Raw genomic sequence first — 131805 nt, 5'->3', positions numbered from 1 at the left:
CAGGAACTGTAGTGGGCTGGACACGATCCATGCAAAAGTCCACTGACCTCGGGGCGAATGTGGCCGGAAAATCCCACCCTAAATATTTCATGGCCCCCAAAAACGGAGGGGTTGGAAAATGCGGGCGAGCCAATCAGAAGACCCCGGCGGGAGTGGAAAGTCTTGCTGGTAAATTCCACTCTCTGGCCAACATCTTCCACCCTTGTCTGCTGTTGGGATTTGCCAGTGACGGTTTAGGCTGAATAGAATGGAACATCAAATTTTCCATTCTCGCACACAATGGCTCCCACCATGGACGAGCCTGGAGAATCCTCTGGGTGTAAAATTTTGCATGAAATCCCCTCCACTTGCTAATGAAATCTCCAGTCTCATCCACCTCACTGCTGCTGCAGGCGAGAATGGAGAATTTGGCACTCAGCAATATCTCCACTTGCAGCAGCGGGACTGGAGAATCCTAGCTGCACCTGAGGTCGGAGGATCCAGCCCAAGATCTTACTACACTCTCGCTATGGCCAGGATTTTCCAGCCCCAGTCCCTGCAGTGGGTTTTCCAGTGACAGAGGCAGCTTGCCATTGGCGGGATCTTCCAGTCCCACCGAAGTTAGTGGCCACTTGTGTTGCTCGCTGTCACTGGGGAACCCACCACCATTCGGAAAGACACCTTCGATGGGACTGGAAAATCCCACCAGCCGGAAGGGCTGGAAAATCCCAGCTCGATTCAACATCTTCTCAACCACTTTGTTTCAAATAACCCGACCCAATCCGATCGCTCCTCACAGCTACAAGTCCTGCAACATCCTCGTAAATCACCCTCGCTGTGTGACCACATCGCCATTACAAGAAGAAAAACTTTGGTATTTCATTCTCCTCCTGCCATCTTTGATGTGTCCCTGGGAACTGCCTATACAGCACAAGGCACTGTGTTGCGGAACTGCTCAGGATAAACCTCGATCTTAAAAGAGCCACATCTATTTGCAAAGACTCATTCCAGAAGGAGATGGGGCAACAGTCTCTAACCCCAACTGCAGAGGGGGTAAGACTCCAAACACGCAGGGAGGAGCTGATGGGCCTTTCTCACCACTAACCAAGCTCTGTCTTTGTGCTTGTTCGAAAGTTACGCCTTCATCACCAGTTTATCGACCTGTCAGCTACCTTCAGAGATCCATGAGCACGAAAATTGTGTTCCTATCCGCCAGTGATCACCAACCTGGGCCACAGGAGTGGCCCTCTGTTGTCTCAGGGGGTTACAAGATTGAAATGGGGCTTGCTCACTGAACATGACCCCATTAAATACATTTACTACACGCTGAATGTTTCATAACGAGTTATAGAAAATGTTTAATCATTTATGTATTAATAGAACTATCAGCAACTACAACATAGAACAGTACAGCACAGTACAGGCCCTTCAGCCCTCAATGTTGTGCCGAGCTTTGTCCGAAACCAAGATCAAGCTATCCCACTCCCTATCATTCTGGAGTGCTCCATGTGCCTATCCAATAACCGCTTGAAAGTTCCTAAAGTGTCCGACTCCACTATCACAGCAGGCAGTGTATTCCACACCTTGGACATCCCTCCTATATCTCCCACCATGAAGCTTATAGTTATGCCCCCAGTAACAGCTACATCCACCCGAGGAAATAGTCTCTTCACATCCACTCTATCTATCCCCCTCATCGTCTTATAAACCTCTATTAAGTCGCCTCTCATTCTCCTCTGCTCTAAAGAGAAAAGCCTGAGCTCCCTCAACCTTTCCTCATAAGACCTACCCTCCAAACCAGGCGGTATCCTGGTAAATGTCCTCTGCACTCTCTCCAATACTTCCACATCCTTCTCATAGTGAGGTGACCAGAACTGAACACAATATTCCAAATGTGGTCTCATGGAGATCTCACAAAATAGTAAAAAGAAAATTTGATACTTTGAACACAGGGAATGGATCTCACAGTCAATGTGTACAAACAGCACGCACCTCACTTCCCTTAACCTTTATCAATGTATCACTTCAGTAATTCTCTTTGGAAAAACACCACAGACAGCAACCAGTGGAATATAACAACCCTGCACTTGGGTAACCGTCAACAGATTGTCTTGTGAACCCCACTTGAAACCCAAATGTGCCCCCCCCCCAGGCCACCAGTTCACCACTGCTTATTAATATTGGATCAGCTGCTGAGGATTCCCTGCTTTATTCAGCCTTCCTGAATGCTGTACCTCACAATTTTCCAAATCGAACCCCATTGGCCACCTTCCTGTCCTCTCCTCCCTCGCAGAGGCACCTTTCAGTATGTTGATGGGACCAGATACAAAGCCAATTGTACCAAACCATCCGATTTCACTCCAGGCTGCGCAGAGCCAGGAATTCCGTCGAGCATTGTAAATTCAGATATGATTCATAGCTTCCCTTTCAGTCGATTATAGGCCTGTTTCAAGGTCACAAAATATCTGGATCATTAAAACATACCATCATCTTCCTTCACCCAGTTCCTTCACATTTGCTCAAAACTCACTTGCAAGTTCAGATTTCTTGTTAACAAATACACATCAGTTCCTTGATAACAAAGATTGATTTTTTTTCCCTTTAAGATCAGTCACGGTAAATTTAGAGGAAGAATATCGCACCTTACTCTTTGTGGCCTTTCATATCCTCAGGATATTCCAGAGTGCCTCAGAGACAATCAGGTTCTTCCTCCGATATCAGGCGAGTCCTTTAGCCCTGGCTCAATGGTTAGCTAATATTGTATAATTTCATAAAGAGATTCTGAAGCTTGTATGTCTGAACATTAAGTGTTCATTGATAACTGGGTGTTGGTTTAGCTTGGATGGCTGCTTTGTGATGCAGAGTGAAACCAACAGTCTGGGTTCAATTCTTGTATTGGTTATTAATAAAGGGTTGCCTCCTTGCCTGAGATGTGGTGACCCTCGGGTTAAATCACCTGTGGTCATCTGGGACAATAGCAACTTTACATCAAAAACACAAAACTTCCTGCATAAATATAGTGATGAGCTAACTCCACGCTGGCCTCAACGCAGGTCCCCGTCCAGTTCATAACTCTCCCTCATCTCAGTTCCTGTATTGTTTTATATTGCGCTGTGGGCAGTACTTTTTTTATAAAAAATCCCACATTTTTTAAAAAAATCATTCATGAGACATGGGTTTCGCTGACTGAACGTAAGAACATAAGAAATAGGAGCAGGAGTAGGCCATCTGGCCCTTCGAGCCTGCCCCGCCATTCAATAAGATCATGGCTGATCTGTCGTGTCTCAGTTCCACATTCCCGCCCTCTCCCCATAACCCTTAATCCCCTCTCTTATCAAGAACCCATCAACCCGCGTCTTAAAAATATTTAGCGAGGTAGCCTCCACCACTTCAACGGGCAGAGAATTCCAGAGATTCACCACCCTTTGAGTGAAGAAGTTCCTCCTCAACTCCGTTCTAAACCGCCCCCCCTTTATCTTGAGGCTGTGCCCCCTAGTCCTACTGTCCTTTCTGAGCGGGAAGAGTCTCTCCACCTCTATCCTATCCATCCCATTCATCATCTTATACGTCTCAATGAGATCTCCCCTCATTCTTCTAAACTCTAACGAGTACAAGCCTAATTTATTGAGCCTCTCCTCATAGCTCAACCCCCTCAACTCCGGTATCAGCCTAGTAAACCTCCTCTGCACTCCCTCCAAGGCCAAAACATCCTTGCGTAAGTGCGGCGACCAAAACTGCACACAGTACTCCAGCTGCGGCCTCACCAATGCCCTATACAGCCGCAGCAAGACCTCTCTACTTTTATATTCAATCCCCCTCGCTACTGGCCGATGTTTATTCCCCACCCTTAACTGCCCTTGAATGGAGTAACTCACTTGGTTATTTCACAGGGTATTTCAGAGTCAACCACTTTGCTGTGTATCTGGGTTCACACGTAGATCAGAGCAGGTAAGAACAGTGGATTTCCTTCCCTAAAGGACGTTTGTGAGCTGGATGGATTTTTCTGACAATCGACAATGGTTTCGTGGTCACCAAATTCCAGATTTTTATTGAAATAAAATTGGGGGGAATTTGAACTGTGGATCCCTGGAGTACTAGCCCAGTAACAATACCATTACTCCCTCAGAGTGAACCCTGGCCATTCTGGAGAGCCCTTACCCTTCAATCTCCAGGTCAGATCATGGGTTAGAGCTCCGCTCCGATTAATTGTACTCACAGGTCCAAGCTGAGACACCAGTGCAGTACTGACAGAGTGCAGCACTGCCAGAATGGCTGTATTTTCACTGAGACATTGAAGCCAGAACCCCCTCTGCCCTCCTGGGATTAGGTGAAAGGTTTATACGTTCACTATTGGATTGAGAGAAGGGGAGTGAGTTATCCTGGTCAATATTTATCTATCTTTCAGCTTCACGATGGTCTGATCACCCTAGAAAACCCTACAGCGCAGAAGGAGGCTATTTGGCCCATCGAGACTGCACAGACCACAATCCTACCCACACCCTACTCCCATATCCCTACATATTTTCCCCACTAATCCTTCTAACTTACACATCTCAGGACACTAAGGGGCAATTTTAGCACGGCCAATCAGCCTAACCTGCACGTCTTTGGACTGTGGGAGGAAACCGGAACACCCGGAGGAAACCCACGCAGACACGAGGAGAATGTGCAAACTCCACACAGACAGTGACCCGAGCCGGGAATCGAACCCAGATCCCTGGAGCTGTGAAGCAGCAGTGCTACCGTGCCGCCCGGATCACAATCACATCATGTTTTGTGGGATCTTGCTGTGTGCAACTAGGCCTCTGTATTTTCCACATTATGACAATTCAACACTTAGTCCCAGGCTAAGTGTGAAGGGGGAGATGCTGAGATAGTGAAAGGTGCTAGAGAAATGCGAGCTCTCTCTCTTGCTTGTGGAGGGAGTGAAGGAGCAAACACAGCTAGCCCCTGCTGTCGGTGGTTGAGGGGGATGGGGAATGTGGGCTGGAGGAGGACAAGGGCACAGAATGATCCCACACAGAGGCTACTCGACAACGTGGGTAGGGCGACGTCAGACAATAGCGATGGCGCAGGTACTCCCCGAAGGCTTTTCATCACATAACCTCTCATAAAAACATAAGAATGAGGAGCAGGAGTAGGCCGTCTGGCCCCTCGAGCCTGCTCCGCCATTCAATAAGATCATGGCTGATCTTTCCGTGGCCTCAGTTCCAGTCTCGTCTCCAACTGCTCCCCTCCCCCCACCAGCAAATCTCTCCCACCATTGGCCACTCAAAACATGTGTTGTCATGTCAACCTACCTGCTCATGGCCAATTGGAAAGCAAACTGAGTCTTCGCCCGAATGTCAAGCTTCTCTTTATAATGAGCGGACAGACCGAGAGATTCTTCAAATGATGCAGAGTGATGCCAACAACGCGGGTTCAATTCCCGTACCAGCTGCCACGATCCATGAAACGCTGCCTTCTCGCCTGAGTTGACCCCAATGTTACATGGAGATCAGCCTGTGGACTCTGGTGTTACATTGGTGACACAATGTAATGAGTTGAGGGGGTTGAGCTATGAGGAGAGGCTGAATAAACTAGGCTTGTACTCGTTAGAGTTTAGAAGAATGAGGGGAGATCTCATTGAGACGTATAAGATGATGAATGGGATGGATAGGATAGAGGTGGAGAGACTCTTCCCGCTCAGAAAGGACAGTAGGACTAGGGGGCACAGCCTCAAGATAAAGGGGGGGTGGTTTAGAACGGAGTTGAGGAGGAACTTCTTCACTCAAAGGGTGGTGAATCTCTGGAATTCTCTGCCCGTTGAAGTGGTGGAGGCTGCCTCGCTAAATATTTTTAAGACGCGGGTTGATGGGTTTTTGATAAGAGAGGGGATTAAGGGTTATGGGGAGAGGGCGGAAATGTGGAACTGAGCCACGTCAGATCAGCCATGATCTTATTGAATGGCAGGGCAGGCTCGAAGGGCTAGATGGCCTACTCCTGCTCCTATTTCTTATGTTCTTGTTATGTTCTTATGACGGCACAGTGGTTAGCACTGCTACCTCACAGCGCCAGGGACCTGGGTTCAATTCCTGGCTTGGGTCATTGTCTCCCTCTCCCCTTTCTGACCTTCCCCGAAATTCAAATTTCCATTGCTGCAACGTTAATCTCTTCACCGCTACCCTCTCCATATCATTTCCCTCAACTTTCACCCCTAGACCAACCCTTTGATGGATGTTCTGGTGAAATTCGAGTGCCTCGCTCAGTCTTAATGGTTTGTGGGACAGAACTTTCTAATCCTCAAAAGCAACTTTCTCCGAAGCTGCTTGTAAAGTGCATCAAAAGTGAACATTTTTACACTTCCGCAGGACAGACCCAAGAAAGTCTATTCGCAATTTCTTAACATTGATCTCTAAAGATTTATTTTCCCCCTTGATTTTGGGTGAGGACTCACTCCAAATTTGATATTGTGATCCCTCAGTTTGTTACAACTGGTCCCCATGTCTGTGTGAGTTTCCTCCTGGTGCTCGGGTTTCCTCCCACAGTCCAAAGATGAGCAGGTTAGGTTCATTGGCCGTGCTAAATTGACCCCAGTGTCAGGGGGATTAGCAGGGTAAATATATGGGGTATCAGGGATAGGGCCTGGATGGGATTGTTGTTGGTGTGAATTTGATGGGCTGAATGGCCTCCTTCTGCCCTGTTGGGTTTCTAATACTGAGCTACGTACATATATACAAGCCATAGGCCATCTGAGCTAACCCCCATGCTGGTCTCAACACAGGTTTCTGTCCCGGAAATTCATCTTCAATTCTGGGAGCCTCTGGAGTAATCCTGGAGGATAAGCGACCCGACTTCACCAGGGAACTGGACTAAATGTCGCAACACAATAACTGCACAACCAAACACAAGACTCTTTCATAATTAATTTCAGTTTTATTAGAAATACGCGTGCAATCTCCCCAAGACCACAGGAATAACAAAACGCTTAATCCAACAGGAAGCACTGTGTGGTCCCTTTAAAAGTGGGTGCTTTTTCCATGCTTTGAGATTTAAAAAAATAGAAGCACACAGAGAATTCAAACCGAAACATTTAATATCAAAAGGCCAAGCAGCAATGTTACCGAGACATTTTGAATCAATTTGAATCAGGCACTTAGATACCAAAAACCTATTAAATTTAAATCTGACGGTTTTGACAACCGAGGGCCAATCCCATTGTGGGAAATATTGATATGTCATCAGGGGTATAAAAGAAGGGGACACTGGGAAAAAGAAAAGAGAGCAACTGCCCCCTGTCCAAGTTAACAGCTCCAGAGAGAGAGAATTGCTGACTCTCATAGCTTCATCTATGTGTTAGAGAAAGCAGCACCTGGATATCAAAGGTACCAAAGAAGAAAAAAGTTCCAGACAGAGCAGAGAAGGCCCAGAATATTCCAGAAGACACAAACCCTGAGAGTGGCGAAATTCTATATTTGTTAATAAGTGGGAGTTGTATTTATTTGAACAGCAGAATCTTGTTTATTTGGGAATAGCTAATAGTTAGAACTTGCTTTGTTTATAGTTTAATTAATGTGTTTGCTGTTAGATAAATAAATTGTTATGCATTGATTTTAGAGTCAGGGATTTATTTGGTATTTTACAGAGGTTACTGAAGAGCAAACCACACCACCTCACACACACCTTTTACAGGGTGAGCTACTTCTCCCTGGGTATTTCGGTGTCAGTCCCCCTCTGCTTTATAACACAATGTAGATGTGAAAATCAAAGCTGTGTTTTTAGAAGAATGTCATTACAACTCAGCCTGCAGATGAGAAATAGGAGTGGGGTAAGGACAGATTCTTATGGGACACCAGGTGTAACGGTGCGAGAGCAAGAAGTAGAGACACTGCAAGGATTCTCGGGATATAATTCAATAGATAAGAATAGGGAACAGTTCCCATCCAGTTGGATATTAGTTGTTCCAACCACAGCAGATGTTATTGCGGAGCAAGATCTCATCCATCAGGAAACTTTTTACTGTTGTGAAAATGAGAGCTACTGACCCCAAAAGCATAGAACTCCAGTAACATCATTAGAATGAAAATGAAGACTCTTCCAGCTGAACACTGGACATCAGCCTCCAATGTCAAATTTTCATAACAGCTCTCACAAAAAAAGGAACTTTGGTCTTCACGATTTTCCTCCATAGTGACCCAACTCAGTTAAACATCCCTCATTCAATCATTTTCCTCCCTCCTCAGATTCCATCGACTTCAAGCATCCCTTTGCAATCAACTTCTACTTTCAGATCAATAAAATTTAATGTACCCTCCCATATTTACTCATGCAATCTCTAAGAGATGTAAATGTTGCCTCGGAATTTCCCTTTGAAAGCTGAAACACTCATTTCCCTACTTATCTCATAATGCAAATGTATCTCAAACTCACCATAACCTTTTATTACGAATGCATCAACCAACAACCCTTAATTTTTCACCTCTTAGACCTCACAGAGGACCTGTCTCTAGTATCCTTCCCCTTGTTTAATTCATGCTGAGAGAAAGGGGAGAGGCAGGAGAGCAGCAGGAAGAATGCCTCGCTCAATATTTTTGAGACGCGGGTTGATGGGTTTTTGATAAGAGAGGGGATTAAGGGTTATGGGGAGAGGGCGGGAATGTGGAACTGAGCCACGACAGATCAGCCATGATCTTATTGAATGGTGGGGCAGGCTCGAGGGGCTAGATGGCCTACTCCTGCTCCTATTTCTTATGTTCTTAAGAGGTAAGAGGAGAGATGGGAGGGGAGAAACGGGAGGGGAGAAACGGGAGGGGAGAAACGGGAGGGGAGATGTGGGAGGTGGAGGGACAGTAGGGAAGGGGAGAGGCAAGAGGGAAGGGGAGAGGCAAGAAGGAAGGGGAGAGGCAAGAGGGAAGGGGAGGAGGGAAGAGGGAAGGGGAGGAGGGAAGAGGGAAGGGGAGGGGATGGGAGAGGCGGGAGACGAGAGGTGGGAGGAGACGCAGGAGGGGAGAGGCGGGGGGAGGAGAGGGGATGGAAGAAGCAGGAGGAGAGGTGGGGGGGGGGGAGGCTGGGGGAGAGGCTGGGGACTGGGGTATCGAAGGTACAGAAAACCCAGGGCCTGAACCCCACGGCCAGCAACATCTGGGTTCACCCACAGTGCCGTTAGGGAGGAAATTCCAGGATTTTGACCCAGCGACTGCGAAGGAACAGCCGATATATTTCCAAGTCAGGATGGTGAGTAGCTTGGAGGGGAACTTGCAGGTGGCGTTCCCCTGTATCTGCTACCCTTGTCCTTCTGGATGGAAGTAGCCGTGTGTTTGGGAGGTGCTGTCTAAGGATTGTTGGTGAATTGCTGCAGTGTAGATGGGACACACTGCTGCTACTTCTCCGTCCCTAGCTCTCCTCTATCCAGTCCTCCACTTCATTCTTTCCCCGCCTCTGCACTTGCTGAAAATCTGATGCCTCTCTAACATGTTCCACCCTCTCCTTTCCTTCTCCCCTCTGTACTCTATGAACATTATGGTGGTTTTTGAGCAGTGTGCAGGAAACAACAGTCATCCATGTCAGAATGATAAATCACATTAAATCCCATGATGGAAAGAGCAAAATACTGCGGACGCTGATCTCAGATAATCCAGACTGGAAACGTTAGCTCTATTCTCTCCCCACAGATGCTGTCAGACCTGCTGAGTTTTTCCAGCATTTTCTGTTTTTGCCCTGACGAAGGGTTGCTGATCTGAAACATTATTCTCCAACCATCATAAAAGGATCTGAATGATCCAGCGGATAAACAATGAGAGGGGATTTATTAAGAAGCTGCTTACATTTATGAATTCTTGTTTTTGTTCTTCATTCTCGCCCCACTCCCCCTCACTCCCCAAAATACCTTCCAGAGGGACTAGGCAAATGAAAAGTGAGGAGCCCACTCCCTGAGGTGGGCATTAGCTGGACAACAGAAACAAGGCAGTAAATTTGTTTCACCGTCAGAAAATGCTGGGAAAATCTCAGCAGGTCTGAGTTATAAGGAGACACTGGATAGACTGGGACTTTTTCTCTGGAATTCTCTGCCCGTTGAAGTGGTGGAGGCTACCTCGCTAAATATATTTAAGTCACGGGTAGATAGATTTTTAATAGACAAGGGAATTAAGGGTTATGGGGAGAGGGCGGGAAAGTGGAACTGATCCACTTCAGATCAGCCATGATCTTATTGAATGGTGGGGCAGGCTCAAAGGGCTAGATGGCCTACTCCTGCTCCTATTTCTGATGTTCTTATGTTTTCCCTCGAGCGTAGGAGACTTAGGGGTGATCTTATAGAGATCCATAAAATAATAAGGGGCATAGGTTAGCTAGATAGTCTGCACAGGGGTATAGATAGTCTGAGTGAGTGAGCAAGGGTCCGGCAGATGGAGTACAATGTTGGTAAATGTGAGGTCAACCATTTTGTTAGGAATAACAACAAAATGGACTATTATTTAAATGCTGTGTAGAGGGACCTGGGTGTCCTTGTGCAGGAATCTCAAGGAGTTGGTTTGTGGACACAGCAGGTAATTAAGAAGGCAAATGGAATTTTGTCCTTCATTGCTAGAAGAATGGAGTTTAAAAACAGCGAGGTTATGTTGCAGTTTATAAGGTGCTGGTGAGGCCACACCTGGAATATAGTGTACAGTTTTGGTCTCCGTACTTGAGAAAGGATATACTGGCACAGAACGGGGTGCAGAGGAGATTCACTAGGTTGATTCCAGAGTTGAGAGGGTTGGCTTATGAAGAGAGACTGAGTAGATTGGGGTTATAATCATTGGAATTCAGAAGAATGAGGGGAGATCTTATAAAAACATATAAGATTATGAAGGGGGTAAGATAGAAGCAGGAAGGTCGTTTCCACTGGCGGGTAAAACTAGAACTAGGGGGCATGATCTCAAAAGAAGGGGGAGCAGATTTAGGACTGAGTTGAGGGGGAACTTCTTCACACAAAGGGTTGTGAATCTGGGGAATCCCCTGCCCAGTGAAGCACCTCATTGAATGTTTTTAAGGCAAGGATAGATAAATATTTGAACAATGAAGGAATTAAGGGAGGGTAAGTGGAGCTGAGTCCACAAAAAGATCAGCCATGATCTTACTGAATGGCAGAGCAGGCTCGAGGGGCCCGCTCCTAGTTCTTTTAGTCAATATCTTTTCCCAAAGATGGGGGAGTGTAAATCTAGAGGGTTTAAGGTGAGAAGGGAGAGATAGAAAAAGGGTCCAGAGGGGCAACCTTTTCACTCAGAGAGTATCTGAAATGAGCCGCCAATTTTGTCCTTTAAAAAGCGTTTAGACAGTTACATGGGTAAGATGGCTACAGGGATATGGGCCAAACGTGGGCAATTGGGACTAGCTTAATAGTTAAACAAAAAGGGGGTAAGATAGAAGCAGGAAGGTTGTTTCCACTGGTGGGTAAAACTAGAACTAGGGGGCATGACCTCAACATAAGGGGGATCATGGACAAGTTGGGTGAAGAGCCTGTTTCTGTGCTGTAAACTTCTATGACGAAGATGTTTATTTTAAAGTTAAAGTTTTTAAAATGTATTTATTAGTCACAGGTAAGGCTTACATTAACACTGCAATGAAGCTACTGGGAAATTTCCCTAGTCGCCGCACTTTGGCACCTGTTTGGGTTAATGCAGCTAACTAGCACATCCTTCAGGATGTGGGAGGAAATGAGGAAAATATCTGCGGATGATCCAGACTCCAAATGTTGGCTCTATTCTCTCCCCGCAGATGCTGCCAGACCTGCTGAGATTTTCCAGCATTTTCTGTTTCAGATTCCAGCATCCGCAGTAAATTGCCTTTTAATACATTAGTTTCTCTTTGCGCAGGCACCCAGTGTTTTATAAAGCCTTCATCATCGATACACATTGGTATCGAAATTGGCAAATATTGGACCATCTTTTTCTCTTTGCAAAAGAATTGGTTTCGATCCTTTTTGTGTGTTCCATCTTTACTGTCCCAAGCTGCCCTGGGGTTTCTGTTTGTCTTCACCGATTGGGGAGTTAGAGGGGGGAGATTTTCATTTCCTCTTTCGATCCCCAGGGGCTGAAGAATGGGTAGATTTTCTCGGTGAATATGGCGGTGAAGCTATAGATTAGCATCATGTCATCGACATTGTAGAAGTGAACCAGGCCCGCGTCATAGTTCAGGTAGATGCCGATTTTCTGGGCGGTCGCCGGGCACGAGATGTGGTCAGGGGAGTTGGAGTTCGCCTCGTAGGAGTTGCCCCGCTTCCCGATGGTCCAGAAGCCGTTCTCCGGGCTCAGTGTGATCCAGTCGTCCCTGGAGATGGTCCCTTTAACCACTCCCAGGTCCCAATCCGGCTTGCTGCCGACCAGCACCTCCCAGTACTGGCTACCCGCCTCGCAACCCTCGCTGGCCATCAGGAAGAGGCGGGAGTTGAACCGCTTGGGGTTGGCCGGCAGCTCCTGCCAGTCGTCGTTGAACGTCACGGTCAGCCGGTCCTTCGAGACCGCCAGGTAGGGGTTGGCGCTCTCGGGGTCAAAGGTCACCGAAACTGGCAACACAAAAGGAGGTCGGAGGTCAGGCCCAAGAATCACCGGGAATGAGAAGGCAAAAACAGGACGGGGTGCGGGGAGGGGGGGATCAGGGCACAGTACAGCACAAGAGGAGGCCATTTGGCCCATCCAATCCATGTGTGTCGCCTTCCTGGCAGAGTTATCCAATTAGCCCCAGATATCTCAAGGGGGTTGGCATTTGGAGGGGTGGAATTTTGCAGCAGTTCCATAGCGGGCAGAGAAAGGCTACATTTGCCTTGGCATGGATGCCACCCAATGTAACCAAGACTAACAGGGGTCAATCCTGTCTGCTTTGGAGTTGACTGAATCGTTCCTTAATCTTCAAAAGACAATTAATGAGTGCAATATAACTGAAGGAAAATATTCCCCCCCCGGGGCTGAAAAATGGGTAGACCTTCTCAGTGAGGGTGGCGGTGAGTGTGTAGATAGAGTGTGGGCATCGCTAGCAAGGCCATCATTCCTTGCCCATCCCTACCTGCCCTCGAGCTGACCTGAAATGGCCATTTCAGAGGGTGTTTAAGAGTCAACCACGTTGCGGTGGTTCTGGAGTTGCGAGTAGGCCAGACCGGGTAAGGACAGCAGATTTCCTTCCCCAGTGACCCAGATGGGTTTTACAACAATCGGCACTGGTTTCATGATCAGCAAATTTCAGATATTCACTGAATTCAAAACTGTGGGACTCGAGCCCTGGATTATAATACCCCCACACCACTGTAACCCCAGCTAAATCCCCTCTGATGACGGTTTCATGGTTACGCCTCTGATTATTCTATCTAATCCCACTGCCCTGCCTTATCCCGGTCACCGCGCATGGATGGTCCTCCCAGTCTCATATCCCACCCACTGGATGGTCCTCCCAGTCTCATATCCCACCCCCTGGATGGTCCTCCCAGTCTCATATCCCACCCCCTGGATGGTCCTCCCAGTCTCATATCCCACCCCCTGGATGGTCCTCCCAGTCTCATATCCCACCCCCTGGATGGTCCTCCCAGTCTCATATCCCACCCCCTGGATGGTCCTCCCAGTTCCATATCCCACCCACTGGATGGTCCTCCCAGTCTCATATCCCACCCACTGGGTGGTCCTCCCAGTTCCATATCCCACCCACTGGATGGTCCTCCCAGTCTCATATCCCACCCACTGGATGGTCCTCCCAGTCTCATATCCCACCCCCTGGATGGTCCTCCCAGTCTCATATCCCACCCACTGGATGGTCCTCCCAGTCTCATATCCCACTCCCTGGATGGTCCTCCCAGTCTCATATCCCACCCCCTGGATGGTCCTCCCAGTCTCATATCCCACCCCCTGGATGGTCCTCCTAGTCTCATATCCCACCCCCTGGATGGTCCTCCCAGTCTCATATCCCACCCCCTGGATGGTCCTCCCAGTCTCATATCCCACCCACTGGATGGTCCTCCCAGTTCCATATCCCACCCACTGGATGGTCCTCCCAGTCTCATATCCCACCCACTGGATGGTCCTCCCAGTTCGATATCCCATTTGGGTTAAGCTTAGCCTGTGAAGGAAGTGGCAGGGGAGAGGATTCCCTCAGGATTTCCCTGGGAAACATGGCAAAGCGACTGGAAAAAGTGTTTCTCTCACCTGCGGCAGTGAAGACTCGCTCAGCAGCTGAAACACAAGACACAACGATGAGTAACCCTCGGAGCATTTCACAGAACGTTACAGTCCCGAGCGAGAGGCCGTTCAGCCCATCACTCCTCAATCCACCACAACCCTGCTCCATAAATATCCGGACGCGCGGCCTTTTACTGTGTTCAACCTCAGTGTCACACAGGGCAGAATATTCCGGAATACGGCAACGGCCATTTTCCTTCCACACACATTGAGGGGGGATTTTTGATTTCCAAGAGTGAGAATGTGACCGAAGGGAAGAGTTGAACCTTGTTGGGGGGGGGGAAATAGGCTTGTTGGGTCAATGACATTTTCCTATTGATAATTTCTGACTTTATAAGTGTGACGGTTGAGGATTCTCTCTCCAGGTACATTCAGGACATCGTGCAACACTCCAGTGGAAGCTAGCGTGCAAACCCAGAGAATCATAGTATCCCTACACTGAAGAAAGAGGCCATTTGGCCCATTGAGCCTGCACTGGCCACAACCCCGCCCACAGCCCGTCCCCACGGCCCCGCCCACAGCCCGTCCCCACGGCCCCGCCCACAGCCCGTCCCCACCGCCCCGCCCACAGCCCGTCCCCACCGCCCCGCCCACGGCCCCGCCCACGGCCCGTCCCCACGGCCCCGCCCACGGCCCGTCCCCACGGCCCCGCCCACGGCCCGTCCCCACGGCCCGTCCCCACGGCCCCGCCCACGGCCCGTCCCCACGGCCCCGCCCACGGCCCGTCCCCACGGCCCCGCCCACGGCCCGTCCCCACCGCCCCGCCCACGGCCCGTCCCCACGGCCCCGCCCACAGCCCGTCCCCACCGCCCCGCCCACAGCCCGTCCCCACGGCCCCGCCCACAGCCCGTCCCCACGGCCCCGCCCACAGCCCGTCCCCACGGCCCCGCCCACAGCCCGTCCCCACGGCCCCGCCCACAGCCCGTCCCCACAACCCCCCCCACAGCCCATCCCCACAGCCCCGCCCACAGCCCGTCCCTGCGGCCCCGCCCACAGCCCATCCCCCAGTCCTCCAACACTAAGGGCCAATTTACCACAGTCAATCCCCCTAACCGGCACGTCTTTTGGAGGAAACCGGAGCACCCGGAGGAAGCCCACGCAGACATGGGGAGAACATACAGACTCCGCACGGACAGTGACCCGAGGTCGGGATTGGACCCTGACGAACTCAACCACGTCTCCAGTGAGTGGGAGGGCAGTGTGATCACCCACTGGTGTGTCCACCCTCACTCTGACGGTAGTGGGAGACTGTCTCTGAGGGAGACAGAGGCCGGGAAAGTGAGATACTCAGACCAGCACTGCAGCAACACAGTGAGGATTAGGACCTTACCTCTCTTACACAGATCCTTTTCCAGAGCTGGAACAAAAACAAGGCACCGTTATTCATGAAAGTCACCGTGACATAAACAATGTTCCATTTGACCAGAACAAGCCCAATATCCCCCCTGTCAAAGGTCAGGAAGAGCCTGGCTTCCTCCTTCCACTTTCCCCGTGGGATCAACGCAGCTCCTCGTGATCCCCTCATCCTCACCGTGAGGCTCCAATCAGCTCCTTCCCTACTCTCCAAATGGGGGGGGGGGGGGAGAACGAGAGGGAGAGAGAGAACGAGAGAGAGAACGAGAGAGAGGGAGAGAGGGAATGAGAGAGAGAAAGAGAGAGGGAATGAGAGAGAGAAAGAGAGAGGGAATACAAGAGAGAGGGAGAGAGGGAACGAGAGAGAGAACGAGAGAGGGATTGAGAGAGAGGGAGAGAGGGAACGAGAGAGAGAGGGAGAGAGGGGGAGAGGGAACGAGAGAGAGAGAAGGGGAGAGGGAACGAGAGAGAGAGAGAGAGAGGGAGGGGGAACGAGAGAGAGAGAGAGAGAGGGAGGGGGAACGAGAGAGAGAGAGAGGGAGTGGGAACGAGAGAGAGAGAGGGAGGGGGAACGAGAGAGAGAGAGAGGGAGGGGGAACGAGAGAGAGAGAGAGGGAGGGGAACGAGAGAGAGAGAGAGGGAGGGGGAACGAGAGAGAGAGAGAGGGAGGGGGAACGAGAGAGAGAGAGAGGGAGGGGGAACGAGAGAGAGAGAGAGGGAGGGGAACGAGAGAGAGAGAGAGGGAGGGGGAACGAGAGAGAGAGAGAGGGAGGGGGAACGAGAGAGAGAGAGAGGGAGGGGGAACGAGAGAGAGAGAGAGGGAGGGGGAACGAGAGAGAGAGAGAGGGAGGGGGAACGAGAGAGAGAGAGAGAGGGAGGGGGAACGAGAGAGAGAGAGAGGGAGGGGGAACGAGAGAGAGAGAGAGGGAGGGAGGGGGAACGAGAGAGAGAGAGAGGGAGGGAGGGGGAACGAGAGAGAGAGAGAGGGAGGGAGGGGGAACGAGAGAGAGAGAGAGAGAGAGAGGGAGGGGGAACGAGAGAGAGAGAGAGAGGGAGGGGGAACGAGAGAGAGAGAGAGAGAGGGAGGGGGAACGAGAGAGAGAGAGAGAGAGAGGGGGGAACGAGAGAGAGAGAGAGGGAGGGGGAACGAGAGAGAGAGAGAGAGGGGGGGAACGAGAGAGAGAGAGAGGGAGGGGGAACGAGAGAGAGAAAGAGAGAGGAAATGAGAGAGAGAGAGAGAAAGGGAGGGGGAACGAGAGAGAGAGAGAGAGAGGGGAACGAGGGAGAGAGAGAGAGAGAGGGAACGAGAGAGAGAAAGAGAGAGAGAGAGGGAGGGAACGAGGAGAAAGAGAGAGAGAGAGGGAACGAGAGAGAGAGAGGGAGGGGGAACGAGAGAGAGAGAGAGAGGGGGAGGGGGAACGAGAGAGAGAGGGAGAGAGGGGGAACGAGAGAGAGAGAGAGGGAGGGGGAACGAGAGAGAGAGAGAGGGAGGGGGAACGAGAGAGAGAGAGAGAGGGAGGGGGAACGAGAGAGAGAGGGAGAGAGGGAATGAAAGAGAGAGCCAGAGGGAGAGGGAATGAAGGGGAGAGGGGCTGAGAGGGAGGGAAGAGAGGCATACGGAGAGTGAGTGAGAGAGAGAGATAAAATGAGAGTCACCACACGGACATTCAGCCCGACAGGTCTATCTCTGCTTTCCTCAAAAAAAAATCATCTCTTCCACCTCCATCATACTAAATCTTTCAGTCATTTGGAAAATGGCTATCAGGTCACTCCTCAGTCTCCCTGTTCAGGATTTGCTGATAGACAAATCCTCTCAGCTCTCTATTTTTAATTCCCAAGTCTAAACCGAGACACAGAAATAACAAAACATCAATCCTTATTCATATAAACCCTTTAATTTGCTAAAATATCCCTGGGGTAGAAACCGAGAGAGAGGAAACTTCCTTCTCACGTTAGACTGAGAGTAACTTACCTAAATTAGCCTGGACGATAGCTGAGGAAAAACAAAATTAAAAAGGTAAATTCGTTTGTGCTGGGGGAGAAATAACGTTCATGTTTGTTTGTACAAATGTGCAGAAACCGGATCAAGTGGAGTTTTCACTCTACAGAGAGGGAAAGAAAGATCTTTTACAAAGGCCCACCTCGAGGCCTGGGGCTGACCTTGGGGCCTGGATCTGACCTCGGGGCCTGGATCTGACCTCGGGGCCTGGATCAGAGCTCAGCCTTGGATCAGGCCTCAGGCCTGGATCTGACCTCAGGGCCTGGATCAGAGCTCAGCCTTGGATCAGGCCTCAGGCCTGGGGCAGACCTTGGGGCCTGGATCAGGCCTCGGGCCTGGGGCTGACCTCGGGGCCTGGATCAGGCCTCGGGGTCTGGATCTGACCTCGGGCCCTGGATCAGCCTCGGGCCTGGGGCTGACCTCGGGGTCTGGATGTGACCTCGGGCCCTGGATCGGAGCTCAGCCTTGGATCAGGCCTCGGGCCTGGATCGGACCTTGGGCCCTGGATCGGACCTTGGGCCCTGGATCGGAGCCCAGACTTGGATCAGACCTTGGGCCTGGGGCTGACCTTGGGGTCTGGATCGGAGCTCAGCCTTGGACCAGGCCTCGGGCCTGGAGCTGACCTCAGGGCCTGGGGCCAACCTCGGGGCCTGGATCGGAGCTCAGCCTTGGACCAGGCCTTGGGCCTAGAGCTGACCTCAGGGCCTGGGGCCGACCTCGGGGCCTGGATCAGAGCTCAGCCTTGGATCAGGCCCCGGAGCGGACCTCGAGGGCTGGATCTGAATTCAGCCTTGGACCAGGCCTCGGGCCTGGAGCTAATTTCGGGGCCTGGATTTGAGTTTAGCCTTGGACCTGCCTTTCGGCCTGGAGCTGAGTTCTGCCCTGGACCTAGAGCTGACCTCGGGCCTGGAGCTGAATTTAGGCTTTAGCCTGGGCTTGGTTCCCTAAGCTTAGGCCTGAACTGGAATCAAGCCTGGACCTGAGCTAATAGAGAGTAACAGGGAAGCCTCATAACTGTCCTCGATTCTCTGTGGCTGTGGCCTTTACAAAGTCACGTCCTGGGAGGTGAGTGTATTAGGAGCCGGGGAATCTGTTCAGCAACAGTGACCCTCGCACTCACTGTCAGATGGCCTCGGATTATTCCGGGATTTGGGATTAGGAATCAGGATGCAGGATTTGTCTGCCTGCTGATGCTGATACAAATTTACGCAGATATCCAGGTATGTTCAAATTGGAAAACTCACCAACACTATCTTGGAGCTTGTCTGTAAGAGAAACAGAAAAGAAATGTCAGCCGAGAGCAGAGTAACAGGCCGGGAATCTCGGCCTAGCAGCTCTTAGTTAGCGCCAAGCCTGATGGTCAATTAAATCAGTACTGACACCTCGAACCCCCCACCAATCCCTACACGGCAAGCCGGTTCCTCGTTTGTCATCTACAAGTACTAATTTCGGTCAGTATTTGTTGCCCGTCCCCAGTTGCCCTTGTTCAGGGGGCAGGTGAGGGTCAACCGCGTTGCCGTGGCTCCAGAGTCACGTGTAGGCCAGACCGGATAAGGAAGGCAGATTTCCGTCCCTAAAGGGCATCAGATGGGATTCGAACCCGGGTCCCCAGAGCATTATCCTGGGATTCTGATTACCGTCCCAATAACACTAGGCCCGCGCCTCCCCAACACGGAATACTCTGGAACGTATCTTACATGGCCTTGCCAGGTGTGTTTCCTCCCAGGGGGAGGTTGGCATGTGAAACAGAGTGTGTGCCCACTCTACCACCACCGCCCCCCAAGCCCCAAGCTCACCCCCAAATCCAGCAGCCCACCCACCAGTGAAATTGGTAACCAAGTGTCAACTAGGCCAAGTCAAATGTACACAGAGGAGGTGGTACTGGGGTTCTTGAGAAACGTTAAGGTAGACAAGTCCCCAGGGCCTGATGGGATATAGAACACAGAACAAACAGGGCCTTCGGCCTATAAGTTGCGCCAATCGGATCCATGCCTACCAGCATGGGTCAGTGTAGGCTTGGGGGGGCTGTAATTTTCTTTGTAAACCAGGAATGGGGAATGGGGGGCAAACGGGGAGAGAGCTGGTGGGATGTTGGTTACGTTTTATTGGTGGGTTTTATTGATTTGAATGCAATGCTGGATTAGAGAGGCAAGACCCGCGCCCAGACCAGGGGGTGGGGTCACCCGTACCAGCAATCGGAGTCCCTCCCTCATCCCTCCACCACTCATTCCGGCTCCCCTAACCCTCCCCCTTCCTCCCCCACCCCCACCTCACCCATTCCCCCCCAGTCCCCGCTCCGGCCTCCCCCAGCCCTCTCCCCTCCCCGGCTCCAGCCCCCCCCAACTCCCGAAAGGAGGACCTGAAATTCCCAGCTGCCAGGGGCCGTTTTGAAAAGCGGGATTTGCCGATCCGGGAAAGCTCCCGACTCTGCAGCCAGCGCAGGGAACTGGGCCCGGATCCCAGTCACCCTGGATCACAGGGAATGTCGCAGCAACACTGCCCCGGATAACTTATGGCATTCCAGTTGTTTTCTAAACGGGATACTTTGGACAATAAGAGATAGCCCCGCAAGCCTGCTCCACCATTCAGGGGGACCATGGCTGATCCGTCTTTCCTCACATCCTTTTCCTTACTCTTTCTTCATAATACTTGTTCCCCTAATGATCAGGAATCGATCTCAGCCTTGCTTACGCACTAAGACTCTGTCCCTGAGGCACGGACTTACAAAGACTCACAACCCCTGAGAGGGGAAATTCTCTGTATCTCAGTCTTAAATTGGTGCCCCCAACCCCCCCGCTTTATTCTGAGACTAAACCCTCTGGTCCTAGACTCTCCAATGAGGGGGGACATCCCCTGAGTATTTACCCTGTCAAACCCCTTCAGAATCTGTTACATTTCACTGAGATTATATCTCATTCTTCTCAATTCCAATGAGTCCCAACCTGTCCAACCTTTCCTCATCGGACTATCCCTGCAGTGTTGGGTGTAAAAGTTTCTCTGAACTGCCTCCAATGAAATAAATCCCGCAAACAAGGGGGAAACTCAACACAGTGCCCCAGATGTGGTCTCACCAGTACCTTACACAACTGCAGCAAGATTTCCCTCCTCTTATACACCAACTCTCTTGAAATAAGGGCCAATGTTCCTTATCCTTCCCTGATTACCTGTGGCCGTGTGCTAGCTTCCTGTGTATAAGTATCCCCAAGTCCCTTTTCTCTTGCAGCTTTCTGTAGTTCTTCTCCAAGTGAATGATACTCTGCTCTCTTTTTCTCCCTTCCAACATGAACAGCTTCAATCATTTGCCAACTCACTTAACCTATCGACATCTCTCGTCCGACGTCCGACACTGAATGTTGTGGATCATTCCACGCTCACAGATCGTGAAGCTTTCAGTCAACAGAGGACAAAGTAGAAAAGGCTCGAGAGCTTTACGTTTTTAGGTGTCCAGATCACTAACAACCTGTCCTGGTTCCCCCGCCGTGCTGACACTATAATTAAGAAAACCCACCAACGCCTCTACTTTCTCAGAAGACGAAGGAAATTCTCCAGGTCCGCTCCAACTCTCCCCAACTTTGCACCATAGAAAGCATTCTTTCTGGTTGTATCACAGCTTGGTATGGCCTCCTGCTCTGCCCAAGACCGCAAGGAACTACAAAATGTAACCCAATCCATCACACAAACCAGCCTCCCATCCACTGACTCTGTCTACACTTCCCATTACCTCGGGAAAAGCAGCCAGCGTAATTAAGGACCCCCCACACCCCGGACATTCTCTCCTCCACCTTCTTCCATCAGGAAAAGGATACAAAAGCCTGAGGTCATGGACCAACCGACTCAAGAACAGCTTCTTCCCTGCTGCTGTCAGGCTTTTGAATGGACCTACCGTGCATTAAGTTGATCTTTTGCTACACCCGAGGTCTAACTGTAACACCAAATGCTGCACGCTCTCCTTTCCTTCTCTATGAACGGTATGTTTTGTCCGTATAGCGCGCAAGAAATAATATTTTTCACTGAATGCTAATACACGCGACAATAATAAATCAAATCAAATCAAAGACTCTTACTTTGTTTCTCCATTACAGCCTGGAATTCTAAAATAAAAAGAACAAGGGTCAATGGACGGCCATTCTCAACAATCACTTGCATTTACATAGCGCCTGTAACGACATTCAACATCCCCAGGCATTTCGCCAGAGTGTTATGTGGCAGGGGCACTGGGGCGGTGAAGGCGGTGGAGCAGAGGGCAGGTAAAGGCGGCAGGGGGTAAAGGGGGCAGGGGGTAAAGGGGGCAGGGGGTAAAGGGGGCAGGGGGTAAAGGGGGCAGGGGCAATGTATAATACTTACCTTCCAATGATGGCCGTTTGCGAAGCTCTGAAAGAGAACAGAGAGGTTTACACATACATTGCACTGTTTGATCACTCAGACACACACACACACATGTACAATGCACACATTTAACAGGACATGGGCATCTCTGATTGGGGTAACATTCATTGCCAATCCCTAACTGCCCTCAGGGACTGCAGAGGGTCAAGGCAGCTCACCACCACCTTCAGAGGGCAATGAGGGATGGGCAGTAATGGAAGGTGGACATGATGTGGAGACGCCGGTGTTGGACTGGGGTAAACACAGTGAGAAGTCTCACAACATCAGGTTAAAGTCCAACTGGTTTATTTGACAGCAAAAGCCACTCGCTTTCGGAGCGCTGTCCCTTCGTCAGGTAAGTGGGAGTTCTGTTCACAAACAGGGCATATATCGATACAAACTCAATTCACAAAATAATGGTGATTACAGGTCATCAAGTCTTAAAGTGCAGACAATATCGGTCCCTATAACACAAAGCACAAACATCCCATCTCTCAATACCTCCCCCCGAATTCCAACACACCCCTGTCTCCAAATACCCCCCGATTCCAAATACCCCATCTCCAAGTTAACCCCCCCCCCCCTCCGTCTGCTAATATCCCCCTCCCGGTCTCCCAATAACACTGTCTCTCAATAACCCCATCTCCCAATAACCCCCCCCCATCTCCCAATAACCCCACCCATCCTCCAATACCACCTTGCCTCACGATAATGTCCCGCCTTACAATGATATCCCCCCTCAGAATGGGGCCCTCTCAGGGGCCAGTCCGCCTTACCTTCCATATTGGTCCACTCTCTGTACTGATAGATTCCCGCTGCGATCAATATTCCGAAGAATATGAAGAGAAAAAACATGAACGCGGTGAAGAATTTCGACATCCGGGGGAAGAACTCATCTGGGAAGAGAAGGAAGGTTTCCGTTTGTTGAGTTACCCTCAGTTCACTCCCTGTGCCGTCAACAAAACCTTCCCCACCACCAGGTTGACCATTAGGAAGTGGGGAAGGGATTATTGAAGCACAGAGCGGCGGCCATCTTGCTTTCCATCCACTTACAAGTCTGGATAATGATCGGTCAGGAAACAACTTGTCTGCCTCCCATCCCCATTCAATGAGTCCTTCCTCGCCTGGAGCGAGTTGATGGGAGGGTGGGGGGAGGGGGAAGGGTTTGAACTCCCAGCTGATGTAAGGTTCCCTCACTCCCAGGCCCTGTCAAGGCCCAGGGCAAGCAGGGCCTGGTCCTTGGAGATCAAAGCACCAAAATCCCTTTATTTCGAAACTGGGAGTAGCCAGCCTACCCAGGGGGGTGTCAGAGGAACTGACACTCCCAGTTAAGCACAAGGCAAAGGCTCCCTGACTGACCCCACAATTGGACCCCATCTTTTTGGCCGCTCGAATAAACTAACTCAAATTAGCTCAGGGGCAAACTAAAAAAGGGACAGCTCCCAAAAGGAGGGGAACCTCCCTGGCTGTGAATATAGCCGCGGGGAAGATGACCCCCCTCGGTTCCTGCTCCCTGGACCTGCAGAGTTTTGCCAGGACCATCAACTGGATATTTAATCAGGGAGCTCATACTCCAATCGGCCAACCCCAATGGCCCGATTGACGCCATTACACAGTCTCTCCCCAGACTGAGCCCTGCTCGTGGGCAGGATTACATCTGCGTCAGGGGGTGTGGGGAGGGAGACCCTCGGCCTACGTCGCGGGTGCTGACCCTCGGCCTACGTCGCGGGTGCCAGCCCTCTCGAGGAGCTCTCCGCTTCACCTCTTGCTCCTGCTCAGACTCTTTGTTAAAAAGGTCTGATGTTTCCTCTCTCTATTTACCAGCATGGCTGCCCGGTAGAAAGGATTTAATTTTCGCTGCTTTGCTTCCAAGGATCGAATCCTGGCAGGGCTGTCGTACGAGCAGAGATTGAATCGACTAGTCGCGAATTGACAGGAGGTAAGAAGGTGGAGAGGGGAACAGAATTCTAACGGAGCTGGACAGACCGGGTACAGGGTTCTTCTCTCCTCTGGCTGGGGGTGGATCACAGGCGCTCACAGTCTCGGGATAAGGGGTTGGCCATTTAGGACTGAGATCTTCCCTGTGGAATTCTCCGCCACAGAAGCTCGGAGGTCAAATCACTGAATATATTTAAGAAGGAAATAGATTTTCTAATTCTAAAAAGTGTCAGAGGCTCGAAGGAGATGGTGGGGAGATGGAGGATTGTCCATGATTATGTTGGATGGGGGAACAGGCTCAAAAGGCCAAATGACCTCATCCTGCTCCTAATTTTCTGAGTTTCTAACACAGACCGGGTCAAATCTCCTCTTAACCATCTCTCTTTTGACACGTCAGTGGATTATTCACCTTCACAAAGGGCTAGAATATAAACTGGAGGGGTTTTTTTTCTATTTTCGCAACACCCAAAACAACAGGCGTTAGCTTAATCCATCATTCTAAATTTTGTTTACCGCTTAAACCAAAAGAGACAGGCTGTCGAAGTTTTTCATCTTGGACTCATCAGGGCAGATGCCAAATTTCAAAGGGAGCAACAAGCTATGCTGTATGAGAAAAGGGTGATGATTGGTCGAATCTGAAGAATTCACCAAGGAACTGCTGCTCCCCCCATGCCTTTGTTAAATTCAAAAAATGGTGGAATGCCTGGCCATGTTCCTTTTGCCTGCAGAGGAGAGGTCTCTGCGTACAACTATATGTAGTTTGAATATAAGGGGGGGGGGGGGTAACTGTATGGTCACATTTGAAATTTGAGGTGTAGGAACAAGCGGAGGCCATTCAGTCCCTCAAGCCTGTTCAGTGGCCTAACATATTTTTGCCCCCTTTTGCTGAAGAAAATATCTGTCAGCCTCAGGTTGAAAGTTAGCAACCAAGCTGGCATCAATTCTGCAGAATGAAATTCCAAAGTTGCGCAAGTGTTTCCTCAGTTTAATGTGGCTCAAATTCTTTGCTGTGTGCCCACACTCCGGATTCTCACAATCCACTCCCTTCAATATCTTAAAAAAGATTCAATCCAGTTACCCCTCAACCTTCCAAACTGCAGAGTGCAGCTCCCTGCTCTGTGTCAACGCTCCTGGGGAGGTGGGGGGAAGAGGCCAGTTGATTGTGTTGGATCACTGGGACAGACTGGAGTGGGCTGAATGGCCTCCCGTTGCCCCCAGCATTCTCCCCCCCACGCGGTCAAAGAATTCCTGCAGCAACTCTCGTGACCTCAGCGCTCCCCACAGTGCTGTGCGGCCGATCAGGTGTGGTCAGCGTCGGGAGGTAGCCAACGTGTACACAGCAAGATCCCACCAATGGCATTAAGGTCAAGACCGAGTCTTGTGTTTAAATGTTGAATTTGGTCAGGAGCGCAGAGATAATGTCTCCGCCCCTCTTCAAAACAGTGGCCTCAGAGAGCTGAGTTTAAACGCACCGCTGGCAGTGCGGCACTCCCTCAGTAAGGCGTCTCAGGGTCAGTCCACAAACCACAGCAAAGTATTTCTGTGGCCGTGAGACACTTTGGGACGTTCCTTGGCTGCTCTGGATAATATCCCTGTCCGCAGTTCCGCGCGCGCTCCGTCATACTGACCGGGAATGTTCAGGGTGCTGTCCTGGGAACGCTGCAGGATGGCGCTGTTGACCAGGCAGGTGAAGGTGTTGGTGGAGTCACTGGACACCTCGATGGTGCTGGAAACACTGAACAGGCCGTCGGCGCCCTCTTCCAGCTTGGTCTTGGCTTTCTCCATCATGCCAGCCTGGCCTAACCACTGCAGCTTGGGACGCGGGTACCAGCGAGAGGAGTTACACTGGAGGCCGATCCCCTCCCCGCGGTAACCGTCCAACTGTAACGCAGGACGCTGGCCAAAACCTACAGGAGAGTTATCAGTCAGTCAGGAGGAGTGACTCCCTACCCCCCCTCATTGTATCCTCAATCCGTGTCCCCAGTACCTCAACCCCATCCTCATCGTATCCTCAATCCGCCATCCCCAGTACCTCAACCCCACCCTCATCGTATCCTCAATCCGCCCTCCCCAGTACCTCAACCCCACCCTCATCTCATCCTCAATCCGCCATCCCCAGTACCTCAACCCCACCCTCATCTCATCCTCAATCCGCCATCCCCAGTACCTCAACCCCACCCTCATCTCATCCTCAATCCGCCATCCCCAGTACCTCAACCCCACCCTCATCGTATCCTCAATCCGCCATCCCCAGTACCTCAACCCCACCCTCATCGTATCCTCAATCCGCCCTCCCCAGTACCTCAACCTCACCTTCATCTCATCCTCAATCCGCCATCCCCAGTACCTCAACCTCACTCTCATCGTATCCTCAATCCGCCCTCCCCAGTACCTCAACCCCACCCTCATCGTATCCTCAATCCGCCATCCGTGTCCCCAGTACCTCAACCCCACTCATCCCTACCGGCTCTCCAAAATACACCGGAAACTCCTTCATCTCCGTAACCCCCCTCCCCACAACCTCCTCCATCTCACCCCCCTCCCCATAACCTCCTCCATCTCACCCCCCTCCCCCTCCCCACAACCTCCTCCATCTCACCCCCCTCCCCATAACCTCCTCCATCTCACCCCCCTCCCCCTCCCCACAACCTCCTCCATCTCACCCCCCTCCCCATAACCTCCTCCATCTCACCCCCCTCCCCACAACCTCCTCCATCTCACCCCCCTCCCCATAACCTCCTCCATCTCACCCCCTCCCCATAACCTCCTCCATCTCACCCCCCTCCCCATAACCTCCTCCTTCTCACCCCCCTCCCCCTCCCCACAACCTCCTCCATCTCACCCCCCTCCCCACAACCTCCTCCATCTCACCCCCCTCCCCTCCCCACAACCTCCTCCTTCTCACCCCCCTCCCTCCTTCCCCATAACCTCCTCCATCTCACCCCCCTCCCCTCCCCACAACCTCCTCCTTCTCACCCCGCTCCCTCCTTCCCCATAACCTCCTCCATCTCACCCCCCTCCCCTCCCCACAACCTCCTCCTTCTCACCCCGCTCCCTCCTTCCCCATAACCTCCTCCATCTCACCCCCCTCCCCTCCCCACAACCTCCTCCTTCTCACCTCCCTCCCTCCTTCCCCATAACCTCCTCCATCTCACCCCCCTCCCCACAACCTCCTCCTTCTCACCCCCTGGAGAGGGGGCGGAGGGGGAGTAGGGGGAGTGAATGGTGAGGTGTGGGCTGAGTGATAAATAGCGAGGGGAACTGAGGGGAGAGGATGGTGAGTTGAGGGAAGGGCGAGGGTAGTGAGGGGAGCGGATGGGGAGTTGAGGGAAGGGAGAGGGTAGTGAGGGGAGCGGATGGGGAGTTGAGGGAAGGGCGAGGGTAGTTGAGGGGAGCGGATGGGGAGTTGAGGGAAGGGCGAGGGTAGAGAGGGGGAGGACGGGGAGTGCGAGGGTAGAGCGAGGGGGAGGACGGGGAGTGTGAGGGGGAGGACGGGGAGTGTGAGGGGGAGGACGGGGAGTGTGAGGGGGAGGACGGGGAGTGTGAGGGGGAGGACGGGGAGCGTGAGGGGGGAGGACGGGGAGCGTGGGGGGGAGGACGGGGAGCGTGAGGGGGGAGGACGGGGAGCGCGAGGGGGGAGGACGGGGAGCGCGAGGGGGGAGGACGGGGAGTGCGAGGGGGGAGGACGGGGAGCGCGAGGGGGAGGACGGGGGGTGTGAGGGGGAGGACGGGGAGTGTGAGGGGAGAGGACGGGGAGTGTGAGGGGAGAGGACGGGGAGTGTGAGGGGAGAGGACGGGGAGTGCGAGGGGGGAGGACGGGGAGTGCGAGGGAGAGGACGGGGAGTGCGAGGGAGAGGACGGGGAGTGCGAGGGAGAGGACGGGGAGTGTGAGGGACAGGGAGGAGAGGAGCAGAGAGGGACGGCCCTCGGTGACTTACTGGCGACGTTTAGCTTCACCGACGTCTGCTCGATGGCGCGGTTGTATTCGACCATACAGAGATATTCGCCCTCATCGTCCAGCCGGACATCACTCATTCTGAGGGAGACGTTGCCCTGCTTAAGGAAGGTCTGAAAGAACCCAGTCCTGTTCCTGTAGGCCTCAGCCTGTTGCTCCTCCACTTTCTGCCCGAAGACGTGTTTGCGAATGGGGATGTGACGATCCAAATCGCTGCGAACCCACTGCAATTCCATCCCGTCCGCTGGCTGATCCGGAATCAACTGGCAATCCAAAACCGCCACCCCACCGAGCATGGCAACGACCGGGTCTTTGGGACCCGTCACCTTGAACACAGTTTCCGCTGCGGGACGGGAAGGAAATCGGCAAAGTTAAATCCATTCACTGAGAACAACTATACAACAACATCCACAAAGAAGCTGCATTTATATAGCTCCACTCATGACCCCAGGAACTCCCAGACAGCCAATCATACGGTCACTGTTATAATGTGTCAGCCAATTGAGATGGACCGAGATCACTGGGCTCCTCCAATCCGCTGCCTCTTCTCATTCCCGCCCCCCCACCCATTTCCATCATCCCACCCCAATTGTTGGCCATGCCTTCCATTGGCGAGGTTGGGTTTCCCTCCCGAAACCTCGCCACCCTCCCTCTCTCTCACCCCTTATTCAAACTGCTCCTCAAACCTTTTGTCTCGGATTTCCTTTTCCCATCTTGGTGTGGCACAGGGTCCGATTCCGATCGATGGGAATCGCAAGGAAGTGGGGAGGAGGAATGGTGGGGGGGGCCATTCAGCCCATCGAGTCTGCTCTGCCGTTCACTGAAATCGTGACTGATAGAGCTTCACAGCCTGGAAACAGGCCCTTTCGTCCAATTTATCCTTCGTTTTAACCACTGAGCTAATCCCAATTGCCCGCGTTTCGCCCAGATCTCTCTATACCCATCTTAATTGTCTGAATGTTTTTTAAAAGAGAAAATTGTACCCGCCTCTACTACTACCTCTGGCAGCTTGTTCCAGACACTCACCACCCTCTGTGTGAAAGTATTTCTGATGCAATAATCCTCAAGTCCACTTCCCTGCCTTAGCCACATCACTCCATTACTGATAAAAAATCGGTCTATCTCAGCTTTGAACAAGTGAGCCAACCTCTACAGCTCTCCGTGGTAAAGAATTCTATAGATTCACTACCTCTGAGAGAGGAAATTCCTCCTCATCTCTGTCTTACATGCTTTGGTTCCACAAGGGGAAACAATCTCTCAGCTTTTACGCAGTCAAACCCCCGCTGAGAATCCAATATGTATCAATAAAGTTCCTAAACTCCAGTGACTACAGGCTGAGTCCACTCAACCTCTTCCCCATAGCTGGGTTCAACTGAGTGAACCTTCTCCGCACTGCCTCCAGTTACAGTATATCTTTCCTTAGATAAGGGGACCAAAACAGTTCCCTTCTTGCCCAAGATCCCCGGAATGGATTCCACCACATCCCAAATTCAGAGGTAGGTTATAATCGCAGCGACAGAGATTCTCTTCTCATAGGGTAAACCACAATGAAATACCCAATTAAACACGCGATGCTCAGCCGTTCCCCCTCGCCTCCACGGTGTGGGTTCAAATCCCCACTCCAAAGTCACGGGAGTATAAATGTAGAGAAGTCTCTTGTGCGCAGTACAGAGGGAGTGCTGCACTGTCAGGTGTGTAGCTTACGGGTGGGATATTCGGGTGTCTGTCCTCTTGGTGTCACTCTGCTATTACTTCCGTGAAAAGTTCTCCCAGGTCAAGATTAATCCCTCAAAGAACAGTACAGCACAGGAACAGGGCCTTCAGCCCACCAATTCCCAGCCTGTTCATGTGTCTACCCAGGTAAGTCTTAAATGTCGCCAACATGTCTGCCTCAACCAACACACTTGGCAGTGCATTCCAGGCCCCCCACACATCTCCACTGAACTGTACCCCCCTGCCCTCACCTTGAACCTGTGCCCTCTCGTGATTGTCATTTCCGCCCCGGGGAAAAAGCTTCACCCCGTCCGTCTACACCACGAAACAGATCATCCCGCCAGCATCTCATGGCGGCTGGTGGGATCTTGCTGTGTGAGTCTTGGCTGCCACGTTTCCCAGAAGACAACTCCAGAGCGTTTGGGGTGCCCGAAGTTTGCCCAAGACTTTGCCCACGTCTCAGTAAGTGAAAATCAGCGACGGAGAGAGGTTCAATCAGTTCAAACGTGAGTTATTTGTACGCAGGGGCTTTGCACTGGGCCTGAGCTGTGGGCAGTGTCGCACGTGCGAGACTTAATAATATTCTTTAAAATGTTCATCCTTCAATGCAAAATAAAGTGTCCGTCTTTGAGAGGAAATTGTGACCTCCTCTATAACAAGATCGGAGACAAGACCACGTGACCTGGCTGCCATGGGGACACGGGACCCAGATCAAAACTTCTCAAAAATAAGGTGCAAGTTTTAACACCTAGACACAGAGTAGGGAACAGGCGTCCTTGCTACTGTACAGATATACACAGTCAGACAAAGAGCTTGGGGGAGAAGGCTGACAGTGGAAAAGAAAGGGCTGTTTTGGTGTTAACTGCCAAGCAGAGTGCTGGTGAGTTCAGACCCGCCGTTATAAGGGACCATGCTTTCTGAAGACTTGCGAGGACCTGCCAGAGAACCCCTCACCACTGGACCATTTGATGATAGTCAGAGGTTAAATGAAGCGGGGGGGGACACTGGAAGATTCACCCTGGTGGGGCAGGGGGAAGAGATCCAGCTAAAGCTGGGAGGAGCTTGGAACTTAAAAGACAAGAAGTTATTTCTGCAAGAGTGCAAAGTACTGTATAAATGTGGCAATGAAATATTTGCTTCTATTAACACAATCTCGGTAGTTTAGTGTATTAGTTGCCCGCTCGGTCATTTTTAGTCAATGTTGATTTCAGCGTGTTTGTTACAGTAAAAGTCTTAAAATGTGAAATTTTGCTCTGTGATTCTTTGCCCAGGAAATTTGCATCCCTCCAGGGGGAATGTAACAGCGGACAACCGTCCTGTTGAAAATGCGGCCCTCGTGCGTGCATCAATGTTGAGCGAGGGGGATGGAGAGCTATCTCAGCAGTGCGGTCTCTCACCTGTCAGTACAGAATGGATCCTGAGGAGGAGAATCAGAGACAGGGCCCAGGGCCCCATCCTCCAGGACATCGTCACTGAAAGCCCAAAGCCTGAACACGCAGAACCTGAAAGATAAGAAGCTCGCATTAGGGTTCAACATGAAATTTCTTTGCCCATGAAAGGAACAATTACAACAGCAACCTCTATCCATATAGCCCCTTTAACATTGAATCCATAGAACCTCGACAGTGCAGAAAGTGGCCATTTGGCCCATCAAGTCTGCACTGACTCTCTGAAAGAGCATCTTACTCCCACCCTATCCCCATCTCTCCCCCACCCCATCCCCAAATCACACTTCCCAAGGCTAATTCCCCTAACCTCTTTGGACAATAAGGGTCAATTTAGCACAGCTAATCCCACTAACATCTCTGAACTGTGGGAGGAAACTGGAGTGCCGGAAACCAAGGGGGGGGAAGGATCTGGATGGATTTGGAAACAAGGGCAAAAGATTTAAAATCTTATCTGGGGGTCAATGTAGGTGAGCGAGCTAAATCGAATCCGTGGTCAATATAGCTCGCGGAACAGCACTTCATATCAAGGAATCTTTCCCGCTCCGAATCACGGCCACTAGCGTGTCAGGAGGATTCAGAGATGGACATTCAATCTCGTTGTTCCGATCCCAGTTAGTGTCCCGACTGAAGGAGAAGATTTCAGAATGGAAGGCAGGCTCACAGATTCAGAACTCTTACTTATAGAAAATGGAGACAAACAGAGTCACAGCTAATTCGTTTAACAACAAGAAAACTATTTATTACACATAAAAAGTTGGATTATAATACAATATTTCTTTATTTCCCTTCGGTTCACAAATGGATACACGTTTCAAAATTAACATCTCAAAGTCCCTCTGGTTCTCTATACTTCCCAGTGGCCTGTCGTTCATTCCCCAAGCCTGTCACTCCTCCCAAAATGAATCATATTTTTCAGGGTACAATTCCATTTCCCACTGTTCTGCCCATCTAACCAGCCCATCTATATCGTCCTGTGATCTAAGGCTTTCCTCCTCACTATTTACTCTGTGTCAGCTACAGACTTACTGATCCCACATTCTCCCCTACAAACAGCAAGCCAGCCAGCACCGATCCCTGTATACCACCACCGGACACAGGGTCTCGGGCACCAGGACAAGCTGCGGCCCTCACTCTCTGCCTCCTGCCAAGTTTGGGTCCAATTTGCCAAATTGCTCTGGGCCCCGTGGGCTCTCGCCTACTTCATCAGATGGGACCTTGTCAGAATCCTTACTGAAGTCCATGTAGACCACACCAACTGCACTACCCTCATCTACACACCGAGTCACCTCCTCCAAAAATTCAAATATGTTAGACATGAACTTCCCCGCATTTTAGAAATTCTGCTCCCTCTAAGCCTTTCACACTTTGACCGTCACACAAAATGTTGAAATCTCTGACTATTATTACCCTATTATCCGAACAATTCTCAGAGTTTTGCCGACATAGCTACCCTTCTGTCTCCCTCTGACTTTTTTCAGACCTATAATACACTGTCAGTAATGTATTTGCCCCCTTTCTGTTTCTAAGTTCTGCTCACAAGGTCTCATTTGAGGAACTTGCTAAAATAATCACTCCTTAATCAATGTTCCAGTTTCAGTTTTCACTTTGTAGCAAACTCTAAGCTCAATGAAAGCCCAGTTTTAACTGAAATCAAACCTCTCCCTATGCAAACACCTTTGTCTAACATGATAAGATTTACCCTTCCACACTGCACTGAATTAAACTCACTTAAACTGTATCGTGTTTCCAATAGTTAAAGACAGAACACTTCAAACTCCATCTGTCTTCCTGCCAGTATTATAAACACATTTCCTTCTCCAGGCAGTACTGGGAATGCTCCGACTTTCAGATCTGGGGGGGGGTGTGTGTGTGTATCTGCCCAAGATTAATCAGATACTCCGTGTACCCCCACCCAGTGTTTATCAGACATCGGTGTGTGTGTGTGTGTGTCAGAGACTGCCTCCCTCTCTCTCTATCAGACTGTAGCCAGGGTTCAGTGTATTTAGCCTGTTGGAACGTTCGATCTCAAGGTCAAAGGCGTACAAAGAGTGCAAAGTCTCTCAGCAGCGTTTTCGAGCTGGTTAGAGGAAGCTGAGATAACAGGAACTCCTGCAATGAGGGTGGGTGTGGCCCCTGTGACCAGTTTACAGGGCGAGAGCGCGCAGCCCACAATATCCCGGATCAACCAAAGCGCATTCGCACTCAGAACTAACAATTCTAACCCCCTGTAAATACTCCCCGGGCACCCCCTGTAAATACTCCCCGGGCACCCCCTGTAAATACTCCCCGGGCACCCCCTGTAAATACTCCCCGGGCACCCCCTGTAAATACTCCCCGGGCACCCCCTGTAAATACTCCCCGGGCACCCCCTGTAAATACTGACACACTCCCCAGGGACCCCCTGTAAATACTGACACACTCCCCGGGCACCCCCTGTAAATACTCCCCGGGCACCCCCTGTAAATACTGACACACTCCCCCAGGCACCCCCTGTAAATACTCCCCGGGCACCCCCTGTAAATACTCCCCGGGCACCCCCTGTAAATACTCCCCGGGCACCCCCTGTAAATACTCCCCGGGCACCCCCTGTAAATACTCCCCGGGCACCCCCTGTAAATACTCCCCGGGCACCCCCTGTAAATACTCCCCGGGCACCCCCTGTAAATACTCCCCGGGCACCCCCTGTAAATACTCCCCGGGCACCCCCTGTAAATACTCCCCGGGCACCCCCTGTAAATACTCCCCGGGCACCCCCTGTAAATACTGACACACTCCCACAGGGACCCCCTGTAAATACTGACACACTCCCCCAGGCACCCCCTGTAAATACTGACACACTCCCCCAGGGACCCCCTGTAAATACTGACACACTCCCCCAGCACCCCCTGTAAATACTGACACACTCCCCCAGGCACCCCCTGTAAATACTGACACACTCCCCCAGCACCCCCTGTAAATACTGACACACTCCCCCAGGGACCCCCTGTAAATACTGACACACTCCCCCAGCACCCCCTGTAAATACTGACACACTCCCCCAGGGACCCCCTGTAAATACTGACACACTCCCCCAGGGACCCCCTGTAAATTCTGACACACTCCCCAGGCACCCCCTGTAAATACTGACACACTCCCCAGGCACCCCCTGTAAATACTGACACACTCCCCAGGCACCCGCTGTAAATACTGACACACTCCCCCAGCACCCCCTGTAAATACTGACACACTCCCCCAGCACCCCCTGTAAATACTGACACACTCCCCCAGCACCCCCTGTAAATACTGACACACTCCCCCAGCACCCCCTGTAAATACTGACACACTCCCCCAGGGACCCCCTGTAAATACTGACACACTCCCCCAGGGACCCCCTGTAAATACTCCCCCAGCACCCCCTGTAAATACTGACACACTCCCCAGGGACCCCCTGTAAATACTGACACACTCCCCCAGCACCTGTAAATACTGACACACTCCCCGGGGACCCCCTGTAAATACTGACACACTCCCCGGGCACCCCCTGTAAATACTGACACACTCCCCGGGCACCCCCTGTAAATACTCCCCGGGCACCCCCTGTAAATACTCCCCGGGCACCCCCTGTAAATACTCCCCGGGCACCCCCTGTAAATACTCCCCGGGCACCCCCTGTAAATACTCCCCGGGCACCCCCTGTAAATACTCCCCGGGCACCCCCTGTAAATACTCCCCGGGCACCCCCTGTAAATACTCCCCGGGCACCCCCTGTAAATACTCCCCGGGCACCCCCTGTAAATACTCCCCGGGCACCCCCTGTAAATACTCCCCGGGCACCCCCTGTAAATACTGACACACTCCCCCAGGGACCCCCTGTAAATACTGACACACTCCCCCAGGGACCCCCTGTAAATACTGACACACTCCCCCAGGGACCCCCTGTAAATACTGACACACTCCCCCAGGGACCCCTTGTAAATACTGACACACTCCCCAGGCACCCCCTGTAAATACTGACACACTCCCCCAGCACCCCCTGTAAATACTGACACACTCCCCCAGGGACCCCCTGTAAATACTGACACACTCCCCCAGGGACCCCCTGTAAATACTGACACACTCCCCAGGCACCCCCTGTAAATACTGACACACTCCCCCAGCACCCCCTGTAAATACTGACACACTCCCCCAGCACCCCCTGTAAGTACTGACACACTCCCCCAGGGACCCCCTGTAAATACTGACACACTCCCCAGGCACCCCCTGTAAATACTGACATACTCCCCCAGGCACCCCCTGTAAATACTGACACACTCCCCCAGGCACCCCCTGTAAATACTGACACACTCCCCAGGCACCCCCTGTAAATACTGACACACTCCCCCAGGGACCCCCTGTAAATACTGACACACTCCCCAGGCACCTGCTGTAAATACTGACACACTCCCCACAGGACACCTCTAAATACTGACGCATTCCTCTGGGACCCTCTGTAAATAGTACACACTCCACGGGGACCCTTTCTACATGCAGACACTTCGAGGAGACTCCCTGTAAACGCAGACATACTCCCCAGGGGGTTCCTTGTGCATGCAGACACTCTCCGAGGAGACTCCTGTAAGTACAAAGTACTGTAAGCTTTCCAAAGCGAGTGGCGTTTACTACCAAATAAACCTGTTGGACTTTAACCTGGTGTTGTGAGTCTTCTTACTGTGCTCCTTGTACATACAGACACTCACCGAGGACACACCCTGAAAGTACAGACACACTCCCTGGGGACTTCTTGTATATGCAGACATTCTCCGGGGGGATTCCCTGTAAATACAGACACACTCCCCAAAGATCCTTGTACATACAGACACTCTCCGAAGGAACTCCCTATAATACAGACACACTCCCCAGGGATCCTTGTACATACAGACACTCTCCGAGAGGACGCCCTGTAAATACAGACACACTCCCCAGGGATCCTTGTACATACAGACACTCTCCGAGGGGACTTCCTGTAAATACAGACACACTCTAAAGGAACTCCCTGTAAATACAGACACACTCCCCAGGGGTCCTTGTACAGACAGATATTGTCTGAGGAGAGTTCCTGTAAATACAGACACAGTCCCCGGGGACTCCCCGTAAATACAGGCGCTCTCCGAGGGGACTCCCCGTAAATACAGGCGCTCTCCGAGGGGACTCCCCGTAAATACAGGCGCTCTCCGAGGGGACTCCCCGTAAATACAGGCGCTCTCCGAGGGGACTCCCCGTAAATACAGGCGCTCTCCGAGGGGACTCCCCGTAAATACAGGCGCTCTCCGAGGGGACTCCCCGTAAATACAGGCGCTCTCCGAGGGGACTCCCTGTAAATACAGGCGCCCTCCGAGGGGACTCCCTGTAAATACAGGCGCCCTCCGAGGGGACTCCCTGTAAATACAGGCGCTCTCCGAGGGGACTCCCTGTAAATACAGGCGCTCTCCGAGGGGACTCCCTGTAAATACAGGCGCTCTCCGAGGGGACTCCCTGTAAATACAGGCGCTCTCCGAGGGGACTCCCTGTAAATACAGACACACTCCCCGAGGGGACTCCCTGTAAATACAGGCGCTCTCCGAGGGGACTCCCTGTAAATACAGGCGCTCTCCGAGGGGACTCCCTGTAAATACAGGCGCTCTCCGAGGGGACTCCCTGTAAATACAGACACACTCCCCGAGGGGACTCCCTGTAAATACAGACACACTCCCCGGGGACTGCCCGTACAGACACTCTCCGCGGGGACTCCCTGTACAGACACACTCCGCAGGGTCTCCCTGTTAATATTCAATTCCCCAGTTTGAGAAATTAATCTACATTCACCAGCCTATCAAACAGTGTATTCCAAATATAATCTATATCCAGCAGCCTATCAGACAGTGTAATCCATTTTGTTTTATTCATTCATGGAACACGGATGTTGCTGACCAGCATTTCCTACCCATCCCTAGTTGCCCTCGCACTGAGTGACTTACTCTGCTATTTCAGAGAGTCATTGCTGTGGTTCTGGGATCACGTGTAGGCCAGACCAGCTAAAGACAACAGATTTCCTTCCCAGAGGGAACCAGATGGCTTTTTCCAACAATGGTTTCATAGTCATCCGCAGAGTCTCAATTTTAGACACGTTTTTCTTTGAATGTAAATCCCACCGTCTGCCGTGACACGATTCAACCCTGGGTCACATTAGCAGGGTTTTTGGATTAATAGTCTAGCAATAATGTGTCTAGGATGTGTCTAGGGTGGTGGATAGAGGAGAGCCGGTGGATGTGGTCTTTCTTGATTTTCAGAAGGCATTTGACAAAGTACCTCATAAGAGGTTATTGCAGAAGGTCAGGGGACTTGGAGTTGGGGGTAGGGTGTTAGCGTGGATAGAGGATTGGTTGTCAAATAGGAGGCAGAGAGTGGGGGTCAACGGGTGCTATTCGGATTGGCGGTTGGTGACTAGTGGGGTGCCCCAGGGGTCGGTGCTGGGGCCTCAGCTATTTACCATTTATATAGATGATCTGGAGGAGGGAACCGAGTGCAGGGTGTCGAAATTTGCTGATGACACCAAGATTGGGGGAAAGGCAAATTGTGCGGAGGGTGTGGAGAGTCTGCAGAAGGATCTAGATAGGCTGGGCGAATGGGCCAGGAAATGGCAAATGGAATTTAATGTTGGCAAGTGCGAGGTGGTCCACTTTGGTAGGAATAATGGTAGGAAGGACTATTACTTACGTGGCGAAAAACTGCAGCAGGCGACGGTGCAGAGGGACCTCGGGGTCCTTGTGCATGAGTCGCAAAAACCCAGCTTGCAGGTGCAGCAGGTGGTCAGGAAGGCGAATGGGATGCTGGCCTTCATAGCGAGGGGGATTGAATATAAAAGTAGGGAGGTCTTGCTGCAGCTGTATAGGGCATTGGTGAGGCCGCAGCTGGAGTACTGTGTGCAGTTTTGGGCGCCGCACCTGCGCAAGGATATTTTGGCCCTGGAGGGAGTGCAGAGGAGGTTTACTAGGCTGATACCGGAGTTGAAGGGGTTGAGCTATGAGGAGAGGCTGAATAAACTAGGCTTGTACTCGTTAGAGTTTAGAAGAATGAGGGGAGATCTCATTGAGACGTATAAGATGATGAATGGGATGGATAGGATAGAGGTGGAGAGACTCTTCCCGCTCAGAAAGGACAGTAGGACTAGGGGGCACAGCCTCAAGATAAAGGGGGGGCGGTTTAGAACGGAGTTGAGGAGGAACTTCTTCACTCAAAGGGTGGTGAATCTCTGGAATTCTCTGCCCGTTGAAGTGGTGGAGGCTGCCTCGCTAAATATTTTTAAGACGCGGGTTGATGGGTTCTTGATAAGAGAGGGGATTAAGGGTTATGGGGAGGGGGCGGGAAAGTGGAACTGAGCCACGACAGATCAGCCATGATCTTATTGAATGGCGGGGCAGGCTCGAAGGGCTAAATGGCCTACTCCTGCTCCTATTTCTTATGTTCTTATGTTCTAATAATACCAGAAGGCCATCGCCTCCCCAGTGTGTCTGCAGAACACGTACTGGATTATCTGTGAGCCCACTGTACTGGAGTTCAAACAACTCATCCTCAATCCCATGGGACTGGACAGAGAACAGTACAGCGCAGGAAACAGGCCCTTCGGCCCTCCAAGCCTGCGCCCAACTAGACCATTCGTTTGTATCCCTCCATTCCCAGTCTGTTGACGTGGCTATCTAGATAACCCTTAAACGCTCCCAGCGTGTCCACCTCCATACCCTGCTTGGCAGCGCATTCCAGGCCCCCCTCACCCTCTGTGTAAAATACGTCCCCCTGATATCTGTGCTGAACCTTGCCCCCCTCACTCTGAACTCGTGACCCCTTGTGCTCGTCACCTCCGACCTGGGAAAAAGCTTCCCACTGTTCACCCTAGCTATGCCCTTCAGAATTTTATACACCTCTATTTGGTCGCCCCTCATTCTCCGTCTTTCCAGGGAGAACAGCCCCAGTTTACCCAATCTCTCCTCATGGCTAAGACCCTCCACACCGGGCAACATCCTGGTACACTTTTTCTGTACTCTCTCCAAAGCCTCCACATCCTTCAGGTAGTGTGGCAACCAGAGCTGGACGTAGTACTCCAAATGTGGCCTAACCAATGTTCTGTATAGCTGCAACATCATATGCCAACTTTTATACTCTATGCCCCATCCTATAAAGGCACGCACGCCATATGCCTTCTTCACCACCCTCTCCACCTGTGCTGCCACCTTTAAGGATCTGTGGACTTGCACACCCAGGTCCCTCTGTGTGTCTACACTCCTGATGGTTCTGCTATTTATTATACAGCTCCCCCTTACATTAGTTGGAACGAAATGCATCACTTTGCATTTATCTGGATTCACTTCCATCTGCCATTTCTCCGCCCAATTTTCCAGCCTATCTATATCCTGCTGTATCCTCGGACAATGTTCATCGCTATCAGCAAGTCCAGCAATCTTTGTGTCGTCCGCAAATGACTGCCTAAGAAGAACCTGACCTCAAAATCCTGCATTTACATAGCACCTTTAGCATTTCACAGAAGTGAGTCTCAGATAGGAACGCAGGAATTGGGAGCAAGAGTAACCCTTCCATCCTGCTCCACCGTTCTATAGGATCATGACTGATTTCCTGCCTGTTCCTCATCGCCCCTTATCCAGCTTTACAGCAGAAACATATCTATCTCTTTCCCGAAACTGTTGATTGACTCTGTCTCCACTGCACTCTGGGGCAGTCAGTTCCACAGCTTCACAACTCTCTGGCTGAAGAAATTCCTCCTCATCTCTGTTTTAAAGGATCGTCCCTGAGGTCGTGCCCTCTAGTTTTTCCCACTAGTGGAAACATCCCCTCCATGCCCACTCTATCCAGGGCCTCACAGAATCCTGTAAGTTTAAATAAGATTCCCCCCCATCCTTCTAAACTCCAACGAGTGCAGACCCAGAGTCTCAACCATTCCTCAGGCGACAAGCTCTTTATTCCAGGGGTCGTTCTTGTGAACCTCCTCTGGACCCTTTCCATAACCAGCGCATCCTTCCTTAGGTCCAAAACTGCTCACAATACTCCAAATGGGGTCTGACCAGAGCCTTATACAGCCTCAGAAGTACGTCCCGGCTCTTGTATTCTAGCCCTCTCGATGTGAATGCTTATATTACATTTACCTTCCTAACTGTTGACTGAATCTGCACGTTAACTTTAGGAGAATCTTGAACAATGACTCCCAAGTCCCTTTGTGTTTCTGATTTTCTAAGCATTTCCCCATTTAGAAAATAATCTAAGCCTCCATTCCTCCTGCCAAAGTGATTAACCTCACACTTTTCCACCTTGTATTCCATCTGCCACGTCTTTGCCCACTCTCCTAGCAGCCCCCCAAGTCCTTCTGCAGCCCCCCGCTTCCTCAATACTACCTGTCCCTCGACACATCTCTGCATCATTTGCAAACGTGGCAACAGTGCTTTCAGTTCCCCCTTCCGAATCGCTAACGTATATTGTGATAAGTTGTGGACCCCTGAGGCACAGCACTAGGCACAGGCTGCCATCCTGAAAGAAACCTCTTTATCCTCACTCTCTGCCTTTTGCCAGTCGGCCAATCCTCTATCCATGCCAGGATCTTACCCTTAACACCATGGGCTCTTAACTTATGTTAACAGTCTCCTGTGCAGCACCTTGTCAAAGGCCTTCTGGAAATCTAAATAAATCACGTCCACTGTTTCTCCTTTATTTAACCTCCTTATTACCTCCTCAAAGAACCCTAATAGATTTGTCAGACGTGACCTCCCCTTGACAAAGCCAAGCTGACTCAGACCTACTTTTTCATGCACCTCTGAGTATCCTGCAATCTCATCTTTAATAATGGACTCTAAAATCTTGCCAATGACCGAAGTCAGGCTAACCAGCCTATAATTCCCTGTCTGCTGTCTCCCTCCCTTCTCAAACAGCAGAGTTACATTGGCTACTTTCCAGTCCTCTGATCCCCTCCCTGAATCCAGTGATTCCTGAACAATCACCAACGTCTCCACAATTCCCCCAGCTTTCACTTTCAGACCTGCAGCGTAGTCCATCATTCGGAACATGCTCTGGGCTGTGGCAAGGATTTTCACAGTAACTTCATTGCGATGTTAATGCAAGTCTACTTGTGACAAATAAACAAACTTTAAGCTGTAGTTATATTCATTTTGAAACCATTCCTATATAGTAAACCCACAGAACACGCTGTGTTTTCATCTGGTTCAATTATAGGATAAAATTGGGACCTCCTTGTTCATTGTTCTAAGCAGTTGGGAGGGAATAAATTCAAAATATTACAATTGCTTTAGATTAAGATAGGAACATATCCTTTTTAAAAAGTGCCCCTGGTTAACTTTTCATTTCTGATTTAGAGTTGATGTCCATAATAAAATGATATAATTCATGCATTATGTTTCAAATTAAAAGCACTTTTGGGCCATTAACAATGCAAAGCCATTTTTGAAAGTCCAAAGATGTATAGTTTAGAAGGATTGGCCACACTAACTTGCCCTTTAGTGTGCCAGGATGTGTATATTAGGGGGATTGGCCATTCTAAATTGCCCTCAGGCGTGTAGGTTAAGGGATTTGGGTAAACGTGTGGGGTTACAGAGATAGGGTGGGGAGAGGGCCTGGGTAAGATACTGTGTCGGAGAGTTGGTGCGTGGGCCAATGGCCTCCTTCTACACTGTGGAAACTCCAGGGGCAGGGTTTGAAGGGCTCGTTTGTCCCAAAACCGTAAAATCCCGCCCCGAGGTCAACGGATCTTTTCCCCTCACCCACTCTGATTCCCGTGGCGGGCGGGGTAGTTAAATTCCAGCCTATGGCCGGGATTTTCCAGCCTCGCTTGCCCCAAGTCTGGAAAGTACCATCTGAGGTCAACTGACCTTTCCATCGTCCGCCCGCTCTGATTCCCATGGCAGGCAGGATAGTTAAATTCCGGTCTATAGGCGGGACTTTCCAGCCTCGTTCATCCCAAAATTCCACCAGAGACTTCCATGATCCACCTGCTCCGACTCCCATGGCCGGTGGGATGGGAGAATTCCATACTTTGATTCTAATTACCAGCCTCTTCTCATACTCCCCCTCATTTCTCCAATGTGCTTTTCCACCTCCTCTCTGTAATCCTCTTGGTTCTCAAGTATATTTTCTACCTGAAACCTGTCGCAAGCACACTTTTCCCTCTTTATCTGAATTTCTAACTCTTCTTTCATCCAAGCAGCTCTGGATTTGTCCTGCTTACCTTTCCCTTATTGGGATCTATACCTTGACTGTGCCTGGATTCTGTTTTCTTTGGGGATGGCCGATTGTGTTCTTTTTAACAATCCATGGCTCTAATTTCAGGGCTCCGCGCCCATTCCTACCCCGATTGACGTTGGCTTTCCCTCAGTTTGTCCCTGCCACAGCAAACCTAAAGCTCACAACGCAATGATCACTATTCCCCAAACATTCCCCCACTGGCAAGATGGATACAGAACTGGCTCGTTCATAGAAGACAGTGGGCAGCAGTGGAAGGGTGTGTTTCTGAATGGAGGGCTGTGACAAGTGGCCGATCCTCGGACATCAGCGCTGGGCCCTTTGCTGTTTGTATTATATATGAAAGATTTGGAGGAAAATGTAACTGGTTTGATTAGTAAGTTTGCGGATGACACAAAGGTTGGTGGATTTGAGGATAGCAATGAGGATCATCAGAGGATACAGCAGGATATAGATCGATTGGAGACTTGGGCAGAGAGACGGCAGATGGAGTTTAATCTGGACAAATGTGAGGTAATGCATTTTGGAAGGTCTAATAAAGATAAGAATTACATAGTGAATGGCAGAACCCTTAAAAGTATTGATGGGCAAAGGGATCTGGGTGTACAGGTACACAGGTCACTGAAAGTGGCAATGCACGTGGAGAAGGCAGTCAAGAAGGCATACGGCATGCCTGCCTTCATCGGCCGGGACACTGAGTTTAAAAATTGGCAAGTCATGTTGCAGCTTTATAAGAACATAAGAAATAGGAGCAGGAGTAGGCCATCTAGCCCTTCGAGCCTGCCCCGCCATTCAATAAGATCATGGCTGATCTGTCGTGGCTCAGTTCCACATTCCCGCCCTCTCCCCATAACCCTTAATCCCCTCTCTTATCAAGAACCCATCAACCCGCATCTTAAAAATATTTAGCGAGGCAGCCTCCACCACTTCAACGGGCAGAGAATTCCAGAGATTCACCACCCTTTGAGTGAAGAAGTTCTTCCTCAACTCTATTCTAAACCGCCCCCCCTTTATCTTAAGGCTGTGCCCCCTAGTCCTACTGTCCTTTCTGAGTGGGAAGAGTCTCTCCACCTCTATCCTATCCATCCCATTCATCATCTTATATGTCTCAATGAGATCTCCCCTCATTCTTCTAAACTCTAACGAGTACAAGCCGAGTTTATTCAGCCTCTCCTCATAGCTCAACCCTCTCAACTCCAGTATCAGCCTATTAAACCTCCTCTGCACTCCCTCCAAGGCCAAAATATCCTTGCGTAAGTGCGGCAACCAAAACTGCACACAGTACTCCAGCTGCGGCCTCACCAATGCCCTACACAGCTGCAGCAAGACCTCCCTACTTTTATATTCAATCCCCCTCGCTATGAAGGCCAACATCCCATTCGCCTTCCTGACCACCTGCTGCACCTGCAGGCTGGGTTTTTGCGACTCCTGCACAAGGACCCCGAGGTCCCTCTGCACCGTTGCCTGCTGCAGTTTTTCGCCACGTAAGTAATAGTCCTTCCTACCATTATTCCTACCAAAGTGGACCACCTCGCACTTGCCAACATTAAATTCCATTTGCCAGTTCCTGGCCCATTCGCCCAGCCTATCTAGATCCTTCTGCAGACTCTCCACACCCTCCGCACAATTTGCCGTTCCACCAATCTTGGTGTCATCAGCAAATTTCGACACCCTGCACTCGGTTCCCTCCTCCAGATCATCTATATAAATGGTAAATAGCTGAGGCCCCAGCACCGACCCCTGGGGCACTCCACTAGTCACCAACCGCCAATCCGAATAGCACCCATTGACCCCCACTCTCTAGTTAGGCCGCACTTGGAATATAATGTTCAGTTCTGGTCGCCACACTACCAGAAGGATGTGGAGGCTTTGGAGAGGGTGCAGAAAAGATTGACCAGTATCTTGCCTGGTATGGAGGGCATTAGATATGAGGAGAGGTTGGAGAAATTTGGTTTGTTGTCACTGGGATGATGGAGGCTGAGGGGCGACCTGATAGAATTCTACAAGATTATGAGGAGCATGGACAGAGTGGATCGACAGAAGCTTTTCCCAGGGTGAAGGAGTCAATGACTACAGGGCTTACATTTAAGGTGTGAGGGGCAAGATTTAAAGGAGATGTACGAGGCAAGGTTTTTACACAGAGGGTGGTGGGTGCCTGGAACTCACTGCCAGGGGAGGTAGTGCAAGCAGGTACAGTAGTGACTTTTAAGGGGCATCTTAACAAACACATGAACAGGATGGGAATAGAAGGATGTGGCCTGCGGAAGAGTAGGGGGTTTTAGTTCAGTCGGACAGAATGGTCCGTGCAGGCTTGAAGGGTCTGTTCCTGCGCTGTAATTTTCACTGTTCTTTGACACTCGATCCACTTATCCCACCTCATTCCTACGAACCTTGTCCACCAATATCTCTTTTCTCATTGGACTAGAAAGAGATTGCTATAGAAAAATTTCCAGGACGCACGCCAGGAATTCCTGCCCTTCTCAGCCACTGTCTAAAATGGAGAGAAAGTGGGAAGATGAGCATGAACTTGGGGTGAGGAGTCCCACTCAACTGTGACCTAGTGTACTGACCCCTGCTGCTTTGGACTCCCCATCACCATAGGCTCTCTCTATAATACTGGGTGCTGGGGTCTTCTCTCTCTATAATACTGAGTGCTGGGGATCTCTCTCTCTATAATACTGGGTGCTGGGATCCTCTCTCTATAATACTGGGTACTGGGGTCCTCTCTCTCTCTCTATAATACTGACTGCTGGGGTCTTCTCTCTCTATAATACTGAGTGCTGGGGTCCTCTCTCTCTCTCTATAATACTGGGTGCTGGGGATCTCTCTATAATACTGGGTGCTGGGGCTCTCTCTCTCTCTATAATACTGGGTGCTGGGGCTCTCTCTCTCTCTATAATACTGGGTGCTGGGGCTCTCTCTCTCTCTATAATACTGGGTGCTGGGGCTCTCTCTCTCTCTATAATACTGGGTGCTGGGGATCTCTCTCTCTATAATACTGGGTGCTGGGGTCCTCTCTCTATAATACTGGGTGCTGGGGATCTCTCTCTATAATACTGGGTGCTGGGGATCTCTCTCTCTATAATACTGGGTGCTGGGGATCTCTCTCTATAATACTGGGTGCTGGGGTCCTCTCTCTATAATACTGGGTGCTGGGGTCCTCTCTCTCTATAATACTGGGTGCTGGGGTCCTCCCTCTCTATAATACTGGGTGTTGGGGCTCTCTCTCTATAATACTGGGTACTGGGGATCTCTCTCTCTATAATACTGGGTGCTGGGGCTCTCTCTATAATACTGGGTGCTGGGGATCTCTCTCTCTATAATACTGGGCGCTGGGAATCTCTCTCTCTATAATACTGGGTGCTGGGGATCTCTCTCTCTATAATACTGGGTGCTGGGGCTCTCTCTCTCTATAATACTGAGTGCTGGGGTCGTCTCTCTATAATACTGGGTGCTGGGGATCTCTCTCTCTATAATACTGAGTACTGGGGATCTCTCTCTCTAATACTGGGTGCTGGGGATCTCTCTCTCTATAATACTGGGTGCTGGGGATCTCTCTCTCTCTATAATACTAGGTGCTGGGGATCTCTCTCTCTATAATACTGGGTGCTGGGGTCCTCTCTCTATAATACTGGGTGCTGGGGCTCTCTCTCTCTATAATACTGGGTGCTGGGGATCTCTCTATAATACTGGGTGCTGGGGATCTCTCTCTCTATAATACTGGGTGCTGGGGATCTCTCTCTCTATAATACTGGGTGCTGGGGATCTCTCTCTCTATAATACTGGGTGCTGGGGATCTCTCTCTCTATAATACTGGGTGCTGGGGATCTCTCTCTCTATAATACTGGGTGCTGGGGATCTCTCTCTCTATAATACTGGGTGCTGGGGTCCTCTCTCTATAATACTGGGTACTGGGGTCCTCTCTCTCTCTCTATAACACTGACTGCTGGGGTCTTCTCTCTCTATAATACTGAGTGCTGGGGTCCTCTCTCTCTCTCTATAATACTGGGTGCTGGGGATCTCTCTATAATACTGGGTGCTGGGGCTCTCTCTCTCTCTATAATACTGGGTGCTGGGGCTCTCTCTCTCTCTATAATACTGGGTGCTGGGGCTCTCTCTCTCTATAATACTGGGTGCTGGGGATCTCTCTCTCTATAATACTGGGTGCTGGGGATCTCTCTCTATAATACTGGGCGCTGGGAATCTCTCTCTCTATAATACTGGGTGCTGGGGATCTCTCTCTCTATAATACTGGGTGCTGGGGCTCTCCCTCTCTATAATACTGAGTGCTGGGGTCGTCTCTCTATAATACTGGGTGCTGGGGATCTCTCTCTCTATAATACTGAGTACTGGGGATCTCTCTCTCTATAATACTGGGTGCTGGGGATCTCTCTCTCTATAATACTGGGTGCTGGGGATCTCTCTCTCTCTATAATACTAGGTGCTGGGGATCTCTCTCTCTATAATACTGGGTGCTGGGGTCCTCTCTCTATAATACTGGGTGCTGGGGCTCTCTCTCTATAATACTGGGTGCTGGGGTCCTCTCTCTCTCTCTATAATACTGGGTGCTGGGGATCTCTCTCTCTATAATACTGGGTGCTGGGGCTCTCTCTCTATAATACTGGGTACTGGGGATCTCTCTCTCTATAATACTGGGTGCTGGGGCTCTCTCTCTCTATAATACTGGGTGCTGGGGTCCTCTCTCTATAATACTGGGTGCTGGGGCTCTCTCTCTCTCTATAATACTGAGTGCTGGGGCTCTCTCTCTCTCTATAATACTGAGTGCTGGGGCTCTCTCTCTCTCTATAATACTGAGTGCTGGGGCTCTCTCTCTCTATAATACTGGGTGCTGGGGATCTCTCTCTCTATAATACTGGGTGCTGGGGTCCTCTCTCTATAATACTGGGTGCTGGGGATCTCTCTCTCTATAATACTGGGTGCTGGGGATCTCTCTCTCTATAATACTGGGTGCTGGGGATCTCTCTCTCTATAATACTGGGTGCTGGGGATCTCTCTCTCTATAATACTGGGTGCTGGGGATCTCTCTCTCTATAATACTGGGTGCTGGGGATCTCTCTCTCTATAATACTGGGTGCTGGGGATCTCTCTCTCTATAATACTGGGTGCTGAGGCCCTCTCTCTATAATACTGGGTGCTGGGGTCCTCTCTCTATAATACTGGGTGCTGGGGCTCTCTCTCTCTATAATACTGAGTGTTGGGTTCCTCTCTCTATAATACTGGGTCCTGGTGCTCTCTCTCTCTATAATTCTGAGTGCTGGGGTCCTCTCTCTATAATACTGGGCGCTGGGGTCGTCTCTCTATAATACTGGGTGCTGGGGATCTCTCTCTCTCTCTATAATACTGAGTGCTGGGGATCTCTCTCTCTATAATACTGAGTGCTGGGGATCTCTCTCTCTCTCTATAATACTGAGTGCTGGGGATCTCTCTCTCTATAATACTGGGTGCTGGGGCTCTCTCTCTCTATAATACTGAGTGCTGGGGTCATCTCTTTATAATACTGGGTGCTGGGGATCTCTCTCTCTCTCTATAATACTGAGTGCTGGGGCTCTCTCTCTCTATAATACTGGGTGCTGGGGCTCTCTCTCTCTATAATACTGGGTGCTGGGGCTCTCTCTATAATACTGGGTGCTGGGGCTCTCTCTATAATACTGGGCGCTGGGAATCTCTCTCTCTATAATACTGGGTGGTGGGGATCTCTCTCTATAATACTGGGTGCTGGGGCTCTCTCTCTATAATACTGGGTGCTGGGGATCTCTCTCTCTATAATACTGGGTGCTGGGGTCCTCTCTCTATAATACTGGGTACTGGGGCTCTCTCTCTATAATACTGAGTGCTGGGGATCTCTCTCTCTATACTACTGAGTGCTGGGGATCTCTCTCTCTATAATACTGAGTGCTGGGGATCTCTCTCTCTATAATACTGGGTGCTGGGGATTTCTCTCTCTATAATACTGGGTACTGGGGATCTCTCTCTCTATAATACTGGGTGCTGGGGCTCTCTCTCTATAATACTGGGTGCTGGGGCTCTCTCTCTCTATAATACTGAGTGTTGGGTTCCTCTCTCTATAATACTGGGTCCTGGGGCTCTCTCTCTCTATAATTCTGAGTGCTGGGGTCCTCTCTCTATAATACTGGGCGCTGGGGTCGTCTCTCTATAATACTGGGTGCTGGGGATCTCTCTCTCTCTCTATAATACTGAGTGCTGGGGATCTCTCTCTCTATAATACTGGGCGCTGGGGTCGTCTCTCTATAATACTGGGTCCTGGGGATCTCTCTCTCTCTCTATATAATACTGAGTGCTGGGGATCTCTCTCTCTATAATACTGAGTGCTGGGGATCTCTCTCTCTCTCTATAATACTGAGTGCTGGGGTCGTCTCTTTATAATACTGGGTGCTGGGGATCTCTCTCTCTCTCTCTATAATACTGAGTGCTGGGGCTCTCTCTCTCTATAATACTGGGTGCTGGGGCTCTCTCTCTCTATAATACTGGGTGCTGGGGCTCTCTCTCTCTATAATACTGGGTGCTGGGGCTCTCTCTCTCTATAATACTGGGTGCTGGGGCTCTCTCTCTCTATAATACTGGGTGCTGGGGCTCTCTCTCTCTATAATACTGGGTGCTGGGGCTCTCTCTCTCTATAATACTGGGTGCTGGGGCTCTCTCTCTCTATAATACTGGGTGCTGGGGCTCTCTCTCTCTATAATACTGGGTGCTGGGGCTCTCTCTCTCTATAATACTGGGTGCTGGGGCTCTCTCTATAATACTGGGTGCTGGGGATCTCTCTATAATACTGGGCGCTGGGAATCTCTCTCTCTATAATACTGGGTGCTGGGGATCTCTCTCTCTATAATACTGGGTGCTGGGGTCCTCTCTCTATAATACTGGGTACTGGGGCTCTCTCTCTATAATACTGGGTGCTGGGGATCTCTCTCTCTATAATACTGGGTGCTGGGGTCCTCTCTCTATAATACTGGGTACTGGGGCTCTCTCTCTATAATACTGAGTGCTGGGGATCTCTCTCTCTATAATACTGAGTGCTGGGGATCTCTCTCTCTATAATACTGGGTGCTGGGGATCTCTCTCTCTATAATACTGGGTGCTGGGGATTTCTCTCTCTATAATACTGGGTGCTGGGGATCTCTCTCTCTATAATACTGGGTACTGGGGCTCTCTCTCTATAATACTGGGTGCTGGGGATCTCTCTCTCTATACTACTGAGTGCTGGGGATCTCTCTCTCTATAATACTGAGTGCTGGGGATCTCTCTCTCTATAATACTGGGTGCTGGGGATTTCTCTCTCTATAATACTGGGTACTGGGGATCTCTCTCTCTATAATACTGGGTGCTGGGGCTCTCTCTCTATAATACTGCGTGCTGGGGCTCTCTCTCTCTATAATACTGAGTGTTGGGTTCCTCTCTCTATAATACTGGGTCCTGGGGCTCTCTCTCTCTATAATTCTGAGTGCTGGGGTCCTCTCTCTATAATACTGGGCGCTGGGGTCGTCTCTCTATAATACTGGGTGCTGGGGATCTCTCTCTCTCTCTATAATACTGAGTGCTGGGGATCTCTCTCTCTATAATACTGGGCGCTGGGGTCGTCTCTCTATAATACTGGGTGCTGGGGATCTCTCTCTCTCTCTATATAATACTGAGTGCTGGGGATCTCTCTCTCTATAATACTGAGTGCTGGGGATCTCTCTCTCTCTCTATAATACTGAGTGCTGGGGATCTCTCTCTCTATCATACTGGGTGCTGGGGCTCTCTCTCTCTATAATACTGAGTGCTGGGGTCGTCTCTTTATAATACTGGGTGCTGGGGATCTCTCTCTCTCTCTCTATAATACTGAGTGCTGGGGCTCTCTCTCTCTATAATACTGGGTGCTGGGGCTCTCTCTCTCTATAATACTGGGTGCTGGGGCTCTCTCTCTCTATAATACTGGGTGCTGGGGCTCTCTCTCTCTATAATACTGGGTGCTGGGGCTCTCTCTCTCTATAATACTGGGTGCTGGGGCTCTCTCTCTCTATAATACTGGGTGCTGGGGCTCTCTCTCTCTATAATACTGGGTGCTGGGGCTCTCTCTCTCTATAATACTGGGTGCTGGGGCTCTCTCTATAATACTGGGTGCTGGGGATCTCTCTATAATACTGGGCGCTGGGAATCTCTCTCTCTATAATACTGGGTGCTGGGGATCTCTCTCTCTATAATACTGGGTGCTGGGGCTCTCTCTCTCTATAATACTGAGTGCTGGGGTCGTCTCTCTCTATAATACTGGGTACTGGGGCTCTCTCTCTATAATACTGGGTGCTGGGGATCTCTCTCTCTATAATACTGGGTGCTGGGGTCCTCTCTCTATAATATTGGGTACTGGGGCTCTCTCTCTATAATACTGAGTGCTGGGGATCTCTCTCTCTATAATACTGAGTGCTGGGGATCTCTCTCTCTATAATACTGGGTGCTGGGGATCTCTCTCTCTATAATACTGGGTGCTGGGGATTTCTCTCTCTATAATACTGGGTGCTGGGGATCTCTCTCTCTATAATACTGGGTACTGGGGCTCTCTCTCTATAATACTGGGTGCTGGGGATCTCTCTCTCTATAATACTGGGTGCTGGGGCTCTCTCTCTCTCTCTCTCTATAATACTGGGTACAGGGGCTCTCTCTCTCTATAATACTGGGTGCTGGGGATTTCTCTCTCTATAATACTGGGTGCTGGGGATCTCTCTCTCTATAATACTGGGTACTGGGGCTCTCTCTCTATAATACTGGGTGCTGGGGATCTCTCTCTCTCTCTCTCTATAATACTGGGTGCTGGGGATCTCTCTCTCTATAATACTGGGTACTGGGGCTCTCTCTCTCTCTCTCTCTCTATAATACTGGGTACAGGGGCTCTCTCTCTCTATAATACTGGGTGCTGGGGATTTCTCTCTCTATAATACTGGGTGCTGGGGATCTCTCTCTCTATAATACTGGGTACTGGGGCTCTCTCTCTATAATACTGGGTGCTGGGGCTCTCTCTCTCTCTCTCTCTATAATACTGGGTACAGGGGCTCTCTCTCTCTATAATACTGGGTACTGGGGCTCTCTCTCTCTATAATACTGGGTACTGGGGCTCTCTCTCTCTCTCTCTCTATAATACTGGGTGCTGGGGTCCTCTCTCTCTCTATAATACTGGGTGCTGGGGTCCTCTCTCTCTCTATAATACTGGGTGCTGGGGTCCTCTCTCTCTATAATACTGGGTGCTGGGGATCTCTCTCTCTAATACTGGGTGCTGGGGATCTCTCTCTCTATAATACTGGGTGCTGGGGATCTCTCTCTCTATAATACTGGGTGCTGGGGATCTCTCTCTCTATAATACTGGGTGCTGGGGATCTCTCTCTCTATAATACTGGGTGCTGGGGATCTCTCTCTCCATAATACTGGGTGCTGGGGATCTCTCTCTCTATAATACTGGGTGCTGGTGCTCTCTCTCTATAATACTGGGTGCTGGTGCTCTCTCTCTCTATAATACTGGGTGCTGGTGCTCTCTCTCTCTATAATACTGGGTGCTGGGGCTCTCTCTCTCTATAATACTGGGTGCTGGCGCTCTCTCTCTCTATAATACTGGGTGCTGGCGCTCTCTCTCTGTAATACTGGGTGCTGGGGATCTCTCTCTATAATACTGGGTGCTCTGGCTCGCTCTCTCTCTCTCGCTATAATACTGGGTGACCAAAGGCCCCCTCTCTATAATACTGGGTGCTGAGGTGGTGGGTTTGGGGTGTGTGTCCGGGGTTAAGCTTTATTCCCTGAGCTGTAATAGGTCAGATAATCGGTTAATAGGAAAGTTTGTTGCGGTCAGACTGGCAACAGTGGCTGCACTTCGAACCCCTCACCGGGTTACACAGAGGCTTTGAGACATTTGCAGGCGCTGTACAAATGCAGGTATTTGTTGTTTTCCCCCATTGGAAGGGGGACCAGGGAATCTGACCCCTGTATTAAACCTCACCCAGAAACCCTATCTGGATGGAGGGTGTGGTGGGGAGTGTAAATACAGACTCAGTTTCAGGATTGTGACCCCTTGTCAGTTTCAGGGCTGGGCTGGACAGGGGTGTGGTGGCGAGTGTTTCCAGAGATGTTTCTGAGCCTCAGAACCTCTGATCTGCTCTTGTTTTTTCACAAACACACAATTATTGAAGTGGAGAGAATCACGCCCTTCAGCCTGAACACGGAGGCTGCGGTTCCCAGCCGGGAATGCTGTAATTTCCCAATGTAACCAATTCTTACAGTCCCAGGTAACTCTCTCATTCATTCACTTACCTGTTGCTGCATCAGACGCCTTTCTTCCCCCTCTCTCTCTCTCCTTCAGCCTGCCGGTTTGTTTGAGCTGGGGAATGGAGGAGAAACAGGCCAGGCAATACAGGAAAAAAAAACCCAACCTTAATCTTTCTCACTTTCACTTTGAAACATCCGCCCCGGAGACGGAAACACGTTTGATAGACATTTAGACAGAAGCCAGAAAATGGTTCCAATCTCTCATTTTGTGTTTCATGCGGGGTGATTGCATTCCTGCTTTTTGTTGTATTGTTATTTCATGTAAAACTCGTGCTCGGCTGTAGTCACGGCCATTCAGCCCATCGCTCCTCTGCCAGCTCTTTTGTGCGTTTTGATCGAATCTCGCTAAATAAAGCGCATTAAAAGTGGTGCTGGTCCGAACTGGTCTTTTATGACACACTGTAGCCACACTTCCCACCACACTCTCCATCCAGATAGGTTTCTGGATCAGGTTTAATACAGATTCCCTGGTCCCGAGTCCAAAGAGGGGGGAAAAAAAAGCAAATATCTGCATTTGTATAGCGCCTGCAAATGTCTCAAAGCTGTGTAAATGGAATCTGTATCAGTCACGTCCCAAGTATTCCCACCCCTTTTATTAGCCGAGGCATTGAATAAAAGCGCAGGGAGGTTATAATGGAGCTGTATTAAAAACTCCTGAAGCCACAGCTGGAGAACTGTGTGCAGTTCTGGTCACCTCACTATTGGAAGGGTGTGAATGCAGTGGAGAGGGTGCAGAGGAGATTCACCAGGACACTGCCTGGGATGAAGGGGTTTCAGCTATGAAGAGAGGCTGGGGTTGTTATCCTTGGAGCAGAGAAGGCTGAGGGGGGACCTGACTGAGGTGGACAAGACTATGAGGGGCATGGATCGGATGGCTCGGGAGAAACCTTTCCCTTTAATAGCGGGGTCAATAGGGAGCATAGATTTAAGGTAAGTGGGCAGGAGATTTAGAGGGTGCTAGGACCAAAAGAGAAAATACTGTAAACTCTCAGCAGGAACTGTAAGGAGAGAAAAGAGCTGATGTTTTGAGTCCAGGTGACCCTTTGTCAAAGGGTGGTGGGAATGTGGAACTCAAAGGGTGGATGAGGTGAGAACCCTGACAACATTTGAGAAGCATTTAGGTGATGCCATAGAATAATGTTATGGACCAGTGTTTCTGATTTGGAATGAATGACCGGGGAGAGTGGCTGATGGGGGGAGATTCAATCCGGATAGAGAATAGGATCATTAGCTGAAGAGAAAACAACTGCAGGCCTGAGGAGAAAAGGCAGGAGAGTGATACCAGACGGATAGATTTTGCAAAGGGTCCGCATGGATAATGGGTCAAACACCCTCAGTCTGTGCCCTAACCAACCTAGGATTGTAAGCTATATTTGAACATAGAACATAGAACATTACAGCGCAGAACAGGCCCTTCGGCCCACGATGTTGCGCCGACCAGCTTTTAAAAAAACAACACTAACCCACTAATCTAAACCAATCCCATTTCGTCCATAAATCTATCCACAGATCTCTTAAACGCCCCCAAACTAGGCGCATTTACAACTGCAGCTGGCAGGGCATTCCAGTCCCTCACCACCCTCTGGGTAAAGAACCTACCCCTGACATCAGTCCTATAACTACCCCCCCTTAATTTAAAGCCATGCCCCCTCGTGCTAGCTTTCTCCATCCTAGGAAAAAGGCTATCACTATCCACCCTGTCTAAACCTCTAATCATCTTATATGTTTCAATAAGGTCCCCGTTATCATCTTCCGTTATCTTCCGTTATCTTCCGAAGTCTTCCGTTATCATCATTCTAATATTTTTCTGTAAAGTGTCTGTAGATGTAGTCCGCCGTCTCCTTTGCACTATTCAGCTGTTTGTAGCTTACGCGCAGTGCTCCTGCTGCTCCTTCATTTCAGCCAGAAAGGTTCTGTCTTTGATCTCTCAGTATATTATCCCTTTCTATTACTAACGTGCTAATTTCTAGAGCAAAACTGCCACAAACAACTTCTTCTCCTTCCGCCATTCTCCTGAATACCACAGTCAGGTTAAGTTCCCACTCCTGGCCTTGTTAAAGTTTCTGGCAATGCCGTTTATCGTCCTCTCATGTGACATCTCTTTTCTTTCATGCAGTATCCCTTTAACTCTTTTATTTTCTCCCTTAATTTGGTTTAATCGATTATCCGAAAAAAGATCATCTCAAGTGGTGTCTTATACCTCCATCTCTCACATCTTTCTCAGCTTCTGCTTTCTCAGAAGACTAAGGAAATATGGCATGTCAGCTATGACTCTCATCAACTTATACAGATGCACCATGGAAAGCATTCTCTCTGGTTCTATCACAGCTTGGTATGGGCTCCTGCTCTGACCAAGACCGCAAGAAACTGCAAAAGGTCATAAGAACATAAGAAATAGGAGCAGGAGTAGGCCATCTAGCCCTTCGAGCCTGCCCCGCCATTCAATAAGATCATGGCTGATCTGTCGTGGCTCAGTTCCACATTCCCGCCCTCTAGCCCAATCCAACACACAACTCAGCCTCCCATCCATTGACTGTCTACCCTTCCTGTTGCCTTGGAAAAGCAACTACCATAATTAAGGACCCCAGACATTCTCTCTTCCACCTTCTTCCGTTGGGAAAAAGATACAAACGTCTGAGGTCATGTCCCAACCAACTCAAGAACATCTTCTTCCCTGCTGCTGTCAGGCTTTTGAATGGACCTACCTTGCGTTAAGTTGATCTTTCTCTACACCCTAGCAATGACTGTAATGCTACATTCTGCACTCTCATTTCCTTCCCAATGAACAGTATGCTTTGTATAGCGAGCAAGAAATACTTTTCACAGTATGCTAATACGTGACAATAATTAATCAAATCAAATCAAAATCTTATTTCGCTGTACATGAACACACAAACAGTCCAAAGTCACTTTAGACTGTTTTTCATCATTCGTGACTCTACCCTTCTTTATTCTAATGATATTTCCCTGTCTCAGTTCTCTCTGTTACTTGTGCCTTCTCTGATGCTTCATTTCGTGCCCCTCCCCTTGTAGCACTAGCTGGCCTCCCCACACAGAGACGTAGCTCCCATCCCTGACCAGATTTGATTTGTTGTTGTCATGTGTACTGGGACACAGTGAAAAGTATTGTTTCTCACCTGCTATAAAAACAAAACATAGAGTACGTAGGGGAGAGGGAAAGGAGCTCGAGAGAGGGTCATAGCTAGGGGTTAGAGAAAGATCAGCTTAATGTATGGTGGATCCATTGAAAAGTCTGATTGTAGCAGGGAAGAAGTTGTTCTTGAGTTGGCACGTGACGTCAGACTTCTGTATCTTATTCTCAAAGAAAGAAGGTGGGAGAAAGAATGTCCAGGATGCGTGGGGTCTTTGATTATGCTGGCTGCTTTTCTGAGGCAGTGAGATGTGTAGACAGAGTCAGTGAACGGGAGGCTGGTTTGTGTGATGGATTGGACTACGATCATGACCCTTTGTAGTTTCTTGCAGTCTTGGGCAGAGCAGGAGCCATACCAAGCTGCGATATAATCAGAAAGGATGCTTTCTACGCTGCATATGTGAAAATTGGTGAGAGCCACAGCAGACATGTTGAATTTTGTTTTTCTTCTAAGTAACCCCATTCCTTGTGAACAGATCACTATCCTGCCCAGGATGCAGTGCCAGACAAACCTGAAACCCTATCTCCTGCACCATTTCTCCAACTCTGCACTAACCTGGCTGACCTTCCTGTCATCACGGGGAGTAATCCTCAGATCATCACCTCTCGCAAACTCTGTCAGCGTGCCCTCAAACCGTTTGTGTCAATGTCAACATTTCTGAGGCCAGAAGTTCTAAGGTTGCTTGATTGAAACATGGAAAATCCTGAAGGGTCTTCAGTGGGATGGATGAGGAAAGGACGTTCCCTCATGTGGAAGAACAGGACAGAGGGAGATATGGAAAAATGTGAGGCGATGTACTTTGGCAGAAGGAACAAATGTGCAGAGTATTTCCTAAATGGTAAGAAATTAGGAAGAGTAGATGTATAGAGAGGTCGGAGTGTCCTTGTCCATAAGTCACTGAAAGCCAACATGCAGGTACAGCAAGCTAATGGAATGTTAGCCTTTATCACAAGAAGGTTTGAGTAGAGGTCTTGCTTTAATTATATAGACACTTGGTTAGACCATACCTGGGGTACTATGTGCACCTTACCAAAAGGATATAATTGCCATCAAGAGTTCAACGAAGGTTCACCAGACTTGTCCCAGGGACAGTAGGACTGTCTTATGAAGAGAGATCAGGCAAACTGGATCTGTATTCACTAGAGTTTCGAAGAATGAGAGGTGATCTCAATGAAACTCACAAAATACTTCAAGGAATAGACGGGGTCGATGCAGGTAAGGAGTTTCCCTTGGTTGGGGGACTCTAGAACCAGCGGACTCTGAACCAGCAGACTCTGAACCAGCGGACTCAATGTCTCTTAGGACTGAGGTGAGGAGAAATTTCTTCACACAAAGGGTTGTGAATCTTTGGAATTGTCGACACGGAGGTTTGTGGAAGCTCAGTCATTGAGCATGTTTAAGGTAGAGACTCCTGCTTAACAATAAAAGGGAGAGAGTCATACAGCATGGAAACAGGCCCTTTGGCCCAATTTGTGCATGCTGCCCAGTGTGGGGGCAGAGTGGAACTGTCCAATCAGCAACGATCGTATTGAGAGGCAGAGCAGACTCAATGGGCTGAATGGCCTACTCTTCTTTCTATATTCCTATCTAGAATTAGAGGGCCACTGTTTAAAGATGAGGAGTTGCCCAGTTAAGACAGAGATGAGAATGGTGATGAGTCTGTGGAACTTTCTTCCTCAAAAGGCAGTGGAAGCAGAGTCTTTGAATACTTTTTAATCATTAACTGATTAACGCGGGGGGGGGGTGAAAGGCGATCGGGCGTGGGCGGGAGGTTACACAATCAGATCAGTCATGATCTTATCGAATGGTGCAGCAGACTCGAGGGGCCGAGTGGCCTACTCCTTCCGTCTGTAAGATTATTTCTGGCTGTTCCCACTGGCCCCTCAGAATCACAGTATTGTTACGGCAGAAAAGGAGGCCATTTGGCCCATCATGTCTGTACCATGTCAGGCCGCTCCTGGTGCGGATTTTTTCCTACATGCTTTTGGTCATGTATTTGTCCTGGACCAGGGAGACAGGACACTGATTCACATCAGGCCTCTGCGGAAATACCCATCTGTTCTCTGACTCAGGAGTACTTTACGTTGCTCGGTTCCCCGTGTGCAGATGGGTGGTGCAGTGGTTAGACCCGCTGCTGCCTCACGGTGCCAGGGACCCAGATTCAATTCTGGCCTTGGGTCACTGTCTGTGTGGAGCTTTCACATTCTCCCTGTGTCGGTGTGGATTGCTCCCAGTCGGAAAGACCTATGGGTTAGGTGATTGGCCGCGATCGACGTGATAAAGATTTATTGCTGGAATTCACTTAGTAAGAGGCCTCACAACACCAGGTTAAAGTCCAACCAGTTTATTTGATAGTAGACCCACAAGCTTTCAGGGTTTGCCTCTTTGGTGAGGTGAGTGGAGAGTTCTGGTCTCAAACAGAGCATATAAAAAGGCACACACAATTTACAGAATAAAATTAATTTTTAATTCACTTAGGCAGCATGTTCCAAACTCTCAACCACTTCCATCTAAAAGGACAAAAGCAGCAGATACCTGGGCACACCAGCACCTGCAACTTCCCCTCCAACTCGCTCACCAACTTGAAAATATATCAGCCGTGGGTCACTGGGTCAAAATCCTGGAGCTCTAACCCTAACAGCACAGTGGGTGTACCTACACCACGTGGACTGCAGCGGGTTCAAGGAGGCAGCTCACTACCACCTTCTCAAGGGGGAATTAGGGAGGGGTCACAAATGCTGGTGTGGCCAGTGGCACCCACATTCAAAACATTAATTAAAATAACCCGGAATTTGCATCCATTAACTTACATATTTAATAACACAAGATACAAGGATTTTGAGATAAGGATAGGAATTAGGGGCAGAAATGAGAAATTCTAATGTTCATTTCTGTTTGCTGGATAATCATTGAGAAAAGATTAATTGCGATTTGTCACAATCAAAGTTCTATCATCAGCAGTGTGTGATTTGAAAAAGCGTACACAAAAATACACAAATACAGACATTGTATTACATGCAACATTTAAACAAGAAATCTTAGGTGTGGGGTCTCCATGAATAGGTGATGATAAGTCTATTTGACACTCAGAGACTAGAAGACTCCAGCTGTAGCCTGCAAGTCATATCCACTTTGATCAGGTGACTGTGCGGAGTATATATGTTCTTCTTGTTTCTGTGTGGGTTTCCTCTGGATGCTCAGTTTCCTCCCACAGTGCAAAGATGTGCAGGTTAGGAGGATTGGCCATGTTAAATTGCCCGAGTATCCCAATACTTGTAGTTTAGGGGGATTAGCCATGGTAAATGTATGGTTACAGGGATAGGGTGGGGGAGAGGGCCTGGGTAAGATACTCTGACAGAGGGTCGGTGCAGACTCGATGGGCCAAATGGCTTCTTCTGCATCGTAGGCATTCTATGAATCTATTCTTTGATTCTAATTGCAATATGAGGCCTTAACTGCAGACTTAGTGCAATGTTCCCAACTGGAATTTCGTGCAGAAGAGGATACCACTCAGCCTGCTGTATTCTCTGAATGTTATCATAGAAGTACATAGTGAACAGGACCCCAAACTGCACCCCCCACACTCCCTGCAGCATTTGTCAGGATTGAACTCACTGCAATATTGGTCACAAAAGGATAGAGACCTGGATTAGAAAGATTGCAAGAGAGCAGGCCAGCAAGCGAGCCGGGGAACTCCCCTGGTTCTGCTTTGTAATACTATCACAGGATCAGCGGGGGTGCACAGAAAGGTTTAATATCTCATCTGAAGGAGAGTATTCAGTCACTGCAACATTTCCCCCCTCACTGGAGGGTCAATGAGAATTTTACACTCAGGTTTCAAGTTGGAGAGACATTTGGCCATATTTGGTCAACAGGTCTTTCTGATACCATGACACTCAAAAAAAAACTTCTCTTTAAAAATTGCCCAGGCTAAGGCAGGATTCTCTTCATCAAGGGGAGAGGGAGGGGGAGAAATCCTTCCCTCTCCCTGAGAGGAGGAGGAAGTTCTTCAGCCAGAGGGTGATGCATGTATGGAAGGCTGTGGACGTCAGGTCATTGAGGATACTTAAGACAGAGGTTCTTGATTGGTGAGGGAATCAAAAGGTGAAAAGGCTGGAGAATGGGATTGAGAATCGGAGCAGAGCAGATTCAATGGGCTGAATGGCCTCATTCTACTCCCATATCTCACAGCCTTCATTTCTTCTGATGCTCCTTCTGATTAGTGTTGCCCAAAAAGAGAGAGGAACGTTCACTCCCAAAGCTTTGAGCCAACTCTGGGGGCAAAATGGCATCTATTGGTGGGGTCATGTGACTCTGACTCATCATCACCTCACAATGACACAGCAATGACATCAAGTGCAGTTATTAAGCTGTTTGATGGAGGTCGATGGCAAAATGACAATTTTGCCACTTTGTGGAAGGTTGAAGAAGGGGTAGATTGTCCCCTTGAAGGGGCCGGTGAAACTGTGCAGGTGGCAAAAGGTGGCGGCGTCGCAGAACAGAACCTGTCCAGCTTCATAGTTGATGTATATCCCGATCCTCTGGAGTTTCTCCCTCACTGAGATTTCCAGAGGGTTTGTCTCATTTGCTGAGTATTTGTGCCCATCATACCCAATGGTCCAGTACCCGTTTTCAGGGTTCAGAGGTTGGTCAGCCTGCCTGTCCACCGACTCCCTGGCTATTCCCACATCCCAGGGGACATGGCTCTCCACTTCCACCGCCCAGAAGTGCCTGCCTGAGGTGTATCCATGCTTGCCCAGCAGGGCGACCCTGGAAATAAACCTCCCGTCTGTGTCAGTGGAAATCTTATCTCCTGAAGTGTAGCTCACTGTGGTCTGGTCGGAGGATACCTTGAGGCCCGGATGCGCCGTCTCATTGTCCAAGGTGACACTAACTACAAAAATAAAGAAGAAAGGGAAAGACCATAAGATATTGGAGCAGAATGAGGCCACTCAGCTCATTGCGTATGTTCCGCCATTCAATCAATGCTGATATTTTTCTCATCCCCATTCTCCTGCCTTTTCCCCATAACCCCTGATCCCCTTATTGATCAACAGCCTATCTATCTCTGTCTTAAAGACACTCAATGACCTGACCTCCACAGCCTTCTGAGGCAAAGAGTTCCACAGATTCACCACCCTCTGGCTAAAGAACTTCTGCCTCGTCTGTTTTAAAGAATCGTTCCTTTGGCCTGCGTTGTGCCCTCTGCTTCTAGTTTTTCCCTGCTAGTGGAAACGTCTTCTCCACATCCACTCTATCCAGGCCTCGCAGTATCCTGCAAGCTTCAATAAGGTCCCTGTTCATCCTTCTAACTCCAATGAATACAGACCCAGAATCAAAGGATTAACCGCAGGCACTGGACAGGGTTTAGCTCTGTTTAAAAAGGTTATAAAAAGGAGAGGGAGCTGTGGTCAAGTATTTCACACGTGGACCACTGCACACGGGGACAGTGAGTCCGCCACGGTTTCTTATGAGTATTAGCTGGGCTGAACGGTCTATGTGTATGTTGGAATATTCTTTGCAAAAGGGCAGGGTAACCATAGCTAAACAGCAAGGAATTAAAGTGGCAGGTTCCTAGTTCCAGGGAATTTCAGGATAGACCTGCTCGGATGTTCCATAAATTCATTCACTGGATGTGGACAGCGCTGGCTGGACCATTCCTGACTGCCCTTGAACCGAGCGGACATTTCAGAGATTTTGTTAAGAGTCAACCACATTGATGTGGCTCTGGAGTGACACGTAGGCCAGACCAGGGAAGGATGGCAGATTTCCTTCCATAAATCGGGTGGGGTTTTACATCGATCAATAACGGTCATCATTAAACTATATTTAATTCAAATTTCACCATCTGCTGGCGATGGGATTCAAAGCCCCCCCCACAGCATTATCCTGGGTCACCGGATTATTAACCCAGTGACAAAGTAACAACTGGATACAGACTGATGATAACGGGTTAAAAATGAATCATAGAGTTTGAACAGAGCAGAAGGAGGTTATTCAGGCCACCAAGTCACCCGAGGCTGGAATTGAACCCGGATCCTTGGCACTGTGAGGGGAACAGGAATTTATTTCGCTAAACACAGCAACCAAATAAGAAAACTGGAGGAAACGAAGTGCCGGGGACCTGGGTTCAATTCTAGTCTGGGGTCCGTCTGTGTGGAGTTTACACATTCTCCCCGTGTCTGCGTGGGTTTCCTCTGGGTGCTCCGGTTTCCTCCCACACTCCAAAGACGTGCGGGTTCGGTGGACTGGTGATGCTAAATTGTCCCTTAGTGTCGGGGGAATCAGCAGGGTAAATACCTGGGTGGAACTGTTGTCGGTAAAGGCTAAAATGGGCCAAATGGCCTCCTTCTGCACTGTAGGGGTTCTATGATCCTAGCCGGGGGGGGGTTGGGAATCGTGGAACATCTCTTTCAAAAAGTCAGCCAAAGTTGAATGGACTGAATGGCCTCCTCCTGTGGCTGAGATTCTGGAAGATGGTGCAGATTCTGCACACTCTGAATCAATACGGAGTCACTTCCCAGTTGCAAATCTTACCTGCAACAGCAGTCATTCTCTGACGAGCTGAAAGAATAATGAGATCGAGATTAATTTACCTTCAAATAATTCAATACACATTTAATACTCAGTAATTAGCAAAAATCTAAAAAGAGAAACTCTTTCTGAAGATTTACTCTGATGGATGCAGTGACAGCAATCCGTTCTCTAGCCATATGTACATTCGTACATATGGATTAAGAGGAGTAAGCCATTTCGCCCTCCCCATCCATCCCATCAGAACATAAGAACATAAGAAATAGGAGCAGGAGTAGGCCAATTAGCCCTTCGAGCCTGCCCCGCCATTCAATAAGATCATGGCTGATCTGTCGTGTCTCAGTTCCACATTCCCGCCCTCTCCCCATAACCCTTAATCCCCTCTCTTATCAAAAACCCATCAACCCGCGTCTTAAAAATATTTAGCGAGGCAGCCCCCACCACTTCAACGGGCAGAGAATTCCAGAGATTCACCACCCTTTGAGTGAAGAAGTTCCTCCTCAACTCTGTTCTAAACCGCCCCCCCCTTTATCTTGAGGCTGTGCCCCCTAGTCCTACTGTCCTTTCTGAGCGGGAAGAGTCTCTCCACCTCTATCCTATCCATCCCATTCATCATCTTATACGTCTCAATGAGATCTCCCCTCATTCTTCTAAACTCTAACGAGTACAAGCCCAGTTTATTCAGCCTCTCCTCATAGCTCAACCCCCTCAACTCCGGTATCAGCCTAGTAAACCTCCTCTGCACTCCCTCCAAGGCCAAAATATCCTTGCGTAAATACGGCGCCCAAAACTGCACACAGTACTCCAGTACTCCACAGTAATCAGGGTCTTACATCTCTCAACTCTTAAGAAATCAGGCCCAGTTTATCCAATTTATCCTCATCGGGATACCCCTCCCACTGCGGGATCAGTTGAGTGAACATTTCCTGAACTGCTACTATATCCTTTCTCGAGTAACGCCAAAACTGTACAAAGTACTCCAGATGTGGTCCCACCAATGGCCTAGCAAAACGTCCATACTTTAATAACCATTCTGCTTGCAAGAAACAACTCTGCAGAAGGCTTTCTGATCACCTGCTGTATCTGCAGACTAACTTTTCCTGATCTATGTATCAGGATACCCAGGTCCCTCTGTACCTCAGAGTTCTGCATTTGCTCTCCATTTAGATAAAACGCTGCTTTCTTAATCCTCTTGACTGAGTTGATGAGTCTACATTATAATGCATCAGTCAAGCTTTGCCCAGAATTAGGCCATTCGGCCCATCGTCTGCTCTGCCATTCAATCCTGGCTGGTATGTTTCTCAACCCCATTCTCCTGCCTTTTCCCCGTAACCTTTGATCCCCTCACCAATCAAGAACGTATCTATCTCTGTCTTAAATACACTCAATGACCTGGCCTCCACAGCCCTCTGTGGCAATGAATTCCATAGACTCACCACCCTCTCACTGAAGAAATTCCTCCTCATCTCTGTTCTAAAGGGTTGTCCCTTTACTCTGAGGCTGTGCCCTCAGATCCTCGTCTCTCCTACTAATGGAAACACCTTCCCCACATCCACTTTGTCTAGGCCTTTCAAAATTCTGTACGTTTCAATGAGATTTCCCCCTCATCTTTCTAAATTCCATCGAGTACAAGCTCAAAGTCCTCAAACACTCCTCATATGTCAAGCCTTTAATTCTACATCCTTTTTGTAACTTACTTTCCTGCCTTGCTTTGTGTCAGCAGAACATTTAGCAACTACACCTTCAGTTTCTTCATTCAAGTCACTTACACAGTTTGAGAGCCCAGCACTGATCCTTGTGCTACTCCACTGGGAACAACTTGCCAAATCAAAATATCTCATTTATCCCCAGTCACTGCTTCCAGTTAGCTAACCGGCTCTTTATCCATGCTAATCTGTTACACCCTGCAACATCAGCTCTTACTTTGTGTTTAAAATTTGATGTGGCCCCTTATCAAATTTTGGAAATCCACATATATCACATCTACAGGTTCCCCCTTATCCATGTTATATGGATTAATTTCTTCAGAGAATTTCAATAAGTTGGGTGCCACAGTGGTTAACACTGATGCCTCACAGCACCAGGGACCTGGGTTTGATTCCCAGCTTGGGTCACCGTCTGTGAGGAGTTTGCACATTCTCCCCATGTCTGCGTGGGTTTCCTCCGGGTGCTCTGGTCTCCTCCCACAGTCAGAAAGACGAGCTGGTTAGGTGGATTGGCCGTGCTAAATTCTCCCTCAGTGTACCCGAACAGGTGGCAGAGTGTGGCGACTAGGGGATTTTCACAACAATTTCATTGCAGTGTTAATATCAGCCTACTTGTGACTAATAAATAAACTTTACTTTATCCCTGATAACCTTTGATTCCCTTGCCTAACAAGAACCTGTCTACCTTTGCCTTAAAATACTCAATGGCCCCGCTTACCTCCTTCTGGGTTCTGAGTTCCAAAGTTGCCGAACCCTCAGAGAAGCAAATTCTCCTCATCTCTGTCCCAAACGGGCAAGCATTAATTTTAAAACAGCGTCCCCTTGTTCTGGATCCACCGGTCAAGCACATTGCTGAGAGTCTTGAGGCATGTGGCCAGACTGGGTGAGGACAGCAGATTTCCTTGGACATTAGTGGATCAGATACGTCTTATACTGGTCACCATGACTGACTCTTTATTCCAGATTTAATCATTTAAATTCCACCAGCTGCCGTGGTGGGGATTTGAACCCACGGCCCCAGAAAATTAGGCTGGGTCTTTGGATTATTAGTCCAGTATCACTACCACTACACCACCGTATCCATCCCCCCCACTCCACTCCTCAACGATGCTGACATCCTCCGAATGCATAGACAATATTCTTGGGTCCTACCTGTTTTAGAGAGATGGCGAATTTTGTCTGAAAGGAAAAAGATATCAGTTAGCAACACCTTTACATAGCTGACTATCAGACAGATGTATATTAAGTATGTTTTTATATTGACTGACATCACCATGGGGTGTGAATCTACAAGATAAGGTTATATAATACAAATGACTTTTTCCCATTTCAGAAACGGTGAGGGAAATCTCCATCTCCAGTGACATCCCTATATTGCCAATTCTTGTTCCCTACTTCCGGTTAGGAGCTCTTTTATAAGAGAGGCAAGCCAATGGAAGAATTTAACAGAGGGTCAGAGAGGCTGGGTGTGGAGAGGTTTCCACCGGTGGGTGAGATGGAGATCCCGGAGGTCTTGGTGAACAAGGGATGTGCAAGGACGTTGGATAACTGGAGATCCACCATCATCTGGCGTGAATGGTGCAGCAGGTAGGGGCAGAATGGCCACCTCCTGTACCTCTGCCAGTCCAGACCGAGGGAGCATAAATAACCATCACAAGAAATTCGAATTGGAAGATTTTCCTTCTGGAGAGTGGGACTCACTGCCACAGGGAGTTGGTGAAGTTGAGTCTATTGACAGGGAGACCTGATAGACACAAGATATAAAGGAATAGGGGGATAAGGGAACCAGACTAGGATAGTCTTGTGTGGAGTATAAATACCCTCAGAATACACTAGAGGGGCAGGTTGGTGTTTGTTGTCCATCCCCAGTCTCCTGAAACAGTCCAGTCTAGATTTGAAATAAAAAAGGAGTGTGTTTTGGGAGCTGTGAACAGCTATCACAGGACAGAGTGCTCTCCCCACTCAGTGTGAGATTCCCAACCTGCTGAGCAGTCTCACTTCACAGCCACAGCTGGAGATATCTCTTCTACACCCATCCTTGACCCCTCGCGGCTCATCCTCACTCAGATTGTTTTGCGGATCTCAGGTGGATCAGCAATATACTGAACACAATCAGACTGGTTACTTCAGGAGTGTAAAGAGGAGAGGGGAAGAACGACCACTGTTTCTCCTTGTCCATGTATTGTAATGTGGCATTCTGACCCACTCCCTCAGTGCGACACACACACACACATCACAGACTCTCACGCACAATGGACACACACACACACACATATGCAGGTACACACACACACACATATCACAGATCTCACTCACAATGGACACACACTCACACACACCCCTCTGCCTAGCAAAGTAGTCTCAGACCTTGTCAAGACATCAAATAAACAGGAGAAATGTTGAAACCAAAGTTTCACCTCTTCCTGCTGCCATTATTAGATTTTTTTTTATTAAACCAGCCAACCTCCTGCAGTATTGATCCTGGCGGAGATTAGGCTGAAGTGTGGCATTCTGGTGATGTGGGGGTTTGGAGAACGGCTACAATGGGATCAGGCACACGGATATAATTTAATCCTCGTTTTTGCACTGCCCCCCGACATTCACAGCCTCCAGCCAGCACTGTGACTGCTAGCCCTCTGCTACTGAGAGGGTGCGATCACAGCCCAACCGGCTATTCAGCCAATCCAGTTTCCCCAGTGTGGGCTGAGGGGTTAACATCGGGCAGGGCGCTCGCAGGAACCTCAAACTCGTCTTCCGCTGAGTGAGTTTCAGTCCATCCCCGAGAGGGCAGACAGGCTAAAGACACCAATTTCAGTTCGGGTTTCTTACCTAGCTCGGTCTGGAGATTGTCTGGACAAGAAGGAAAAACAGCAGAATTATTCATCAGCAGAATCACAAACATCCTTTCCTACATTCCTCTTTACCCTCTACTCATTTCTGCAATGTGGGCGTCACTGGCTGGGTCAGCATTTGAAGGCTTTTTAAGAGTCAACCACTTTGCTGTGGATCTGGAGTCACATCAGATAAGGGTGGGTCCTTACGACGAGCAATGGTTTCATCAGTAAATTTTTAATTCCAGATTTTTTAAATTGAATTCAAGTTTCACCATCTGCCGTGGTGGGATTCGAACCCGGGTTTCCGGATTGCTAGTCTAACGACAATATCACTACACCACCGCCTTCCCCGATGCACCGAAAGTTGGTTTACAAATTGAGAACCAGGGCCAAGTGTTTCCCTCATGACAACAAGATGGCGCCCGTATACGGTGTGCCATTGCCATCTACTGGACCAGTCGCACACCATGCACAAAGATCACATGACAAACAACTCCAAATGGATAGGCTTACAGCAAGTCAGTGACATCCACAAGGCTGGCGGGAGGAGAAATAGGGAATTTCCCAATCCACTTTTCCAGCCAATGCAAATACTCTGTAGTTACTGTTCTAACAGGGCAGCCATTTTGTACACAGCAATTTGCCATAAACAACAACCTGCTAATGTCTCCGGCAACCTGCTTTACTGTAAGAAGTCTCACAACACCAGGTTAAATTCCCACACGACTTGCCTGGGCCTTGCAAAATCTCACAACCTGTCCTGGCTGGGGACAATCCACATCTCTTTAACCTGTGCTTAACCCTCTCTCCACTCACATTCTCGGTACCTTTGAGACTTGATTACCTGCAAAGACTCGCATTCCAACTATGATTTTGTAAATTGAGTTTGTGTCTTTATATGAGAGTCCAAAAGCTCGTGCTGCCAAATAAACCGGTTGGACTTTAACCTGTCAGACTTCTTACATCGCTTACCCCAGTCCAACGCTGGCATCTCCACAACCTGCTTTAGTCAGTGGTGGTTCAGGGGTCAGTGGTGGTTCAGGGGTCAGTGGTGGTTCAGGGGTCAATAGTGGTCAGGTTCACCAATGGTGGGGGGGACACTTCCCTGCTCACCTTCCAAACAAAGCCACGGGATCTTTCTTTACATCCATCAGAGAGGAACCTCGGATTAATATCTCATCCGGAACTCAGAATTTAACCCTCTTTTCAAAGTTATCCAGACGGATAATGGAACCCCTTCCCCTGCCCTTTAATCCAGTCCTATTGCAAACACACCCTTCCTGACAGTGTAGCATTCCCTTAGTACCTGCGCTGGCTGGAACGGAGGTTAGCCCTGCTGTCTCACAGCGCTAGGGACCCGGGTTTGATTCCCAGCTTGGGTCAATGTCTGTTTGTACATTCTCCCCGTGTCTGCATGGGTTTCCTCCGGGCGCTCCGGTTTCCACCCACATTCTGAATGACATGCGGTCTGAGAGCATTGACCCGAACAGGCGCCAGACTGTGGCGACAGCGGAATTCACAGTCACTTCATTGCAATGTTAATGTCAGCCTTCCTTGTGACTCGAATAAATAAACTTTAAATTTAGGTGTCAGCCTCTGGAGTGGGGCTGAAAGCCAGAACCTTCCGGATTTAGAGGTGAGTGCCGTATCCAGCAAGCCAGGCCTGATCGCCTGCACCCCCTCCTCCCACCCCGACAGCCCCCCACCCCTCCCCCCCGACAGACCCCTCTCCCCCCCTCCCCTGCCCCCACCCCCAACCCCACCCCCCCCACCCCACCCCCCCACCCCACCCCCCCCCACCCCCACCCACACCCCACCCCCCCCACCCCCCACCCCACCCCACCCCCACCCCACCCCACCCCACACCCCCCCCCACCCCCCACACCCCACCCCACCCCCACCCCCCACCCCACCCCCCCGAAATTATGATCATCCTTCCCCCCCCCGAGTTCTTACTCAAATCTGTGCTGAGCTTCTCTGAAAGGAAAAGAAAAAAAGAACAAAATTAAGATGAACCCAGCTGGAACTGTTTGTATCAATACATTTCCCCAAAGTCTTTAACACACAGAGATCTTACAGCAGACAAGGAACCATTCTGATCCCCCTCCCTGTGTGTGTGACCCTCCTCCTGCCCACCTGAACCCCCCCCCCTCACTGTGTGACCCTCCTCCTGCCCACCTGACCCCTCACCCTCACTGTGTGACCCTCCTCTTGCCCACCTGACCCCTCACCCTCACTGTGTGACCCTCCCTGCAGTCCCATCACCTCATACCTTCCCCACCCCAATTCGGCACAGAATCTGACTCACTGTGTCCCGTCCCCCCCACCCCGCTCGGCGCCCCCAGTTTCCCCCCTGTCTCTCTGTAAACTTTGAGCATGTTTTTTTTCTAAAAAGGCAGCATCGAGGGTGACAGTTCTAAGGTAAACTCAAGTTGCGGAGGCGAGGTGGCGGAGCTGGGGTGGGCGGGTGAGGTGTAACGGGGCCCACGGCTGAACCAGTGAGACCCCTGCTCGGAGAATTAGTTTCAAATCAACTCACTCGCTTCTCACTAATGTTGTGCAAACTGACTCTCCGCCTGCCTGTCTGAGGCATTTGTCTTTCTCTCTGTCTGTAAGCTCTTGCTCTGTCTGTCTGTGTCTCTATCTGTAGCTCTTGCTCCATTTCTCTCTCCCTCTCTTTCTCTTTAGATCCACGGTAAAGTTACTGCTCAGAGAAACAGTTCAGCCCTGCCCGACTGTGCTAACCAAACAAGGAGAGAAAGAAAACTAGTCCTTTGTTTGAGTCACACTTTCCAGCCCCGAATCTATCAGCATGCAGGTCACAGCTCTTGTTCCAGGTCACAGCTATCCCCAAGCTTCCCCTTAGAACATTCTGGAAATGTTACTCACTGTTCAGATCCATATGTTGTATATGTTCTAAAATAGAAAACAAGTCACAAATCACTAAGTGGGCAATTCATTCAGGCAAAGATTCCTGTTCCCGATACAATAGCAGAGAAATTTCCAGTTTTTAGCCAGCTCCTGTTGGGACCCAGACTGTCCCACCCAGTCCCAGAGGGGGGAAAGGACAGTGTCTGTCCCACCCAGTCCCAGAGAGGGGAAAGGACAGTGTCTGACCCACTGTCCCACCCAGTCCCAGAGAGGGGGAAAGGACAGTGTCTGACCCACTGTCCCACCCAGTCCCAGACAGGGGAAAGGACAGTGTCTGTCCCACCCAGTCCCAGAGGGGGAAAGGACAGTGTCTGACCCACTGTCCCACCCAGTCCCAGAGAGGGGAAAGGACAGTGTCTGACCCACTGTCCCACCCAGTCCCAGAGAGGGGAAAGGACAGTGTCTGACCCACTGACCCACCCTGTCCCAGAGGGGGGAAAGGACAGTGTCTGACCCACTGTCCCACCCTGTCCCAGAGGGGGAAAGGACAGTGTCTGACCCACTGTCCCACCCAGTCCCAGAGGGGGAAAGGACAGTGTCTGACCCACTGTCCCACCCAGTCCCAGAGGGGGAAAGGACAGTGTCTGACCCACTGTCCCACCCAGTCCCAGAGGGGGGAAAGGACAGTGTCTGACCCACTATCCCACCCAGTCCCAGAGGGGGGTGGAAAGGACAGTGTCTGACCCACTGTCCCACCCAGTCCCAGAGAGGGAAAGGACAGTGTCTGACCCACTGTCCCACCCAGTCCCAGAGGGGGGAAAGGACAGTGTCTGACCCACTGTCCCACCCAGTCCCAGAGGGGGGAAAGGACAGTGTCTGACCCACTGTCCCACCCAGTCCCAGAGGGGGGAAAGGACAGTGTCTGACCCACTGTCCCACCCAGTCCCAGAGAGGGGAAAGGACAGTGTCTGACCCACTGTCCCACCCAGTCCCAGAGAGGGGAAAGGACAGTGTCTGACCCACTGTCCCACCCAGTCCCAGAGAGGGGAAAGGACAGTGTCTGACCCACTGTCCCACCCAGTCCCAGAGAGGGGAAAGGACAGTGTCTAACTTGCCGTGATTACTAACTGCTGGTGAGTTAAAAGGCTTTGTCTCTTACCTTTCGTTGTCGGCCTCTTTGCGAGATCTGAAAGAGAAAAGAGAGAATCTTCAGTGGTGGAGATTGAAGACATTTTCTGATCTGCACCCCTATAAACCCTGATAGCGCTGAGAGCAGGGTACTGAGGCTAAAATCCGCCAGCCTCCTGTTTCACATTAACTGAGTGTCAGCAGCCTGGGAGATAGTCACGATCTGGACGGAACCTGAACCTCTCAAAAGCTCGATGGGGAGGGGACGGTACCGGGAGAAACGGGGAGAGGGCTGTACAGGGAGATCGGGGGAGGGGGCTGTGCAGGGAGATTTTAAATCCCTTTATTTTCTCCCAATTCAGATGCAGGGTCAATGACCCAAAATGTTAACTCTGTTCCTCCCTCCCCAGCTGTTGTCTGACCTGTTGAGTATTTCTCCCTTTCCATTCCCTGCACACAAAGACTTTGACTCTAAACTCTTAGTGGATCAGTTGTTGAAAATTAAATTCATTCACAGGATGCTACTAGTTAAACTGACATTTATTGCCCAAGTTGCCCCTTGAGAAGGTGATGAGGAGCTTCTTAAGTGTAAGTACATCCACAGTGCTGTTAGGGTCCAACGCCTCTACTTCCTCAGAAGACTAAGGAAATTTGGCATGTCAGCCAAGACTCTCACCAACTTTTACAGATACACCATAGAAAGCATTCTTTCTGGTTGTATTACAGCTCGGTATGGCTCCTGCTCTGCCCAAGAAACTACAAAGGGTTGTGAATGTAGCCCAATCCATCACACAACCAGCCCCCAATCCACTGACTATCTACACTCCCCACTGCCTTGGAAAAGCAGCCAGCATAATCAAGGACCCCACGCACCCCAGACATTCTCCCTTCCACCTTCTCCTGTCGGGGAAAAGATACAAAAGTCTGAGGTCACATACCAATCGACTCAAGAACAGCTTCTTCCCTGCTGCTGTCAGATTTTTGAATGGATGTACCTTGCATTAAGTTGATCTTTCTCTACACCCTGGCCATTACTGTAACATGGAGAGGGGGCTGTAGAGGGAAATTGGCGTTGGGGTTGTACAGGGGGGCTGTACAGAGAGATTGTTCTACACTCTCTCCTTCCCTTCTGTATAAACAATATGCTTTGTCTGTATAGCAAGCAAGAAACAATATTTTTCACTGTACGTCAATACATGTGACAATAATAAATCAAATCAAAAAAAAGTGGAGAGCGCTCCAGGATTTTGACCCAGCGACAGTGAAGGAATGGCGAAGTCAAGATGGTGAGTGACTTGGAGGGGAAACCAGGTATCTTCTGTCCTTCTAGATAGAAGTGGCTTTGGGGCTCTCCCTCCCATAATCAGTTATCCTGCCTCAGGACAAAGAGTTCATACCTCGAACATGTCTCTTTTGCTTCCTGTAGAATAGGACGAGGCCAACAATGAGGGCAATGGTGCCAAAGAAAATCAGGAGGAAAACATAAAGCCAACTGGATGTCCTGGGATAGAATTCATCTAGAGGGGCAGAAAGGAAAGAAATCATTTCAAAAATTAAAAAGCACCAAGACCGACCAAAGTCAGGCTCAACCTCCTCCTCTGACTTTGTCACCCTCTGGTGAATAGGGATTGCCGCATCAACAAACGTTCCTTAGCCACCAGCTCGCTGAGCCCACATTCCCACTTCCACAGAATCCCAACAGTACAGAAGGAGACTGTTCGGCCCATTGAGACTGAACCGATCACAATCCCACCTAAGCCCTATTTCTGTAACCCCACACATTTACCCTGACACGAGGGCCAATTTAGCGTGGCCAATCAACCGAACTGTGGGAAGAAACCGGAGCACGCGGAGGAAACCCACACAGACATGGGGAGAATGTGCAAACTGCACACAGACAGTTACCGAAGCCGGGAATCGAACCTGGGTCCCTGGCACTGTGAGGCAGCAGTGCTAAGCACTGTGCCACCCTTCCTGGTTCAGTGAGGAGTGCAGGGGATCACGGGGAGATGGCAGTTCACTGGATTAGAAATCTCGAGACCCAGGGTCGAATGCTCTAGGGACAGTTTTGAACCTGCAGATGCTGAAATTTGAATTCAATCCAAAAATATCTGGAATTAATGATCACTAATGCCCTCTTAGTGAAGGAAATAAGCCGTCCTTACCTGGTCTGGCCTACATGTGACTCCAGAACCACTGCCATTACCGAAATGGCCCAGCAAGTCACTCAGTATCAAGGACAACTAGGGATGGGCAATAAAGTGCAGGCCAGCCAGCAATGCCCATGTCCCATAAATTAATAAAAGAAAATTATCAGCAGGCCACCATCTCCCCAGTGTGGCATCACCTCCCTTCTTTATTTAACAAACTTCTCCTTAGGTGGGGCATGTACACATGGACTCGCGGGCACACATGTGGAGATATATGACTGTCACTGACCTGGGACACAGAACACATTGCTGACTGTCCTCTTTAACCTCTCGCTTTTCATGCTGCAACTGAATGTGTTCCCAGAGCTACTTGTCACCTCCAGGTAAGTCTTCACTGTGATCATGGATTTGGGTTTGGACTTCACGGCCACAGGATCCTGCTGTGTCAGGTTCTTGCCCTCCTTATCCTTCCACTCCACCTCCGGCATGGGGTACCAGCTCCCAGACTCGCACAGCAGCTGAATCCCACTCGCAGTGTACTTCACCAGGTTAACCGATGGTGTTTTCCCCAAACCTACACAACGCAATTCAGGGCAGATATCAACATCATGCAGTGACACGCAGGAGACAGGGGCTACAGGACAGAGCGCGGGGCAGGCAGTCACAGCCACATCCGTACCAGCCCAGGGGTTGGCGAGGCCACACCCAGCTTACTGTGTCGAGCTCCGTGCTTGAAAAGAGGCACATCTGTACAGGAAGCATGGATTTGTCAAGGGCAGGTCGTGCCTTACGAGCCTAGTTGAGTTCTTCGATAATGTGACTGAACACATTGACGAAGGAAGTGCCGTGGACGTAGTGTACATGGACTTCAGCAAGGCGTTTGATAAGGTCCCCCATGCAAGACTTCTTGAGAAGGTGAGAGGCCATGGGATCCAAGGGCCTTTGGCCTTGTGGATCCAGAACTGGCTTGCCTGCAGAAGGCAGAGAGTGGTTGTGGATGGGGCTTTTTCTGAATGGAGGTCAGTCACCAGCGGAGTGCCTCAAGGATCTGTTCTGGGACCCTTGTTGTTTGTCATTTTCATAAATGACCTGGATGAGGAAGTGGAGGGATGGGTAAGTAAGTTCGCTGATGACACGAAGGTTGGTCGTGTTGTGGATGGTCTGGAAGGATGGCAAAAGTTGCAGCAGGACATAGATAGGATGCAGGACTGGGCGGAGAAGTGGCAGATGGACTTCAACGCAGATAAATGTGTAGTCGTCCATTTTGGCAGAACCAACGGGATGAACGAGTACACTATCAAGGGCAGAAGTCTGAGTAGTGTTGAGGAGCAGAAGGATCTTGGGGTCCGGGTCCACAGGACTCTTAAATCGGCCTCGCAGGTGGAGGATGTGGTCAAGAAGGCGTATGGTGTACTGGCCTTCATTAATCGAGGGATTGAGTTTAGGAGTCGGGAGGTAATGCTGCAACTTTATAAGACCCTTGTCAGGCCTCATTTAGAGTACTGTGCGCAGTTCTGGTCGCCTCACTATAGGAAAGATGTAGAAGCTATTGAGAGGGTACAGAGGAGATTTACAAGGATGTTGCCTGGACTGGGAGGCATGCCTTATGAAGTTAGGTTGAGGGAGCTGGGACTCTTTTCCCTGGAGAGACGAAGGTTGAGAGGCGACCTGATAGAAGTTTACAAAATGTTGAGAGGAATAGATAGGGTGGACTCTCAGAGGCTATTTCCCCGGGTCGAAATGGTCGCTACGAGAGGACACAGATTTAAGGTGCGGGGAGGGAGGTTCAGAAGTGATGTTAGGGGTAAGTTTTTCACTCAGAGGGTGGTGAGTGAATGGAATCGGCTGCCGTCAGTGGTGGTGGAGGCGAACTCGCTGGGGTCTTTTAAAAGACTTCTGGATGAGTATATGGGGTTTAATGAGATTGAGGGTTATAGATAGGTCTGTAGGTTGGTGGGTGATGATGTGATCGGCACAACTCGTGGGCCGAAGGGCCTGTTTGTGCTGTAGTGTTCTATGTTCTATAAGCGGTTCAGAGAAGGTTTGCTCAGCTTGTCCCTGGGATGAAGAAGTTGCTGTATGAGGAGAGGTCGAGCAGGTTGGGCCTAAACCCACTGGAGTTCAGGAAATGCTGAGAGAGTGCCTCCCGGAGGCAGCTCGGTCCCAGGTTTCAAGGGGAACAGGGAGCCTGTGGACTGGACAAGGAGAATATTGCAGCCCATCTCTAGCACAACATCTTACCCAAATCCTATCACCATAACCCTCCGTATTTAGCCCGTTACCTCCCTAACATACACAAGCTGGGACACTAAGGGGATAATCCACCTAACCTGCGCATCTTTGGACTGTGGGAGGAAACCAGGACACCTGAAGAAAACCCACACAGGCACGGGGAGAATGTGCAAACTCCACGCAGAGAGTGACCCAAGGCCGGAATTGAACCCGGGTCCCTGGCACTGTGAGGTAGCAGCGCTAACCACTGTGCCACCGTGCTGCCCATTGTGTCACTGTGCTGCCCATGTGAGAGAAAGGGTCAGTGAGTGGAGGTCACCAATCTCAGGTGATTTGCGAAGGAACGGAAGGGCACAGGCAAACCCCGGGGAGTAGAATAGTTGCGTGGTTTGTCTTAGCCAGCGTAGGCACGATGGGCCGAAGGGCCTTTTTCTGTGCCGTAGACCAGTGGTTAGCACTGCTGCCTCACAGCCCCGGGACCTGGGTTTGATTCCCGGATTGGGTCACCGACTGTGTGGAGTCTGCACATTTCCCCCGTGTCTGCGTGGGTTTCCTCCGGTGGTCTGGTTTCCTCCATCACTCCAAAGATGTGTGGGTTAGGAGGATTGGCCATGCTAAATTGCCTTTAGTGTCCCAGGATGTGTTTGTTAGAGGGATTAGCGGGGTAAATATGTGGGATTACAGGAATAGGGCCTGGGTGGGATTGTATTCGGTGCAGACTCAATGGGCCGAATGGCCTCCTTCTGCACTGTAGGGTTTCTATGAATCTTCACATTCAAAGGGGAAGTGGCCGAACACGTGGTCCAAAGGGAAAATATTCACAGAGCTGTGGAGAAAGGAAAGGATTGCATTTGACGAATTGGAGAGGTCTGGCAAGGGACAGCACAAGTGTGATGGTCGAATGGCCACCAGGCTGCATTGGCTTGTGTCAGGGCTCCCCGGTGGTCACTCAACTAAGATACCCATCGACCACCAACCTCCACTTCCAGCTGCCAACACCCCCTCCCGAACAACGGCAGCCCTCCCCACTCAGCGACTCCTGTAACCTTTCCATGTTGGGCTGCTGTTGAAATGGGGGGGGGAGAAACATCTGTGGTGGGAGCTGGGGGGGGGGGGAGGGGGGGGCACTGTCCTGTCCCTTTAATGGAAAAATGCACCACGGAGAGAGAATTAGAAGATACTGACAGGCTCAGACAGAAGCTGGGTGGAGGTATGGCCTGCAACGTAAATACCAGGAGAGACCCAATGGGCCAAATGGCCTGTCCGTAGATACCTTTAGTACAGGGGGGGGGAAAAATAAAGCCCTCTCGGGAAATCACACCTCAATCAAAGACGAGGGCAGCAGCGGGGGAGGCAAATCAAAAGGTTACTCACTCGCCACGTTCAGGGTGATGCTAGCATCCTGGTAATCCATGGTGGGTGTGTCCACCAGGCACTTGTACTCGCCATCGTCCTCCAGCTGCACATTGGTCAACTTCAGGGAGACGTTCCCGTTCCGAAACTCGCTGGCAAAGAGCTGGGTCCTGTCCTTGTACCTGGCGTTTTGCTCCATATTCTCATCCTGTCCAAACCGGAAGAGGTGAACCAGCTCACTCCCCTTGGTCCAGCGCACCTCAAAATCCTTGACTTCCAACTTGGGGATCAGCTGGCATTCGAGCACGGTGGTGGCGCTGACCTCCACCACGATGGGATACTGCAAGCAAGAGATCTGGAACGTCGCTGAGGGGGGAAAGGAGACATATGTCAGTGAATGGAGGGGGGAGGGAGGCAGCGGGGAGGATGAGATGTGTGTAGGGTGGAGGGGAAGGGGGTTAACGTCAGAAGGGGCAGAGCAATCACTTCAGGATTCTTGCTGGGGTCCATTGCAGAATTACAGAATTGTTAGGATGCAGAAGGAGGCCACTCAGCCCATCTACTGGCTCAACACGGACTCGCCGATGTACCATGCCCCAGGGCATCCATTCCTGCATTGTGTGAGGCACTGGGGCATGGTACATTGGCGAGACCATGCAGATGCTACGACAATGAACGAACGGCCACCGCTCCACAATCGCCCGGCAGGGCTGTTCCCTCCCAATCGGGAAACACTTCAGTGGTCACGAACATTCAGCCTCCGGTCTTTGAGTGAGCCTTCTCCAAGGCAGCCCTTGAGACACAGGGCAACGCAGAATCGCCGAGCAGAAACTGATAGCCAAGTTCTGCACACATGAGGACTTAACCATGATCTGGGGTTCACGTTGCGCAACCACGTAACCCCACCATACAGTTCTGTGGCGGAAAAATTTCCCTGTCTGTGCAGTTTTGACACCATGCACCTTGATTATGGGTGATGATCTCTCTCTGCCTGAATGAGTTTGCAGTGTTTAGCACCATCTCACTCTCTGATTGTAATTATCTCTTTGCCTTAGAATATTAGTTCTTTGACAAAGGACTCCAAACATCATCCTGACAGATGCTGCCAAGCCTGCTGAGATTTTCCAGCATTTTCTCCTTTGATTATCAGTTCTTAGGTCATCCCTTCACTTGTTAGCAGCCTGTTGACACTTTACACATACTGATTGTACTTAACTGCTTGCATCTGTCTATTAGCACTCGTAGTTACTTACAAAACTATTCAGCTGGCCTACACTGTCTGTACTTATCCTTTGACAGTAAGTCGTCTCACAACACCAGGTTAAAGTCCAACAGGTTTATTTGCCTGATGAAGGGGCGATGCTCCGAAAGCTCGTGCTCCCAAATAAACCTGTTGGACCTGGTGTCGTGTGACCTCTCGTCTTGCTCACCCCAGTCCAACACCAGCATCTCCACATCAGAGAGTCACCAGGGAGAGGCCATTCTGCCCACTGGGCCCATGCCAGCTCTCTCTAGAACAGCTGTCACCAGGTCTCTGAGATAATTAAACTCCATCCCTTCCCCCCACTCTTTCTCCAAACATAATCCTCCTGCCTGAGCGAGGGGGCGGAGGTATTCCAGCAGTGCTGTCTCTCACCTGTCAGTGTAGAATGAGAGAGGAGAATCAGAGACAGGGCCCAAAGACTCTTCCACCCAGACATTCTCAGTGAAACTCCGAAGCCCGTCCGTGTAAGCCCTGAAAGATAAGAAGCCTCCATTAGGGTTCAACGCTCCTTGGGATCATATCTAAGTGACAGTACAGAATAAGGCAATTCAGCCCGACAGTTTGTGGCTGGGATTTGTGCTCACTGTGACCCTCCTGTTTTATTTTATCCCATCCTCTTCCTCTCTCCCTCACACGCTAATCCAAATTCACCTTCATCCATGCAATTTTCCTCAACGACACCCTGTTAAAGCAGGTTCCAAGTTCTCACATCTCGCTGGGTAAGTTTCTCCTGAATACCCAACTGGATTTATTAGTTTTATTTATTTATCCTGAGGATGTGGGCATCAGTGGCTAGGTCAGCATGTATTACTCCTCCTGGAGGGGATTTTCACAATAACTCCATTGCAGTGTTAATGTAAACCTACTTGTGATGCTAATAAATAGACTTTAAAAAGTAATTGCCCCTTGAGAAACTGGTGGTGAATTGCCTTCTTGAACCACTGCAGTCCCTGGGGTGTAGGTACAACGAGAGTGCCGTTAGGGAGGGAATTCCAGGATTTTGACCCAGTGACAGTGAAGGAACACCGATACATTTCCAAGTCAGGATGGTGAGTGTCTTGGAGGAGAACTTCCAGGTGGTGGTATTCCCAGATATCTGCTGCCCTCGCCTCTCCGGATGATAGTGGCCACGGGTTTGGAAGGTGCTGTCTCAGGAGCTCCTACACAGTGTGTTATATTCGTTGCCATTGTGCAGAGGGACCTCGGGGTCCTTGTGCATGAGTTGCAAAAGCCCAGCTTGCAGGTGCAGCAGGTGGTCAGGAAGGCGAATGGGATGCTGGCCTTCATAGCGAGGGGGATTGAATATAAAAGTAGGGAGGTCTTGCTGCAGCTGTATAGGGCATTGGTGAGGCCGCAGCTGGAGTACTGTGTGCAGTTTTGGTCGCCACACTTACGCAAGGATATTTTGGCCTTGGAGGGAGTGCAGAGGAGGTTTACTAGGCTGATACCGGAGTTGAGGGGGTTGAGCTATGAGGAGAGGCTGAATAAACTAGGCTTGTACTCGTTAGAGTTTAAAAGAACGAGGGGAGATCTCATTGAGACATATAAGATGATGAATGGGATGGATAGGATAGAGGTGGAGAGACTCTTCCCGCTCAGAAAGGACAGTAGGACTAGGGGGCACAACCTCAAGATAAAGGGGGGGCGATTTAGAACGGAGTTGAGGAGGAACTTCTTCACTCAAAGGGTGGTGAATCTCTGGAATTCTCTGCCCGTTGAAGTGGTGGAGGCTGCCTCGCTAAATATTTTTAAGACGCGGGTTGATGGGTTTTTGATAAGCGAGGGGATTAAGGGTTATGGGGAGAGGGCGGGAAAGTGGAACTGAGCCACGACAGATCAGCCATGATCTTATTGAATGGCGGGGCAGGCTCGAAGGGCTAGATGGCCTACTCCTGCTCCTATTTCTTATGTTCTTATTATGTAAATATTTCATTTCCATTTTGTAAAGTCAGTTCATGCTTACTCACCCCAACCCTCAGTTACTGAGAGGAACCCCCCCCCATTCTCAGTGTGGGAATGATTCCTGCTTCTAAAGCAGCCTTCACAGCCTCATGATTTCCCCAAAGTGTTTTTACTGCCAATTAAGCACTTTTCAGGTGCCATCACTGTTGTAAGGTCAGGAACACAGATGCAAGCTCCAAACAACAAGTGGGTTGCCTTATGAGGAAAGGCTGGACAAACTGGGCTGATTTCCAATGGAGTTTAGAAGAGTGAGGAGTGATTTGATTGAAGTCTATAAAATCCTGAACAGTCTCACCAAGGTGGACTTGGAAAGGATGTCCCCCCTTGTGAGGGGTCCAGAACCATGGAGAACTATTTTAAAATTAGAAGGCGGAGATGTGGAGAATATTTTTCCTCTGGTGGTCGTGTAACATTGGAACTCTCTGCCTCAGAAGGTGGAGGAAGGTGGGTCATTGAATATTTTTAAGATGGGGAGACTTATTCTTGTCAGGGGATGGAATCAAAGGTGTATCAGTGGTAGGTGTGAATTCTAAAAACAGACAAATCACCCATGATCTTATTAACTGGAGTAGGTTCGAGGGGCCGTAATGGCCTACTTCTGGGTAGCACAGTGGTTAGCACTGCTGCTTCGCAGCTCCAAGGACCTGGGTTCAATTCCCGGCTCGGGTCACTGTCTGTGTGGATTTTGCACATTCTCCTCGTGTTTGCGTGGGTTTCCTCCAAACGCTCCGGTTTCCTCCCGCAGTCCAAAGATGTGCGAGTTAGGGTGATTGGCCGTGCTAAAATTGTCCGTTAGTATCCCGAGACGTTTAGGTTAGAGGGAGTAGCAGGGTAAATACGTGGGGTTATGGGAATAGGGCCCGGGTGGGATTGTTGTCAGTGCAGACTCGATGGGCCGAATGGCTTCCTTCTGCACTATAGGGTTTCTATGATTCTGCTCCTATTTTGTCTGTTCGCACCCCAAACAGAACAGATAACCCAATAATCTGCCCCTTTTGTTTGCAATGTTGACTGAGGGATAAAAATTGATCAGGGAATAACTACAATAAATGCAAATGACTTGTGGATGCTGGAGATCTGAAGTAAAAACAGAAAATGCTGGATAAAGTCAGGCCTGGCAGCATCTGTATAGAAAGATACAAATTTCACATTTTGACTCTTCTGCAGAAGAATCACATTGGAATCAAAATGTTAACTCTGTTTCTCTCTCCACAGATGCGGCCTTACCTGCTGTGTCTATCCAGCATTTTCTGTTTTGCTTACTGGGGATGACTCCCCTTCAAAATCATGACTTTAGGGATCGTACTCATCCAACTGGGGTTTGGGGGGAGGTGAATGTTGGGAGTCGGGAGGTTCAGTTTCCCACTTCCTCAGAAAGATGGCACCTCTGACAGTGTCACACTCCTGCCGTGCAGAATGTGCGCTCAGGTCTCTGAGGGTGGGATCGGACCCCATCATATTTCAACAGAGAGAGCAGCCCATGGAGGGGCACAGCAAGATCCCACAAACAGCAGTGCTACCACAGCCAGATAAATCTGTCTTTGATGATGCTGGCTGAGGGATGAATAATGTCCCAGGACACTGGAGGGGGAGTTCCACCCCTCCCTTCCTCCCCATTTAGTGAGATAAATTTTAGGGAACACTTTGTGTATCGGGGAAGGAGGCGGTTGAAAGAGGGGATACAGAATTTAGGGCTTAGCAGATGAAGGCAAGGCCACCATCCTTGGGGTTGGGGCGAGCTCAGGGTATACACCCTGAGAGGGCAGGAGTGAAGGGGCACAGAGACCGTGGGAGGAATGGAGGAGGAGACAGGGTGGGGGCAGCAGTTTGGGGCGAGGTCGGGTTTATTGGGGTGGGGGGAGCTCACATGAGGTTTAAAAGCTGTCCAAATTGTCCACAGTGTCCGAGAAGATGTGATAAGAATGAAATTCGTGTTTGTAACATCGAGATAGGAGCAGAGAGAGAGAGAGACAGGAAAGGAAAGAGAGGCGCGCCACAATGTATCCAATTTGGAAATTGACACAATCCATTCCGGGACTCGGCAGCTTCTCAATGACACCCGGAGTCAGACAGGGGCGGCAAATAAACCCCAGGGAATAAATAATAACTGGATCAAAAATTATACTAAACCGAGTGGGCCAGACCCCGGAAATGAGGAACTGATCTATTGAGTTTCTTTGTGGATCTCTGGCAGACTGGCTTTCTGCATTACAATATCTTGAAAGGAGATTCTGAACTTACCCCGATTGCTTCTTCCGCCTGGCTAAGACATGTATTTACCCCCTTTTTTCACCACATTTTCCCCACTCTCAGGCCTCCCGTCCAAACCAGCGAGCGGACATCGCCCCAAATGTAAGTTTCACTTTCAATATTAAAGTCATTTTAAGCGTCGGCCGAGAACTGCTGTGATTCGCTCCACCGGTAGGAGATGGTACTTTAAAGGGAGCGGACTGACATTGACAATGAGGTCAATTTCACTGGGGGGGTTGGGAGAGTGAGGGAAAGGAGGAGAGAGAGGACTTGGACCTCCTTCAAGTTCAGGGTAGGACAGGGTCTGAGTTTACAGGGAGAGACTCCCCCCTGGAGCTGGAGTTTATTTTGGGGGGGGGAGAAAGGAGGAGAGAGAGGACTGACCTTCTTCAGGTCAGGGTAGGACAGGGTCTGAGTTTACAGGGAGAGACTCCCCCTTGGAGCCGGAGTTTATTTTGGGGGGGGGGGAGAGAGAGAGAGAGAATGGGCTGATGTACCTCAGAGTAGCTGTTTCTAAAAATTACACTGGGAGAGAGAAAGACTCCCCCAGAGAGATAGAGAGAAAGACTCCCCCCAGAAGATAGAGAGAGAAGACTGATCTCTCCCCTAATAAGATCTGAATTTGCACTGCAGCAGACTTTCACAAATGCACCACAGGAAGCACACTTTCCGGATATATCACAGCTTTGTATGGTTCCTGCTCTGACCAAGACTGCAAGTAACTACAAAGGGTTGCGAACGTAGCCCAGTCCATCATGCAAACCACCCTCCCATCCATTGACACTGTCTACACTTCCAGCTGCCTCAGAAAAGCAGCCAGCGTAATTAAGGACCCCATGCACCCCAGACATTCTCTCTTCCACCTTCATCCATCAGGAAAAAGATACAAAAGTCTGAGATCACGTCCCAACCGACTCAAGAACAGCTTCTTCCCTGCTGCCCTCAGACTTTTGAATGGACCTGTCTCGCATTAAGTTGATCTTTCTCTACACCCTGGCTATAACTGTAACACTACATTTTGTACTCTCATTTCCTTCTCTATGAATGGTATGCTTTGTATAGTGCGTGAGAAACAATATTTTTCATTGTATATTAATATATGTGACAATGTTAAATCAAATCAAATCGAATGTCAGGGAAGCGAGGCAGACAGATCGAGAGGATCTGTTAAGGAGTGATCTTGTATATCGGACCCATACAAATAGTCTTTTTGGGCTGAGATTATGGGATGAATTGAAAGGAATGATTTTATGGAGTGGATGTGGTTAGCACTGCTGCCTCACAGTGCCAGGGACCTGGGTTTGATTCCTAGCTGGGTCACTGTCTGTGCGGAGCCTGCACATTCTCCCCATGTCTGCATGGGTTTCCTCCGGGTCCTCCAGTTTCCTCCCACAATCCGAAAGATGTGCAGGTTAGATGCTAAATTCTGCTTTCATATCCGGCGATGTGTAGGTTAGGGGGATTGGTTGTGATCAATGTGCAGTGTTACGGGGTTAGGGTGGGGATTAGATCTGGGTAGAGTGCTCCTTCGGAGGGTCAATGCAGAGTCGATGGGCCAAATGGCCTCCTTCTGTACTGTAGGGATTCCATGGATAAGAGTGACATTATAGTATGGATTTATGGGTGTGGTCTTATAGGATTATAGGAGTAGGATTAGGCCATTCAGGCCTTCGAGCCCACTCCTCCATTCTATCAGATTATGGCTGAAACAAATTTCCACCATTTTCCCCGTATCCATTAATGTTATTAATCTGTCAAAATCTATCAACCTCAGCCTTGAACATACTCAATGACTGAGCCTCCACAGCCTCTGGGGCAACCAGTCCGGGTCCATCCACGCGGATGCTATAATTAAGAAAGCTCACCGGAGGCTAAGAAAATTTGGCACATCCACTACAACTCTCACCAACTTTTACAAATGCACCATAGAAAGCATTCTTTCTGGTTGTGTCACAGCTTGGTATGGCTCCTGCTGTGCCCAAAACCATAAGAAACTACAAAGCTTTGTGAATATAGCCCAGTTCATCAGGCAAACCAGCCTCCCATTCATTGAGTCTATACTTCCTGCTGCCTCAGAAAAGCAGCCAGCATAATTAAGGACCCTATGCACCCCGGACATTCTCTCTTCCATCTTCTTCTGTCGGGAAAAAGATACAAAATCTGAGATCACGTATCAGCTGACTCAAGAACAGCTTCTTCCCTGCTGCCATCAGGTTTTTGAATGGACCTACCTTATATAAAGTTGACCTGTCTCTAAACCCTATCTATGATTGTAACACTACATTCTGCACCCTCTTCTTTCCTTCTCCCCTATGTACTCAAATGAATGGTATGCATTGTCTGTATAAAGTGCAAGAAACAATACTTCTCACTGTACCCCAATACATGTGACAATAATAAATCAAATCAAGTAATTCCAAATATTGACCACCCTCTGAATGAAGACATTCCTCCTCATCTCAGTTCCCAATGATCTTCCCTTTATTTTGAAACTATCTTCCCTGGTCTGAGACACCCAAACAGGGAAACTTCCTTCCTGTTTTTACTCTGCCAAGCCCTGTAAGAATTTTATATGTTTGAATGTATGAACTAGGAGCAGGAGTAGACCCCCCCCCAGTCCCTCGAGCCTGCTCTGCCATTCAATAAGATCCTGGCTGATCTGACTTAATGTCCCCCAACTCCAAAGATCTTTCACTCCCCTTGTTCATCAAGAATCTATCTAGATCTGTCTTTAAAATATTCGAAGACTGTGCTTCCAGTGCCTTTTGAGGAAGAGTCCCAGAGATTCTGCGAGAAATGCACTCATTTCTGCCTTAAGTGAACAAACAGTGACCCCTAGTGTTAGATTCTCCAACAAAAGGAAACATGCTCTCCACATCCGCCATCTCAGAATCTCATTCTCCTGAACTCCAGAGAACAAAGGCCCTGTCTGTTTATCTTTTCTCATAACCTCTCCATCCCAGGAATCCCTCCATAGTAAGTATATCTTTCCTTAGGTAAAAAAGACTAAAACTGCACACAGTACTCCCGCTGCAGTCTCTGTATAATCGCAGCAATGTGGAGATGCTGGCATTGGACAAGGGTAGGCACAGTAAGAAGTCTCACAAAACCAGGTTGATGCCCAACAGGTTAATTTGGAATCACGAGTTTTTGGAGCATTGCTCCTTCCTCAGTTGAGGAAAGAACAGTGATCCGAAAGTTCATGATTCCAAATAAATTTGTTGGACGTTAACCTGGTATTGTGAAACTCGTTAATTGCAGTAAGACATCTTTACTCCAATGTACTCAAATCCTCTTGTAATAAATGCCAATACAGAGTCATAGAGTTGTACAGCGCAGAAAAAGCCCTTCAACCCACTGAGTGTGCACCGACAATAACTACCATTAACGTTGTGCTAATCCCATTTTCTCCCTGTGTCTGCATGTGTTTTTTCCCACACTCACAAAGGTATGCAGGTTGGGTGGATTGGCCATGCTAAAATGCCCCCTATTGTCCAAGGATGTTACTTTTTTAATACATTCAAGTGAAGTGGGCCTCACTGACTAGGCCCACAACTAGTTGTCCTTCAGAAGGTGGTGGTGAGCCGCCATCTTGAACTGTTGCAGTTGATGTGGTCTAGATACATCCACAGAGCTGTTAGGGAGAGAGTTACAGGATTTTGACCCAGTGGCAGTGAAAGAAGGGGGCCTTTAAAGGATTTTCTCATTCTGAATCTGTTTTATTTCTGATTTTATTTGGAAATCAGACCACAATAATGGGGAATCAGAACACACTACTGGGGGTGCAATGACCATGGGATGTTCTGGAAAATCCTCAGGGAAGCTCGGTTAACTATTTCATTCTGGATATTTTCCTCTGAATGGGAGCAATTAGAGGCAGCACACCCATTGGTCAATAATCATTGATTGCATGGCAATTCTCTGCCTCTTTCTCCTTAGGGATCTAGTCCAGCAGCCAATGAGGTACAGACCAGCCATGACTCCAGATCTCATCCCTGTTCAGATCTTCCCACCACACCTCCACCCTGTCACTGTTGACCCCTGCAGCATCGCCCAACCACATCTCTGTCTTGACTCACCTCTTACTGAAGGTCTCATCCACACCTTTAACTCCAGATTTGACTAGCTCAATGCTATTCTCACTTTCTATAAACTTCACCACGTCCAAAACTCTTCAGCCCCTATCCCAACTCCTACTGAACCTCTTTCACCCCTCACCCATCCCTCCACATACTTACATTGGCTCCCAAACCACCAATCCCTCTGGTTCAAAGTTTTTGTTCTTGTTTTCAAATCCCACGATGGCCTCATCCCTCCCTCACATAGGATGGGCTCATAGAATCCCTACAGTGCACAGTGAGGACATTTGGCCCATCAACTCTTGTACTGACTACCTTACCCAGGCCCAACACCGGCCTCTCACCGTAACGTTTCTTATTTACCCTGCTAATTCTCCTAACCAAGATATTTTTAACAATAAGTGGCAATTTAGTATGACCAATCCACATAACCTTTGTGACTGTGGGAGGAAACCAGATCACCCATAGCAAATCCACATAGATACGGGGCGAATGTCCAAACTCCAGACAGACAGTGACCCAATCCTGGAATTGAACCCGGGTCCCTGGCACGGTGTGGCAGCAGTGCTAACCCCTGTGCCACCATGCCATTCTATCTCTGTACTCTCCTCCAGCCCTGTAACCCACAGAGATCTCTGCACTCCTTTAATTGAGGCACCTCGAGTTTCCCCAATTTTAATCACTCATCAGTTTGTCAAATTTATTAGAAATTTTTGTGGATGTAACAAGCAGGGTGAATAAAGGGGAACCAGTAGATGTGGAGGACTTGGATTTCCAAAGTCACTCCAAAAGATGTTTCATTCACTGCTGGAGATGAGATACTCATGTTCAGTATCTATGGCAGATAGTTGGGATTGGGGGGTGAGAAATTAGCATCAAATATTTGGAGCACCTCCTATACCTTGGCAATTATCTCTCTCAAATACCATCATTGATGGGGGGGATATCCAAAACTGGATCAGCTCCCCCAGCTCAGCCATCTATAAACCACAGCAGCGAGTGTTTAACAAGGATATCCACCAGTCACTACAGTAGTGTGTAATAATTGTGACCAGTGTACAGCAGTGAGACTTGGACTGTGTGTCAGATAGGAGCAAGTCCCTCCAGCAACGTATCCACCACATTCCCGAGATTCCACTGGACGACCATCAGACAAACCCCAATCTCTCTTTCACAGCAAACTGCACAAGAATTTGGATAAAACTCTGACAAAATCAACCGAAATGGATTGGCTACTGTGTGCGTATGGTGAAAATGTGTCCCCCCTGCTAAGCTCTGTTCAACACTCAAATGGTCAGAGAAGGAACAATAGAAAACATTTCAAAGACATTTAATGACACGAAGATGAGTGGAAAAGCAAACTGTGCGGAGGGTGTGGAAAGTCTGCAGAGGGATCTGGATAGGCTGAGCGAGTGGGTGAGGACCTGGCAGATGGAGTATAATGTTAGCAAGTGTGAGGTTATCCACTTTGGCAGAAATAATGGTAGGAGGCATTACTATTTAAAGGGAGAAAAGCTGCAGCATGCGACGGTGCAGAGGGATCTGGGGGTCCTTGTGCACGAGTTGCAAAAACCCAGTCTGCAGGTGCAGCAGGTGATCAAGAAGGCGAATGGGATGCTGGCCTTCATAGCGAGGGGGATAGAATATAAAAGCAGGGAGGTCTTGCTGCAACTGTACAGGGTACTGGTGAGGCCGCAGCTGGAGTACTGTGTGCAGTTTTGGTCGCCGCACTTGTGGAAGGATATTTTGGCCTTGGATGGAGTGCAGAGGACGTTCACTAGGCTGATACCGGAGATGAGGGGGTTGGACTATGAAGAGAGACTAAATAGACTGGGTCTGTACTCGCTGAAGTTTAGAAGGATGAGGGGGGATCTTATAGAAATGTATAAGATAATGAAAGGGATGGATAGGGTAGAGGTAGAGAGATTCTTCCTGTTCAGAAAGGACTGCAGGACTAGAGGGCACAGCCTCAAGATAAGGAGGGGGGGTGCAGTTTAGAACAGAGTTGAGGAGGAACTTCTTCACTCAAAGGGTGGTGAATCTCTGGAATTCTCTGCCTGTTGAAGTGGTGGAGGCTACCTCGCTGAATATATTTAACACACGGGTAGGTAGGTTTTTGATAGACAGGGGAATTAAGGGTTATGGGGAGAAAGCGGGAAAGTGGAACTGATCCACTTCAGATCAGCCATGATCTTATTGAATGGCAGGGCAGGCTTGAAGGGCGAGATGGCCTACTCCTGCTCCTATTTCTTATGTTCTTATGTTCTAATCTTATTGTGGAGCACAGCAGCATTAATGTTACTGACTGGGAGGGGCTTGCCGCCCGCCATTCAAAATGGTGGCAACCTGTCCACCAAGGTGTATCGCACTTTGCTTCCAAACACCTTGATGATGAAACAGAGCAGTAGCAGAGAAGGAGAGGAAACCCTGTTCACTGGATCTCACCATGCATGTGCGCCAGGATGTGCAGGGTCAAGGATTGGCCTATTCAGTGACATGACCCACAGCAGAAACCCCTGACTCTGAGTAGACATCGTCCTAGGGTTGATGATTAGTATGGACAGAGGATTGGTTAACTAAGGGGGCTGAGATAGAAGGGTCATTTACAGGCTGGCAAACTACAACTAGTCGAGTTCTGCAGGATCAGTGCTTAGGCCTCAGCTATTTCAAATCTATATGAATGACTTTGATCAGGAATTCCCAAACTTTTCCAGGGACAGAACCCCTAGTAACCTCTGAAAAACATCGAAGATCCCCAAACACTCATAATGACAACCCTTTTATAATCACCAAATAGGTGCAAACACAGATATCAATTTCACGCATATATTAGGAAGAGACACTCAGTTACAAATACATTCGCCAGCTATGTGGCCCCCTGTCATTAACCCCTGGCTAAGCCACCCTCAGTAAGAAGTCTGACAACACCAGGTTTAAGTCCAACTGATTTATTTGATAGTAAACTCACAAGCTTTCGGTGTTTGTCCCTTCGTCAGGTGGATGGAGAGTTCTGGCCTCAGACAGAGCATGTCTGAGCTCGTGAGCGCTGAAGTGTTTCCCAACAGGAAGGGAACAGTCTTGCCCGGTGATTGTCGAGCGATGTTCATTCATCCATTGTTGTAGCGTCTGCATGGTATCCCCAATGTACCATGCTTCGGGACATCCTTTCCTGCAGCGTATTAGGTAGGCAACATTGGCCGAGTTGCAAGAGTATGTACCGTGTATTCTCACATGTGACGATGTCATCCATTTCAATGATCAACAACCAACATTCAACTCAATTCTAACTCCAAATCCTTAACATTCAACTGAACTCTAATCCTAAATCCCCAACATTCAACCGAACCCTAATACCCAAATTCCCAACATTCAACTCAACTCTATCCCCAAATTCCCACCATTCAACTCAACTCTATCCCCAAATCTTCAACATTCAACTCAACTCAAATCCCAAATTCCCAACATTCAACTCAACTTTAATCCCCAAATCCTCAACATTCAACTCAACTCTACCTCCACATCCCCACCATTCAAATAAATTCTTTTCCTCAAATCCCCAACATTCAACTTAACTCTAATCCCCAAAACGCCAGCATTCAAATAAACTCTTTTCCCCAAATCATGAACTTAAACTCAACTCTAAAGTCCAAATCCCCAACATTCAACTCAACTCTAATCCCCAAATCCTTAACATTCAACTCAACTCTATCCCCAAATGCCCGACATTATGCTATCACCCAATTTTTAGATGTTTACATGCTTTTAATAGTTTGATCCTTTGTCTGAGTTATATCAACTTTGATTATAAATAGCAAGTGTGTAGGTTAAATGTATACTTTCTCCTGTTTAATGTGCTATCTTCTTGAGCTCTCTACACAATGGGACCTCCAAACCCCAGCTTCTCCAATGGTAGCATGAAGATCCAGGTCCTCAATCCATACCAGCCGGAACATGGATCCAGCCCTATGGTGTTAACACCAGTCAGATCCACACCTGCAATCCAGCAGACTGGTTCTCCAAGGTGCCCAAGTTGCTGTGGCAACATGCATCTTTAAAAGGAATATTCTAGGTGGGAGCATTCAATAGTGATGACTGAGGTTCCAATTTTATTTTGATCACAGGCAGATCCAGGAATCTCTCCCATTCTTGCTTCTTGCCATTGGTGTGAGTTGAAATGATTGACAGCCTGGATTATGAATGTACTTTCCTTGGTCAGTAAATCCTCGAGTGGGAATTAAACCTGGGCTTGTGGCTCAGAGGCAGAGATGCTACCCACTGCACCAGGAAACCCCCAATATGTAATATCCCAGCAATGAAACTCTCACCATCCTGCACCATATTTCATTCACAGGGGTTTCCATTCTCTGCCTTGAATTTCCAAATTATCTTTCACTCAGTTATAGATACAAGATTAACATTTCACCTTTCATCCCATCCTCTCTAATACAAAAAGTGCTGAAATATAAGAATGTTGGGATAACTTGATCATTTCTTTAATTTCCTCAATATTCTAATAAAGTAGAATTTATAACATCAACTGTTTACTGTTTACAGGATTAGTGAGGAATCGCAGGTACTTTCTGGAGATGACGTCTCCCAGTTGATTGGAAAGTTCAGAGGTCCTTTACAGTTCACAGTGTGGAAAGAAATGATCAAATCCATTAACCCTGGTAAAACTCTTACATTAATCTTCTGTATTATAAATCCAGTTGTTTAGGAACTAAAGGAATTCCAAACTCCACGATAAATGTCCTCATTACTGGTTGCTGGAATGAGCTGCCAGAGGTAGTAGTAGAGGCAGGTACAATTTTATCTTTTAAAAAGCATTTAGACAGTTACATGGATACGACGGGTTTGGAGGGATATGGGCCAAATGTGGGCAATTGTGATTAGCTTCGGGGTTTTAAATAGAAAGAGTGCCATGGACAAGTTGGGCCAAAGGGCCAGTTTCCATGCTGTAAACCTGTTCTCCACATTCAATGTTCCTTCCCCAAACCATTTCTCGCTTTCTCTCTTCCTCTCTGTTTACCTTCTTCCTCATTCTCTCTCACTTCCTGTCCTGTCTGCACTCTCTAAACCCCTGACCAGTGTTCTTCTATTCTTACCCACACCATCTCACTCTCACCTGTCTCTTCACTTTTCCTCCCAAACTCTGTCCCACACCTCTTCTCTCCACTCTTCCTGGTGCTTCCTCCCTTCTCCCCATTCTGCTATTTCTCTCCACTTCCTACACTGCCTTTTCCACTCTCCTCCTGCATTTTCCCCCTCTTCCTCAAACCCTCACACTCTCCATCCCATTCTCATGATCCCTCCCTTTCTCATGATCTGAATCCCCTCTGCTCCATGCTCTCTCCTCACTCCAAATTGCATTTTGCTCTGTGCATCCCATGCTCCACAATCTGACCTGCACCCACCCCCCTATCTCCTGCACTCTCCTACCTTTCCCTCCTGTGCTCTCTTCCACCTTTGTTTTTCCTCTCTCCTCCTCACTACAATCCTGGATTTTGTTCCCCACCTTCGTGCTCCCTCTCGTTCCATTACACACACACACACACACACACACACACACACACACACACACACACACACACACACACACACACACACACACACACACAGCCCTGGTTTTCTCTCTCTCTCCTGCTCTCTCTTGTGAAACATTCACAAAGAGTATTGAAGCCTGTGAAACTTTCTACTCCTATTTTCTATGTTCCGATGTGCCTCTAGACACCCCCACCACTCCAGCACCCACTCCCCCCCCCCGATGCTCTGTCACTCTTTCTCATCCCCTCCCCACCAGATCATTCTCTCATCATCTCACCCTCTTCACCCCGATCCCTCCCACATTCTGCATCTTCTTCTCTCCATGCTCTCTCCCTTCCCGTGCCCTCTCCAGCTCTTTCATTCTTTCCCCCACCATTATCACCCCTCCATCATTGTCTCTCACCGTCTATACCCCCTTTCTGTGCTTACTCCCTTTCTCCTACCCTTCATCCCACCCTTAATCCTTTAACCCTCTCAGACTGCTGAGTTCTTCTGACTCAACCCCTTCACTTGCTCTTTTACTCATTTCTCCATCTCCGTGATTATTCTCTTACCTTCCCCAGACTCTCTCTCCCCGAGTCCCACTATCCCTCCCAATCCCTCTGACCTGCTGTTGCCCCTGTACCACGCTTCACCCTTCAGTCTCTTTCCTACTCCACCTCTCCCTCTTATTCTCTCATCCTCTTTCATTGCATTTGGAATATAGTGTTCAATTCTGGTCGCTACACTACCAGAAAGATGTGGAGGCTTTGGAGAGGCTGCAGAAAAGATTTACCAGCATGTTGCCTGGTATGGAGGGCATTAGCTATGAGGAAAGCTTGGAGAAACTTGGTTTGTTCTCACTGGAATGATAGAGGTTGAGGGGCGACCTGATGAAAGTCTCCAAGATTATGAGGGGTATGGACAGAGTGGATAGTCAGAAGCATTTTCCCAGGTTGGAAGAGTCAATTACTAGGGGGCACAGGTTTAAGGTGTGAGGGGCAAGGTTTATAGGAAATGTACGAGGCAAGTTTTTCACAAAGAGTAGTGGGTGCCTGGAACTCACTGCCAGAGAAGGTAGTGGAAGCAGATATGGTAGCGCCTTTTAGGAGGCGTCTTGACAAATATCTGTAAAAGATGGGAATGGAGGGTTAGAATTTAGAAGTTGGAGTTTAGAAGAATGAGGGGAGATCTCATTGAGACGTATAAGATGATGAATGGGATGGATAGGATAGAGGTGGAGAGACTCTTCCCGCTCAAAAAAGACAGTAGGACTAGGGGGCACAGCCTCAAGATAAAGGGGGGGGCGTTTTAGAACGGAGTTGAGGAGGAACTTCTTCATTCAAAGGGTGGTGAATCTCTGGAATTCTCTGCCCGTTGAAGTGGTGGAGGCTGCCTCGCTAAATATTTTTAAGAAGCGGGTTGATGGGTTTTTGATAAGAGAGGGGATTAAGGGTTATGGGGAGAGGGCGGGAAAGTGGAACTGAGCCACGACAGATCAGCCATGATCTTATTGAATGGCGGGGCAGGCTCGAAGGGCTAGATGGCCTACTCCTGCTCCTATTTCTTATGTTCTTATGTCCCTGGAAGGGTAGGGGGGTTTAAGCTCAGTCAGGACAGTATAGTTGGTGCAGGCTTGGGGGGCCTGTTCCTCTGCTGTAGTTTTCTTTCTTCTTTGTTTCTTCTCTGCCACCCTCTCCCATTCCCCCATGTGATTTGCCACGCTCTCTAAATCACTGACTGTGTTATTTTAACTTTCCCCCAGCTCCAGCCTCTCTGACTCTGGATCCGAACACAGCGAATCCCCGGCTCATCCTGTCTGAGGGCCGGACCAGTGTGAGACTCGGAGACGAATGGCAGTCGCTCCCTGACGCCCCGGGGAGGTTTGATTACTGGGTCAGTGTCCTGGGATCAAAGGGATTCACATCAGGGAGACATTACTGGGAGGTGGAGGTGGGGGAGAAGACAGGCTGGGAGATAGGAGTGGCCCGAGAGTCTGCGGAGAGGAAAGGGAGAATTGATACCAGCCCTGAGGGTGGGTACTGGACTATGTGGCTCAGCACCAAAAATCTTTATGTTGCTCCCTCCTCCCGCTCTAATACCCTGATCATCCAGAGTGAGAATCTCCGGAAGATCGGGGTTTTCCTGGACTATGAGGGTGGACAGGTGTCATTTTACAATGCGGACAACATGTCCCATCTCCACACTTTCACCCACACTTTCACTGAGACAATCTTTCCCTTTCTCTGTCCAGGGCTGAATGAGGCTGGGGAAAACTCGGCCCCGCTGGCAATCTGTGGGGTTAAACGTAGAAAAATAGAAACATAGAAACTAGAAACAGGAGCAGAACATGCTCTGCTATTTTGACCATGGCTGATTATCAAATTCATTATCCTTATCCTTCCTTCCCCCATATCCTTTAGCCCCAAGAGCTTTAACTAATTTCTTCTTGAAATCACATCATGTTTTGGCAGTGAATTCTACACATTAACCACTATCTGGATGAAGCCATTTCTAAAATGTTTACCTCTTATCCTAAAACTATGATCCCCCCCCCCTTAGTTCTGGGCACCCCCAGCAGAACTTCTGGTATGTTATTCATGTCTTCCTTCGTAAAGGCAGAAGCAAAGTACAAATTTAGTTCCTCAGCCATTTGTTTGTACCCCATCATGATTTCTTCCATTTCTGACCACATTTTTGTTATTTTTTTCTCTCCTTACCTGTCTATAGAAACTTTTACAGTCAGTTTTTATATTCCCCACTTTCTTACTTTCATACTCTATTTTCCCTTTCTTCATCAGTCCATTGGTATCCATCCCATAATTTCACTGCGGATGTGTGCTTTGAGGAGTTGGGAGGTGAGTTCCTCTGCTCAGGATTCCTAGCCTTTCACCTGCTGTGGTAGCCACAGTATTTATATAGCTAGGCCAGTTCAATTTGTGGTCAAGGGCAACCCCTATGATGTTGACAAAGTGAGTGACAGAAAACTGGGAATGGTGCTAATCCTGACTGGCTTTACAACCATCATTATATTTGGGTGAGTAAGGCCCCCTCTTTCAGATGGGATGCCTTGCTTTTATTTCTGTATGTAAGATGTTAATGTATCTGAGATTCTTCCCGGATATACAATATAGCTGTTTATTAGGATAAATGTTTAATTTGAAAGCTTACCTGTTAAAATAGAGAGGCTATGCGATCTGAATACTGTCTATACATGGATATATATCTTGTACCCTGATCCCTCATGTCTGGTTCAATGTTATGTTTTGTTCTATAATGTTGAAATAAAGTGCTATGAAACATTTTGGTGGAACTCTACCACCTCACCTGCCACGGAATGGGTGCAGGCGAGGGTCCGACAATGGAAATCTCCGTTGACCACAGGCGGGAATTTCTGATCTCGCCCAAGTGAGGCCACAAAATCCCATCCTTTGTTATTTTAAGTGAGCTACAAAAATATAAGTTGTTGTTTTATATTTCCAATTGTATTATTTTGCCTCTATAGTAATCTAATAGACCGTTATGCCTTGCAGTTGTGTAAACAGGAGCAAAGTGGGAGGGTAGTAAGAGGGGAGGGAACATGTAAATACAATATAATCAATAATGTGTCTAATCAAATTGAATTTACACCACAACTAGAGTATTGTGTCCAGTTCTGGCCACCACACTTTTGGAAGGATGGGAATGTGTTTGAAAGAGGCCAGAAGAGATTTACCTGAATGGTTTCAGAGGTAAAACCTGGGAGTCATAGACATCAAAGAGGTTTACAGTATGGAAGCAGGCCCTTCGGCCCAACTTGTCCATACTGCTTTTTTTTTGAACCCCTAAGCTAATCCTAATTGCCCACAGTTGGCCAATATCCCTCTAAATACATCTTACCCATGTAACTATCTAAATGCCTTTTAAAAGACAAAATAGTACCCGCCTCTACTACTACCTCTGGCAGCTTGTTCCAGACACTCACCACCCTCTGTGTGAAAAAAATTGCCCCTCTGGACACTTTTGTATCTCTCCCCTCTCACTTTAAACCTATGCCCTCCAGTTTTAAATCCCCCTATCTTTGGGAAAAGATATTGACTATGTAGCTGATCTGTGCCCCCCATTATTTTGTAGATATCTGTAAGGTCACCCCTCAGCGTCCTACGCTCCAGAGAAAAAAGTCTCAGTCTATCAGGTCTTTCCTTATAACTCAAATCACCAAGTCCCACTAGCATCCTAGTAAATCTTTTCTGCACTCTTTCTAGTTTAATAATATTCTTTCTATAATAGGGTGACCAGAACTGTACACAGTATTCCAAGTGTGGCCTTACCAATGTCTTGTACAACTTCAACATTCTATCTGAGGGTTAAGTTGGAGAAGCTGGAGTTGTTCTGTTTGGAGAAAGGAGATTGAGGGAAGCTTTGATAAACATGTGCAGCATTATGACAGGTTTATATTAGCAACACAAAGAAAATCTGTTCCCTTCAGCTACTGGTTCAAGCACTCGGAGATACAAATTTAAAGTGTAACGCTAGATATGGGGGGCTATGCAGTGTGGGGCAGGGGGTTGGCGGGTGGGGGGAGGGAGATGCAGATACGAGGAAGGTCTTTTTACAGTGAGTGGCAATAACATGGAACTGGCTGCCCACGACGATTGTGGAACTGAGATGATTAATGATTTCAAAAGGAACTTGGATGAGGACTTGAGGAAATAAAACGTCCCAAAGGGAAAACTCTAAAAACCTTGAATTTCAAAGTAATGTAGGAGTGGATAGGGGAATGAAACTGAGTGGATTGCTGTGCAAAGAGTCCACCTGGACTCAGTGATCTGAATGGCCTCAGTCTGCATTGCAACAGCTATATAACAGCTAATATAACAATAAAGACAGAGCAGCAAGCAGAGGGAGCTATATTGCCATGGAAACGTAGATAAGACACCTTAATTAAACATGATAAGGAGTTAGAGAGAATTGGTGTCTTAGTTCAAGGAGATTTGAGGAGGGAACTTGTGGCAGTAATCATTAGGCCATCAGGGATAGCACACACTGACAAGTGTAAAATATGCCCCTTGGCAATTCCACACCTGTACTGATAATAGATTCAACCTCAGGAGAACAAATATTCTCAAAGGTTTATAGAGGCAAATCCTGAGTGAATCCTACACTTGGAGAATAAAGTTGAAGGTTATAAGTCAATGAAAGTGTTTTGATTTGTAGAAATTGTTCTGAATAGAGTCAATGCTCCTTCTCACATCAGTGTAGGAAACTCTGAGACTATTGGAGAATGAGCCAGGGCTTTAGGCCAGATGTGTAGCCACATGTTAACGTGATTTTTACTCAAGGCATAAATGGTGTGATATGATTCTCAATGTATGTAAATGATCAAATATTGTTTCAAATCTCACTAATATTCAATAAAGTTTCATCATTATCACCAGTATTGTTCAATCCTGAATCATAATGTTTGCTTAATAAAACCTGCTGAATGTCAGCGACTCACTTGTTGTGACAGGTTTGTATTTGTCTGTTTAGGAGAATGTTGGAGCAACTGAGACTCCACTTGGACATGTTCTCTGAAATGGCCGAGCAGGCAACGAGGGATGGGCAATAAATACTGGCCAGCCAGCAACACCCATGTCCCACAAATGAATAACAAATACTGAGCAACTTTATAAAGTGGCTGATGGAAATGTTGCTCTTATTTCCTGCAGTTGAATATTTAATATTCACATAAATAATGAAGAAAGTTATCAAATAATAATCAAACCTATTTCTGAAGCATCAATCTCTTTGGAGAGAGGAAAGCTAAGAGGATTTTTGATGGAGATGTTCAAAATCATGAAGGGGCTGAACAGAGTAAATAGGGAGAAACTTTTCCTATTTGTAAAGGGATCAAAGAGAGGGCCCAGATTTAAAGTGATTTGCAGAAGAAGCAAGTGTGAGGTGTGAAAAAAGTCTTTTCACACACAGAGTGATTGGGGTCTGCAATGCACTGCCTGGGAAGTGCAGTGTAGGCAGGTTCAATCAGTACATTCAAGACGGCAGAACATGATTATTTGAATGGAAACAATGTGCAGGGGTCGGGGAAAAGGTAGAATATTGGCACAAAGTCGCAATGCTCCTTTTGGAGAGCTGGTAGAGAAACAGTGGGCCAAATGGCCTCATTCTGCTGCACTCACAACATTCCTCATATTATTCTATTTGATGCATTTTTAAGAAACGCTGATCTCAACCTTTACATCAGACAGATGGGTTTCCCCAATAGATTAAAAATGGAAAAAAATCAATGAACCAGAACTGAAGAAAATTTCACCATAAAATGCTGAAACTTCAATGAAGAAAGAATAAGAAATGGATTTGAAAGTTGTGGACATGAGTTAAATTTAATATAAATCAGAAAGCAAAATTTAACCGATATCAGGAATGTGTTTTTATAATTCTGTTGACAGCAGAATGAAAGAAGATAGTTTGAGAGACAAGAGAAAGATGCAGGACTAGAATTTCTACGCTAATGTGATATAAACTCCACCCGGTAATTTTAAAATTCGAATCACGGCTCTCTGGGTTTACACATTATAAAGCTTCCCCCAAAAGGGTCCCTCATTCCCACGGCCATCTGAGGATCTTACCCAAAGTAGTAAAAATTAAAGGACCAAGGTGAATTTTAATGTCATTTCCAGGCAAACCATCATTATCGAATTCCTCCAGTGCAGAAAAGGCCAATTGGCCCATCAAGTCTGCCTCAAACCTTCAACAGAGCCTCCCACCCAGACCCTATCCCCTAACTCCATGTATTTACTCCACTAATCTCGCATATCCTGTACGTCTTTGGACACTAAGGGCAATTTGACATGGCCAATCCACTTAAGTTGCACATCTTTGGACTGTGGGAAGAAACTTGAACATCCAGAGGAAACCCATGCAGACATGGGGAGAATGTGCAAATTCCAGACAGGCAGTGACCCAAAACCAGAATTGAACCTGGGTCCCTGGAGCTGTGAGGCAGCAGTGCTAACCACTGTACTACCATGATGCCTCAAATGTCAGTCAATGTGGAACAGGAGGCTGAAATTTCAAAATCAGTCCCTTTGAATTCTGTGTGGAGAATTTAAGGATCCAGAATCTGCATAAAGATACAAATAAAAAGGAAATCAATAATTTCATGTTTCTCGATTATTTTAAACTAATTCACTTGTTTGTTTAACTGCTCCTTCTATTTTCTAGTTTAATAACAGCATTTGGCTGTTTTTGAAGCTTTGCACTGAATTCATCTCAAACACGGTGATCTATTGCCACCTTCTGCCTTGGGAACAACATTACAGGCAGGAAGGTCACCGGGTTCCTGCAGTTCACAGCTCATTCCACCCAGTAAGTTTCTGTCGACAATGAGCTTCTATTTGTTTCTTCTCTCACCCTGCTTCTCTTTCCCAGCCCTACAGAGCTCCTTGCTGATCTTTCAGTTCCCAGTTACGGGGTTTATACCCGGAATGTTAACCTGACTTCTCTCTCCACCTGTGACTGAGACCCACACTCATCAGTTTACAGCTGGCAGGAGGCAGGGAGACGGTGTGAAATTATGGGATGGATCTGTTGGTGACCTTTAATCCCGCAGATTGTCAGCGACGCCAAGTTTTCCCGATATTCAATCCTGGACTGAAGGTGGGAAAGATTCTCTCAGTGAAATTGTGGATGAAGTGTGGAGATGGGACATGTTGTCGCATTGCAAAATGACACCTGTCCCCCCCTCATAGACCAGGAAGTGTCAGGAGACCTCTTACTGTGCTTACCCCAGTCCAAAGCTGGCATCTCCACAGGAATGGTGCCAGAGGCCTGGGGGGCATCTCATGTGGCATCATTATTCAAGAAGGGAATTATGGAAAAACACATTATTACAGGCCAGTGAGAGGCAAGGATTAATTAAGGATAGTCAATATGGTTTTGCCAAAGAGTGATTATATCCAACAAATTTGATTGAATTTTTCTGGGAAGTGGGTAGGGGTGTAGATGAGGTCAGTGCAGTTGTTGTTGCCAAATGGACTTCAATAATTTTGACAAGATCCCGCATGGGAGACTGAGCCAAGAAGGTCAGAGCCCATGGAAACCAGGGCAAATTAGATTGAAAATTGGCTTAGTGGCTGGAGGCGGAGGGTAAAGCCTGTGTCCAGTGCTGTCCTTTACTATCTGTGATGGACATTAATGATTTAGACATTATTCCAATTCCAGTTGGTGTCACTCCTGGACAGGAAGATTTCAGAATGGAACACAGGCAGAAAGGTTCATAACTTTTACTTTTTTTTGAAAACATGGAGGAACAGAGTCACAGGACAGCTAATTAGTTTTAACAAGAAAATATTATTTATTACACGTGAAAAGCTGAATTCAATACAATATTTCTTTACTCCCCCCTTTTGCTTCACAAGTGCATACAGTTTTCAAACAACAACAATCCACATGAACTAATTGGCCAATACTACTCAACCAATCTTCCATGGATTTCTTTCACAATCTCCCAATTGAGTCATATGAGGGTTTCCAAACTCCATTACCAAAAAACAACATTTTAAAATCTTTCAAGTAACTTCCATCAGCTGTTTTCATTAAGAATCCTTTCCAGGTTTTCCAGTTTCGTCTTCAAACACAGCTTCCGCTCCACGTTCTAACAAGGAACACACATCTGGTTTTCCATCTCTCCTTCCTGGTTTCCTTTGTCTTAAGTGCATTCACATAAGCTCAAGTACTCAGTCCCCAGCAGAATACTGTTGCTTCAAATATTGGAAATAAGGATATACAATCTCTGAAATGCTTCAGATATATGGCATGTCTGTCGCCAAACTCATCAGCTCTTCTCTTCCCAGGTCTGACTTTTATTTCCATAAACACAATGCTGTTCCCAAAGGCAGTTCCTGTTTGTTCCTCTAACTTCAGACTTCTTGGAAACTTCTCTTAATTTCTCTAGTTTCCTTAACTGACTGTTCTTTAAGTGTCCTGCATTTACCTTCTTAAACATTGCTCTGTGGTATGGCTTTCCTACTAGCAAAGCTGAGACGGAAGTTCCTTCTCTAGCCTTCTAAAACTAAGTGCCTTCTTTCACATTACTTAGCTCCTAAATCCAGCTAAAACTAAATTCAAAAAGCATTCCTACCCCGAAGATGCCCTTGTTTGCTAAGCAACAACTTGTTTCAACTCTAAACATTTATTTACATTTCATTCCATAACCTCTTTGAGCAAAATCAAAGTACAGTTTAACTGCCCAAACCCCTACGTCTAAACTGAATCTAACCATAGGTTTATCGTTCCTTACACAGCAACACCAAATTACCCCTTACTTTAAGTCGTCTTCAAACTACCACTGTTTTCCTGACAAGAATCTTGGAGGTGTGATCAATAAAGTCACAGATGACACAAAAAATGTTAACGTGGTAAATAGCATGGAAGTAAGCTTTAGATTATAGGTTGATATGGAGAGCTGGTCAGATGGGCAAAACAGTGTCAAATGAAACTTAACCCTGAAAAATGTGAGGTGATGCATTTTGGGAGGACTAACAGGGCAAGGGAATACACAACGAATGATAGGATGCTGGGAAGTACAGTATCATAGGGACAACGGGGCGCACGTCCAAAGATCCCTGAAGGCAACAGGACAGGTAGATAGGTGGTCTTTATTAGTTGAGATATTGAATATAAGAGCAGGGAGGGTATGATACAGCTGTTGTTGTACCTGTAAAACCTCAGATACTTTTGACCAGTTTGCTTACTCCAAGGTTTGACCCTGATGCTCTTATTTGCAAGATGGACAAAAGACAAAGTAAAGGTTCAATAAGTTTATTAATAACACTATTAACCCTTAAATTACCCACATAAAACAAAAGGATACCCCAGATTCCAGTATACTACCCGCAAAGATGGTTTGATTAAACTGCAGGCCCGAATCTCTGAGTCCCTCTGCTCTGATGTCATGAAGGTGAGTCTCCATGGCAGCTTCTTCCTTCCTTCCCTTGTCAGTCTTCCGGATGGTCACGGTTGCCTTCCTCTGTGAGTCTTCACTGCTGGTGTGTCTGAGATGTGTACCTTTATCCTCCTGCCTGCCTGCCTTTCCAGAAACAACTCTGGTTTCCAGCCAGTGAGGTCCCAGGAGTGGGGATCCCAATACCCAGTGGGTTTCTTGAGGTTTGCCTGACAGGACACTGGGGCCTGCCCCCAGATGTCCATTTCCATGCTGTGGCTTACACGTAACCTGTTGCCAGATAAGGTAACTGCAGGAACTCTAGGTGACAGAAAGTCTGGCCTGATCTGGGCTTCTAACAATAGGCTGGTGCAATTCATTGGGGTGTGATGATCTCCTGCTGGGTCCCAGTACAGAACAATGATCTTTGATGGGAGATTGATGGCCCAGACATGTTCCTGTGTCTTTGTATATTTGAGTTTCATCATGCCTGGGGTGTGACTGTGTTTGATTTTAATATGCCCAAGTTTTTAATTTAGGATATCCAATTTAATCAGCCTTAAAACTCGGCCCTGATTATATTACCACACTGTATCTTTAGGCCACAGTTAGAATACTGTAAGCTTTTCTGGTCACTACATTAATGGTAGGATGTGATTGTACTGGAGAGGGTGCAGAGGAGATTCACCAGGATGCTGCCTGGGATGGAACATTTCAGCTCTGAAGAGAGGCTGGTCAGACTGGGGTTGTTTCCCTTACAGCAGGGAGGCTGAGGGAGGACCTGATTAAGGTGTACAAAATTAATGGACATAGATAGGAAGAAACGTTCCCCTCAGTAGAGGGATCAATAACTTGGGGAATAGATTTAAGGAAAGGGCAGGAGGTTTAGAGGGGATTTGAAGAAAAATATTTTCACCCAGAGGGTGGTGGGAATCCAGAACCCACTGCCTGAAAGGGTGATCGAGGGAGGAACCCCCACAATATTTAAGAGGTAATTTAGATGAGCACGTGAAACACCAAAGCTCCAGACCAAATGCTGGAAGGTGGGATGAGAATAGGTAGGTGTTTGATGGCTGGTACAGAAACAATGGCAAAGAGCCTCTTTCTGTGCAGTGAAACTCTGTGACTATGACTCTATAACAACAGTGTCTCCACATCAGAAATACTTCATGGAGTTTTACATGCCAGACACGCAGGAGATTGTGAAAGGTGCTATATAAATGCAAAGGTTTCTCACAAATAAGGTTGAACCTCACAACTCCTGGAAATAGCTTCACTGGAGCTGTGATCCAGAATGACACCCTGACTTTTCTATCTCTTTGTGTTAAACATTAAGTGGCTGCAATTATGTACATGGTTCTTATCAATGTTTACCAAGGTGCTTTTTATTTAGCAGTGAATTCAGTTTGGAGCCGAGGGCGATATAATCTCAGTCCCCACCCATTTATACATTCTCCATTCTCCACTGCCAACACCCCATGGACCTTAACCTCGTGACCAGGGTTCAATCCTCCCTCCAACACCCCATGGACCTTAACCTCGCGGCCAGGGTTCAATCCTCCCTCCAACACCCCATGGACCTTAACCTCGCGACCAGGGTTCAATCCTCCCTCCATTTTCTAAACCTGTTTGCCCTTCAACATATTAAGGTTTTGTTTCTGTCTCTGAAAAAGTGGTCAGGACAGTAAATAGTTTTGAACAATAATTCTCGGAGTATTGTCTTGAACTTTATCGGGAAATTGTAGAACTGAAGGTGTTTAAGCAGGCAGTAATATTCAAACTAAAACTGGTTTGAATCAGGAAGTGCTGAGGGTGAACATGGCTTCCAGACAACAAGCAGAGAGTTGGACCGAGGAGACAATTTGTCCCATTTGTCTCGATTTCTTCACAGATCCGGTAGTACTGGAATGTGGACACAACTTCTGCCGCTCCTGCATCACCCAGTGTTGGGAAAAGAAGGAGATAAACTCCTGCCCGGAATGTAGAGAGGAGTTTCAGGAAAAAAACCTCAGGAAAAGTCGGTCCTTGGCGAATCTGGCCGAGAAAGCTCGAGAATTAAAGCTGAATCCGAAAGAGAAGGAAAGTAAACTTCACTGTGAGAAACACCAGGAAGAACTGAAGCTGTTTTGTGAAACTGACAAGAAATTGATGTGTCTGATTTGTGTGACTGCGGAGAAACACAGAGAGCACCGCTTTCTGCAGATTAAAGAAGCTGTTGAAATCTACAAGGTAAAAGGGTAAATATTTAATAACCTGATCTCATTTTCCTGTCCTGACACTTTCATTCTGTGATTTTCTCTCCCAATCCCAGGATCAGCTGAAAGTTTCCTTAGATTCTCTCACAGAGAAGACATTGGCAGTTCGAGAAACGGAACAGAAACAGAAAGGGAAGATTTCTGAAGTTAGGGTAAGGTCTCCCTGTGCTGATTTTCTGGGATCTCGGTTAGTTTTGTTCCCTTTATCGCAGGACATTAATTATGTTTCACATTTCATTGGGTAGGAACAGTCGAGCAGTCTGCAGACCCACATCACATCTGAGTTTGCTAAAATGCACCAGATTCTCACTGAGAAAGAGCAGCGTTTACTCAGAGATCTCAGGGAAGAAGAGGAGAGGATTCTAGAACCAATGGAGAGAAACCTTCGAGAGATTCAGGAGAATTTAAATTCTATTGAGGAGAAACTCTCAAAGTTGCAGAAACGGATGGAGCAAAAAGACCAGCTGATATTTCTGAAGGTGAGGGAATATATTGTGCCTCAGTTCAGGGAAACTTCACATAGTCACTAAATAACTGACAATAACTGTGAAATTCATATAGAATTTACTGAAAAACAGTAACCGAATTGAACAAATTTCTGTCTATTCCGTGAAAATTCTGCCATGTCTCTGAACTAATGGCTCTCAGGAATACCTGTAACCTCCTGAGTATAAGTTTTCTTGATCTTCATACTTGCTTTCTGATTATTTCCATGTTTCCCGAGTTTAATTTCCTCCTGGAACTCCCATTTCAATCCAGTTCCATGTTGTGAGTGTGTGGGTGTGTTTGGTAAGGTGTGTGAGAGTCACTGGGGCTGATTCTCCCAAAACTATTCAAAGTCCTGGACTTGCATAAAAACTGGAATAACTCCCACTGGGTTTTTTATAGTGGGATTTTCAAAATTAATCACCCAAACTCTGAGTATTGTGGAGTGCCTCAGCGAGATTCACGCTGAAAATCAGGGAACGGCCCCATTCCCGTTCAAGAGTCCGGCAACGTAGCTCTGAGTGAGCCACTGCACATGCACCGATCTGTCAGAGCGGAGGTTGCTGGCCATTTCCGCAACCCTGCATTGCTGCTCCTTCGACACCAAACCCGCCCCCCACCACCCCCCGAGCCTCCTGGTTGCTGGCCTCTTGAACCTCTCCAGGCATGCGACAATGACCCCCCCCCCCACCCCCCGCCAACTGGCCTGTCACTCTTGATCTCCCTGAACTCCAATCCTGCCGCTACCTCCCCCTCCCGCCACAACCTGGATGGCCAGTCCTGATCAACACCTTCCCTTCCTCTGCCACCAATCCCTATGCAGAGTGGCAGTGGGACCCATCTACCTCCCCACCCACTCCCACCGATTGCCCTTACAACAGGCCCCACCCTCATTGCCCTGCCCCCTCTCCCATTGGCACTGCTCGATGACCAGTGGGTATTGCCATTTTGCCCCTTGGGCATTGCTGGGGGGCCAGGCTGGCACTGCTCTGGGTGCACACCCCTTACTCCCGACCTCCTGGAGGGGGCCTCCATGGCCTCTGTTCCCTCCAGTGGGGTCGGGCCACCTGCTCCTGTTATCGGGAGCTGTTGTAAACCCGCTGGAGTGAAGCAATCCTGGCAGAGGGAGACACAATAGCGGGTTTGGAGAGTCTAATCCCAGACCCACTAATTAGATGTAAATAGGAATTTAAATATGGAAATCAGCTCGGCGGAGTTGATGACATCACAAATCTTCTTCTGGGAGACGTGTGGAGCCTGTGGCGCCGAGCGGGGAGCCCCTGAACAACCCCCACTGATGTCTCCCAGCCTGTTACATTGCTGGAGCATCACAGTGAGCTGGGAGAATAACCCCCACTGTCTGTCAGCAGGACTGATATCCAGTTCCAGTTCCATGTTGTGAGTGTGTGGGTGTGTCTGGTACGGTGTGTGAGAGTCACTGTGTCTGTGAGTGGGACTGATGTTCAATTCCAGTTTATTTGACTCTCCACAATCTTCCTTCCAAAATGTATCACTTTACATTTCCGTGTGAAATCTCATCTGCTCTGAGTCTGCTCATTTCACCAGCCTGTCTAACTGCTCCTGAAATCTGTTACTGTCACCCTCACTGTTCCTGATTCATTTCTTTCAGGAGGAAGCTTGTCGGAAGAGAAGGTAGGACATGTTCTTTACTGAAACTCTGCAGTTTGGTAAAATAAACTCAGTGAAGTGTTATTATGTATTTATTTGTTGGCTGTTGTCACAACTTTAAGTAGTTGGTCATTAGTTACCAAGACATCACACACTGCAGGAAATGATAAGCTCCGTGTATACGCACTGACGAGAGCTTTATGATAACTCACTTTATTACAGTGATTTTACATAACTGTTCTACGATATTGTAATAAATAACCGGGAAGTGTAAATAATACAATCTGATTCACAGGCCGGAAGTGATCACTTGCCCGATGTTGGCTGTTAGTGTCTGTGACCTTCCCACTGACCCTGAGAGAGCCACATGGTCCATGTTTCCAAGGAGTGGGTCACCCATGTCCCTGCATGGAGCCTGACCAACCCGAGAAAGTCTCACGTTAAAGGGGGGAAACGGATTCTAATTTTATACTCAATACAAACTGGCTCTGTGGCCTTAACAACCACAACACTTGTATTTATATACTGCCTTTATTGGAAATTAATATCCTAAGGACTTTCACAGGAGCGTTATTGAGTAAATTTACACAGAGCCAAATAAGGAAATATTAATCTGGATGACAGAGGTGGATTTCAGAGAGCGTCTTAAAGGAAGAAAGAGAATTAGAAAGATAGAAAGGATCAGGGAGAGAATTCCAGAGCTCAGGACCTCGGCAGCTGAAGGTCCAGCTCCCAGTGGGGGAGAGACTGAAATCAGAGATGTTCAAGGTGCCGGAAGTAGAGGCGAGCTGGATTCTGGGAGGGTTGTGGGGCCCAGGGATTGCAGAATGGGATATTCAGCTTTGGGATGTTTTCAGCCTTTGTCTTTGTTCGATAAACTTTGTTTATAATACAGCAAGTGGACAGGCTAAATGATTATCATTTCCTGCAGTCTGTGATGGTTGTTATCAGATTTTGAACCTTTTTCAAGACATGGCTGTTTCCATTCTCTTCCCTTGAATTTAAAAGTTATCCCTTTCTCAGTTGGAGAAACAGGATTGACATTTCACTTTGTACATCTTCCCTATCATCAAAAATGCTGAAAACTTGACCATTGAAATAAGTTCTAAAATCTTCCAACAAATACAAATTCATAGCATCATTTTTACCATTTACAGGATTAGTGATGAGTATCACACACTCTCAGTATCTGCTGCCGCCCTGTCTATCGGGAAGTACAAAGACCTTTTACAGTACAGAACGTGGAGAGAAATGATAAACTTCATTAACCCCGGTAAATCTCTTATATTAATTTTCCTGATTATCAATCCAGCTGTAAATATATTGAATGGGCTCCAAAAATCCAGATTAAACACTCCCATTCCCGGTTGTTAATACCTGGAGTCTTCCCATTCTGATATTTTGCTTCCTGTTGGTTCCTCTGGGTAAGTGTCTGAAGCCATCAGCACTGTGTGTCAAAGCAGTGAAGGGATCTGTATAACCAGAGGAATAGAGCACCAATCTCAGGATGTGAAATGGAATTGCTCCAGGAGACTGGACTTGTGTCATTTGTCATTGTGGGAAACATTTTTTTATCATCATTTATCAGGAAGACACACTGACATTAGAGAGCAAGTGTTAAATGACAGACAATTTGGTCTGTTTGGTGGAATTGGACACATTAATCAAGAGGAGGGACTGCAGAAACTGAGTCTGCACTGCATAAGAGAGGGAGCGTGGTGATCTTATTGAAATGTTCAAGGTTCGGAATAAAAGGGAGATTATAAACATCCACATGTTTCACACGGTCGCGGAGTCTAGATCAAAGTAGGTATAGCTTTTAAATCTAGAATAGGGAGGGTGACAGGGCAGTTTGGATTGAGTGAGGTTGAGTTTTTGAGTGACTCCATTGAGGTAGTGAACCAGTGAACCCACCGCTCACTTTATGAATTTGATCAGAGGCCCAATCCATTCTGAGGGCTGATCTTCAGAACAAAATGACTGTCCAGTTTCCCACTGGTGTGCAGTATGGGAAAATGTTCTGTCATTCCTGAGGAGGGAACAGGGGATAAGAAATCCTCATGAATACACAGCGGGGGGTGAGAGAGAAAGGAGCAGCAAGCAGCAGTAAGAAAAATAACTCACCTCCTGGTCACAGAGAAATCATCAAAAGCCCCTTCATTCCTGCAGCGTGAACCTGAACACTTCAGAACCAGTGGCATAATTCTGAGGAACAGTCACTGTTCGAGTGTAGAAAATGAGAAAACCAATTTCCAAACAACAACATCTTAGAGCAGTATTGTGATAATGATGAAGTTTTCTGTTTTTTGATGATGTTGTTTGCGATATAAATATTAGGCAGGAAACAGAGCAAATAAACTCCTTACATCATTTCCAATGGGGTTTGCAGTGGTCCCTTTAAGACCAGGAATTAAACCATTGTAAAGATTGTTCCTCTGGGTGGGGTATCACCATCCAATGGAAGATCAAGATTGTATTGAGTCTCCAGTTATACCAAATGTCTCCAGTTTGTACAGACAATGTGACTTCTCCTCATGTTTAGTGTGGGAACACTGGATACCTATTTTGCTGCTGCTACATTATTGTGGGGGTTTGATCTCTGCCATTCTTTACATTCTGATCAGTCATCTGACCTGCCATTCAGCTTTGCTCAGTTATATGCTTTTTCCATGAATTTGAGCCTTTCCTTAACTTCTTCAGTGAATCACAGACGGTGGATCCTCCCATTGGGGATTTTCTTTACAGTAGGAATATATTTATTCTGAATATTCTGAAATATCCTCTTAAATATCTGCCATTGTTTGTCTGTCAACATATCCCCAAGCCTGGGGACCCGGTTCAGTACAACTAGCTTAGCTTCGTGACTAGATAGTTGCTCCTATTTAAGTTTAAAATACTGATCTTCGACCCTCTCTTTCCCCTTTCAAACTGGATTTCAAATTCAATCATATTGTAGTTGCTGCTACCTAGTGCTGCCTTCACTCTGAAGTCACTAATTATTCCTGTCACATTACACAAAGCCAAGTCTAATCAATCCTACTCTGTGGTTAGTCCCGGAACGTTCTGCTATGAGAAACTTTCTCAAAAGAATTTTGTGAACTCCCCATCCAGGAAACTACAGCCTGATTTTTCCAGTTTATATTTAGATTAAAATCACCCATGATTATTACTGTCTCTTTATCTGTGACCCACATTGTGGCTACTGTTGCGAGGATTGTAGACCACACCCACTATTGACTTCTTTCCCCTACTGTTCGCCATCTCCAAACCAATTTTATATCTGGATCTCTTGAGCCAAGGTCATCTCCAGCTATTGCACCAATGAGGTCCTTGATAAACAGCGCTACCCCTCCACCTTTACCGAGCCTTCTATCCTTTTTCAATGTCATTAAATGTTATCCGTTCCTCCTGCAGCAATGACTCTCTAAAGTTATCAGATCATATTCATTTACTTCAATGTGTGTTATCAATTTGTTTACTTTGTTATGAACATTGTGTACATTCACATATACAGCATTTAGTTTCATCATTTTATCATCTTGAGGGTTGCTTGAGGGTTACAAGGTAGGTAGGAATGACTTAAAAAAGGGCTTCGGAGTGCTAGGAGGGAGCATGAGAAGTCCTTGGTGGGTCGGATGAAGGAAAATCCCAAGGATTTTTACTCTTGTGAGAAATAAAATAATGACCAGGGTGAGGTTAGGGCCAGTCAAGGATAGTAGTGGGAACTTGTGCATGGAGTCAGAGATCGGTAAGGCGTTGAATGAATACTTCTCTTCAGTGTTCACTAAGGAGAGGGGCCATGTTTTTGAGGATGAGAGTGTGATACAAGCTGATTGAATAAGGGAGGTAGATGTTCTGAGGGAAGAGTATTAGCATTTTTGAAAAACTCGAGGGTCGATAAGTCCCCTGGGCCAGATGGGATACATCGTAGGATACTTTGGCAGGCAAGGGATGAGATTGCGGAGCCTTTAGCTTTGATCTTTGGGTCCTCACTGTCCACAGGGATTGTGCCAGAGGACTGGAGAGTGGCAAATGTTGTTCCTGTCTTCAAGATAGGAAATAGGAATGACCCTGGTAATTATAGACCAGTCTTACTTCAGTGGTCGGTAAGTTAATGCAAAGGGTCCTGAAAGATAGGATTTATGACCATTTGGAAAGATGCAGCTTCATCCGGGATAGTCAGTATGGTTTCGTGAGGGGTAAGTCCTGCCTCACAAATTTGATTGAATTCTTTGAGGAGGTAACTAAGTGTGTAGACGAAGGTAGAGCAGTTGGTGTCATATACATGGATTTTAGTAAGGCGTTTGATAAGGTTCCCCATGGTAGGCTCATGAAGAAAGTGAGGAGGTGTGGGATAGAAGGAAATTTGGCCGATTGGGTAAGTAACTGGCTGTCTCAAAGTAGTAAGAAGTATCTCAACACCAGGTTAAAGTCCAACAGGTTTATTTGATATTAAACCCACAAGCTTTCAGGGTTTGCCCCTTCATCAGGTGAGTAGAGTGTTCTGGTTTCAGAGAATATAACAGCACACACAGTTTACAGATACTGATTAGAATGCGAGTCTTTACAGCTAACCTGCTATTCAAGTCTTAAAGATGCAGACAATATGAGTGGAGAGAGCATTAGGTTAAAGAGATGTGTATTGTCTCCAGACAGTACAGTAAGTGAGGTTTTGCAACCCCAGGCAAGTTATGGGGGTTACAGATAATGCAACATGAAGCCAAGATCCCGATTGAGGCCGTCCTCGTGTGCGGAACTTGCCTATCAGTCTCTGCTCAACGACTCTGAGCAGTCGTGCGTCGTAAAGGCCGCCTTAGAGAATACTTACCTGAAGATCATTCAGCCTCTGACCTTCGGGTAAGCATTCTCCAAGGCAGCCTTCACGACACACGACAGCACAGAGTCGCTGAGCAGAGACTGATAACCAAGTTCCACACATGAGGACAGCCTCAACCAGGATCTTGGGTTCATGTTGCATTATCTGTAACCCCCATAACTTGCCTGGGTTTGCAAAACCTCACTTACTGTACTGTCTGGAGACAATACACATCTCTTTAACCTAATGCTCTCTCCACTCACATTGTCTGCATCTTTCAGACTTGAATAGCAGGTTAGCTGTAAAGACTCACATTCTAATCAGCATTCTGTAAACTGTTGTGTCGTTCCATGCTCTGTCTGAGACCAGAACATGCCACTCACCTGATGAAGGGGCAAACCCCAAAAGCTTGTGGGTTTACTATCATATAAACCTGCTGGACTTTAACCTGGTGTTGTGAGACTTCTTACTGTGTTTACCCCAGTCCAATGCTGGCATCTCCACATCATGTCTCAAAGAAGAAGAGGGTGGTGGTGGAGAGAAAATTTTCAGACTGGAGGCCAGTTACCAGCAGTGTACCTCAGGGATCAATGCTGGGTCCTCTGCTATTTGTGATTTTTATCAATGACTTGGAAGAGGGGGCTGAAGGGTGGATTAGTAAATTTGCTGATGACAACAAGATTGGTGGAGTAGTGGATGAGGTGAAGGACTCTTGCAGGCTGCAGAGAGACATTGATAGGATGCAGAGCTGGGCCGAAAAGTGGCAGATGGAGTTTAACCCTGATAAGTGCGAGATGATTCATTTTGGTAGGACAAACTTGAATGCGGATTCCAGGGTCAACGGCAGGGTTCTGAAGAATGTGGAGGAAAAGAGAGATCTTGGGGTTCATATCCACAGATCTCTGAAGGTTTTCACTCATGTGGATAGAGACGTGAAGAAGGCTTGTAGTGTGTTAGTGTTTATTAACAGCGGGTTTGAGTTTAAGAGTTTAAGAGTGGGGTATGCTGCAACTATACAGGACCTTGGTGAGACCACATTTGGAATATTGTATGCAGTTCTGGCCACCTCACTATAAGGAAGATGTGGAAGCATTGGAGAGAAAGTGCAGAGGAGATTTACCAGGATGCTGCCTGGTTTGGAGGGTAGGTCTTGTGAGGTAAGGTGAGGGAGCTCAGGCTTTTCTCTTTAGAGTGGAGGAGGATGAGAGGCGAGTTAATAGAGGTTTATAAGATGATGAGGGGGATAGATAGAGTGGACGTGCAGAGACTACTTCCTAGGGTGGATATAGCTGTTACTAGTGAGCATAACTTTTAAGGTTCATGGTGGGAGATATAGGAGGGATGTCCAAAGTGTGGAATACACTGCCTGCTGTGATAATGGAGTCGGACACTTTAGGAACTTTCAAGCGGTTATTGGATAGGCACGTGAAGCACTCCAGAATGATAGGGAGTGGGATAGCTTGATCTTGGTTTCGGACATAGCTCGGCACAACATTGAGGGCTGAAGGGCCTGTACTGTGCTGTACTGTTCTGGGTTTCTATGTTTCTGTCTTTATACCATCTAGTCTTGACGACTGGTGTATTCTTAGGTTTTTATCTCTTTGTCCATTCCTGCTACATAAGAACACAAGAAATAGGAGCAGTAGTAGGCCATCCAGCCCTTCGAGCCTGCCCTACCATTCAATAAGATCATGTTTGATCTGAAGTGGATCAGTTCCACTTACCCGCCTGCTCCCCATAACCCTTAATTCCCTTATCAATCAGAAATCTATCTATCTGTGACTTAAATATATTTAATGAGGTAGCCTTCACCACTTCAATGGGCAGGGAATTCCAGAGGTTCACCACCTTCTGAAAGAAGAAGTTCCTCCTCAACTCTGTTCTAAGCTGCTGCCCGCTTATTGTGAGGCTGTGCCCTCTAGTTCTGGTTTCCTTTCTAAGTGGAAAGAATCTCTCTACCTCTACCCTATCCAGCCCCTTCATTATCTTATATGTCTCTATAAGATCCCCCCTCAGCCTTCTAAGCTCCAACGAGTACAGGCCTAATCTACTCAATCTCTCCTCATAAGCTAACCCCCTCATCTCTGGTATCAGCCTGGTGAGCCTTCTCTGTACTCCGTCCAAGGCCAATATACCCTTTCGCAAATAAGGGGACCAAAATTGCACACAGTACTCCAGTTGTGGCCTCGCCAGTGCCTTGCACAGTTGCAGCAAGACCTCCCTGCTTTTATATTCTATCCCCCTCGCGAAAAAGGCCAACATTCTATTCTATGATCCTCATTTCCAATATTATTATGATGGTTTCTTGCCTTGAATCTACCCCTGGATTTGTCATGTATATTCAAGGTAGTTTACCCTCCGAGTTTAGTTTGAAGCCCTCTTCACTTCCCGAGTTATGCAATCTGTTAGAACACTCATTCTAGCAGTTCAGGTGTAGACCGTCCCAACAATCAGGCAGTGTGTGGGGCGGCAAGGTAGCACTGGTTACCACTGCTGCTTCACAGCGCCACTGACCTGGGTTTGATTCCCAGCTTGGTTCACTGTCCGTGTGGAGTTTGCACGTTCTCCCATTGTTAGGGTGGGTTTCCTCTGGGTGCTCTGGTTTCCTCCCACATTCTGAAAGATGTGCTGCTTCGGTGCATTCACCCAAACAGGTGCCAGACTGTGGCGATTCAGGGAATTTCACAGTAACTTCATTGCAGTGTTAATGTAAGCCTTAATTGTGACCAAGAAATAAACTTTAACTTCACTACAGTCCAGTGGTTCTAATATCCATCATTATGAAATGCTTTGAAAGGTTAGTCATGGCACGAATAAATTCCAGCCTCCCAGATTGCCTGGATCCATGACAGTTCGCCAATCGCCGCAAAAGGTCCACAGCAGACACCGTCTCCCTGGCCCTACACTCAAACCTGGATCACCTAGACAACAAAGACACCTCTGTCAGACTCCTATTTATTGACTACAGAACAGCCTTCAACACCATTATTCCGACAAAACTCAACTCAAAATTCCGTGGCTTATGGCTTGTCTCCTCCCTCTGTGACTGGATCCTAGACCACAATCAGTCGGGATGGGTAATGACATCTCCTCAATGATCATCATCAACTCCAGTGCTCCACAGGGCTGTGTTCTCAGTCCCCAACAATACTTCTTATACACCTATGACCATGTGGCCAAATTCCCCTCCAGATCGATTTTCAAGTTAGCTGATGACACTACAAGAGTGGGTCAGATCTCAAACAGCGATGAGTTGGGCTACAGGAAAGAGATAGAGAATCTGGTAAAATGGTGTGACGACAATAATCTCCCTCAATGTGAGTGAAACGACCAATAGTCATCGTCTTCAGGAAACGTAATAGAGGACATGCCCCTGTCTACAACAACACTGAGGAAGTGGAAATGGCCCAGAGCTTCAGGTTTCAAGGTGTTCAGATCATCAACAACCTGTCCTGGTCCCTCCACGCCAACGCTACAGTTAAGAAAGTCCACCAATGTCTCTGCTTTCTCAGAAGGCTTAGGAAATTCAGCATGACCACCAAGATTCTCACTAACTGTTATAGATGCATCATAGAAAGCATTGGTATGGCTCCTACTCTGACCAAGTCTGCAAGAACCTATAAAGGGTTGTGAATGCTGCCTAATCCATCACACAAACCAGCCCGTCCTTCCATTGACTCCGCCTACACTTCCTGCTTCCTCAGGAAAAGCAGCCGGCATAATCAAGGATCCATTGCGCCCTGGACATACTCTCTTTCATTTTCACCCGATGGGAAAAAGATACAAAAGTCTGAGAACACATACCGACCAACTCAAGAACAGCTTTTTCCCTGCTGCCATCAGACTTTTGGTTGGTGCTTTCATATATTGAGCTGCTCTTTCTCTTCACCCTTTCTGTAACTGCAACACTATATTCTGCATCTTATTCTTTCCTTCTCTCATATGTACTCTATGAACAGTACTTTTCATCTGAATAGCCTGCAAGAAACAATATTTTTCACAGTATAAATGTGACAATAATAAATCAAATCAAAACAGCCCCACTATCCCCAATACTGGTGCCAGTGCCCATGATCCAGACACCAGCCATTGAACATTCATCTTTGCCATCTCATTTTCCCTCTGCCAGTTTCCATGTAGCTCAGGTAATGATCCAGAGATTATTACCTTTGAGGTTCTGCTTCTTAATTGGTATCTAGCCTGTCATGGTGACTATGCCCTTTATAGATATCCCAAATATCTCTGCTTGCTTGACTACGTCCCCTCAACCTCTGCGTCCCCGCCCAGCCCACAATGTCCCTGATTGACCATTAGTGGAGTGGACCAGGATGATTTTCTTTGCTTGTCCTATGTCTTTGATACCCACATGGAACACGACCACTGGATCCTCCCATTTCCAATGAAAATTCCTCTCCATCTGAGCACATATCCTGAACCCTGGCACTGGGCGGGCAACACAGCTGTCTGGGTTCTCGCTTTTGCTGCAGAGAACAGTATCTGTGTCCCACATTATATTGTCCCCTCCTGCCACCACATTCCTGTTTGCTATCCCCCACTTGATAGGCTTCCTGTATCATGGTGCCGTGGTTAGACTGCTCATTCACTCTGCAGTCTTTGCTTTCATCCACACAGATTGCAAGCACCTCAAACCTTTTCAACCACTGCAAACTCTGAGGCTCCTCCATTACACTCTGTTCAGTCCCTTTACCTGTCTCACTCTCAGTCACATCCTCCTGTCACTCACTGCTGGCCAAAACAGATGACCCTATTCTAAGAGGTGTGATCATATTCCAGAACAAATTGTCCAGGTATTTCTCCCATTCCCTTACATTGTGCAGTGTCTGCAGTTCAGCCTCTAATTCACTAATTCTGATCTGGAAATCCTCCAGCTGCTTACACTTTCTGCAGATGTGTTAGTCATGGAACATCTGGACATCCAAAATCACACATTCCTCAGCTGCAACATAACAACCGACTTGCACTGTTCCTCATGTTATCTAGTTAAATTTAACTAAATTACTCACTTAATTAACTTAGAATAATTCCAGTGATAACCACATTTCTTCCCCCTGTGCATTTCATACTCGCATGAACTAAATTCACTGCTCACTCAGTCTCCGTCCCAGTCACCTGTTTCATGCACCTATTACTGGATGCATTTTGAAAGGTGTGTCTTATTTATAGACCCTCTGATGAGTCGCTTGCGAGTTTTACTTCCTCTGCACTGATTAACACTCATGAACCAACTGTTTTCAGGTGATTGACAGATAACTGCCACTCCAGATAGTTCTCTAGTTAACATAGAAACTAGAAGCAGGAGTAGATCATTTGGCCCTTCGAACGTGCTCTGCTTTTTATTTTGACCATGTCTGATCATCAAGTTCAATATCCTGATCCACCCTTCTCCCCATATCCCTTGATCCATTAGCCCCAAAAGCTATATCTAATTTCTTGTTGAAATCACACAACATTTTGACCTCAACTCCATTCAGTGACAGTGAATTCCACAGATTCACCAGCCTTTGGGAGAAGAAATTTCTCCTCACCTCAGTTCTAAAAGGTTTACCACTTATCCTCAAATTATGACCCCTTGTTCTGGACTCCTCACATTCTTTATGAATCTCCCCTGTCTAACCCTGTTAGAATTTTATAAGTTTCTATGAGATCCCCGCTCACTCTTCTAAACTCCACTGAATATAATCCTAACCAACTTAGTCTCTCCTCATATGACAGACCTGCCATCCCAGGAATCAGCCTGGTAAACCTTTGCTATACTCTCTCAATAGCAAGACCATCCTTCCTCAGATAAGGACACCAAAACTGCACACAATACTCCAGGTGTGGCCTCACCAATGCCCGATACAATTGCAGCAAAACATCCCGATTCCGATATTCAAATCCTCTCGCGATGAAGGCCAACATATCAAAGAACAAAGAAAATTATAACACAGGAACAGACCCATTGGCCCTGCAAGAATGCATCAAGCATGCTGCCCGACTAAACAAAAAATCCCGACCCTTCCGGGGACCATATCACTCCATTCCCACCCTATTCATTTATTTGTCAAGATTCCCTTAAAAGCTACTATTGTATCTGCTTCCACTACCTCCCTGGGCAGTGAGTTCCAGGTACCTACCACCCTCTATGTAAAAAAACTTGCCTTGCACATCTCCTATAAACCTTGTCCCTCGCACCTTAAACTTATGCTCCCTAGTAATTGACTCTTCCACCCTGGGAAAAAGCTTCTGACTATCCACTCTATCTCTGCCCCTCATAATCTATCAGTTCAACCCTCAACCTCCGTCGTTCCAGTGAGAACAAACCAAGCTTCTCCAATCTCTTAGAACATAGAACATAGAACATTACAGCGCAGAACAGGCCCTTCGGCCCACGATGTTGCGCCGACCAGTTAAAAAACAATGACCCACTTATCTAAACAAATCCCTTTTCGTCCATAAACCTATCCATGGATCTCTTAAACGCCCCCAAACTAGGCACATTTACAACTGCAGTAGGCAGGGCATTCCAATCCCTCACCACCCTCTGGGTAAAGAACCTACCCCTGACATCCGTCCTATAACTACTCCCCCTTAATTGAAAGCCATGCCCCCTCGTGCTAGCTTTCTCCATCCGAGGAAAAAGGCTATCACTATCCACCCTATCTAAACCTCGAATCATCTTATATGTTTCAATAAGATCCCCTCTTAGCCGCCTTCTTTCTAGCGAAAACAACCCCAAATCCCTCAGTCTCTCCTCATAGGACCTCCCCTCCATACCAGGCAACATCCTGGTAAACCTCCTCTGCACCCTCTCCAAAGCCTCCACATCCTTCCTGTAATGCGGGGACCAGAACTGCACACAGTACTCCAAGTGCGGCCGCACCAGAGTTGTGTACAGTTGCAACATGACGCTGCCACTCCTAAATTCAATCCCCCTACCAATAAACGCCAAGACACCGTATGCCTTCTTAACAACCTTATCAACTTGATTCCCAACTTTCAGGGATCTATGTACACATACACCTAGATCCCTCTGTTCATCCACACTATTCAAAGTCCTCCCGTTAGCCCTATACTCAACACATCTGTTATTCCTACCAAAGTGAATTACCTCACACTTCTCCACATTAAACTCCATCCGCCACCTCTCGGCCCAGCTCTGCAACCTGTCTAAATCTCCCTGCAAACTATGACACCCTTCCTCACAATCTACCACACCTCCGACTTTGGTGTCATCAGCAAATATACTAATCCACCCAACTATACCCTCATCCAGATCATTAATAAAAATTACAAACAGCAGTGGCCCCAAAACAGATCCCTGAGGCACAGCACTCGTAACCGAACTCCATGACGAATATTTACCATCAACCACCACCCTCTGTCTCCTATCTGCTAGCCAATTCCTGATCCAATTTCCTAGATTACCCTCAATCCCATACATCTGCATTTTCTGCAGAAGCCTACCATGGTGAACCTTATCAAACGCCTTACTAAAATCCATATATACCACGTCAACTGCCTTACCCCCATCCACCTCTTTGGTCACTTTCTCAAAAAACTCAATAAGGTTAGTAAGGCACGACCTACCTGCTACAAAACCATGCTGACTGTCTCCAATCAATTCATTACTCTCCAAATAACTATAAATCCTATCCCTAATAATTTTTTCTAAAACCTTGCCCACAACAGAAGTAAGACGCACCGGTCTATAATTCCCGGGGAAGTCTCTGTTCCCCTTCTTAAACAATGAGACAACATTCGCTAACCTCCAATCTTCCGGTACTATACCTGAGACCAATGACGACCTGAAGATCAGAGCCAGAGGCTCTGCAATCACCTCTCTTGCCTCCCAGAGAATCCTAGGGTAAATCCCATCCGGACCAGGGGACTTATCTATTTTCAACCCCTCTAGAATATCCAGCACATCCCCCTTATCAACTGCAATGCTGTCTATTTTACACCCCTACAACCCAGTGTCCTCCTCAGCTACATTCATGTCCCCCTGCGTGAACACCGAAGAGAAATATTGGTTCAATGCCTCTCCAATCTCTTCCGGTTCCACACACAACTTCCCTCTACTGTCTGTAACTGGCCCTAATTTTGCCCTAACCAACCTTCTGTTCTTGACATACCTATAGAATGCCTTAGGATTCTCCTTAATCCTATCAGCCAAAGTCTTCTCATGTCCTCTTTTAGCCCTTCTTAACTCACTCTTCAACTCCCTCCTAGCCAATCTAAAGCTTTCTAATGCACTACCTGAGCCCTCAAGCCTCATCCGAACATAAGCCTCCTTTTTCTTTTTAACCAACGAATCAACTTTTTTAGTGCACCACGGTTCCCTAGCTCTACCAAATCCTCCTTGCCTGACAGGGACATACCTATCACAGACTCGCAGTAGCTGCTCCTTGAAAAAACTCCACATTTCGGACGTTCCCAGTCCCTGTAATCTCCTAGTCCAACCTATGCTTCCTAATTCTCTCCTAATAGCCTCATAATTACCCTTCCCCCAGCTAAAACTACTGACCCGAGGTTCATGCCTATCCCTTTCCATCACTAAGGTGAACGTAACCAAATTGTGGTCACTATCACCAAAATGCACACCAACTTCCAAGTCTAGCACCTGGTCTGGCTCATTTCCCAGCACCGAATCCAATATAGCCTCACCTCTAGTTGGCCTATCTACATACTGAGTCAAAAAACCTTCCTGCACAAATGTAATGTAATTGTCAAATGTCTTGTCAAATATAATGCCCTCCATACCAGGCAACATCCTGGCAAATCTTTTCTGTACCCTCGCCAAAGTCTCCACATCCTTCTGATAGTATGGCGACCAGAATTGAACACTATATTCCAAGTGCAGCCTAACTAACGTTCAAAAAAGCTGCAACATGACTTGCCAATTTTTAAACTCAATGCCCTGGCCAATGAAGGCAGGCATGCCGTATGCCTTCTTGACTACCTTCTCCACCTGTGTTGCCACTTTTAGTGACCTGTGTATCTGTACACCCAGATCCCTTTGTCTCTTAATACTCTTAAGGGTTCTGCCATTTACGGTATATTTCCTATCTGTATTAGGCCTTCCAAAATGCATTACCTCATATTTGTCCAGATTAATCTCCATCTGCCATCTCTCTGCCCATGTCTCCAACCGAGCTATAGCTGGCTGCATCCTCTGATGATCCTCACCACTATCTGCAAATCTATCAACCTTTGTGTTATCCACAAACTTACTAATCAAACCAGTTACATTTGGCTTCCTTACTGCCTGCTGTACGCTTGCATTCAGCAACTCATGTACGAGGACACCAAGGTCTCACTGAGTACCCGCCTCTCTCAATTTACACCCATTCAAGTAATAATCTGTATTCCTATTATTGCTACCAAAGTGGATAACTGCACATTTGTCCACATTATACTGCATCTGCCATGCATATACCCACACCCTCAGCCTGTCCAAATCATTCTGAAGCATCTCTTCATCCTCCTCACAGCTGGGCCGACATTAATTTTTGAGAATCTTTTTCCCTTCACATACCTACAGAAACTTATACAGTCAGTTTTTCTGTTCCCCGTTAGCTTCCTTCCACAATCTATTTTACCCTTCTTAATCAATCCCTTGGTCCTCCTTTGCTGAATTTTAAACTGCTCCCAATCGTCAGGCCTATTGCTTTTTCTTGACGATTTGTATGCATCTTCCTTGAATCTAATACTATCTCTAATTTCCCTTGTCAGCCATGGTTTGGGCATAATTCCCTTACCATCTCTTGCATCAAACAGGAATAAACAACTTCTGGAGTTCACCTATTTGTTCTTTAAATACCTGCCATTGCCTGTCACTTTTTCCTTTCAGTAATTTTCCCCAGTCCATCACAGCCAATTCATCCCTCATACCACCATAGATACTTTTATTGAGATTCAGGACCCTGGTCTCAGAATCAACTACATCACTATCCACCTTGACAAAGAATTCTACCATATTATGGTCACTCGTTCCCAAGGGTTCTCTCACAACTAGATTGCCAACTAATCCATTCTCATTGCACAACACCCAGTCCAAGGTGGTTTGTTCCATTGTCAGTTCTCCAAGTTATACAAGTCAGTATAACTTATTGAAGGTTAGTATCACATCCAATTTTGATTCTTAATCTATAGTTAAAAATGAAAAGGTGTTACCAGAACTTACCATGTGAATTTAATTTGCTACTCACACACAGTTGCTGTCTCCCTGAGACCACTAGAAATAGGAACAGGAGTAGGCCATTCAGCCCCTCAAGCCTGCTCTGTCATTCAATAGGATCCTGCCTGAGCTGACATTCCTCATTTCCTCTTTCCTGCCCTTACCCCAAAGCCCTTGTTTCTATTCCTGATCAAGAATCTATCTATCTCAGCCTTTTATATACACAAGGACTCTGTCCCTAAAGCTCTCTGTGGCAAGGTGTTCCAAAGACTCACACCCTCAACTCCACTTTCCCTCCTTAACACCATAATCCTTGATTCCCTCAGTGATTAATAATCTGTCTATCTCAGCCTTAAACATGGTGATCGACCCAGAATCTACAACTCTTTGCAGTTAAGAATTCCAGAGATTCATTACCTTCTGAGAGAAGAAATTCCTCTTCATCTTGGTCTTCAGCTGATGCCTCTTTTTCTGAGCCTAAGCCCTCTGGTCCTCGACTCTCCCATGAGAGGGAACATCCTCTGAGCATTTACTCTGTCAAACCCCTTAATAATCCTCTATGTTTCACTGAGATTACATTTCATTCTTCTAAATTCCAATGAGGAGGGTCCCAAATTGTTTTAACTTTCCTCATAACAATCCGGGGATCATCCTTGTGAGCTTTCTCTGAACTGTCTCCAATGGAGTAATAACTTTCCTTCAATAAGGGGAACCAAAACTGTTCACAGTGCTCCAGATATGGTCTCACTAGTACCTTGTACAGTTGCAGCAAGATTTCTCTACTCTTACACTTCATCCCTCTTGAAATAAGGCCCAACATTCCATAAACCTTCCCGATTTCCTGCTGCCGCTGTGTACTAGCGTTCTGTGTTTTGTGCACAAGAACCCACAAATCCCTTTATTTTAAACTTTCTTCCATTTTTCTCCATTTAAATAATACTCTGTTCATTTGTCCTCCCTTCCAAATTGAACAACTTCACATTTCCGTTCCATTTGTCAACTTTTTGCTCACTTACTTAACCTATCAAGATCTCTCTGCAAACTGTTTCCCTCTCACAACTTTCTTTCTACCTATTTTTTATCTGCAAATTCGTCGACAGTACATTTGCTTCCTTCATCCAAGTCATAGTAAGAAGTCCCACAATACCAGGTTAAAGTCCAACACGTTTATCTGGTGTCATGAGCTTTTGGAACGTTGCTCCTTCATCAGGTTCATACAGTACATTTGCTCCCTTCATCCAAGTCATTATATATATCATAAACAGTTGCGGACACAGCACTGATTCCTGTGGAGTTAGAGGTTATCAACATGAAAATGAACTCTTTATCCCCACTTGCTGTTCCCTGCCCCTTTGACAATTCTCTATCCATGCCAATATCCAACTCCAACACCATGGATTTAAGCATCTTATGACTTAACCTCGTGTGAGGTATCTTGTCAAATGCCTTCTGGAAGTCAAAATACAACACATCTACTGGTTCCCCGCTATCCACACTGCTTTCGATCTTCTCAAAAAACTCTAATAAATTCTTCGGACATGATTTCCCTTTCATGAATCCGTGCTGACTCAGCTTGATTAGATTATCATTTTCTAAATGTGCCCTATTACTTTAATTGATTCCAACATTTTTTCAACACTAGATGTTAGGTTAATCGGCTGATAGTTACCTTCGTTTAGCCTCTTTCCCTCTTTGTGGAGCGGTGTCACATTGTCAGTTTTCCAATCCTCCGATACTTCTTTAGAATCAGAAAGGATTTTTGGAAAATTACAACCAATGAATCCACTATCTGTGTCGCTAGTTCCTTTAGGATCACTCCGGTGTAGTCACCTCACTCTTCAGACACCCCCTCAGACAGCCCAAACATCTCTAGTTCCCTGACCCAAACCTCCACCTCTCTCTCTCCCCCAGTCCACAATGTCACCCCAATTGAACAACACTCGCTGACTGGACCAGGACGGATTTCTGAGCCCAGCAATAGTGAGAATGTTTGTGGACACTATGGGTATGCAAGAGCTCACCAAAGAGCTGGAACTATCACAGACAATGGGTCTGATAAAGGGCAGGCATTTATCCAAAGATCAATGTTAGGTTTACAAGTTGTGTTTTGGTCTTGGGATATCTTGACAATATCACAGTTGACCTGTCATTTCTACAGGAGTGTGAGATGCCTCACCTCAGCACTTACAGTCCATGGTCACGATGGTGGTCTGATTGATCTGATCAGGAGGACATGATTCCTGTTCCTGTAGCCTGGATATTCTGCTGTGGAGAGGGAACTTCACCATCTCTGATGTTGTGGAGATGATGGGCAGTCACCTCCTCATATCACACGTACTGTATAAGAATGCACTGCTCTGGTTAATCAATGTGTACACCCCAGCTCAAAACAGCAAGTGATGGGCCATCCTTCAGCAGCTCGCACTGCTGCTGGTGAATTCCAGGCCGGTCACTCTGGACAGTGACATGAACATCATCAATATAGCTGGACGATCCAACAGTGCTGACAGTAAACTGTGTGTCACATCCAGCCTGATGATGACAATGGTAAAAAAACCCCAAGCTGCACAATGTCTTTAGCAGCCCAGGTGACAGAGTGCCGCACAGATTCACCCACTCGAGGCCAAACAGGTCTGTGCATTCCAGGATAGAATTCCTGTTTTATCCCAAGTGTTCACAGTGAGAGTGGATGATGTCAGGCAGGTGTAGAGATTCTGCTTTCGTTATTTAGGAGATTAATGGGACCATATCTGGAGCACGGTGAAAGAGTGGAGATCCTTGGAAGCCCTCTTTGATGTAGATTGTGAATAGCTGAGACCCAAGCACTGATCTCTGTGTTACCCCACTAGTGACAGGCTGCTCACACCTCATAATAAGCAGTTATCCCTACTCTCTTTTTTCTGGGTGTTAATCAGTTCCCTTATACATATACTGGCATGTACTGCATGCTAGTACATTCCACCAAGTTTCATCAGCTCTAAAGTTATTTACTAACCTTTTGTGTGGGAACTTATTAAAAGCTTTCTGAAAATCTAAGTACACCAGATCCACCAGTTACAGCTTAACTATTCTGCCAATACATTCTTCAAAATCTCCAACCAGTTTGTTAAACTGATTCCCTTTCATAAATCCCCATTGACTGTGTCCAATGTCATCATTATTTTGTCAGTGTTCAGTTATTACATCATCTGTTACAGATCCTAGCATTTTCCCTCTGCCTAATGTCGGGCTCACAGTAAAAAGTCTGACAACACCAGGTTTTAGTCCAACCGATTTATTTGATAGTAAACTCACAAGCTTTCGAGGGGACTGCTAACAGTTTTTTCATTCCACATATTCTCTCTGCCTTCTTTCTTAAACATCGGAGTTCAATTTGCATTTTCCAATCTGTAGGAACAATTCCAGAGTCTGTAGAATTTTGAAAGATAACCACCAATGCATCTACTTTGTCTACAGTCACTACTTTCAGCAGCTGAGGTAGAGACCACCAGGTCTGGGGAAATTTATCTACTTTAAATCTCATTCATTTCTGTATTTCTGTATTTCTACGATTCCTATCAGCCGAAGAGTATCTTGTAGTTCCTCATTAATGCCAGTCACCTGATCCTACATTATCTATAGGAGGTTTTTAATGGTGATCATTGACATCTGGACAGATTACTGAGAAAGTGTGTGCGTTCTGCCTTCGTCATTTCATCTAACATGAGGTTTGAGGTGTGTGTGAGACGAGTGCCTGGAGCAGTCAGGTAGTAACCTAATCAATGCACCACTGCGCCTCCTCAAAAATTATTGTGTTTCTTTCAAATTATGGAATCTTATGGCTTTATACCCTTCTTTAGTAACTGGGATTTCAAATTTGCTCTGAGCACCAAAATACGTTGATTGTTCCTATTCTGAACATAACCAAATATGGAGCCTCTTCCGATATTGTAACAAATTTGGGGTTTGGTCTGATATCGCACCAAGAAACTGCAAAACTCTAGGGTAGAGAGGGATCTGGATGTCCTGGTATAAAAATCATAAAACGTTAGTTTGCATGTACAGCAAGTAATTAGGAATATAAATGGCATGTTGGTGTTTATTGTAAGGAGCATCAAGTATAAAAACTGTGCCTGCAGGGGTACAGGGCCTTAGTGAGATTTTGACCTCCTTACAGAAGATCATGAGATCATAAGACACAAGAACAGAGATAGGCCATTCGGCTCATTGAGTCTGCTCTGTCATTCAATGAGATCAGGACTGGTCTGATGTGATAATCCTTCAACTCCATTTTCCCACCTTATTTCCATAACCCTGATTCCATTACTGATTAAAAATCTGTCTCTCTCAGCCCTAAAGATATGTCCCAGCCTCTACAGCTCTCTGCGGTAAAGAGTTCCAAGGATTCACTACCTCTGAGAGAAGAAATTCCTTCTCATCTCTGTCTGACATGAACAACCCTTTGCTCTGAGAATATGGCCTTTTGTCCTGGACCCTCCCACAAGGGGAAACAACCTATCAGCATCCAATCTGTTAAGCCACCTGAGAATCCTATATGTATCAATAAGGTCACCTCTCATTCTTCTAAACTCCAATGAGTACAGGCCCATCCTGCTTAGCCTCGATTGATAAAAATATCCCTCCATATTTGGAATCAATCTAATGAACTTTCTCTGGACTGCCTCTAAAGCTGGTATGTCTTTTCTGAGGTAAGGAGATGAAGACAGTATTCCAGGTGTGGTCTAACTAGTCACTTGTACAGTTCTAGCAAGACCTCCCTATTTTCATATTCCATTCCCCTTCCAATAACAGTCAATATTCCATTTGTCTTCCCTAACACTTGCTGAACTTGCATGCCAGCTTTTTGTGATTTGTGCACAAGGATTCCAAATAAGAACATAAACATAAGAACATAAGAAATAGGAGCAGGAGTAGGCCATCTAGCCCTTCGAGCCTGCCCCGCCATTCAATAAGATCATCGCTGATCTGTCGTGGCTCAGTTCCACATTCCCGCCCTCTCCCCATAACCCTTAATCCCCTCTCTTATCAAAAACCCATCAACCCGCGTCTTAAAAATATTTAGCGAGGCAGCCTCCACCACTTCAACGGGCAGAGAATTCCAGAGATTCACCACCCTTTGAGTGAAGAAGTTCTTCCTCAACTCCGTTCTAAACCGCCCCCCCTTTATCTTGAGGCTGTGCCCCCTAGTCCTACTGTCCTTTCTGAGTGGGAAGAGTCTCTCCACCTCTACCCTATCCATCCCATTCATCATCTTATATGTCTCAATGAGATCTCCCCTCATTCTTCTAAACTCTAACGAGGACAAGCCTAGTTTATTCAGCCTCTCCTCATAGCTCAACCCCTTCAACTCCGGCATCAGCCTAGTAAATCTCCTCTGCACTCCCTCCAAGGCCAAAATATCCTTGCGTAAGTACAGCGCCCAAAACTGCACACAGTACTCCAGCTGCGGCCTCACCAATGCCCTATACAGCTGCAGCAAGACCTCCCTACTTTTATATTCAATCCCCCTCGCTATGAAGGCCAGCATCCCATTCGCCTTCCTGACCACCTGCTGCACCTGTGCTGCAGCTTTCTGCAGTCTTTCTCTATTTCTATAATATCCAGCTCCTTTATTCTTCCCACCAATGTGCATAACTTCACATTTTCCTGCGTTATTTTTCATCTGCCAAGCTTTCACCCACACACCAATTTTATTTTTATCCCTCTGTAGATTCTGTCATCCTCACCACTTGCCTTCCCAACTATTTTTGTGTTATCCTCAAACTTAGCAATAGTACATTCACTTCCCTCATCCAAAACGGTTAATATAGATAATACTAGGGTCTTTTAAGAGACTTCTGGATGAGTACATGAGAATTAGTAGGATTGAGGGCGATAGGTAAGCCTAGTAGGTAGAGATATGATTGGCGCAACTTGTGGGCCGAAGGGCCTGTTTGTGCTGTAGTTTTTCTATGTTCTATGTTCTATAAAAAATGACCATTGTTTAGAGACTGATTCCTGGGATGAAGGCGGGAGCAGATAGAGAGGAGATGTCAGGGGTAAGTTTTTCACTCAGAGGGTGGTGGGTGCGTGGAATCAGCTGCCGGCAGTGATGGTGGAGGCGGATTCGATAAGGTCTTTTCAGAGACTTTTGGACAAGTGCATTGGAGTTAGTAAGATAGAGGGTTATAGGTGAGCCTAGTAAGTAGGGACATGTTCGGCGCAACTTGTGGGCCAAAGGGCCGGTTTGTGCTGTAGTTTCTCGATGTTTCTATAAGAACATAAGAACATAAGAAATAGGAGCAGGAGTAGGCCATCTAGCCCTTCGAGCCTGCCCCGCCATTCAATAAGATCATGGCTGATCTGTCGTGGCTCAGTTCCACTTTCCCGCCCTCTCCCCATAACCCTTAATCCCCTCTCTTATCAAAAACCCATCAACCCGCTTCTTAAAAATATTTAGCGAGGCAGCCTCCACCACTTCAACGGGCAGAGAATTCCAGAGATTCACCACCCTTTGAGTGAAGAAGTTCCTCCTCAACTCCGTTCTAAACCGCCTCCCCTTTATCTTGAGGCTGTGTCCCCTAGTCCTACTGTCCTTTCTGAGTGGGAAGAGTCTCTCCACCTCTATCTATGTTATCATGAAAGCCCGAGCAGGTTTGGCCTATACCCATTGGGGTTTAGGAGAATGAGAGGTGATCTTATTGAAACATAGAAGACACTGAGGGGACTCAACAGGATTGATGCTGAGCGGATGTTTCCCTTGCGATGGTGTCTTGTACAATACACAGTTTGAAAATTGGCAATCTCCCATTTAATACAGAAATGAGATTTTGTTTTCTATGAGAGGATGATTTGTGTTGGATTCTCTATCCCAGTGAACAGTGGAGGCCGGATCACTGACAATATTCAATCAGATCAGTCATGATCTTGTTGAGTGGCAGAGCAGGCTAGAAGGGCCGAATGGCCTACTCCTGTTCCGAACTCTTTTGTTCTTGGAATTGATATTTTGTGTGATATCTTACAGACTCGGATTGTGTACAATCTGTACGGTGACATCTACACCATGTTTCACAGAGATATCACCTCCCACCCACTCTCTCCAGCTTTCTCTCCCCCACCTCTGTCCCCTCTCCCCCTCTCCTCAACCTTGACCCTCTTTCCCACTCTCTTTCTCACAGTTTGTCTTCCTTCTCTCAAATTCTCCTTCCCCAATCCCGCTATCTCTCTCTCCTTCCACTCTCTGGCCCATTTGCTCTCCTCTACTCACATACCTCCCCCTTTTCCCCGTTAACTTCTTCTCACCTACGTTCTCTCTTCCCTTTCTCCCTTTCTCACTCATCTCCCACTCTCCCTTTGTCTCTCCCTCTTTAATTTCTCTCTTCTTCTTACCTTGGATGGCACGGTGGCTCAGTGGTTAGCATTCCTGTCTCACAGTGCCAGGGAGCCGGTTTCGATTCCTGGCTTGTGCCACTGTCTGTGCGGAGTCTACACGTTCTCCCCCATGCCTGCGTGGGTTTCCTCCAGGTGTTCCAGTTTCCTCCCACAGTCCGAAAGACATGCTGGTTAGCCATGCTAAATTCTCCTTCAATTGACCCAAACAGGCGCTGAAATGTCGTGACTAGAGGATTTTCACACTAACTTCACTGCAGTGTTAATGTAAGACTACTTGTGACACTAATAAACTTGAAATTCAATCTGTCCCACAATTTCTGTCCCATTTCCCACAACCACTCCATCTCCCTGTCAGGCACTCAGTTGTCCCTCCTACTCCCTATCCATTCTCCCCCTCCACTCTCCCTCAGCACCTTCCTGCTCTCCCCCATCTATGCATAATCTCTCTGCACCTCACCTCCTATCCCCTTTCCTCATCATTCTACTATACTTCTCTCCCTCACTCAGACTCTCTCCCCTGTCCCTCTGTCCCACATTTTTCCCTGCTTCTCCTGTTTTATTTCCCATGCTGTCTTTCACACGGAAGGGTCTGTTTATGTCTTCAGAATAAACTTGAACACAACTGGTCTGAAGTAAATACTCTTCTATTTAAGCTTCTTTTATCAGCATTTTCCAGAAAGCGAAATAAGAATTACCCGAGAGAGAGAAAGAGAAGGAGCGAGAGCAGCCAAAAACCAATGCTGACATCAAACAACTCATAGTCTGGATCAAACAAACATCGATCTGTGTCTACAATATAACTAAATACTTATATTATTACAAGGTTCCTATAAACAGTCTCCAGCAGCACCAACAACTTGTTTCTGTGGCCATAACAAAGCTTCTGTACATTGGATTTTCAGAGAATACAGTGAGATATGGGCCAAACGCGGGCAATTGGGACCAGCTTAAAGGGGTCAAGAAAGGGCAGCATGGACAAGTTGGGCCGTAGGGCCTGTTTCCCTGCTGTAAACCTCTGTGACTTTTTGTGACAACTGGGTCTCCAGGCTGGACCCAGAATTAAGCTGATGTGACCAAAGTAGCTTAAGCTAGCTTAAAGCATCACACAGTTAGTTCCATTAAAAAGAAATACCATAAAATGAAGCCTTTTAAGTGGGCAACCATACAGAAGATCCCACACAACATTCCCTCCTCTCTCTGACTCTCTCTCTCACCATCCTATTCTTCCTCCCACGCTCCTGCTCTCATTAACTATCCTCCTTTCTCTTTCTCACACTTTCCCACTTTTGTATTCAGGCTCTCTCTCACTCTCTCTGCCACCCTGAGCTCTGTACTCCTCCATCTTGATCTCACATCCTCCCACACTACCTGCCTTCCAGATGCTCTCCCCACTCTGCCCTTTCTTTCTCATCCACTCTCCCAATCCCTGTCACCTGCTCTGCCGTTCCCTCTCCTGCTTCCACACTCAAAACGTCCCACTCTGACTTGCCCTCTCCCTCATCGCGCTCCCACTCTCCCTCTTTACACTCCTGCTCCCTCCAGGCCCTCTCATTACTGCCTGTTTTCTCTCTTCCCAACTGCACTTCTCCACCTGATTTCTCTTCCCCCTCCCTATCTCTCTGTCACTCACTCTCTCCCCTCTCCTCTGCCTCTCCTTTCTGGTTTATTCCCACTCCTCTCCTCTCCCTCTGGCTCCATGTTGCCATCCCATTCCTGCTCCCACCCTCCCCTCCCCCTCATTCTCCCCTCCCCCTCACAAACCTCTCTCCTCTCTTCCTCACTCCTCACACTCTCTCCCCTCCCCACCCGCTCTCTCTAAATCACTGACTGTGTTATTTTAACTTTCCCCCAGCTCCAGCCTCTCTGACTCTGGATCCGAACACAGCGAATCCCCGGCTCATCCTGTCTGAGGACCGGACCAGTGTGAGACTCGGAGACAAATGGCAGCCGCTCCCTGACACCCCGGAGAGGTTTGATTATTGGACCTTTGTCCTGGGATCAGAGGGATTCACATCAGGGAGACATTACTGGGAGGTGGAGGTGGGGGAGAAGACAGAGTGGATTCTGGGAGTGGCCCGAGAGTCTGTGAACAGGAAAGGGAGAATCTTCCGGAGCCCGGAGACCGGATTCTGGATGGTGAGGCTGAGACCCGGAAGTGATTATTTTGCCCTCACCTCCCCCTCAGAGACCCCCCTCACCCCGAGTGTGAATCTCCGGAAGATCGGGGTTTCCCTGGACTATGAGGGTGGACAGGTGTCATTTTACAATGCGGACAACATGTCCCATCTCCACACTTTCACCCACACTTTCACTGAGAGAATCTTTCCCATCTTCAATCCGGGATGGAATATCGACGGGAAAAACTCGGCGCCGCTGACAATCTGCGGGATTAAAGGTCTCTAACAGATCCATCCCATAATTTCACACCGTCTCCCTGCCTCCTGCCAGCTGTAAACTGATGGAACCTGTTCATATTGTGGTTATTATATAGAATTATAATTTACATTGGGGGCTCCATGATTACATTTGTAAAATGATTCTTCAAATAAAACAATCTGAGAACCACTGGAATAGAAACAGTTTTTCTCAAAGATTCCACAGTTCATCATTAAATCCAAGAAGCAGAAACTCAACATGTTGTTTGTGTCTGTCACTGAGTGAGGGAGGCGGGATTCCGGGGAATGGAGAAGCCGATTGGCCGGAGCTCCTGTCACTCTGAGTGAGGGAGGCGGGATTCCGGGGAATGGAGAAGCCGATTGGCCGGAGCTCCTGTCACTCTGAGTGAGGGAGGCGGGATTCCGGGGAATGGAGAAGCCGATTGGTCGGAGCTCTGTCACTCTGAGTGAGGGAGGCGGGATTCCGGGGAATGGAGAAGCCGATTGGTCAGTGCTGGGGGGTATTTGGAGGCGGGATCTTGCAGTACTCCAGCTGCGGCCTCACCAGCGATGGCAGCCACCACCTGATTTTATCCTTCAGGTGGATTCTTGTTGTTAACATTCAGTCGCTGGAAACGTCATGGCGACGGATTTATTGAGTGAGCTGGAGAATCACTTCACCGAAAACCTGCTGAGCAACGAGGAATGGGGTAAGGAGGAGGGAGGGAGGAAGGGGTTGACTGATGTGAGAAACACAGCTCACAGTCAAACAATTTAGTCAAGGCAAGTTCTGAAGGAGCAAGATTTTTATTTAACGTTCTTGCAAGACCGGGTGTCCAACAAAATAGGCACACCTTACATCGATTTGCAGCACATTTTTATACTTTTTTTACAAGCATTGTAATGGCTTTGCAATGTGTTGTTCTCCCCTAATTGGTGGTCCCTGTCCCATCTATGTGTTGTCATTCCCCTATTGGCTCGAGGTGCCTCAAGTTTCCATCCCCATACTCCCCATCTCACCATGTCTCCTGTTATCACAAGAGTGCATTAGCAAACTCATCCATCTTATCCAACACTGTTACATATCCAGTTCAGATTGGCGGTAATCAATCCTTTGCCAACTTAATCACTGCTGTCCCGACTATCTCAGTGACCTTTTCCCCCTTTTATGCTTAGTTGTAAAAACAACACATCTTGCAGACCATTTGCTTTTTGTAACTTGGACCTCGT

The 131805-nt window shown here is 47.9% G+C and overlaps 3 protein-coding genes across 3 annotated transcripts; 1 reads left to right on the top strand and 2 right to left on the bottom strand.

Annotated features, from left to right (window-relative positions):
• Positions 1 to 11449: 11449 nt before the first annotated feature.
• On the bottom strand, positions 11450 to 52612 carry LOC145337540 (butyrophilin subfamily 3 member A1-like). Its single transcript, XM_080182333.1, has 12 exons — positions 52489 to 52612; positions 30877 to 30981; positions 27750 to 28109; positions 25440 to 25718; positions 22650 to 22769; positions 21853 to 21879; positions 21573 to 21599; positions 18753 to 18773; positions 17482 to 17502; positions 15487 to 15513; positions 14124 to 14150; positions 11450 to 12499 (listed from the first exon to the last, which is right to left on the bottom strand). Exons 2-12 carry the CDS (start codon positions 30944 to 30946, stop codon positions 11985 to 11987), a joined length of 1494 nt encoding a protein of 497 aa, XP_080038459.1. The 5' UTR covers positions 30947 to 30981; positions 52489 to 52612; the 3' UTR covers positions 11450 to 11984.
• A 5371-nt stretch (positions 52613 to 57983) lies between these two features.
• LOC145337546 (butyrophilin subfamily 1 member A1-like) lies at positions 57984 to 82053 on the bottom strand. The gene is made up of 12 exons (XM_080182337.1): positions 81931 to 82053; positions 78100 to 78198; positions 76485 to 76829; positions 73168 to 73452; positions 72126 to 72245; positions 70760 to 70786; positions 69619 to 69645; positions 68686 to 68706; positions 66612 to 66745; positions 65048 to 65192; positions 62193 to 62219; positions 57984 to 60549 (listed from the first exon to the last, which is right to left on the bottom strand). The coding sequence occupies exons 2-12, from the start codon at positions 78161 to 78163 to the stop codon at positions 60008 to 60010; spliced, it is 1737 nt and encodes a 578-aa protein (XP_080038463.1). The 5' UTR covers positions 78164 to 78198; positions 81931 to 82053; the 3' UTR covers positions 57984 to 60007.
• Positions 82054 to 103087: 21034 nt separating this feature from the next.
• Positions 103088 to 130603, top strand: LOC145337561 (nuclear factor 7, ovary-like). The gene is made up of 6 exons (XM_080182355.1): positions 103088 to 103692; positions 103775 to 103870; positions 103964 to 104197; positions 105835 to 105857; positions 106991 to 107106; positions 130053 to 130603. Exons 1-6 carry the CDS (start codon positions 103282 to 103284, stop codon positions 130601 to 130603), a joined length of 1431 nt encoding a protein of 476 aa, XP_080038481.1. The 5' UTR covers positions 103088 to 103281.
• The last annotated feature ends 1202 nt before the right edge of the window (positions 130604 to 131805 follow it).

Source organism: Carcharhinus amblyrhynchos, unplaced genomic scaffold (genome assembly GCF_965287045.1).
Source record: "Carcharhinus amblyrhynchos unplaced genomic scaffold, sCarAmb.v2.hapA scaffold_52, whole genome shotgun sequence".
Lineage (NCBI taxonomy): Eukaryota > Metazoa > Chordata > Chondrichthyes > Carcharhiniformes > Carcharhinidae > Carcharhinus > Carcharhinus amblyrhynchos.
This window is presented reverse-complemented; position numbering and strand designations above follow the sequence as displayed.

Excerpts from the sequence above, each read along its gene's own strand:
- LOC145337546 (XM_080182337.1), bottom strand. The coding sequence starts at position 78,163 with ATGTCTGGGTGGAAGAGTCTTTGGGCCCTGTCTCTGATTCTCCTCTCT. Across the intron at positions 73,453-76,484 it reads CATCACCCTGAACGTGGCGA|GTTTGGGGAAAACACCATCG; the intron begins GTGAGTAACCTT and ends TGCGTTGTGTAG. Across the intron at positions 60,550-62,192 it reads GAGAATGACTGCTGTTGCAG|TTAGTGTCACCTTGGACAAT; the intron begins GTAAGATTTGCA and ends TTATTTTTGTAG.
- LOC145337561 (XM_080182355.1), top strand. The coding sequence starts at position 103,282 with ATGGCTTCCAGACAACAAGCAGAGAGTTGGACCGAGGAGACAATTTGT. Across the intron at positions 103,871-103,963 it reads GGAAGATTTCTGAAGTTAGG|GAACAGTCGAGCAGTCTGCA; the intron begins GTAAGGTCTCCC and ends TTCATTGGGTAG. Across the intron at positions 104,198-105,834 it reads ACCAGCTGATATTTCTGAAG|GAGGAAGCTTGTCGGAAGAG; the intron begins GTGAGGGAATAT and ends CATTTCTTTCAG.
- LOC145337540 (XM_080182333.1), bottom strand. The coding sequence starts at position 30,946 with ATGTCCTGGAGGATGGGGCCCTGGGCCCTGTCTCTGATTCTCCTCCTC. Across the intron at positions 21,880-22,649 it reads AGAGTGGACCAATATGGAAG|AGCTTCGCAAACGGCCATCA; the intron begins GTAAGGCGGACT and ends GTTCTCTTTCAG. Across the intron at positions 15,514-17,481 it reads TATCGTCCAGGCTAATTTAG|CTCTGGAAAAGGATCTGTGT; the intron begins GTAAGTTACTCT and ends TTTTTGTTCCAG.